This window comes from Gorilla gorilla, chromosome 5 (genome assembly GCF_029281585.2).
Source record: "Gorilla gorilla gorilla isolate KB3781 chromosome 5, NHGRI_mGorGor1-v2.1_pri, whole genome shotgun sequence".
NCBI lineage: Eukaryota > Metazoa > Chordata > Mammalia > Primates > Hominidae > Gorilla > Gorilla gorilla.
In genome coordinates, this window is record NC_073229.2 from 29,373,613 (window position 1) to 29,517,791 (window position 144,179).

Here is a 144,179-nt window from a genome sequence, read left to right on the forward strand (position 1 = left end):
CGCCATGTTGGTCAGGCTGGTCTCAAAAGTCCTGACTTCAGGCGATTCACCCGCCTTGGCCTCCTGAAGTGTTGGGATTACAGGCATGAGCCGCTGCTCCTGGCCTGTATTTGTATTTGTATTTCTAGAAATTTTACTTGGTTATTTTTCATATCTGCTAGGTCACTTTTTTTTTTTTTTTACAATTTCCTGTTTGCTGCAAATGTTTTCTATCTTTATTTCTTTAAACATAGCTATTTTGTAGCTTGCATCTAATTGTTCCTATACCTGAAGTCTTTCAGGGTCTGTTTATGTCATCTGTTATTGCTGCTGTTTCTTTCTCATCATAACTTCCTTTCTTGTGGCTTGGTTACCATGAACTCTGCACTGCTCATTGTCTAGAAGACATGATTTCTGGTAATTCCTGTGACTTGGGTGAAGGTATCCTTCTCCAAATAGTTTTGCCTTTGTTTCTGTGAGACATTTAGGAGGACTACCTCTCTGTAACCAATTTATATTAAAGTTATGGCTTGAAGTTTTCTGGTCCACCCTTGGGTTTCAAATTTAGGCTAACAATTCTCAGAAGCTAATCTCTAGACAGACTACTAATGGACAGGCTATGTGTTGTTTTTGTTTTTCTCCTTTATTTAGCACTAAGACACTGCTATCTTAGGATTTTTTTTAAACAAGAGGAATGGGTAATTTTTACTTCCTGAAGGTTTTACCTTTGGGATTCTAGCTTAATGTAAGTGGGGAGTCTGATATTAACATTCCAATTTGGGTGGGCTCTAGGCTTTTGACTTCTGTCCCCCTTATTTTGTGAGGTCTTCAAAACTGGAGCACAGTTCTCTATATGTTCTTAGGACAAAAGGCTTTGTTTGGCTGTGTCCCCACTGAAGTCTCATATGATATGGTTTGGCTGTGTCCCCACCCAAATCTCATCTTGAATTCCCACGTGTTGTGGGAGGTAATTGAATCATGGGGGCAGGTCTTTCCTGTGCTGTTTGCGTGATAATGAATAAGTCTCATGAGATCTGATGATTATATAAGGGGGAGTTTCCCTGCATAAGCTCTCTTCTCTTGTCTGCCGCCATGTGAGACGTATCTTTCACCTTACACCGTGATTTTGAGGCATCCCCAGCCACGTGGAACTCTGAGTCTATTAAACCTTTTTTTCTTCCCAGTCTCGGGTATGTCTTTATCAACTGTGTGAAAACGGACTAATACAGTTTCTCTTCTGGGTTCCTGGAATATCTTAGATCTTGGTCTGGTAATTCATTATTATCTTGTCAGTTTCTTGATGATTTAAAGGATACTAGAAAATTATTGTATTCATTATTTTTAGTTGATTTTAGCAGGAGAGTTGACCAAAGTGGCCTAGCTCTTTATTATTAGAAATGGAAGAAAATAAAATTTGGAATTTGTATGGTCTATCTTTCATCATTTCTAAGTATAAAAGTAATCCCCCAAGTTGATAAGTTTCACTATGTAAATTTTTTTTTAAATCTGCATGGCAAAAAAGAAAATAAAGAAAAAAAAGAAAGAAAATAAATCACAAAGAGGACTAATAGACATTCAACAAGCAAGAAAAAGCATTTAAAATTCTAATCAAGAAACTCAAGCTCAGGAGAAAGAGACTGATTTTCTTTCTTTTTAAAAAGTTTACCATTTTATTTATTTAATTCATTCATTCTTAGAGATGAAGTCTCACTCTGTTGCCCAGGCTGCACTTGACCTCCTGGGCTCAAGTGATCCTCCTGCCTCAGCCTCCCAAGTAGATAGGACTACAGGCACTCATCATTGCACTTGACTTAGCTTTCTTAATATATCAAAAACTCTATATTATTATCAAACTCTATATTATTATCAAACTATATCATTGTCAACTCTATATTATCAACTTACACTATTTTATCAAGTGTTAAATATTGCCTTAAAACTTAATACCCTAGGGCAACAAATATTTATAATCTCAAAGTTCCTATGGGTCAGGAATCTGGGAGCATATTAACTGAGTGATTCCAGCTCAGGGTCTCTCAGGATGTTGCAGTGGAGACATCAGTCAGGGCTGGGTCTTTCTAAGGCTTGCCCAAGGCTGAAGGACCCTGGCTAAGGTCATTCATGAAACTCTCAAAGAGCCTCTGCTTCTCACCACGTGGTCTTCTTTATCCAGGGTTGCTCAAGACCTGGCTACTGGTGTCCCCCAGAGCAAGTGAGCTTGAGAGAGCCACCAAGACAGAAGTTGATTATCTTTTATGAGCTAATCTTGGGAATGACATACCATCTCTTCTGCCATATTTTATTGGTCACACAGAGCAACTGTGGTACAATGTGGGAGGTGGAGTATGTCAGGGTGTGAATATCAGGAGATGGAGTCATCTGCGGCCATCTTGGAAGCTGCCTGCCACAAACTCCTACAGTTCAATAAGACAAGCAAAAAACAAACCCCAAGCAGAAAAATGAACAAGAGATATAAGGAGACACATATAACTAAATACATGTATAGTAAAGATAAGGACAAAGGTGTATCTTTATGTTAAAATACATCTTAAACATCAAAAGATGGTTGACCTCACTCAAATTAAGAATAATGTAACTTAAAACTGTATTGGGGCACCATTTCTATCCATAAGATTGGTAAAGATAAAACACAAAGTTCTAACTCACGGTATAGTTGAGAATTTGGGGAAACAGAGCCTCATATTTTGTCAGCGAGCGTAGACTTTGGTAAAACCTCTATGAAGAATAATTTGGCAATAACTATCAAAAGTAAAAATATACATATCCTTTGATCCAATAATTTCACTTCTAGGAATTTATTCTAAGTATATTCTGGCATACGTGCAAAAATGATGTCTGCAAGAAGATATTTATTGCAGCATTGACTTGTAACAGTAAAAGATTGGAAACCATCTGAATTTCTATCAATAGAGAATTGATTAAATAAATTATGGTAATATACATACATATAATAGAATTCTATGCATCTCTTGAAAAAGAATGAAGCAGCCCTTTTTACACTGATTTAGGATTTTCTCCAACAGGTACTGAAAGATGTAAAAGCAAGGCACTGAACTGCGTGTCATCATTTGTGAGAAAAATACGTACATGCTTGCATGTGAACTGAATATCTCTACAAGTATATCCAAAGGGTTGATACTTGTAGCTGTTTTGTAGAAGGCAACCAGGAGGGTACAGTGTAGGAGTGTGAGGGAGACTTACCTGTTATGCATTTGTTATCGTATATGTTGAATTCTATACTATGTACATGTATTAACCACTCAAAAATAACTTAAAAATACATTTCTAAAAAGCATACCATAAGCCTGGGCAACCTAGGGAGTACCCTGTCTCTACAAAAAATTTAAAAATTAGCCTCTTATGGTGGCACATGCCTGTAGTCTCAGCTACTGAGGAGGCTGAGGCGAGAGGATTGTTTGAGCCCAGGAGGTCAAGGCTGCAGTGAGCTGTGATTGTGCCACTGCATTCCAGTCTGGGTGATAGAGAGAGACCTTGTCTCAATAAAAAATAAAAAATAAAAATAAAAATAAAATAAAATAAAATAAATAAAAGGATATAGTAATGACCTGAAATTTAGGTGCCCTGATCTAAGTTGGCATCAATAGAAATAAAGAGAAGTAGAGCTGGCAGGACATGATGAATCACTGGATTGGAGAGTGGGAGAAGGAAGAGTTCAACTTGATGATCCACTTCTTGCTACAGGCACCCGAGTAGATGGAAGATAGGGAACCTAGGAGAATACCTCTGATAAGAAAACTTCTGTATTTGATAAAATGATTAAAGTTTATAGAAAAAAATACATTTTTAAAAAGTCAAGGCTGTTCTTTTTTGTACTCTACTATAAGCTTCTTGCAACTAGATGTTATATTATAAATTTTCTTATAGCTCTTACAGTACTTAGAACGGTGTCTTACTTGTTATAGATGCCCCATAAATATTTATTAGATGAGTGTCTGAAAATCAAATTTCTAAAACACTGTTTTATCTTTTCAGAAGGTGGATTAACTATTTGCCTAAATGCAAAGTGTGAGCATCAAAGAGGTTGAAAATGTAATATCTCATTATCTCTTTACTCAAGGGTGAGGAGAAAAGATGAAGAAAAGTGGAGAAAAGTGGAGAAAAGATGAAGTTTATGCAGCAAATTGCTAACTGGAACAAGGCATAGAATTTTCAAAACACAAGATAATTAGTTTTACTATCTCTTAAAAAAAAGAAGAGTCCGTTTAGCCACCAGAGGGCTCTCATCTTCCCATTTAATAACAGGCCTAGACCCAAACATGAGATAATGTAAACATGCAGTTGCAGTTGAAAACCAGAAGAGCATATATATATATATATATATATATATATATATATATATATATATATATATATATAATGTTCAACTGCATTTTTTCATTTTATATTTTGTATATATAAAATACACACATATATAGGTATTTCCTTTCCTCCCCATGAAATGTATACTACTACAATTGTAAAAACATCCTGCCAAGCCTTCTTATCACAACATAAGAAGATAGAAATTCATCAGATGTGCTTGAAATACTCTATCTCCAAATATCAAGGAGGGCCTCCTTGTATTTTGTTAATTGCAAAATGAGGCCGGGCGCTGAGGCTTACGCCTATAATTCCAACAATTTGGGAGGCCGAGGAGGGTGGATCACCTGAGGTCAGCAGTTTGAAACCAGCCTGGCCAACATGGCGAAATCCCGTTTCTATTAAAAATACAAAAATTAGCCAGGTGTGGTGGCGAGTGCCTTTAATCCCAGCTACTCGGGAGGCTGGGGCATGAGAATTGCTTGAACCCAGGAGGTGGAGATTGCAGTGAGCCGAGATCACGCCACTGCACTCCAGCCAGGGTGACAGAGCAATAGTCCATCTCAAATAATAATAATAATAATAATAATAATAATAATAATAATAATAATAAAACAAAAAAGCAAAATGAATTTGTCTCTAGGGCTCTGTAAGGCCACGACTGCTTAGGAGGCATTCCTATACACCAGTGGGAAGAAGGAGGGCGCTGCAAAGGACTGCTTTTCGTTTGTGTAAGCCTCCTGAAATTGGGTTATGTGTTGAAATGTTAATGCTTTGCATAGACTTAGAGGGTTCTAAAATCTAGGATTTCTAGACTCCATGGCATTTACAATATTTCATTGCCTTCCTTTATTTTTATTGTGTTTGGACTTCAAGTTGGGGAATGGGTGCTGGAACATGTGATTTGGGACCCTCTTATTGATGCTGTGAAGCCATGCGGACAGTAAGGGAGCTTCCCTTCCATGAACGCCTTCTGCATCCTAGTCCTGCCATCAGCTCCCCTTCCATGAACGCCTTCTGCATCCTAGTCCTGCCATCAGCTCCCCTTCCATGAACGCCGTCTGCATCCTAGTGCTGCCATCAGCTCCCCTTGCATGAACGCCTTCTGCATCCTAGTCCTGTCATCAACTCCCCTTCCGTGAATGCTGTCTGCATCGTAGTGCTGCCATCAGCTCCTCTATACTATGATTTCACACTACCTCTCCCAGGCATTCAAATTATGACCCATAAGTAGCCTCCACTGGATTAGTGGAGCCTTTTAGTTAAGAGAACAGAGAAAGAAACGGGTATTTATTGGATGCTAACACTGGGTTGAATGTCCTCAGCCTATTATTATTATCAACATCATCATCCTTCTTCTCAGTAGCACTAACACAAAGCAGGTATTGCGTTCCTCCTCTATATATGAGGAAACCTAGCTCTGAAAGGTTGAATGAGTCACCCAAGATGGCAAATGCTGGGGAAATGGGACTAACCGAATTTAGAGTATCTGTAAAGCTTATGTTCTTTACTCTGACGCTTTAGTACCCCCGCGATGTGAACATATACTTTGGGCTTTCTTTGTCCCTGGGATACCACCAGCTGTCTATGGCATTCAGGGGTCTCTGGGGCCATAGCTTGTAGGTGGAGCTTTGAGGCAGCATGTCCGATGGCTGTGCAATGTCCACTGAGAATGTGGCTTAATGGTGGTTGCAGCAACACGACAGGGGCCCCTCTACATGTGTGGTAGGAAGGGAAGGATAGTGCCCCCTCAACCCTTCATCCTTCACAGGAGGAAGACATGGTGGCCCACAGCTGAGAGAACGCATGCTCAGGGATTTTCCCTGACTGCTCCTTGCCTTAAGCAATGTCATATGAACAGGCTGGTGGCATAGGGTTGGTTGTGAAATCTGTAGCCATGCAGGACAGTGGCCTTCAGTAGCTTGTTCAGGAGGCCACGCCCCAGACCACCATCTGGTAGGCACCACTAGCCACATGAGACCATGTGCCAAATGCAGACCTGTGCAGAGCAGACGGAGCCCTGTAGCCTGGCCTCTGAGACGGAGCCTGTGGAACACCAAGTCCCCTCACTGTCATGTGTGGAACAGTCTCCAACATGAATTTTCAAAGAAACACTCACACAGACAGAGTTTTCTTTCTGAAATCTGCTCCATGAATGGCTTCATCCTAGGGAGGAGAGACTGTTGTTTCCTTGATGGGATGATGTGGGATTTGGGGAGACTCTTGAATGAAAAGAAGAGAGTTTGGCAAGCAGAAGCGGAAGGATTATTATAGGCCTATGAGTCACAGACACTGCAGGCAAACGACGCGGAGAGCGGAGGGTGGGAGGATCCAGAGAAAGGAGGTGAGGCCAGGGGAGCCAAGGAAGAGTGTAGCAGTCAGGGATCTCCAGAGAAGCTGGATCAATGGGATGTGTATGTACCTAGAAAGAGATTTATTTTAAGGGCTTGGTTCCCGTGATGATGGAGGCTGGCAAGTCCCAAATTATCAGGGCAGGCCAGCAGGCTGGAGACCCAGGAGAGAGCCAGGCCACAGTTCAAGTCCAAAGGTCATTTGTTGGCACAATTCCCACAAGGTGCCTCCCTGGCTCCAGTAGTCTGGGCTCTTGCTAAGGAAGTGCACTGAGGTCCCAGGGAGACAGGAGACAGCTCCACCAGAAAGCTTTGCAGGGGCATCTGAGCTGTTCCCAGAGCCTGACTCCACACTCCACCCCAAAGTCACCTCTGCTATTGCACCCAAAGGGACCAGGCAGTTGGTCATGCCATAAAATGTGCTGAGCACTTGCATGGCTGGGCAGTGGCTTTGCGAGGAAGCTTGGAACAAAGGCAGTGGCTCTCTCAGATGATGTTCAAAACAACCTGAAGACCTCAGCTGCTGCCATAGGCAAGGAAAATGGACAAGAATTCCCATACGTCAGGAATCCAGGCAGCCTTCAACCTTGGCTGCACATGGGAATGACCTGGAAGTGCTTTTAAGATTCGCAATGCCCAATCTGCAGCCCAGACCAACTCAGAAGCTCTGGAGGAGACATCTGGGCAAAAGTACTTTTAGAAGGTCCCCAGGCGACTCCGAATCTGCAGGCGAGGCTGAATGGCTCTGCCATATACTCTTAGCAGCAATTTGTATTTCCCCTTTCCCTTTGAGGTCCCCTTCTGTCCGTTTACCCACTTGCATGCCTGTTAAGGCTCGGGCTCAGGAAAGAGGGTGTTTCCACCATAACACCCATGCCCCTGAGCCTGCATCCTTCCCACAGTGCCTCAGAAGATTTGAAATGAAAGTATTTAATGTTTTGACCTTGAGGAGACAGAAGGAAGGGCTGATGTTCCAGACATTGTGAAGGGAACAGAAGCAGGATTTGGTAGAAGTTGTGTGGTTTAATGGAAAGGGGGTAGGTGTCAGAGCCAGCCAGAATGAGCTCTGTGCTGTCACTGGGTAATTCTTTGTTGGAAAAATCTGTAAACCTTACTGAGCTTCAGTTTCTTTATCCTTAATATTGAGAGAATGATGCCTGTCTCTCTGAGCATGGTGAGGCCTAGAGATAATGAATTGCAAATGCCTGTCCTGTAGTGGGCACTCAACAGATGGTATAAATTACTGGTGACTCCTTGAACCAGGAAAGACACGTGAGAAGTGTTAAAAGCTGGAATTTAACATCTCAATCCCCTCATTTGTCAAATAGGGATAATGTATTGGGTTGAATATGGTCTCACCCCTTTCACCCCCAATACGCATGTCCACCTAAAACCTCCGAATGTGACCTTATTTGGAAATAGGGTCTTTACAGATGTGATTAGTTTAGCATCCTGAAATAAATGATCCTAGACTTATAGTAGACTCTAAATCTGTGACTAGCATCCTTATAAGAGAAAGGACAGGGAGATTTGAACACAGATTCCAGATTATCTGTAAGGTAAGAGGTGCAGAGACACACAGGGAAGAATGCCATGTGGAAACAGGCAGATATTGGAGTGATGTGGCCACAAAACAAGGATTAGTGGGAGCCACCAGGATGAAAGATTCTTCCTTAGAGCCTTCAGAGGAAGCATAGTAACACTGACACCTTGATTTCAGACTGCTGGCTAGCAGAACTGTGAGAGGATACATTTCTATTTTATGTATGTATGTATGTATGTATGTATTTATTTATTTATTTATTTATTTATTTATTTATTTATTTTTAGACACAGTCTAGTTCTGTCACCCAGGCTGGAGTCTAGTGGCATGATCTCGGCTCACTGCAATCTCTACCACCCAGGTTCAAGTGATTCTCCTGCCTCAGCCTCCCGAGTAGCTGGGATTACAGGTGCCTGCCACCACGCCCAGCTAATTTTTGTAGTTTTAGTAGAGATGGTACAAGGCATTTCACTGTGTCGTCCAGGCTGGTCTCGAACTCCTGACCTCGTGAGCCACCCACCTTGGTCTCCCAAAGTGCTGGGATTACAGGCAGGAGCCACCACGCCCGGCCACATTTCTATCATTTTTAAGCCACCTGGTTTGTGATACTTGGCTATAGTAGCTCCAGGAAACTAAAACAGATAATAATAGTAACTATACTACTTCTAGGTTATTGTAACTAAAATAAATTTATATTGCAAATATAACTAAATTTAGTAATAGTGAAATTTTAGCTAAATGTGAATTGGGATTATTTAGATGCTAGGTAAGCAGTCTAGGGTGATGATTTCTGTGCTAGGAACAAAGGCCACTGGTGCTTGGAGGGCCTTTCAAGTGTGACTGTGTGAGGGATACAGTGAAATGGCAAGAGTTGAGTTTAGGAAGGGACAAGGTGAGACGCAATAAGTCAACACCAAAGAGTGCCCTCTCGGGCACCTCCACCCACCAACCAGGGAAGAGCAGCTGGTTATCCTTTGGTCTCCATCTCACAAGCACCTCATGCACAAAGAGCTTAGCATCTTCTTGGCTGTCATCTTGGGGATCCCCCTTAAAGTTATACTTTCAATCCCATCCCCAATAAGCGACCACAGAACCACGATTCATGCAGCCGCGGCATTTTTGTTAAGCCCTAGAATGAATGGGTAAGTTTCCCTTTGTCATTGTGTATATAGTCATGCAAATAATCCCTGTCTTCCATGCTTGGGGTCTAAAATGGTTCCCAAGTGGACTTAGATATGTTCCTCTGTGAATTGGAAGGGCATTTTGGAATGGTTCTTTCCTTCCCCTTGATTTGAGGATTACATGGAAATCCACATTTGCTGAGTGGGAAAACTCTGAATTGGTGTCCAGCAGTTCTTTTGGCCTCTTCCTCTTAGTTTGGTGATATGTGACGGTAATAAAAGGTCATGATGGCGGGATGAGTCTGGAAAAGGAGAAATACTGGCAGTGATACTGCAATCTATTTTACAAGAAAGAGAATTTTATTTAACCACATGATTTTAAAAATTGGCAAAGTTGCCGGGTGCAGTGCCTCACGCCTGTAACCCCAGCACTTTGGGAGGCCAGGGTGGGTGGATCATCTGAGGTAAGGAGCTCGAAACCAGCCTGACCAACATAGTGAAACCCCATCTATACTAAAAATACAAAATTAGCTGGGCATGGTGGCACACGCCTGTAATCCCAGCGACTCGGGAGGCTGAGGCAGGAGAATCACTTGAACCCAGGAGGCGGAGGTTGCAGTAAGCCGAGATTGTGCCATTGCACTCCAGCCTGGGCAAGAAGAGTGAAACTCCATCTCAAAAAAAAAAAAAAAATTGGCAAAGTTCAGTTAATGTATATATATAAAATGACAACATAAGTGCGTTTTAGAATGTAGCTAGAAAAATCTTCATAAGGAATAAAACATGTCTAGATGGGAGTCTTCAGAATCACATACCAGATTCCTGGCAAGGTATTGTAAAAGTCATACAGTACATGTTTTCCTAACTCTATGTCATCTAACTTCATTATTAGAATCTTAATAAAATTTAGTGTTGAGTGAAAACAAATCCCTAAAGTGTAACCAAATATATTTGCTCAGGCCAGACTTAAGCCTCAGCGGAAGGTTTTGTAAGCTCTTACGGTGGAAGGGATCTTTTTCTTCTTCCTGTTAGCATCTCAGAGGAGCTGAGTCTAGCAGAGCAGCTGCTAACAGAGGAAGCTGGGAAAGCCAGGCTTGGCGTCCCAAAGGAGCGGCAAGATGAAAGCATGCAATCCTCCATACAGGCCTGCAAATGCCAGGTGGATGACCACCATGTCCTTACACTCAGGTCATGGCATGCATATGGCCAGGGACATATATTTAGTAGGCACTGTATAATGAATGAACGAATCCTACAGTGTGGTGGAGTGTTGTCCAACTTACTGAACTAAGTTGAACCCTATCATTAACATTATTGGATTAAGAAATTCATTATTTTTTAATAACACTGTTATTGGATTAAGACATCAATTTCATGGTCACGACATATTTTAATGGAATAGGAAACAATATCATAGAAAATAAAGGGGTATGTCACCCATATTAAAAGCAAGTATGAGTTTATGAAACTTTTCACACAAGCGTGTGTGTTTCTACTGGATTATGATGTAAAATGTATTTCTGAGGGTATCACTTAAGAAAGATTGAGCAGTGTTGGTGGAGTGGAAACTATTTGAGGCATTTGGGTCAGATAGATCTTGATTTGAATTCCAATGCCACTGTCAGACACTGAGCGTGTTACTTAAATCCATCTGAGCATCACATATGCATTTAAAGTCAACCATATAGTATGCACTGTGCTCGATGAGGGAGATACAGTGGTGAGTAGGACATACTCTTGCCCTCAAAGAAACACAAAATATGCCCTTAATAAGTGTCCACCTCTCTTCAGCACTTCAGTATCTCTGTGACTGGTTGGTAAGACAGGTGTCTGGATAAAAACAGATCTTGGAGAATCTCAATACTGCTTGAGGTTCTTCAGGAGCCAAAGGAATCCTAATTTTTTCTTTGCTCTGTCTTCTTTCTTCTTAAGCATGGCAACAACTCATAGGTAGTAAAAGCTGTCATACTCATGCATTTTGAGGGAAATTTGAGAAATATCAATACCCAAAGCTTCTACATGGAGCCATTCATGTTATCCAGTCTTTGTTTCCAGAATCATCGTAGGACCCTGATGACAGTAGCACCAACTCTCAAACATAAACTCGAGAAAATGAAAAAGTGGCATTGAATATCTACACGGAACTTCAGAAATACAACACACACACACACACACACACACACACACACACACACTCATACACACAAACTCATGAGCAATCATAGTAATTTGAACAACAACAAAAACCATGATGTTGAAATTTGGAGGATGTAGAACCTAAGAGTCTAAGAAAGATTAATTTATGCTACCAACAAACACACATTTAAATTGTGGGAAAAAAGCATGGTGGCAATGCAACACTACTCTCTCAAGACACAAAGCAGGCCAGACGTGGTGGCTCATGCATGTAATCTCAGCACTTTGGGAGGCCGAGGCAAGCAGATTGCTTGAGGCCAGCAGTTCAAGACCAGCCTGGCCAACATGGTGAAAACCCATCTCTACTAAAAATACAAAAACTATCTGGGCATGATGGCACATGCCTGTAATTCCATCCTCTTGGGAGGCTGAAGCATGAGAATTGCTTGAACCTGGGAGGCAGAGGTTGCAGTGAGCCGAGATTGCACCACTGCACTCCAGCTCGGGTGATAGAATGAGACTCCGGCTCAAAAAATAAATAAATAAAAGACATAAAGCAAGTTTAAATTCCTGTAGTGCCAGCCAGATAATCAAGGCTGGAAACAGAGTGGCATATCACAGCTATGTCCCCTCTGTCCACCCCTCCAAGGGCACGCAGAATTTAGTTGACCTATCAGCTGCCAAAATCATGGACCAACTTCATTTTGGGGTGCTCTACCCACCAAGTAGCTCTCTCAGGGAGGGGTGCAGAACAATCATAACCTGCATCTATTGGCAACTCACACAGTGAAAAATTATGAACTAGGCAAGTTTTGTCCTTGGAGTCCACAGCTGACCCTTCCACACCTGTTCCTTTACTAACAATATCCTCATTTTCACTCTGCCAAGTGTGCCCTCCCCCACATTAAAACTTGCTTTCAAATCATCAAATATCCTTCACTGAGAATTGAACATGCATGAGTTTCATAGGTCACTTCTTTCAGAAGTATTTATATGTTAAATCTGGCTCTCCATATGAAATGGGCGGCTTTATTGGTGAAAGAATTTTTTTGTACATTAGCAAGATATTTAGGGTGGCAGTGAGAACAGAGGCCCTTTTCATGGCCCCGAAATAACTACACCATGCAAGAGGCTGACGACATCATGGTAACGATGATGTGCTAGTCAGACTAGACTGGGCCTTAATGATAAACACTTGCCATCTGTCAGGAAGGGGTGAGAAGTCACCTAAGGTAAAATGAATTATGATGTAAACAAGGTTTGTCTTCAACATCCCCCCAACTCCTGTTTAAGGATCAGTCTTCCTGACTCAGACCCTAGTAGCCCATAGGCTCTCCTTTGAGTCATTAGGGCCATCTAATCATCCATTCTAGAGCTTCCCTGCATGCAAGCCGTTTATCCTCCAGGCCATTCCTCATCTCCTTCTCCTTTTCATCAAATGTATCTGCTATGCGTCCTATTCTATCAATGTTCATTCACTACCAGTCCACATGAAACTGCAATTTGCTTGTCACTATAAATAGAATTGTGGTATGTAAGATGGAGAGAGTATCTGAAATGAAACAATAACTCTAATGTTGAGACTATCAGCTTCCCGGGAAGCCTAGGGTGGAAGATAACTGGTGATGATGCCTGTAAGGTTAAGAAGCTATAAGGAATCCTCAAGTCCGTCTGTATTTTTGAGTACTTTCTAATGGTGCAGAGTTAGGCTTTGTTGGAGATATAAAGAGGTAGACATGGCCCCTCATCCCGGGAGTTTGCAATCAAGCAGGTGGGATGGTGAATTAGGCCATTCTTGCATTGCTATAAAGAAATACCTGAAGCTGGGTAATTTATAAAGAAAAGAGGTTTGATTGGCTCACAGTTCTGCAGGCTTTACAGGAAGAATGGTGCTGGCATCTCCTGGGCTTCTGGGGAGGCCTCAGGAAGCTTACAATCATGGCAGAAGGTGAAGGGGGAGCAGGCACGTTATATAGTGAGAACAGGAGCAAGAGAGATGGGAGGAGGAGGTGCCACACACTTTTAGACAACCAGATCTCGCCAGAACTCACTATGGCGAGGCCAGCCCCAAGAAGATGGCATTAAATCATTCATGAGAAATCCACTCCCATGATCCAAACACCTCCCACCAGGCCCCACCTCCAACACTGGGTATCATGATTCAACACGAGATTTCAAGGAAACAACACCCAAACTATATCAGACGGAGATCTTGGGAGCCAGGCACTTGCATCCACCACTTTAAATAATCTTATTTAATTGTGGTGGTATCATTATCTAACTTTGCAGACAAGGAACCAAGGCTCAGAGGAGAAAACTATTTTTATCCAAGGTGAGTCTCTCTCCAAGGGGCTGACTAGTGCCTCTCTTAGGACAGTAGCAAGTTGGAATAAAATCTGGCATGCCTAAGGTCTTTAAGGAACAGGGGATGCTCACTTCTTTTGCGTTCCTTTGGCGGCCTACGTAGCATACTTAAGCTCCTTCTGGATAGACTGTGTCCTCTTATTCACATGCTGAAGTTGTTATATATTTTTAAACAAATAAAAAGTGAATAATACATTTTTCTAAAAAGTAACTGATTTTCTCTAGGTTCAACACAGATAGCCAGCCATGGGAGTCAGAATTTGAACTCAGATCTGGTCTGGTTCTGAAGCCTCTCTTCTTTCCAGCTGTGAGACAAAGGAGCAAATATGAGAAGCGCCTTTTGCTCACTTCTGCTTGCCAGCAGAATTTCACAAAAGCCCTGGACTGTGAAGATGTTTGGAAAGATGCTTTGAAGACGAAACCTTTAACAGGGTTAGTGTTTATGCCTCTGTAATCTACAACCAGATGCACTCTTACACCCAAGCCTTGATGGGATTCTGCTGCGATGGAAATTCTGAGCAAATCTGATGTGATTGTGCAGGTACTGAACCTCCACTTCCTGTCTGTAAGCAGTGGGCTGAAATCCTGGGCTGGAGCAGTCTCATAGGATCTCTCTGACAGGCTGTTGCCAGGCTGTAGGCCTTGGTCTGTAGTCCTCAGTAAGACTTCTGAATACAACTAACTTTAATTCTTTAAAAGCTTGACTGTTTTCTTTAGTCGGCATGGCATTCCATACCATTCCAGAAACAGAAGCCAGGAGGATACATGAAGGAGAGAGCAATGGCATAGTGTGCGGAGCTGATTAGCTGTTAACTAGCAGAATTGAGAGAAGGCAGCCGGCCAAATGCCCCGGAGGGGCAAGGAAAAGCTTTTTCAGAGAGTTGGGAAGTGGCACTCCAGTGAGGTCTGAAGCCATGAAGGTTGACTTATTTATTCCACAGTAGCTACAAGAAGAGGGGTCTTCCTAGGGAGCGTGACCAGTTTAAGCAAAGGCTTGGGAGGAGGAATAATAACGTGCTGGAAGTGGGAAAGGGGAGCTGGTTAAGGGGCTGAAAGTTATTCCTTGTGGATCACCTTCTCATCACACGCTCTTTGACCTCATTGTAGTTCAATGGAGGGAAAGAGAGTCAAAAGCAGGAGAGACGTTTGTCTCTAAGCGGACAGGGGCTCAGCAAACCCAGCCTTCCCCGCAGTCTTACCTGGAGCCATTGCCTGGGGAAGAGGGTGTTCAGGCCACATTATCCCAAGGCTGGGGGCACCTTTGCTCAGCAGACCCCTGTGGTGCCGCTCCTCAAGAGCCTCCTGGGAGGAAGGGCCAGGGAGCCAGGCGGTTCTCCCTTCCCCTTCTGGAATCCTGGCCAGTTTCCATGTACATAACCCAGCTTAATCCATAGAAACAGGAGCTGCAAGGCATGTTCTTTCTCTTTTTTTCCTCTCCAAGACACGGAAACCTTTATTTTCTCCCTACACCACAAACCGGTACTGTTAAATAATATTGGATAATTGCACCTGTCGTACTCCCCATATTGTGCTGAGGAAAAATAATTGCTGGTTTTCTGCTTTGCCGTTTAGCTGTGACTCCGTCATTTGACTCGGAGCATGTCATTTTCTCCCATTTTAGACTGTGTACAGTCAAACCCTGTGAAAGGACTCACAGATAGCGGCCCTGCGTGTATGAGTGGGCGCGGGCCTCATTCAGCAACGATTTCTAATTTATACAGCATTGAAAATCCACAGCTATAAATAAACAGTTCTGACTGGCTTTGCTGCCTACTCAAATGCTTTATTAAAAAAAAAAAAAGTCACCAGCAACTGCATGAGAAAGGAAAACAAGAATGTCTGGATGTGGATTCTGGCTTCTGAATCCTGGGCTTGGGAGTGGGGACGCCCCACCTTGGGAGCGGCTCAGTGCTCAGCCCCTCCAGTTTTTGGAAGGCCTGGCCTCCTCGCTCCTCGCTCAGCCCCTCACGCTCCCCACGTGTGGGTGCAATGTGTTTAGGGATTACAGTATATGAAACTGGCTTCCTGTTATGACAAGTATTGCAAGTGAGTAGGTGTGGAGGAGCTGAAAATAGCTTAAGAAATGTAGGACCCTTCTGGGGAGAGAATGGGGTTAAGGCATTGTTTAGGCAACAAGACGAATCTTCTGCCCAAATTCAAAATTGGTTTCAAATGTGAGACAGCAACACTGGAACAGAAGCATGAGTATAGGCCAGTCCCTGGGGTAGTGGTGGCAGTGTCCTTCCTCCTCCTGTAATGGGGACAGTTTCCACCAATTTGGGATCTCCTGACCACCTTCTTTTGTCCAGCTCTGCAAGATGTGGACACATTTTTGTTTTGTTTTTTTAAATAAAGTTTTTGGATGACCCGGTACTGCTTTGCTCTGTAAGAAAGAGGAAGGAAAGTGGGCTCAGGAGTCAACTATCCATGTGACCTGGGACTTGTCATTTCCCTGCTCTGAACGCAGAGGTGTGCTGGAGCCAGTTTGCACAACAGGCTCTCGAGGACTAAGTGGTTGTCCACATCTCTTCCCAACTCTACATTCAGCAACGTGCTGCCAGCTTGAAAAAGGCCATGGGGAGAGTGTTTACACCATGGAAATGAGCACACATTATCAATCAGAGCCTGACATCTTTTCCCCAGAGAGCTGGTTGTTAAACCTTTCCCAGCACACCACCCTCAGAAACTCAGTTTGCTCATTTGTAAAATGAGAACGTAACTCATCTCCTACTTACAAAGTTTCCGTGGGCTAAAATAAGTGGGAGTGGTGATAAATTACTTGACACTATACAAATATTGCTGGTATCATCATGTGGTTGCTATAGTTGTCATTTTCTATTAAGGGCCTAACATAGTGCTATGCAATCTGCAAATACCATATACCTTTTAGCAAATGTTTAATCAGTGTGTTAGTGTTTTGTTGTGTATCTTTTCTTAAGCTACTGCAGCACCGAGAATGCCCTTGTGTGCTTAGGCATGTGCTCAATGGGAAATGGTTCTGAGACATTTCTAGTGTTGGAAGAGATATTGCACAATGGCCAGGCATGCTGCAATCAAGGTTTAATTTGGTCCTAGGGCCAGTAAAGCCACAAATAGAAATTTGCAGGCTCATCCCCACCAAGAGCTTACTGTGACTGAGAGTTACGCAGTCCAAGTCACCTCTGGGGTGTGGAAAATTTGGGTGATCCCCCGAGGGCTTCACGTTTGGGGAATTTCCACTGTGGCAACTGTTTCTGAGCTCCCACTGAGACCAGGTGCTTGGAGCAGTGAAGAGGCAGCCGTAGATGTGGAGAAAGAGGTGGTATTCCCAGCTCCAACTGGAAAAGACTTGAGGCCCATATTAACAGAACAGTAGAAAAAGAAGTGGGAATTAAGTAGGTTTCTTAGTGCCTGTCCTGGTCTTCCCTTGGGCTGCCTTCCTCCCTGAGATATTCTGTCCTCTTCTGTAACCCTTCAAGACCACTCTTGCTGATTTTTACCAGATTTCTCCTATATAATGTTAGGTTGGGAAGTCCAAGTCCAATTTCCTTCAGTGTCCACACCCCAACCCATATGAGCCTAGTGACATACTAGTAGACTCAAATATGTCTACCCACCAATAGCCATTTGCCATTTGTGTTCTTTAAAAAATGTGCCCACAAATAAAGGCCAGGAAAATAACACTAGGAAAATCACAGCAGGGATCATGAATCCTTGTTAAGCATCTGGAAATCAGCTTTGTTAAACCACACACTAATTCAGAAAAGTGCTTTGTAGCAAAGCAATCTCAACAGCCCTTATAATTCTATCACTTCCCATCCAGATTCTTCTGCAAGTAAAATGTCTTACTATACCATTTATTTGATGAATTAATCAATGTTCAAATGGAAGAGGTTTTGACAATGTCACTATGTTTGATGTTTATACCTGCCCTGAATGCTTGCTAAGAAGAGAAACAGATTTCCCAGTATTTTTTATAACTTACTTTCCCATTGTCTTCAATTAATTTGCTATTATCCCAAGTAGACAGACAACTTCAGTAGTAGCCATCTCCCTACATTTTTAGATCACTGAAAAAAATGGATGAGCAACCCATGAAAACAACTAGCTTACTGAAATGCTTGTCTTTTAAAGAAAAGTTGGGATTATTTAAAAAAAAAAATGGCCCAGGACCGGTAGCTAGGAGATCTGGGAGAGAGAAGTCATTGCCTTGGTTCTGACACTAAGTAACCCTTTTGCCTTTTGCAGGTAACTTCTCATCTAGGTCCTCAGCATCCTTCTCTGTAAACTGAAGAGTTTAAATGACTCTAAGTTCCTCTTTCTCTCTCTAGATGTTCTCTAACACCAAGTTTATGTGAGTTTCTTTGGCCAGATTTTAACCAGAGATCATCCTCCACGAAGGTCAAAGATAATTAATTCTGAGATAGCAGGAGTTGTTTTTGGCATGTGCAGTCAACCTTTCAAAAAACCAAGAGTTCTTAAGTTAAGCTACCTTCACGAACCTCTTATTAAATTTAAGTATCACTCTCTGTCCCTCCTACTTTGCTATGTTCCTCCACCACCTCCCTCCACCAGAAAAAAAAAAAAAATAAAAAAGATGAGAAAAATCTCTTGTGTTTTCTTCTTTCTTGGTTCTTGGAAAATGGTGTGCAATTACTTCCTCTTCTTCCGTGGCTGCCTCATGTCACCTGTACAAACAAGAACAGAGACAGACCTCAGGCTTCAGGCTTTCCCTAATGGGTATTTTTGTTGTGGGTAGAGATTCACTCTGACTTGAGGCAGTGGAAAGTTGAACACACTTTTCCCAAGGTGACAAGATGCAGTTTAAGGAGTTATGAAAAAACAGCTGCCACGATGACAGGGGCAGAGAACAACTCTGCCGTCCTCCCTCAGTGCTGGGTTCACAGTTAGCCAGGCACCCATGATGCTGTTTGCCTTCAGGTACTCTGCATAGCTAAGAGGAGGCATATTGCTGTGACTCTGAGTGAGTGTCTGCAGGCTACACACAATCCATCAGCAAACTCTGAGACTTTGCAGATGGAGATGAAGAGACCATAAAATTAGAGAGGAAATAGAAGGGTGGATGTTCACCTAATTGGGGTCATTCTGTGACCTCTTAGCAAATGAATTCATCAGCCTGGTGGAAAAGTACTGGCATATGGATTAGGTTTGAGTAAGCTCATTAGAGGGGCATTATTCTACTGAAATTATAGCATTAGATTTGTAGAATGACTTCTATTCAGCCAACAAGTTGGTACTCCATATTTAATGATCATAAATCTTTGTGTAAGCTCTGCAATTTATGAAATTTCATTAGCTCATTATCCTTTGTGCTTGTTGCCAAATACTGTCAATGCTACTTTAAAAACTTCTCCTCCATTCCAGAACTTACAGCCTTGGTAGTTCTGGCTTGGTATTCCTGCAGCAAATCCATGCTCTTAATTCCATGATTCACCCTTCAAACCCTGCCACCTTCATCAATTCTATCCTTAACAGTAAACACTAGATATCTTATACTCATTCCATTCTGCTGGAACTCCACTTCTTAGAGGCTATCGTGACTGGTGACTTGAAGTCCTGTTTGTGGCCCCTTAATTACACTGATTTCCTAGGATGGCCACCTCTTGATCATGCAGTCCTCATGGCTATCCTTGTATTCATCTCATGCAAAATTTTCAAGATCAAAACTCTCTCTTCTTCGTCTGCTCCTCATCAATCTAGACTACCCTAGTCACTTCAGCCGAGGCTTATTGTTTATCAAGCTTTATGGATTTCACGTTGTTTTCATTGGTGTGTCTACTTCTTTCTCTTCTGTTTTTCCTTTTTTTTTTTTTTTTTTTTTGAGACAAGGTCTTTGCCTAGGCTGGAATACGGTGGCACAGTCTCAGCTCACTGCGGCCTTGAGCTCCTGGGCTGAAGTCCTCCAACCTCAGTCTCCTGACTAGTTGGCACTAGAGGTGCACACCACCATGCCCAGCTTTTTTTTTTTTTTTTTTTTTTTTTTTTTGCTTTTTTGTTAGATACAGGGTCTCACTATGTTGCTCAGGATGATCTTGAACTCCTGGCCTCACCACAAGGGATCCTCCCATCTCAGCCTCCCAAAGTGCTAGGATTATAGGCAAGAGCCACCACCCTTGGCCTTATTTTCCACTTTTGATGTGAATTCTCTCCTCCCTAGTTAGGCCTTCTCTACATTAGGTCTATAAGTACAAGCACAGTACCTCCTTTTTCTGTATACTCTGGGCCTTTAATGAATTCTTTTTCAATTAAATAACCAGCTCACATACAAGAGGGACAATATAAACTTGGTCAATATAAACTTCTCAAATTTCTACCCCTGCAGTCACTCTGAGGATTCCTAAAACTTTCTTTTATCCATGTTGTTTACCAATCCCCAAGCCCTCAAGCCTAACTGTAATCATAACCTCAGTCCTTCCATCCCAGGTGTTGAGGACTGAAGACTCCCTTCTCCATTTAAGAAATGCAACAGAACACGAAGGTTTGGAGAAAAGCCACCCAGGAGCAGACATGGTGGTATGAAGCTCTGCTGGGGGAGGACAGCAGGTGGCTCCTTCCATTGGATTAGAGTCCTCTGTCCAAAACCAAGTAGCTAGGAGGAACACTCAGAAATGCCCACATACCCATCCACATGCTAGAGAAGGCACTGTTCCCAAATGGGTCTCTGTGGTGCTCCCAAAGTCATTTTATTCTGTAGGGACTCACGTGGCGTGAACGTTGCAAAAATCATGTTTCTTTTTGCTTCTAGCAGCTGGGAATGGCAAGTGGGTCTTAGTCTTGAATTCTCACAGAGCTAAGCAGTTTCTAGGCTTCTTTAAGTCTTCAAAATTTATCTCTGACCATGCTTTTTTTCTTTTTTTTTTTTTTTTTTGAGACAGGGTCTTCCTCTGTCACCCAGGCTGGAAGGCAGTGGTGTGATCTTGGCTCACTGCAACCTCTGCCTCCCAGATTCAAGCGTTTCTCCCACCTCTCAGCCTCCCAAGTACCTGGGACTACAGGTGTGTGCCACCACACGTAGCTTTTTTTTTTTTTTTTTGTATTTTTAGTAGAGATGGCATCTCACCATGTAGGCCAGGCTGCTCTTGAACTCCTGAGCTCAAGTGATCCACCCGCCTTGGCCTCCCAAAGTGCTAGGATTACAGGTGTGAGCCACCGCACCAGCCCTCTGACCATGTTTCTATAACACATAGCTGGAAATAAGGAAACTGTTGACTTAATAATAGATCATATATCTTACCCAAACCAAATTCACAAAATGGATTTTAAGTTGTAATTGGAAAATTATGTTTATTATAAATATTTTCTTGATTGAGAAGCATTTTTCCCGGTAGAAAGTATCCTAGTTGGCAGATAGGAAGTTAGATTCACCCCGACTTGTTTTATTCCTTTAACTGCTGTCAGATAGTACCAAGGGCTAGAAATATTTTTATAGCCCTGATATTTCACCTGATATTCTTGACCAGTTGGTGCTTGGCTGGTGACTTCCAATCGGGCCACTGGAAGCAGAGATTCCAACAGATTCTAGCCTCCATCTTTGCAAGATCTGAACAGAAACTGCAGGCATGGCCAAGAAATTATTGTTTCAATCAACATCACCATAGATACCATATATAATTATATGCCTTATTATTCCAATAGTTAGAACTCAGGATAAATAAAAACATAGTGTTCTCAAAGATTTACACCTATGTATCTACAACCACAAAAATGAATGCCAGGCATTGAAAATTTGGAGAACATTTGCCTAGTTTCAGTGGGCTGACTCAGAAAAGGGCAAGAAAATTGATGGTTGGGGGGATAGCAGGTGTTAGAGAAATGAGATCTGAGCACTGATAATCCTACGTTCACACTGCAGAAGTCCAGGGAGGAGAGGGAGCTGAGGGCTGGCTGGAGAAACTCCTGTGGGAAAGAGGCTGAGGAAGAGGCAGGGAGGCTAATCCACAGCGGGCTCTTTTTGAGTTTAGGGAGATGAAGTTATGACAAGAAAGGCAAAATGGAGATAAATTTTTGCCATTGACTAAATGCTGCCCCAGCTGGACCATGCTTTAGAAGTACCTGTGGAGTCATCGCATGATAAAATTCTTTTGTTATGGAATAAACAGAGTTAATAAGACAAACCTCATCTAATTCCTTCATGAATAAAACAAGGAGGTGGACTAGATGGCCTCCAGGCAGCTTTCATCAAGAAAATCTGCCTTTTAAAAAACCTGGTTTATGGCAAATAATATTAAAAGAAAGTTTCCATGTCATTCTGTCCAGGACACACTCCCAGCGCCACTTGGCCAGGCTGGAATTTTCAGCTTACAGTCTGTCCTTAGGATGAGAAGGACCTATGGTCTTAGGGGCCCTGACAAAGGACAGCCTGACTCCTGGCATGTGTCCATCAAGGGGCATAGGGAGAGGGGTCACAGGCCCTGGATAAGCTGACTGTCTCTCCAACCACCCCCACATAGCAGAGGCCCTGCCATTTGGGCCTGGAGGTGTTTAGCCCCTTTCTGTGCCCCATATCTCTTGTGGGATGATTTTCTCTTCCTGAGGAGCTTGTGTGCTGGTGTCAGCATCCTTGTGTGCTATCAATCATCAAAGAAAAAAAAGAAAATTAAGCACATAAGGGGCAGAGAAGGGAGCCTTTGATAGGATGTCCTGATTGCCTCTTGCCCCCAGTCAATGTGGAAGAGAACCTGCCCCGGGCATGCCTGGGTGTTCAGTCACGGTCATGGTGAGCCAAGCTCTCAATGTCTTGCCAGAGACAGCTTCCCCCATCTGCTTCTATCATGGTTTGAAGTTAACATTCCATCTAACTCCTCCCAAAAAGTAGAAATTGAATCTTTCTTGGGGGATGACTGGTCCCAGTAACTGACTCTGTTTTTGCCCAACCCTCTGCCTCATGACACAGAAAGGCTAGCCCAGGGCAGGGAGTGAGATGGTGACAGGTCAGGCCAGGTAGCCCTGAGGAACCTCTTGTGAGCTTTTTGAGCCTCAGTGCATTCTTGAAGGACCTTCCTGTGGGCCATGACAACACTTGCCTCCTTGACGCTCAAAGCCAGTTCCCTGCAACTGAGTGCCCTGGGAGGACCTCATCATACACTTTCCAGTTTAACATGTGATTCCCAGTATGGTTTCTTATTGCTGTCCTTCTTGCTCTCTTGTCCATATTCACCCACTGATGTGGCACAGGAGGAGGGAGAAAGTGAGTAGATGTTCAGCTATTGTGACCATCACCACCAACACCCTTCTCAGTCCAGCAGCCCACTCAGGAGAGCACCACACCGCACAAGGATGCCGTAGACGGAATTATCCACATTGGGAGGAGTCCAGGGTCCTGAGATGTAATAGAGCCTTGTCCTCAGACCAGCAGCATCAGTATGTCTGGAGTATGCGTTAGAAGGGCAGAATCTCAAACTGCACCCCAGATCCACTAAATCAGAATCCACACTTTAACAAGGTCTCCGGGTTCCCCAACATCCTCATTTTGATGAGCATCAGAGGCCTATACAGATTTGAGAAGCGTTGCTCTGTAACAGCGGTTCTGGATCCCGATTGCAGGTTAAAATAACTGGGAAGCTTTAAAAAATACCCATGTCGAGTCACCATCTCTAGAGATACGGATCTAACTGGTCTAAGGCAGGCCTGGGAATTATGATTTTTTAAACTTCCCTAGTGTTTCTGTGATGTAAAAAGCCAAGGTGGAGAACTACTGCTAGAGAGATACTGTCACATTGAATGGGTCTTGACTGATACTTCGCCTGATGTTCTTGACCACTTGGTGCTTGGCTGGTGACTTCGAATTGGGCCACTGGAAGCAGAGATTCCAGTTGTGTCTCAGGATTTCAGAAGCAGAGATTCCAACAGATTCTAGCCTCCAAGAGCCTGACCTCCTATTCACTGTAAGTACCTGAGGACGTGCATCATCTCTGTCCATCTGCTATCGGGTAGCTGTTACCTTTAATCACTTGCAGCTGGGAAACTGGTAATTTATACATCAACTCAAAGGGGAGAATGAGGGAGAATAAGATGACCAGCAGCAGTGACTAACTCTGTATGCCAGGTCCTGCTGTAGGCGCTAGATCCTCAGCAAGTCATCTGAGGTTCTCCGCGAGCCCAGGAGGAGGCCGCTAGCATTATCTCCACTAGGACAAGAGAAAGCTGGGGCACAGAGACCTTCAGTGTCTCACTTAGTGTCACAGGTACAAGTGGCAGGGCCAAGATAGAAACTGAGGCAGTTTGGCACCAGAACTTTTCCTCTAACCACAGCCCCCGACTGCCTCCCTAAAGCATTCATTTGAATTTCTCCTGTCATCAAAGGGGGCTCAGGCTGTGGAAGGAGGGAAAACATAGGCTTAGCTCTGGCTTTGGACAGAATACGTGGCTATCTATAAGTTTCCAGAACCGAAGATCTGGAGAAAGGCTCACTGGTAGGGGAACCAGTCAACTGAGTGCCCAAGCCTAGACGATATTAAACCTTATGAATACTGGCACAGCAGGAATAGACAGGGGTCATCTCAGGCCACCTGGGCTTGGTGGTCACTCTACTTAGAGGCTGTCTGATCACTGAGGAATTGAAGTGCATTGCCATAGAATACATGGTTGGTTTGCGGCCAGGTGAGGGACATACCCTTTTTTTTTTTTTTGAGATAGAGTCTTGCTCAGTCACCCAGGCTGGAGTGCAGTGGCACGATCTTGGCTCACTGCAAGCTCCACCTCCTGGTTTCACGCCATTCTCCTGCCTCAGCCTCCCACGTAGCTGGGACTACAGGCGTCCGCCACCACACCTGGCTGATTTTGTGTATTTTTAGTAGAGACGGGGTTTCACTGTGTTAGCCAGGATGGTCTCGATCTACCGTGGCTTTCTTGATTCCTATTCCAGTGCTCTTTCCCCTGTTTAATACTTTCTGCCCTAACATGCATGTCTTCAACAACTCTCTAACTGGTACGCCTTGTCATCACCCTCCTATACTCCTTAAACTCCCTGCCCAAGACTCTACAGCCATTAGAGTCACTCCTTATCTGCCGTCTCCAGAACACCTTTGCAAAAAGTTGTACTTTACACCTAGGAAAAAAGGCCCTTGGATATTCTATTGTCTGCACTGATTGAGGCAACGAGAAAGCTAATGGAAATAGGGGATTTTACGATGAACAAGACATACCCCTAATCCGTAAGACACCCGAGGTCTAGTGGAAAAACAAATCCCTAAAGCAGTAGTAAAACAGCAGTCATAATAAAATGGTAAGTCTGGTGACTGGGAGATAAAGGGGGAAGCACTGGGAAGGACATGAAGTCCAACCTGGGCTGACCAGGGAAGGCTTCCTGGAAGAGGCGAGTGTTGAAATGAATGAGTATGAACCAGGCAAAGACTGGAGGATAGGAGAGACAGAATCCCGTGGACGTAAGAAACAACATCAACGTGGAGGGAAAACCAGCAGTTTGGTGCCACTGGGGCACAAATATAGAAGAGCAAAAGCCAAAGCAGGGACTGGGTCACAGAGGCCCTTGTGTGTCATTCCAAGGGTGTGGACTTTCTTCAGTCAACTGGGGGAAGCCTTAGAAAGTGTTTTCAGTAGAATAGGACATGGGGAAATGTGTTCACATAGGTTATTTAGCTTTCAGCAATGTAAAAGTGTTCACTGCATTGCAACTTTAACAAATCTAATTTTTCTTTAATTCATATTAAATTATTTATAATTAATAAAGATCTGTTCAAGATTTAATACATTTCTGATCTTATTCGGATGTTAAATAGGACCTTTTACCCTTTCTCTTCTTTAAAAAGTTAAAAATCTAGAAAGACCTCGAGAGGTAAGTACAGTCATTTACAATCGTCTCTTTCTACTTGTAAACTTGAATGTACATGAGGTAGTTGAGGGTCCATATGATGCCAGCTTATCTGTTTATTGAGACCTAATTACAGTTAAAAATTGGATGCAGTACTTAAACAGTGAGGCTTGTTAAGAACGTTGTATTGAGAATAGTAATTTCAATAATAATAAATATGATGATAATTTTGTTTTTTAATTCAATGGATGTTTAAAATTCACCGTAGAGTAACAATTTAAAAATTAACTCAATACATTATTGAACTCAATACAATTGATTTTAAAAGTTATTGTTCTCTAAGCTCTAAGTAATCAAGTTTTTCTCTGTACTTCCTATATCTTAAAGCTTCTTTAAATATATATATATAGAGAGAGATTTGGGGAGGCATCAGAAATCTTTACCCAGAACTTCAAGGAGCCAAAACTAGTTAGAATTATATGTCAACACATCTGAAATGTCAACACATTTTTTTTTTGCGATAATTTTCTGTGATTTGGAATCCTGATTGGGAAGTAATTTTTAGTATTCCATTTTTTTAAGTGTTTGCTTTCAAAGAGAATTTTGCCCTTGAGAGTTTCTTAAACCAGTCAAATTCTCCAAGAGTAGAAAACATGTGATACATCCAAGTTGCGTGCTTATTTCTCCAGGGTCTCAGCTTCCTCTCAGAAACGCACACTCTGGTACTGAACCTTCTGAAACTGTCAGGTTTTTTTTGCATACACGGGCTTATGTTTTCACACCAGTTCATAGATTGGGCGGAAGATGGCACTTCTGCCATCTCTATTTTGATAGAACAGAATGGCATGTGGGCGAGTGATGTGGGGGACTGGGTGTGACTCTTTGCCTTCCTTATATACAGAATCAGGGTAGAGTTCCTGCGCTTCTCCTGGGGTAGGGAAGCAAGTCATGGGTGTTTTACAGCCTGACTTTCTGGTAGTTACTTTTCCGACAATAAAAAAATATTCTGGGATGGGGTGGGGAGAGAGGAAGCAGGAAAGAAAATGAAATCTTCCATTTTAAAATTAACTAAGTTAAGATGATTTTTTTTTCTTAGGAAGAAGCAACAGGATTGTACCCACCTATAACAAGAAAGCTTAACTTACTGACATATTCTCATTGCTGAAGACTCTGTCTGAATGAGGATTTCAATCTCAAGTCTAGGATGTGATTTCATCTGGTAAATGTCTTATGGAAGGCTGAGGAGCAGCCTAATGAGGTACTGCTGAGCTGGGAGGAGGTGGGAGGAGCTGAGAGGACTATCTGGACTCACTTCCCTCAAAATGAAACCTTGATATTTTCAAAGCTTGTGTCCCTGGAGCCCTCACTTGGGTTAGGGGGAGACCCCTGATTTTATTTATTCATGCTAGGGATGGTAATACCTTGTTCTCTAGGTCCTGGGCTTTCTAAAGAAGATTATTTTTAGCTCTAAAGTTAAATGACACATTGTTTGGGGGAGGAGGGTAGATCCTTTTATGGGGTCCTTTAAAAGAGTGCCCCACCCCCAATGCTGTCCTCTTGCCTTGGCAGGACCTCTTGGCAGGACCTGTCTGAGTACTTTGGACAAAGACAGTAAGCATCATTGCTTCTGTTTGTGGCTAGTTTTTCTTTCTGTTTCCAGGTGAAGGGGAGAGGCAGGCACGGAAGAAGCACATCTGTAGCTAAGAAAGAAATACACTGACCCCATTTCCAGTGGTTGAGCTTCTCTCCAAGTAGGTAGATGCTGGCGATGAAGACGTAGCTGAGAGAGAAGAAAGCTGCTAGACCCAAGGGGCTGAGTTCGGCAAACACAGGATACACCCAGGTACCCGTCTCAAAGTAGAGCCATAGGATGCTGCAGGAAATAAGTCATGGTGGTTAGAGCAGGAGGAGAAAAACAAGCCATTTTCTCATCAGGATTAATGAGGTACTGGAACCCAGGCAGGGGAAAAGAACCCATCAGGGAGGTTTGTCAACAGCTGTAGTATTCCCACAAACCTAAAGAAGTGAAGCTTTTCTGGGTAAATCAACTTGATTCAATAAGACATGCTGTTTGATGGGCTGGGCTGGGCTGTTTTACCTAATCCACTTAAATTCAACATTGGTGAAAAAATATAAGAGAACATAGGGCCAGGCACTGTGGCTCATGCCTGTAATCCCAGCACTTTGGGAGGCTGAGGGGGGTGGATCACCTGAGGTCAGGAGTTCGAGAGCAGCCTGGCCAACATGGCGAAACCCCGTCTCCACTAAAAATACAAAAAATTAACTGGGCATGGTGGCTCAGGCCTGTAATCCCAGCTACTCGGGAGGCAGAGGAAGAAGAATCGCTTGAACCTGGGAGGCGGAGGTTGCAGTGATCCAAGATCACGCCACTGCACTCCAGCCTGGGCAACAAGAGTGAAACTTTGTCTCAAAAACAAACAAACAAACAAACATAGAACCATCATTAGCTAAAGAACTAAAGAGAGTATGTGGGAACACGAATGATCCCTTTCCCTGAGAGGTATGGCCTGCTGAGACATTGAACCTGCTATTATGGCATTCATTTTGCTGGCTCTGAGCCAGAGAAGTGGGGTTTGCTTTTTTGGATCTAAGAATCAGGTGCAGCTTTCCCTTAGCTCTCCAAGTCTGCTGGGATGAGGGAGCAGAGATGGAGCGTTATTGCCCTAACACAATATGCCTAGGATTTAACTGTCGGCCCTGATTTTCACTCATGCATATAGCCATAAATAGAGTGTTAGGCAGTAATGCATGGATTTGCAGGGAGGCTCAGATCTTGCTTATGTGAGGATAGGCTGTAAGTCATTTCTGGAAGCCAAGAGAAGGAAAAGAAATGCTAGGAGAAGAGCCATGATGTCTAAGTGAAGCCTAAAAATGCAGTTTGCTGGAAACCAACTGCACTGGAAGGTGCCAAAGTCTGAAATAACTTTAAAAAATTAAATGTGGGGAAGCTGATGCATCAGCTACAGTTCATCATTGGTTAGGAGCACAGAATCTGGAACTGGGCTTCTGTGATTCAAACCCCAGCTCTGCCACCTAGTAGCTATGTTACCTCCAGCAATTTCATCAACCTTTCTGTCCCCATCTCCTCAATGTGTAAAGTGAAGATCCAAACAGCATACACCTTCTAAGGCTGTTGTAAAGATTACAGGAGTTAACACATGTAAAAGACACAGAACAGTGCTTGGCACATTGTAATATTTGACAAGAGTTCAAAAGCTTCCATCTCCACTGAGGGATGGCACAATGGGAGTGCTCTCAGAAAGCCTTCTTTGAAGCTGCTGATCTCTTGTAACAATTAGGATAGGCCAGGTTATGCTTCAAAAACAACATTTAAATTTGAATATCCCACGTTGTCAAAGGAATTCAGACGGAAGAATGAAATTCTGTGCTTAAACTTTCAGAAACCCAAGGGTGATCTCTGTCATTTCAAATACTTGAAGTTTGTTACATGGTTTGTGGAAGAGTTAAGGGCTATATTCAGGACTGGGAGTAGGGTGAAGCAAGAGAGGCCCTACGGTGTAAAACTTAAGGGATCATCTCTGCATCAAAGGACACAATAAACAGTGTGAAAAGGCAATCCATGGAATGGGAAACAATATTTCTAATCATATCTCTAATAAGGGGTTAATATCCAAAATATGTAAAATATTCCTGTAACTCAACAATAACAAAAAACCCAAATAACTCAATTAAAAATGGACAAAGGACTTGAATAGACCTTTTACAGAGAAGATACATAAAAGGCCAACAAATGCATGAAAGGATGTTCGACATCACTAATAACTAGAAGAAATGCAAATCAAAATGACAGTGAGATATTGTCTTACACTCATTAGGATGGATACTTTTTTTTTTTAAAAAAAGACAAGATAACAAGTGTTAGTAAGGACATAGAGAAATTGGAACCCTTGTTCATTGTTGGTAGGAATGGAAGATGGTACATCTGCCTTGGAAAACTATATGGTGCTTCCCCCCAAAATTAAAATAGAATTACCATCTGATCCAGCAATTCCACTTCTGGGTACACACCCAAAAGAACTGAAAACATGGCTAACATGGTGAAACCCCATCTCTACTAAATATACAAAAAATTAGCCAGGCGTGGTGGCAGGTGCCTGTAGTCCCAGCTACTTGGGAGGCTGAGGGCAGGAGAATGGCATGAACCTGGGAGGCAGAGCTTGCAGTGATTGGAGATCATGCCACTGCACTCCAGCCTGGGCAAGAGAATGAGACTCTATCTCAAAAAAAAAAAAAAAAAGGAATTGATAACAGGGATCTGAAGAGATATTTGTACACCCATGTTTATAACAGCATTATTCACAATAGCCTGAAGGTGGAAGCTCCCCAAGTGCCCACTGATAGATGAATGGATAAATAAAATGTGGCTTATACATAGGCATTAAGAAGGAAGAACATTCTGACACATGCTACCACACAGATCAACTTTGAAGACATGCTAAGTGAAATAAACCAGTCGTAAAAGGACAAATACTGTATAATTCCATTTATATGAGAAACCTAGAATGTCAGATTCATAGAGAAAGTAGAATGGTGCTTGCCATGTGGTTGTGGGAGGAGGCAGCGGGGAATGCTATCTACGGTTTCAATATGGTTTGTTTGTTCGTACCAAAACTCATGTTGAAATTTGGTCCTGCGTGTGTTGGTGTTGGGAGGAGGAGCCTAGTGGGAGGTGTTCGGGTCATGGGGTTGGATCTCCTAAGAATGGTTTGATGCTGTTCTTGTGATAGTAAGCTCTAGAAATGGATTTTTTCTATGAGAATGGGTTGTTATAAATCCAGGGTGCCCCTCAGGTTTTGCCCTTTTCACAGGTGTCCATTTCCCCTTTGATCTTCTCCACCACATTGTAAGGCAGTAGTAAGGCCCTTGTCAGGAGCCAGGGCCATGCCCTTGAACTTCTCAGCCTGCAGAATATGAGCTAAATAAACCTCTTTTCAATCTCTGATATTCTTTTATAGCAAAACAAAATGGACTGAGCCAGGGAGTTATTGTTTAACGGGTAGACTTTCAGTTTGGGAAGATGTAAAAGTTCTGGAGATGGATGGTGGTGATGGATGCACAACAAGGTAAATGAACAAAATGCTACAGAGCTTAAAAATGATCAAATTGGTAAATCACTTAAAATGGTTAAAGTTGTAAATATCGTGTACCTTTTACCACAATTTAAACGTATCTAAGGAGGTGTCAATTTTAGGGTCATATAAATGTAGGGTTGGCATTTAGTTCCTCGCCTGGACCCTGCTGGTATCACTCTGCTTTCCCAAACTTGTCTGGATGTTCCTCCCAGATTGAGAATGAGGTGACTAGTACAAACAATAATTATCATCATTATTACTAATATTAGAATTCTTTTTTTTTTTTAGATGGAGTCTCACTCTGTTGCTCAGGCTGGAGTGCAGTGGTGCAATCTCGGCTCACTGCAAGCTCCGCTTCCTGGGTTCAGCGATTCTCCTGCCTCACCCTCCCGAGTAGCTGGGATTACAGGCATGTGCCACCACGCCCAGCTAATTTTTGTATTTTTTGTAGATACAGGGTTTCACCATGTTGGTCAGGATGGTCTCAAACTCCTGACCTTGTGATCCGCCCACCTCAGCCTCCCAAAGTGCTGGGATTACAAGCACGAGTCACCATGGCCAGCCTAGAGTTCTTTAAGATATGCGTTCCATGGATGTATTACAGGATGCCCACAGTGATTCTTACCTGCATGGCTACTTCTCATGGCAGGACAAAGAAGGTATATGGCATAGAAAATAAACAGTTTCAAGTAGATAGGGCTAGGAGTTTGGAGTCAGTGAGGAGCTCTGAATGTACTCCAAAAAGTTGCATCACTTAGTTCACTTTGTTTACTTTATATAGTTGAAATTAGGGCTTCTGAATTCCCATGCACATTTATGTAAGATAGTCTATAAATAAGGACATCCCCCCAGAGGCTTGGAAAATTTCTGTTTACTTCATGTTTGTTTCCTTCAGCATAAGGCTTGTAAAGGAAAGTTCCCGAGGTAAGCTAATGAATTGTGTACTTTCACAGATAAAGTGCAAGGAAAGTTATAGGTGTGGTACCTGACAGTAGGAAAAGTAACAGAGATACAGAGTATGAGGCAAGATGATAGTAATTTACCAAGGGTACTCAGCAGAGAGGCGTGAGTGAGGACAGAGTCACACTGTTAGTTGACATCACTTCTTTATGGCTTGCCTGAATATGAGGGGAAGGTGGGAAGAGAGAGGGGAAAGAAGAAGAAAGAAAGGAAGGAAGGAAGGAAGGGAGGGAGGGAGGGAGGGAGGGAACTTTGCATTCAACATGTCTTCTATTTCAGCCAATGTCAGCCCTCCATTCAATCTTGCCCCCACGTTTGATCCCATGAAATCATATCTATACTAAACTTCCTTCTAAATGTTTCTTCAGTGCACACATTTCACAATCTTCCTTCAGCCTCCTTCATTCCATCTGGGTTTCTGTCATTGTCTACCAACTAGGCTTTCTTGCTCCTTTCAACCCACTTCCCCTATTGCAAGCCATCAGTAATCTGGTAATCTTTCTAAAAGCGATCTCTGTCCACAGCCCTCCCCTGCCTGCAGTGAATCCCAGGATCCCAGCTGCTTACCCCAGCTGACCTGGCCTGGCCGTGCCCTGCCTCCATCCAGAGATCTGCAGTCCATCCATATTGAACCCCTTTGTTTCTTGAGTGAACTGAGCACTGCAGTTTCTTGGCTTTCACACCTGCTGTTGTCTTCACTGGGTACACCTCTGACCTTTTTGTTTCCTGGAACCTACTTCTCTTTGCCCTGTGTCTGGCTGAATCTTACTCACGCTTCAAATCTCAGCTTAAAAGTCTATTTCTCTAGAAAAGATTTCCTGAAGCTCTCTCCCCCAACTCTGATTCGGGTAAATGCTTAAGCCAGGTGCTTCCTCCACCCTGGAACTTACCTTTGTTACTTATTTGATTGTTTTTCTCACCAGCTTGAAAGCTCTGCAGGGGCAGGGACTGTCTCTGCCAGGCACATTTATTTGCCAAGTGCCCAAAATGCAGCAGGTTCTTTGAATTTTGAAATGAATGGTTGTGTTGGGTGGCTCTGTAGGACACTGCTATGGATGGCTCTCAGTTGCCTGACTCACCAAGACCACCACAGGCTCTGGAAATTTGGAAATGTACCCAATGGCCTTTCAAGTTTTGGTTAACCTCACTTTACTAATACTTTGAAGAGGCCAATGACGTTGCCCCTCAGTTCAAAGAGCAATTTCACATCTTTCTTGAGCCATCTGCTATGTGAACCTCTGTGAGTTGGACTGGGTGGGCACCAAATGGCAGCCAAAAATTAATCTTTTAGGGTCTCCTTATCCTAAATCTTAGAGTATTATAATGGCTGTCAAGAAATTCATAACTTCTGTGTCTTATCAGTAGAGAAATACCGACGTCTGTGGGTGGCAGATAAACAGATAACGGAGTTTTGTGGGCTTTGGGCATATAATTCTTTCTTTCCGTGTTAACCCTCATGTCACGTCTTTCCAGCCCAGGAGATTAAATCAAATAGAAAGAGTCAGGAGAAACTGCAAAGCTAGAGTGTTAGTCAAATAGTTTACCTAGATGTAGAAGTGTCGGCAGTGATGAGAGTTATTGGGGTGGCAACCTCATCAAGGCATTTAGAGCTGTTGCCCAACCCGTCCCTGAGACACCCCCTTCCAGTCTGAAGCCTCTCTGCCTTCAGGGCCCATGGTTTTCTAACTTCCTGCCCTTCTACTACCTGGTCATTCCTTGCTACCTTTGCTGCTCCTTCCCCCTCCTGTCCCTGAGAGGAGGGCCTTTCCCTGGTGTTTGCTTCTTACTTATCTTCCCTCTCTCCTCTCTCTCTTTCCAGCAATCTTGTCACTCCACAAGGGTTCAACTAGCTGCATCTCCTCAGCCCCACCTTTCTTGAGACTGCAGGGTCTGAATTTCTGAATGGAAATTCCTCCAGGCAGGTGATTCTCAATCTTGTCTCAAAATTAGAATTGACTTGAGGGCCTTAAAAATTCCAATGCTGAGGGCATATCCTGAACCAATTAAACCAGAGTATTTTTGAAATGAGACCTAGATATGGGATATTAAACTGACTGTTTTACTTATACCCAAAACTATTTCTTTCACAATTCATTTTCATCTATCAATGGAATCACCATTTTTCTTGTCTACTAACTTAAAATTTTTAGAATTATCCTAATTTTTCCTTTTCATTTGTGTGATACATGTCAATCAATCCATAAAACCTATTCTGTTGTTTCAACAATGTGTCTCAGGCATGTCTCTCATTTCTGATTCTACAGTTTTACTCTCTTCATGCCGTTATTATTTCTGATTTCTGTTACAGGCATTTTGGTTGAATAAGAACTAAGGTTTGAACAGGAAAGATGAGAAGAGCAGGAGATGAGATACCCTCTCCTCTCCTAGTCCTCCACTTCCATCCCTCTTCAGTTTGGATCCTGGCTGGGCTGGACCCCGCATGTTGACAACAAGGATGTGTTGTGTGGCATCTTTTTAATTAATTTTCATATATGAATTTACAGGTAGGGTAAGGATTTCTTCTGTGGAAAATGGTGCTGAGATTCCAATCCCTGCTGAGTTGAGGTTATAAAGCTATGGGTGACCTGGATGATCCCAGTTGAAGGTCATATTTTGGAAACGGTAACAGTGGCTCTGGTAGGGAGTTCACAACATGGTTGGTTCTGAGCAGGACCAACCATGTGTTAGGGAAAATATTTATTCAATAGAAAAATGAATAAAAACCAGAAAGAGAAGAAGAGAATTGCTGATTCTGGAAATGGCAAGGTGGCTGGTCCTGGAACTCAGCTTAGTCCACCCCTTGGCAGTTTTTAATGTATTCTCAGGGTAAGATGTGTACATGTATTTGTAGATGAGGCATGAATTTAAAGAACTGTTACTTCTGGGAACCCAGGAAGCTTTGCTGAGGGATCTTACCCTGGCGAGCATAGTATAAAAGAAAGTAATTCTCTCCCTTGCCTCATAGGAACTACTTTGGGGAAGGGACTTTACAGACATCTGCCCCAAGGCTGGGTGATAGCTGCATATCTGTGCAGTGTTTGTACTGGGCATGCAATACTTTACACACTAGCAGGGACACCTGCAGCATCAGTAGGTTTCTGGTCTACCAAGAGCAGTGTGATGATGCACTCCAGGCCAGCTGGGGTGGTTGCTGTGGCGAGTAACATTGTTAATTCTACCAACACAGGGGGCTGATGGGTAAATGACACTGTTGGCATCAGCAGTGGGCATGGTGTGCTAACCCTTAACACTGTGCCAGGTGGGGATGTTGGGCCCAGCGGGGATTACAGTTTTGCTATCTGTGTGTAAGAACAATGCTCAGAACAGTGTGCAGCATGGGTTGTGCAGTGCACGACAGGGGCATGTGTGAGCACTCAGCAGATTATTGGAACTCCTTGGAAAACTGGACCAAGACCTCCAAGGCAGAAGGGTGCTTGGGGATATCACTGGAACTGTGAAATAACCATACATAAAAAGTAAGACATTGTGATCAAAGTACATAATGTGCTGGCTAGTTTTTATTTTTATATTGGTTTATATTTTATTTTGTTTCCCATCTCTTGTCACTCCAACTTATTTGAAGCACTATTGTCAAGAATGACATTTTAAAGCATAATTTGCTGGCCAAGTTACAAATACTGCTCACCCTTGCTTCCACTCCAAACAAACAAACAAACAACAGCAACAACAAATGCTCCCATTTTCTATACTATGTCCAACATCCTCTAGTCTGCCATCTGCAAGCCTTCATGAGTGGGTAGTTCCAGGGATATTTCTCATTAGTCTCTTTCACAAACAGGTCCAGCAAAGAGAATTACTGACCCTTGCTCTCACACTTTCTGCACTCTCCTGGCCTTGGGACTGTGCTCCTTTTGTTTACTTTCTCTCATTTTTTCTAGCTCCAATCCTGCCGGTCCTTCAGGGCTCAGATCCAATGCATGTCTTCCACAGTGCCTTTCCCACACTGCTCAGCTGGATGCAAACTCTTCCTTTTCTGTGGCTCCTTGTGTTTTTTTTATGAGGTTTTACCACTTTCCATCTTCTGCACTTATAATTTGTATGCATGGGTCATCTCCACTTATTAAGGATAAACCACCTGCAGGCTGAAGCTTGGCCTGATATAACATTGCTTTTCTGGGCAGGACCAACCATGTGTTAGGGAAAATATTTATTCAATAAAAGAAAGAATAAAAACCAGCAGAAGGAACATTTCTATTTTTTTGCTCCTCACCACTGCCTCAGGGAGAACTAGGTGAGGTGTTTTGGGGTAAGAGAGAAGGGAGAAATAAGTGAGCTACCATATTTAAAGGTGACTAATGCTTTCCAAAGGAAATGAAAGCTTTGCAGTCATTACTATTTTGCAAAGCTTTATTTTCCCACTTAGGGGAGAGCTCTTCAATTTTGCAATCTGAAAAATAACTAAAAGCAACCACCACATGTAAGGCGGTCCCCACGGTCTCAGGGACTATTTTTAGGTCATTTGAACATGGTTTCGGCAGTGAAATGCTTCTCCAGCTCAGCTTCGGTGCCGTTTTCCTGACTCATGTTCGTTTCTCACGCTCCCTCTGGCCTGAGCCCATGCTCTTTACCTCATTCGTGTTATGCCATTTCCCCATTTGACTGTCCAAACTGGCACATCTTACAGTGGGCCCATAGCCACTTCCCTAAAACGTCTCCACGGGTGTCTGCAGTTTGTAGAACTTCATGGCCATCTGTGGTTGTGAGGAGCCAGGGGCCCTGGAAACTGCATAAGGGTGGGGATGGCAGGCACCAAAGAGTCTGAGCTCCTCTAACCAGGGGGTGAACAGAAATAGAGATGCTTCCATCAACAGGATCACATCAAACACCCTCCTTTAAGTGTCTATATTTGATTTGTTCTAGCAAAAATAGGGCTTAGTGGACCAAATACCAACTTAGCATTTTTCATGAAGGATGAAATCCCAAACCACCTCAGCTCCCCACTGGGCACTGGGGCTCACCCAGTCACGTTCCTGCTGGTGACAGGTCTCCATCCCTTCCCTCCACTCCCTTCATTACCAGTACTTTAATGTCTAATCCAAGCACATAGAGCTGGGAACAACACGTGAAAGATTTCAAAGTGCAGAGCTAGGTCAAGCTTTGTGCATGCCCATCCATCCAGCATTTAGCTGAATGGTTTTGCACACACTGGGAATTGAACAAATACCTGGCCATGTAAACACAGTGGAAAGACAACTGGATTTGGAGAGAGAAGACCTCAGTTTTAGTTGGCTCAAGTACCAGCTTTGCATCTCCACCCCATCTCTGCCATATGACCATGGGCATGTCATCTACCCTACCGGAGATTTAGTTTTCCAATGCTAAGTCATCTCTAAGTCACCTCCCATTGTTCACACTCTCTGATTTTATTTGTGGATTGACTGATGTTATCATCAGTTGGCTAACATCAACTCCCCTGAGTTACCAGCAATGCCACCAACTGGTCTACCTGTCTTGTTCCTCTTCAGTCTAATGTCCACACTTCAGCCAGAATCATCTTTCTAATCAGCTTTCTTACATAAACCACATCATTTCATTCCTCTGATTATAACACTTTTCTACAGAAAAGCACTTGGTTTAAAAGTCCAAATGCACTAATGTGGATTTACGACCTGGCTTTACCCTGTCCTCCAATTCAGCCATACCCTCAGCTCCTCCAGCCCTTTGCAGATGCTGTTTTTTCTGCCTGAAGGTCTTTTCCATGTCTCTTTTGACCTATTCTTATTCATTCCTTGGGCCTCAGCTTAGACAGTGCTTCCCTTTAACAAGCCAGTTCTGCACATCTCTCTGTGTGCCCATAGCATCCTGGGCTTATGCCTATTACAGTCCTATCACCCTGTCTCCCACAGTCTGTTCTGCTCCTCTTTCCCCGACAGCCTCTAAAGGTAGCAGGTTTCCTGAACTTCACTGTATCCTCCATATTTTAGCACAGTGCCTGGCGCTGGTGAACCACTGAATGGATAAAGATGCACTTGTACCTGGCTCGCATCCTGTGGCATTTCTTTCTCCAAATCCTAATTACCTGCATCATGGGGACACCCGCCCAGGTACTAACAAACCAACCTCCTGGCCTCTACTTCTCATTTCTATAGCCACTACAATTTTCCCCAATAACAGCAGTGGCCTTAGGTGCTTTTTATCTTCTTCATCCCCAAAAAGGAAAAGAACAACAAGGGTCAGATATGTGAACTGAAAATCAACTTACAAGTCCTTAGGTAGAAGACATTAGTAAGTAAAAGGTAATAACATGTATATGAACTACAAGATTTACACTTGGCAATAAAAGAGTAAGTTAAAGACCACCAAAAAAAATACAGCATACAAATTCATGTGTATAATCAGCTGGCTTCCTCTTTGCTTCTCTTCAACACATGCAAGAACAACAACAACAAAATCTTTATGTGTCTATACTCTTACCCCAATCCAGGTCCCAGATTACTCTGTCTTTAGGGATATATTCCTTTGTATTAAGCCAGATATGGCAAACACATAGCATATATCTTACCACTGTCCATTGTCATGCTATTGAAAGTCATTGCCTAATAATCACACAACTTTTTCTTGGTAATGCCTCAGAATCCTTTTCAACAGAGTGCTCCAGACATCAACTATCAGTAGGACCCAAGCTTAAGCCTCGTTCTCTGAAATTCCCTTTGTTAAAATGTAAAGGCTTCAGAGGCTGAAGAACAATATAGAGCACTGGAGTCTGGGGGTAGATTTATTGAGCAAGTGCTTTCTTTAAGATGGGAGAAGAAAGATTTGGGTACTAAGGGAAGAGGGGCACAGAAAGATGGGAGGGGTAGACACCACAAAAGGGAAGGAAGGGCTAGGGAGAAAACAGCAGATGAGGTCTGGGCACCAAGTTTATTTGCTCTAAGACAGAGGCTGGTCGAGTCCATAAAACAGGCACTGCTAGAGCCCATGTTCTTTGGAATGCACTCTCTCTCTCTCTCTCTCTCCGCTTCCATCCCTGACAGAGCACTGAACTGAACTAAACTTCCCCACATATAGGGATCGGAGGGTTGTCCAGATTGTCACACATGAATAGCTTGTGTGAGTCTAGAGAAGGAACACTGATTAGCTTCCAATCTGCAGGTCTTCTGTTCAGCAAGCCTCTTTCTTTCAGAAGGAACAAAAGCATGGTGCTAGATGAGAAGGTTATAGAATGGAAGAAAAGTTTCCCAGTCACTGGGTGAAAGGCCAAGCACGTTCCCTTGATTATAGACTATTGGGCAGCGTTTCTGAAAATGAGTATTGCCAGGTGGTTGAATGACGAAATCTAGGCCAGCTACAGAAATCATCTCCCATGCAATTGCCCAAATGCCTTCTAGGAGCTCTGATGCCAGCTGCTGATGCAAATAAGCCCATAATGAAACAGGCAACAGGAGTGGACAAACCTAGCATGCTCTGCCCACTAAATGACTTTTCAGGTAGAATGTAGTTAGATGCCTCAGATCCCTCAGCCATTCAAGCACGTTCATTGAAGATAGAACCGAGGAGCAACATTTTCTTGGGAAAGCAAGATGAGTGGCTTTGCAATGATTAATTCTTCACGAGAGAGAGAGGGGAAGTTGTGACTTGCTGTGTATGTGTGTGCACACCTGCATGTTTCTGTGCTTGGGAGGTTTCCATGAGCATTAAAATCAAACAATAAGAATGCTTCTTACCTGGAAATGTAAACATGATTAAATCCTTATTAAACCAAGATAAAGGGATTATGACAGAACAGTACACATTTCTGGAACTTCCCTCAGGGTCTTGAACGACAAGCTTAAGTTGACTTTCTCCATGTAATTCTTACCGGCTGATGTAAGCGATGCTGGTAGCAGCCAGCAAGGTGAGTCCTGTCTTCTTTGATGGATAGGAGTGAGGCCTGAGGACGACTTCAGCCAATGTGATGGGGAATATGAAAGTGTGCTGCAGGAGAGAAAATGGCAAATCAGAATGGCAGGGTGTCCAGGGTGCCTACAGTGCCCATAATTCTCTGTTCCCCTTCCAGTCTACCTCTTACACACTGCTAGATGAAGCTTTCCAGGTCATGCTCCCTAGATGCCCAAGGACCTACCGTGGCTCCCTCTTACCTACCACATTAGTCCAAACTCCTCTGTCTGGCTACCAAGGACTTTGCAATGTGTCTCACCCTCTCTCTGGTCCTGCTTATTGCCCACTGCTCCCCTCTCCCTACATTTTTTTGGTGGGGGTAGGGGGTGGAGATGCAGTCTTGCTCTGTCACTCACCTAGGCTGGAGTGCAGTGGCAAGATCTTGGCTCACTGCAGCCTCTGCCTCCCGGGTTCAAGCAATTCTCCTGCCTCAGCCTCCTGAGTAGCTGGGATTACAGGCATGTGCCACCAAGCCCGGCTAATTCCTGATCTCAAGTGATCTGCCCGCCTTGGCCTCCCAAAGTACTGGCTTGGCGGCTTGGCGTAAGTCACCATGCCTGGCCCTCTCCTAAAACACACACACACACACACACACACACGCACACACACTCATGCATACTCTCATAAACATTCACACATTCATGCATAAACATGCACACTCGCACTCAAGCATATATAGTCATGCACATCCATGCACACACACACACGTTCATGCATACTCTCACAGATATTCACACATTTGTGCACAAACGCACACTAACACATATACGCTTCGGCATATTGTCACACACATTTGTGCACACACATGCACATGCACACATCCATACTCTTGCATACTTTCATACACATTCATACATTTGTGCACACATACACACACCCACCCCCCCTCTGTTAGACCGAGGCTGTCTCCTTCACCCTCCGTTGTGCTCAGCATGCTCACTAGCACTTCCAGCCTCCTGTCCCTGCTTCCTCTCCCTGTGTGGACTGTGCCTTCTCTCCCTGGGATTCAAATCCTCTATGTTCTTTGCAGCCAGTGCAATCTTCCATGATGCTGTCTCTGAATTTTCCTCTTGCTAATTTCTCTCACTCAACTCTACTGCATTTATATCCTGTGCCATGTAGTCTAGCACTTATGGTGTATATTCATACGCTCTGGGGGGCCGGAGAACACGTTCCACCCAGTTCTGCGTTTCTTGTTGCATTTAGCATGGTGTAACTGAGCTCAGTCCTGCTGAGGGTGGTAAGTGTGTGGGGTATGCGTGAGCCTCCCTCTGAAACCCCTATGTCCTCCCCCTCCTTCCCTGCATCACCCCCTCCTTATAACCATCTGTTTTCTTACATCCTCCAAACCCTTAACAGTAGAGTTTTTAAAATGACATAATCAAGGAAATAACTTTAGGAATGACGGCGTTTTCAGATGCAAAGACTGCTGCAGCCTGCTCCCATCTTGGTTATAGAAGCTGACCTGGGAAAGGTCACTGGAGTATGTGTGCCATGTGTTTTCATTTATTGATAACATTTATGAAGTCCTTCTGCCACCCTCTGAGCTTACTGGAAACATCTAGTAGTGCTAGTATTTTGCGTTTTTTGTAGTTTCAGCTATCATTCCTCCTTCACTCCTGCTTGCCAATTTCCTCAGCTCGTGGCTGCCTCTTTCACCCACAGTCTCCACCCGCAAGCTCCCGCCCCATCTTGTTCCTGAGCCCCAAGGCAGCGGTGTTGGCCCCTCAGTTAGGGCAGTCTCTGGAGCTTGGGAATGTCATTGCGTTCCCATGCCCAGCAGTGGCAGCTGGAACTCTGGGTGCTGGCTCTGGGCAGTCTTTGCTGTCATTCACAAAAGACTTGTGCTCAGGAGGCATCCCCAGGAAGCAGTAGCTTCCTCCCATCCGAGCTGATCTGGCTATGGCAGTCGGATATCATAATGACCCACAGATGACCAGAAATGGGTCAAGTTTTGGTGAGGCAGGAGCAGGGTGAGAAGGACCAAGCTGTAAGTACAGGGCAGCACTGGGTGAAGAGGACCTCTCAGGGTGCCCCAGTTAAGGCCACAGTGGGGTGGCCCAGAGCACCTGGGCATCTCAAGGGCCCTGGGCACCCTGAATTTTACTAACGATGCCTAGAGGAACAGCATTGCAGACAAGCTACAGCTTTTACATAATTTGCTCAAGTTTGGTCCTGAACATACTGACTGGTTGGAGAAACAAATGGAAAGACTCCCAGGCCCCCGTCGCACCTTGCATATTTCTTCAGTCTGATTTTAGGCTGCAGCTTCTGTGTCTCTCCCTCTAATAAAAGAGCATAGCGTCTAAACGCACACAGTTTCTAATCTAACCCTGGGCTAGTGACCAAATCTCTCTGAACTTCAGCTTCCCCAGTTATAAAATGGGGACAATAAATAGTACATACCTCTAGTGATGCTGCTATGGGGATTGACATGAGTGCGTGTAATATGCTTAGTCTTTGGCCCTGGAGAGCTTCAGTGAGCATTTGCTGGGGTTGTCACTATTATCAGTGTGACTGTTGTCTTTCATCTCTTCGGTGGGCCCAGGGTGGGAAGCAAGCAAGGGCCTGGGATATCCATGGCTTCAGGTGCTTAGATGAACTCTGGCCTGTGGTCTGCAAGAGGCTGTGGCATGCCAGCTGCTGGACTATGGTTGTCCCTGGGGCTCCCTCCCCAGCCCACAGCTGGTGCCTGCATTCCCAGTCAAGGCCACCTTGGAGCCCTGCTGATGCTCAGTGACCAACAGGGATGCTCTCTTCATCCAGAGGCCACCTCAGCAGGCAGGAGATGGAGCTGTCTCCTGGCACAGCCACCTGCCCCTCTCTCCCAGCCTTCACTCTGCTGCAGCCAGGAAGATCCAACCTCTATTAAAAACCATTAACAAGCCCATTATACTGGCCATTGATCTGATGAATTTTATTAACCCTGCCCACAATCAGCAGCTCCCGTCCTCTACATTAACGATCGTTTGGAACAGAATTCCTGTGGAATAATGTAGTGTGTTCGCGTTAGGAGTAAATGAGTTCGCAGTGATTAATGCTTTTATAACAAACAATCAGGAATGCATGACTGGTCACCTCTTTCAGGAGCCTGCCCTTTGCAAGTGACATTCAATTGGATTTCCAAATGAATTCTCCCTGATGGCTTCTGGGAAATTTACTTCAGTGATGTCATTAGTGATGGGCCATATACCTCGACTTCATCCTAGCTAAAAGGTCTTTGCAAGAATCACATTTTCTGGTCGGGGCTGGGGGTAGGAAGTAGGAAAAGAGCCTTCTAAATATTGAGCGGCAGTGAAGAGCTAAACATGAGGCAATAAGCCTTCTGGTGTTTCAAGCGTATGGGTATTTCACCTCACTTTGACATAAATCATATGACCTTTGTCAGACATCACATATTTCAAAAAAAAAGGAAGAACAAATTCAGTAAGAGAAAAATCAAATATGTTTTTGCTTCCAAAAAATCTAATAATTAGGCTGGGATTGACACAAATTAGAATGCTGCCAAAAATTACTGGAAACACTGACTCACTCTGTATTTCAATTAACAGTTTCTCAGTTTCCCTTATAAACAGTGAAGCTGACAAAAATTAATTATCTCAGAGGGGGTAAAATATTTCCTTCCAAAGTAAACAAAACATCATGGGCTGAAACAATAGCATGCGTAAACAGAGGGGATCTAGTGGAGCTATCTTTCCTTGTCATTAAAGTCACCATTTTGGTAGATTTTCCTTTAAATGTCTCTTTCCAAATGCAATGGTTATAAAGAGATGTTCTTCTCCCATCCTTTTCTACTCAATTATACCTTCCCCCCCCATCCTCCATAAAATGCCAACTTTCACCTAAATATCTTGGAGTGAGAACTACAAGCACGAAGTATTGATTTAAGTATTAGTGTAATAATCACAGTAGATTCTCTGCTTACAAAACAGCCTTGCAGATAAGTACTAAGATTTACCAGCCCATGGAAAATTTGTACAAGGTTGCATGAGTGACAACATGGAAAATAGTGATAATGATTTGAGCACTTGTTTGTACTCACCCCATACAGGTAGATAAGTGGCTCCATTAAACAATTTCCCTGCATATGAGGCTAAGCTTACAGTAGGATGAAGTTTGCCTGACCCTTGAGAAAGAAGCAAGCCTTAATCACTGAGATAACACATGGATCCGACAGGTCTTTATCACTGTCATGGAAGCTCCAGAAACTGAATCTTTAAGGCTAGGCTGATCACACTCTTATCCTAAGGTTCCTGCGGGGCCAAGAGCACTTAATTTTCTCCAGTGAAAAAAATTCAGAGAGCCTACATATTGCAAAATCAGATGATAACATAAAAAATATATAATCTCTGTTTCTTTCCTCTATTTCATTTCCCTTCTGGACTATCTCTTGTGTTGAGTTTGAGTTGACCAAGATAAATACACTGACTTTGACCCTCTCAGATGGGTCATCAAGAGGCTTTCTCCTTCAGTTGTTGTTTCTATATCACCTGCTGCATATTTGCCTTAATACTCTCTTCCTCTCCTCTATTCAGGCCACATTCCGATCTGCGAATTAGTTCCTGTTATTGGCTCTTCCCAAACTGAGGTCCTTTCCTCCAAGTCTCTGCAATAATACCTTTGGTTTGCTTATGGTACTAACGGATAAATATTTTTAAGTGAAGTTTTAGTGCACTAACAAGATCTCATTTCTGAGTACATTAAGGAGGATTTCTTTTGTTTACAATATATCAAATATATCATTTTTTAATTTTAGAAAATGGAAGCCTTCACAAAATCTCTTTGGGGAAAACACATGACCAAAATATCAATTAAAACATGAACGTAAATACAATAGACACAGAAATGGAGGCAAAACAAACCTTAATCGAATGCCATCATATCCAGGCTTATTATTACGCTGCTGGGTCACATTTCTTAAGCTTGAAAATTGCATGCAATAAAGGCATGCAGTAATAGTTGTTTTGTAAATTCCAGTAAGGCAATCTCTGGTTTTGATAATACCATCCATTTGCCAGCTAAAAACTTTTACCTCCTTCCTCACTAACTTCCTGTGCTACAATTTCTGCCTCTAACTCGCTACAGGTAGAGACAATGGTGATGGTCCGTGACGTTTTTAGGAATATTTTGTATCTGAAAGCAGAGACCATCTGTATTCTGTATGTTTCTTACATCATTAAAGATACAGTTTTGCTTTAAGTAAATCTGATATCTGGAAATCTGGAAATGTGCACGTAGGCTATAGAGCTTATGTCTCTATGGGACTTAAAAAAAACACAACTTCCAACTACGCTACCTGTAGGAGTCTTTTCAGTCTGAAAGACTGAAGTTTTTAAAGAGAATTGGATTTGTAAAAATTCCCTTTTCTACTTTCTAGGAACTCAAGTGCACAGGCTAGACACTACTGTCATTAAAGAGTCAACATTAAAATTCGTGGGGAGGAAGGGATTGGGGAGCGAAACCACCACAGAAAGAGCCACTGACTTCTCTTTGATCTCCACTGTCAACCTAGGTGGGCTATCACAGGTTCCCCAGCCTGCAAACGCAAGTTATATGGCAAAGAGTAGTCATGTTTGCAATTTACTCTGAAATGCACCAAAAACAAGATGAATAAATGGATGCACAGGTGGAGATATTTATGAGAAAGCAAAAACAGTAAACTATTAACAGTGGAATCTACGTGGTGGGTGACCCAGCTATTCACTGTAAAATTCTTTCAACCTTGCTTTATGTTTGAAATTGGTCATAATAAGATATTGGGGGAAACATGAATAGTCTTTACTGACCCGGAAAGAGAAATGAATGCCCCACTGGGCCAAGGAAGAAAAGCATAGTGTTGTTTATGAACTCTTATGTGACTTGAACAGGTGGTTAAATGACAACTTTATGAATCTTCTGAAGAGAATTTTTCAGGGATCTTTTACTTACTACACTGCTGTCCTTTGGGTTAATATATCATTTGACCAATATCTCAAAGCATCATTCTATTACAAAACTAGTTGGCTTTGAAGGAATCCAGCCTGGTGAAGAAGTGACAATTTGGATTCTATCCAGTTAAGGATAAGATTTTTTTTTTTTAAAAAAAAGATATGGGATCTTAGGACCCTACAATCAGGAATCAGGAATATATCTGCCTCTTCCTGCCCCCTTCCCCTCTCTCTCCACCCCTCTAAAGTATCCAAATCCCTTCTTCCTATTGAGCTCTCTCTGGCAATAATAACACCCTACACACCTGCTGTCAGTGCTGACTCACTCCTTTACTCCTCACACTGAAACTTCATTCACTTTTCTACCAAAATGCTTCCCATAGCTGGTTATTCTTTTATCTTCCCAGGCATCACTTCCTTAGCTTTTCCCTATTTTGGTACCTACAATCACTTAGCTTTTCCCTATTTTGGTACATATAATCAGGTGCATAGTCTGGTACGTTGCAATCAGGCAAACCTAAAAAACAAGTTTTAATGTTGCTACTCCCCAGCTCAAAAACCTTCTGTGGCTCTCTATTGCCTCTGTCCACTATCTATACACCTTCCCTCATCTCAGAGCATCTCAGCAGGCTCCCTCCCTTCTACTCAGTCTCCTTATTATCCTTTTGTTTCAACCCATTTTTCTTCTCTAGTATTCTTCCCTTTTTTCATTTTTTTAACTCTTTAATTTTTTCTCTCCCAATTAGCCCCATACATCTTTGAGATACCTTACTAAAAAAGCCCATTTATTAACATGAGAAGATAGAAATGAAAATTAGAACTCAGAAGAACACTGAAACACAAATACACCAACCAGAAGGCTTACTGGGCTTCTATTATTGAGATTCAAGTTTAGCAATATGTTCCCAGACAGATAAAGTAAAAAGAGAGAGATGAAATGTACACACTTCCTAGTTTTTGTTTTTCAGAGAAATTAAAGTTTTCCCCCTACGCATTAGGCCTGAAAGAAATTACTACCATTGCATTTTCATTTTAGTGGGACTAAGCCCACCCTCTAATTACTCTGCTCTCCCACCTGAAGACCTGGTTTCCTCTCTCACTGTGGATACAGCACTCACCTGTCCCTCCCTCGCTCAGCCCCCTTGGCCTTCACATCACCTTACAGGGCTCAGTGGCCCTTAGCTGAATCCTGAAATTCCAGCAGGTGCCCTTTCTTGGCAGAACTGAAGGCTCCTGTGCTCATTCCCATCATGACATAACACTCATACGTTCGTCTAATACTGACCAAAGTCTTCCAGAGATGGAAACAACTCAAGGCTTAGGGTCACCATTTTCTCTCTAGTGCCTACCACATTGTTTAATCTATTCTGGCCACTTAACATCAGTGACATTAATGAACGAATCAATGAAACAAAGTGGGGCAGAAGAGGAAGAGAGGTCTTCTGCACAGCCTGGGAAGCCAACCCAGACTTGCTTCACTGGATACCAGCACCCACATAGCAGGCTGCGTCCAGGATGGCAGGGTTGCAGAATCAACCCCAGTTCCAGCTGGTGACCTTAAGGATTTCTCACAGCTGTAAATGGCACGCCAAAGCTTGGAAATGGGTGTTGGGAGTCAATACACTTGGATATTTGTCCCCTCCAAATCTCATGTTGAAATTTGATCCCCATTGTTAAAGATGGGGCCCAGTGGGAGGTGCTTGGGCCATGGGGGTGGATCCCCTATGAACAGCTTGGTGTGTTTGAGTAATGAGTGAGTTCTCACCCTTAGTTCCCATGAGATCTGGTTCTTAAAAAGAGCCTGGCACCTCCTCCCCTCTCTCTTGCCTCTCTTCTTCTCTTTCCATGTGACATGACATCTCCCTTGCTTTCTGCCATGAGGAAAAGCTTCCTGAGGTCCTCACCAGAAGCCAGGCAGATGCTAGCAGCATGCTTCCTGTACAGCCTGCAGAACCGTCAGCCAAATAAACCTCTTTTCTTTGTAAATTATCCAGTCTCAAGTATTTCTTTACAGCAATGCAAAATGGACTAACATGGGGGCTACAGGAAAGCCTGTGAACAAGTATGACTCTTGGAAACAATCAATGGGTGCCCACTCTATAGTCACGAAATGGTGGACTCAATGAAAAGGCACCACTGAGCAGGAGCTGGCAGCCCTGCAGGAAGTCAGAAGATACAGAGCCAGCAGAGACTGTCCTTCGTTCATCTTGAGACTCATTGGTCTGTGGCTCTACATTCTGAGATGGGGCCAGGTGGAAAGGCGCCCAGGTTTTGCTTGGTATCTCCTCCATGCCCCTCCTCTTCATCAATCTGTAATTCACCCTCCTCCATGCTTCTTTGCCTGGCTTCACATGGTGCACATGGAGACTTGTTTTAAAGACAGAAACAGATGGGCAGCTCTCTGGAAAGCTGCTCCAAGTTGCAGGAAGGAGATTGTTCTTTTAAAGAAAGAGGAAGTTTAGGAAGCATGGAATCTACTCTCACTTTTGGGAAACTGTGTCTCAGGGCACTATCCCTTCGTTTCCGATATCTCATCACGATGTCAAGTGAGGGCTCAGAGTATGTAAGCAGCTGGTTTCCCTGGGAGATAATAGTGGTTCTGGAAAGCACCCTGTAAGCACAAACTCAGGGGCGCAGTTCCAAACCTTCCGCATGACTGATCCCATGACAGATGTTTCCACACTTTCTCCTTCCTGTCTCTGGCCTTCTCTCCCTTGCTGACCTACAAGGGTTTTCTAAAGGGATGTGCAGGCTGTTTTGTGAGAATGGCATCTACCCATTGGTGATTTTTCTAAATGCACATAATCAGTTGATTTAGGGTTAGTCAATCTCTCTCTCTCTCTCTCTCTCTCTCTCTCTCTCTGTGGGTGTGTGTGTATGTGTGTGTGTACCTCTTGCCAGTGGAGAAGGGAATGGCTAAGAGTAGGGCCTAAAGGTAAAAGACAAGAAGTTGTTTTCCTAGGAAATGCCTTCATTCAATACCCATCAAATATCTCTTGAGAAGCAGTTCTGCTTCAGCATTCTAGGTAACTGAAAGGTATAAAAGATATGGTCTTTGAACTCAAAAAATATTAATAAATTTCAACTTAAATCTATTGTAACCCTACAGTGTCAATCTAGGACTAGGTGAGTCCTAAAGCATTATGTAGAGGAGGCTCTGAAAGTGTTAGACAACAGTAGGCAGCACCACATCAAGCCTTTGGAGTTCACACTGAAAGACCACAAGTCCTTGTTCAAATCAAAGAATGAGTTATGGCAAAATCTTCCTATCCTAAAAGACTCAAGGATTTCCCTTCAACAGCTTTTGTGACATTCCCAAGCTGTATCTAACGATCTCAGAATGTGCCACTAAAGTGTGTTTTGTTATTTCAAAATAAAAGTTAATTTTAATTCCCTATTATTAAAAACATATAACTACATGTGAGAGGTTACTTTTTCAATTATGAACTTTTTTTTCTTTTTTGTTTTTTTTGAGACAGAGTCTCACTCTGTCACCCAGGCTGGAGCACAGTGACATGATCTCGGCTCACTGCAACCTCTGCTGCCTGGGTTCAAGCGATCCTCCTGCCTCAGCCTCCCAAGTAGCTGGGATTACAGGCGTGTGCCATTGCACCTGGCTAATTCTTGTATTTTTAGTGGAGATGGGGTTTCACCATGTTGGCCAGGCTGGTCTCGAACTCCTGACCTCAAGTGATCTGCCTGCCTTGGCCTCCGAAAGTGCTGGGATTTAGGCATGAGCCACCCCGCCCGTCCATGAACTTTTTTTTTCTTGCTGAGAATCCAAGAGCAAAACAAAACAAAAGCAGAAGGCCATCTATAGGCTATCAAGCTAAAGATGTCCAGTAGCATAGTAAATTTATGAGTTTGACACTCAGAGGAGAAATCCAGCTGGAGACAGAGGTTTGGGAGCCATCAGAGTATGGACATCACTGGGTTAAGTGGTAATAGATGAGATAACCCAAAGAGTATATGAGTTGGAGGAAGAATAAAGCATATAGGAGAAAGCACTGTGGAGACACACCAGTTGAGTCAGGGTTCCTAAACCTCTGTACTGTTGACGTTTTAGAATCCATAAGTCTTTGTGGTGGGAGGTAGGCTGGCCTGCGCATTGTAGGATGTTAAGCAGCATCCTTGGCTTCTACCTAGTAGCAAGCCTTCCCCACTCCCCAAAGTTGTGACAATTAAAGCTGTCTCTAGACATTGCCAAATGTCCCCTGCAGGGCACAATCCATCCTGGTTGAGAATCCTTGATTTAAGAAATAGGCAAAACAAAAGCATTTTGCAAGGCTGATTGACAGGAGTGGTCAGAAAGTCCAGAGGTAAGGAAAAGAGGGAAAGAACTATTTCAGGAGAGATGTGTCCAATATTGTGGAGTGGTATTCAGGCATGAGCACCAAATCTACTGGGTTTCCAGACAAGAAGGCTGTTGGTAAGCATGCAGGCCAGGCGCTTGCCGCTTGTGTTTCCAATGAGCCTGTCCTTCCTTCCAGGCTAAGTCCCCCATTTCTTGTTGAGTGTCTGGGACCTTTAGGGCTCAACCTCCTGCTCAGCGGATTCTTGGATGTGGAGCCAGGAGCCTGAACACTGAGGGAAGCCCCAGAGGCCACTGCCGTCAGTTCCGCAACCCCGAGGTTGTCTGGGAATCTTAACAAGTTTGTAAGTGTAAAATTTGGGCACCTGCAACGCAGGACCAGTTGGCAAGAAGCCCACTTGCTTAGAACCCACCACACTCGTGAGAACGCAAGCCTGGGGCATTGAGACAAATTCCCATGGCCAAGAAATGTGGCTCACTTCCTTATCATGGTCTTCTCAGGAAAAACTGAAACAAAATTTCTCCAAAGGTCACAAAATTCCTTCTCACCACAGAATAATACAATGTGGCTTTTAGGAGTTCCTAGTTGTGTTCAGAGGGAGATGCTGAAGACACACACACGCTTTTATTCATAATCAATTTGTACCAGGCGAGCTCTCCAGAATACCCCTCTGAAATGATTGTGCACTTTTTGGTTTCCAAATTCAGAAGACACAAAAAGCACAAGGGTTTGTTTTGTTTGTTTGTGTAGGGCACTTTAGCTTTCAAGCTGAATTTTCATGGGTAAATTAGTTTCTAATAAAAGGAAGAGAAATGCTGAAATCTCCTCTGCTTTTATGAGGCTTCTCTTTTTATTCTGCCCTCAACATAAGAAGAAACTTGATTGCTATTGGACTGTTAAAACTCCAAATTCCATAGCAGCCATGAAAACACTTGTTCTGTTTCTATTTGTGGAATTCCACAGGCATGGATTTACTTTTCATATGCACAACAAATGAACCTCATTCCTAGCTTCTTTGCCCATCAACAGGAACCCCTGGTTGGATAGCATCAGGTATGTCTCCCAGGGCCAGCAGCAGCCCAGCAATAGTGATGAGGAGGGAAACTGACCTATCACAGGCTTTCACAGAGATAGAAAGGGGCTGTTTCTTTTTTCAACTGTTTCTCCTCTTCCCCTGATGGCCTCTCTTTCATCTGGTTACCGACATGATCATGTCCTTATTCCTCTGCTTAATTGCAGACTCTGCCTCCTTTGTTCTTTGATTCACTAATTCTTTGGAGACATGAATACACAGTTACCTAATTAACATCTGACCACGGTGGATGTACAGAGGAAAGTATCAGCCTAGAAAACTTTCTGCCAGAGATTATATGCTTTTAGCTACCGCACCAATCAGAACAGACATTGATTCGCCTCAAGCAAAATATATGTAATTATGACTCTATGCATCTCTTTGAACATAAGTCAGTCATGATTAGACCACGTGTCTCAGATATAACAACCAAAAGCTCTATAGATATTTCAAAGCACTGGTAAGCTTCCTAGCAGTGTCCTCATTTATAACTTTCTGTATAAAAGGACACTCCAAAGTGTCCAAATACACAGTGTCAGCTACAGACGCTGACACTTGGGTTGCTAAAGGCTTTCCCTCTGCCTCTAATGCTTCTTGGCCCCAGCACACCTCACTCCACCCCAAAGGAAGAAAAACTCTGGGGTCAGTCAAGGTCATAGAGAAACTACTGAAGTAAGAGATGAAGTCTTCATTCATTCTCTCATGCCATAATCATTAAGTGCCTACCACATACCAGGCATCGTGTGGGGTGCTAAGGATCAGAAGGTGGACAGATGTGATCCCTGGCCTTGCAGACCTTACAGTCAATGGGCAAGATTTCCTATGAGCAAGTAGGGAAACAGATACCAATCACAATATGTGCTATGAAGGAAAACAAACAGGAATCTAGGTACCAGAACACAAGTGCAGGCACGTACTTCATGGAAGGCAGTCAGGGAAAGCCATTCTGAGAAGACCATGTCCAAGATGTGTTCTAAAACTACGGGTGAGCCCTGGGAGAGCAGATGGGGAGCATCTTGGGCAAGGGTGCAGTACGCGCGAAGGTCCTGGTAGGAGAATGAACTTCAAGAGCTGCAGGGCACAGTAAAGCCTGGAATGGCTGGAACATGGAGTGCCAGGGGGAGAGAAGCTCAGTCTGTGTCTGCAGCATTAAGCAGGGCCCAGGTTTACCAGGTTTTCTTGGCCATAGGAAGGAGTTCAGGTTTATTCTAAGTGAAGCGGGAAGCCACTGCTGAGTACTAAAAAGAGAAATAACATTTTGCAGTCGATTTTGCCATGGTCTGTAGAGGCCTGAAAATGAAAGCTGGAGGACCAGTTTGGAGATGTTGTATTTAGGTGAGAAATAAATGTGGCCACGAGGGTGTTGGCAGTGGAACTAGAAAGTGAACAGATTTGCTACCTATTTTGGAGGTAGAATGGATGAGAGTAGCTAATGGAATGGATAAAGTGGAGGGAGGTGGCAGGGTCAATGCTGGCTTCTGTCTTGGGCAATTGGGAGGATGATGGTTCCATTTCCTGAGATGGAGATGCTCAGAACAGATGAGAATATAATGTATTCAGTGAGATATTATAATATAATACAATATATTCAGTGAGAATATAATATATTCGGCTCTGTACATGTTGATTCAGAGATACCTACTGATGTATACAGTAGCAAGGTCAGGTAGCAGCTAGCTATGCAAATCTGGAACTCAAGGGAGATCTGAGCTAGACACTCAGCACATGGAGAGAACAAAAGCCATGGGAATGAATGGATGCCAGTTACTGGGGAAAGGGCATTAGCAAAGCAGAGGTCCCATGGGAAGCCTGGAAGAACATCACCCTTTAGAGGGCAAGTGGGGGATCCAAGCGGAAACCGAGGTAGGAGAAGAACAAGGGAGTGTGGCATCAAAGAGTTAAGGAAGCAGAGTTTCAAGGAGAGAGAGGTGCCCAGTGCTGCTGAGAGGTGAGGAAGATGGGGGCAAAAACAGGTGCCCGGAATTTGATAACATGGAGATAATTGGTGACTAGAATATGATGAATGATCAGAATAAGAATAGATCCTAAGTACAGGTCTGAGGGTAACACTCGGGTTATGTTCCATTCCAAGAAGCACACTTGTGTGCTTGAGTGACAACATCTGCCCCAAAGGAACTCCCAATTAGCCAACCCTTCTCCCACCTCTGTAAATCTTTGTAAGAAACAGTGCAGGGCTCAGGAAAATGAAGCTATGACTTGAGGTTTGCCTCTGCTTCGGGTGGTAGGAAGAAGGGTTGTCTTTCCACATCTTTACTTTCGTCTTGCAGAGCAGTCAGTTCCAAAGACTGGAGGCCAGAGAACAGGACTCAGAAAATTGCTCAAGCAGCAGGTGCCATTCTGCTTCCAGTAAGGCCAAAAGGACAAAAGGCCCCAATATGATTCACAAGAATAAAAGAGGTTGGGAAATTGCGGAAAAATTAAAAAACAGCCACTATGTTGGAAGAATTTATACCCTGGGACATTAGGCAGCCAGTGCAGGCCTGGGACAGATCTGAGAGTTTGGTTTCTGGTTAAATCCCTGAATGGCGGAAAATCCCAATTAACAAATAGGACTTGGATTTCACCTCTCCCCTCCTGAGGAGGCCCAGGTAGTTCTGTAGGTTTGTGTGCATAACTTCCATGCTGACACTAACAGCCAAGTAAATCAGGCAATCCTGGGTGCATTAAAACCCAATCCTGAGACTTTAATAATATGCAAACTAAATAAACAGCATGCACCAGGAAACAAATACAAATTCATCCTTAATTGTTACATTGCGTAGCCTGAAAGGCAAGCAATTTGAACACCTCAAGCAATCACGTTATGATCAAGAGCCTTTTCTTAATTGCCAGAAACCCTACGGGCCTCTCCTCCAGGAGAGGATCAGAAAGGACAACGCTCCAGCAAATTCATCTATAATCACAATTTAGCATTATTACATAGCAGCCTGTCCCTAATGAAAGGATGAACAAAATGAATTCTTTAATCACTAGTTCTCTTTCTTTGCTGATGCCTGTCCCTTTAAAATGAGTATTTTAGAAAACTTTGCATTTTCCTCTGAAATGTACTCTGACCTCCTGCACATGATCCTCCCCAATCTATGTTATTTTATCTATTTATTTATTTACTTTGAGATAAGAACCTTGCTTAATCGCCCAGGCTGGATTGCAACGGCACAATCTTGGCTCTTTACAACCTCCGCCTCCCAGGCTCAAACGATTCTCCTGCCTCAAGCTCTCAAGTAGCTGAGACTACAGGTATGCATCACCACACCTGGCTAATTTTTGTATTTTTTGTAGAGATGGGCTTCGCCATGTTGCCCAGGCTGGTCTCGAACTTCTGGGCTCAAGCAATCCACCCGGCTCAGCCTCCCAAAGTGTTGGGATTACAGGCGTGAACCACTGCTCCTGGCTCTGACTATATTATTAACTGGAATTAGTGATTAGTTGCATAGTGTAGAAATCTGTGCCTTTAAGAACAGTAGAGATGCTTCCAGCAGGGAAGGAACATAAGCTTGCACAAAAGGCCTTTTCACTACGTTGTCTCCCACATGAATCTAATCTACCCCATACCACTTCCAATGTATTCCTATATGTCAGGAGAGTTTCTTACCATGGATTCAAATTCCCATTAATATTTTTTCTAGTCAATATTTCCTCTTCTACTGACATGGAGGTCATACTCCCCATGTGTATTATGAGAGTGGTTATTTTAGAAATTATAATGTGCTTATTTAACCTGGTCATGGCTGACATAGGTCACTGTCTGTAGCCCCTCACCCCCCAACAGTCCAACAGGACCTTAGAATACCTCTATTCCAATCACCCCCTCTCGGTTTACACTCTATTTTTGCTCAGCATTTTAGCTCATTTTGGGGGATTTTTTGTATTTTTAATCACTACATGTTGGACAAATTCTTTTCCATTGCTTTTAGTATCCAAACCTCCGTTCTGAGATCCTATTTCTTCTTTCTAGAGTATTCCCTTTAGCATCTCCTTCAGAGAAGACTTGTGGGTGGGGAAATCTGCTCTAGTGTGTCCGAAAATGTCTTTATTTTGCCTCTATTGTAAAAGACACTTTCAGTGAGTAAATAGGTTGACAGTTTATTCCTTCAACACTTTGGAGCTATTATTCCATCCCTGGCTTTGCTATTGCTATGAAGAAATCAGCTATCAATCTAGCCATAGTTTCTTTTTAGGAAATCCATCCTATTAATCTGGTTAATTTTTGGATCTTCTTTTTTGTCTAAGGTTTCTGTAGTGTCACACAGTAGGTAGATGAGAGTGGTTTCAGTCCAGCCTTAGTCCTGTATGGAATTTATTTTGCACTTCTTGAATCTGAGGATTACTTTTGCATACATTCTGGGAAATAATCAATGTTTATCCCTTCAAATATTGCCTTTACCTCACTCTTCTTGGTACCTTTTATTCTGCTTTATTTTAGTTTTGGGAATTTCCATTACTTTCTTGTTGGTAAGCCAAGCATTTTAAAAAGATTTTTAAGAAATATTTTTATTCAATGTTTTGGGTGTCTTATGAAATATTTTTTTTTCATGTTACTGTTTCTCTATATGGCCAGAAATGAAATCACTCAGGACTTTTTTCCTTTGAATGAATAACTTTCTCCTCACATTAAAGATCATGGGCATGATTCAGAAGGAAGCTGTTGATCCATGAATTTTAAGGTCATGGATCAACAGGGTTCACTTGGGAAAACAGAAGCCCATCCAGGGATTCCAAGGAGGAAGGGTTTCAAGGCTTAGGAAGCTGTTGAAAAGGCAAGGGCAGTGAAAAATAAAGGAAATTTCAACCAGATGGGGGTGATTCATGGGAGCTCACCAGGAAGCTGCTACAAATGTCAAAAGTCTTCATGAACTGCTACCATTGATCTCAGCTACTTGCAGGCTGAAGTGTGTGATTCCTAGGTGCTTTTCCAGAAGCCACTGCTAACCTCATGTCTGCAATCTTCCCACACATCTATTTGAAACTACCCACTAGGGAATAATGGCTTCTCTTCCTCCACACCTCATGAGAATGCCTCTCATTGGCTGACTGTTGCCTGGAACCATATGGAGAAAGGGATTCTAGCAACAGTGGGTGGCTCCGGGTTTATCCCCTGCAACGCAGAGGAGAATGGAGAAGAGGCGATGGTGATTCCAAGTCAATAATGATTTGCATGGGTCGTTAATGTATCACTGATAGCACTTTATATTGCACATGTAATATATTTGTTTCTGATAACAATGTGGAGAATTAAGGATGGTAAACATACTTTGCCTGTTTAAAGGAACCCAATATCAAGAGAGGTTTATTAATTTTTCTGAAACCACACAGCAAGGCAATGGCAGAAATGGAATCAGAGTTGAGGTTTTCTGGTACTTAATTCTTTTCATGAAATAAAAAACAAACTTGTCAATTATTTTTACAACTTGGACATAGAGCTAAGAAATTTTGCTCCTCCTCACACCAATCTGACTTTTAGGGATCAAGCTCTAACACCTTTATTTCTAGTAGCTTATCCCTTTCAACTTTTTAGCCCAAGTAGACATTTTAAAAATGTGAAGGGGCATTTGTGAATAGATTTGAGTTACCAGATGGTCCATTTCCTGATGACCTGTACCTGAAGATGATTAGATTATATGCATTGTGCTCTAAACGTCACCATCTGAAAAAAAAGAAGCCACTAAATCTAAGGGTCATTCTCATTGGACACGCAACTCCATCTTTCAGTTGTCAAATATTCAAAAAATATTTCTGAAGTGCCTTTTTTTTTGCCACACTTACAACTTCTGTGATCCTGATGATATTTTAAGCTTCTGACTCTGACATTAGGTTAGTGAAGTATTATTTTAAAATATGTCAGTAAGAGTATGCATATTAATTAAAATGTTCCCATATATAAGCCTTAAACTAAACTCCCTGTGCCAATTGGAGACAAAAGACCTTTATTAAATACTATTAGATAGGTTAAGTATTTTACTATTTCTGCCAATCACTGCTACAAAATAATATTCATTGTCAAGCATGAAATGGGTAAAAAAGGAAATCTCATCTTATTATCGTCTCTTAGAGTCACATGTCCTAAGATGATAGCAAAACCAGCATTTGCAAGCAATGGCCACATCCTACTGCTCCTGATCAGTAGGCCTGTTATCATCAGGGCTGAATTCTGTTTCAATGCCAACATAATTACATTGCTGGTTCTCTGAGCAGATAGAGGGAGAATGCACCAACACACCTAGAGATTTTTGTGTTAATCGAGGTGCTCTCAAATGGCATCTGGGGCCATTTTAATTGTCAGCCCCCGTTAAAAGTTTGCAAGTACACTCTGCACTCAACGTAGAATCCCTAAGACCAGTGATCTGAGTGAGAATCAACAGAATCCCAAATTTGAGCAGACCTTTTACTCACACTTCAGTAGATACTGGCGGGTCCTCCTGTCTCTCACATGGCTTAACATGCATGAGCTTCCTAGAGACAGAGCTCTTTCTTGTCCTCATTTCTGCACCCCTCTTTAGTTTTACCCCATTGTAAAGTTTTAGAGGAAATGATAAATCCAGCAAATGCATGAGAGTGACAGAAAGGGGATGAAGCTAGGGTAAGTAGGCCGATGATAGGTTGAAAGAGTTGAAGAGATTGAGGAGGGAGATGGCAAAACAAGGACCTTCTATATAAATGGACTTGGATCTTGGATTGGGAGAGGAAGATAAAGGGCAGAGCTGAAAATTCAGAAACTCAAGATGAGAAATATCTAAGAGCTAAGGATCCATGTGACAGACGTGTAATACATGGGCAAGTGTAATTACACTATCAAGAGGACTACCAGGAAATGCTCTGCAGAATTATTCCACTGGCTGGTAATCCAAGGACCTGGAGGTGGGAGGAAGACAGAGGAATTGGACAAATTCAAATTTCCAATTAGGCATAAGTGGCTTCTTAGTAGGCAGAGAAGATGATGAGACCAGGAACAAGGTGTGGGGGCTGGTTGAGAACCTGTCAGCAGCTCCCTATTCAAGGCAAGGACGGAACTCCACAGCCTACAGCGTGTCTGCCTCTGGGGTTATTAAGCAACCAGAAGCATGACAGGGCCTTTTCTGTGCTGGCTATTTAATCAGGAAGAGGAGTGTCAGTTCTAACCTGGCAGAGAAGGCGCTCTCATCCGCCCAGCAGGCTGCTCTCGGGGATTTTTCATGTCTGTCTTGAGATCATGGGAGTTTGGCTCTTTCCTTCCACTTAGGTTTTTAGTTTTTGCTCTTAGTATTTCAGAGAGATTTAGGATCTTCTGTTATGAGTTTCTCCAGCCTGGTTATTCTCCAGCATCAAGTCATTCTTCCCGTTGGGGTGTTACACATGGTTGCCATGGATGTGAGCACTGGTTGATTCACACAGGAGAGGGACTCACTAGCAAGCCCTCAAGGTCACTGAATAATTTTAATTACTAAAATTCCTAGTAACTTCTCAGAAGACATCTATACTTTTTTGATCACTAAAAACCTTTGACCTTGATTGAGAAATTAGAATTTTTTTTTTTTACTGGTTTTCTTCTGTTTAAAAAGCAGCCTGTTGATAATGGGAAATCACTGAATAATGGAATTTTAACAATATGCTACTCTTGAGCATACATTGGAAGTTCTTTGAATTGGGATTAAAAGGAGGAAAAAAGAAAAGGCATGCTTTCATCATCCTGGTCCCTGCTCTCCAGAGATGAAGAAAGCAAACACAGTGAGTGCCTGGTTCTAGCTATGGAAAACCACCAGTGGACTGGTTGTCCTCTGGATGTGTTCACTATTAGATTTTCCTCTGTTTAGCTTAAGATTTCTTGAGAGGCAAAATGGCTTTATTGTGGTTATTCAGGTAACTCTGCTTCCTCATCCCAGTTTAGCTTCTGATTTCACTGTGGCATTTAAGGCATTCAATGTCTTAGTGTTTCCCAGGTAAATGACGGAAAAGATTCTGACCTACTCTAGGTTAGGAAGTTAGTGGAATGAATTTTTTAAAAAAGGGTGGCCAGAAAGTTGTTTCAAAACAAGGAACCACCCATCACTAACACTGTAATGCTAAAACCTGAAATGATATCCAAGTAAATATCTGGGTGTGGTGAATGATTCCACTTTATTTCTGCTCGGGAGCTTTGGTACATGTTTAGCAATGCTCTGAACAAGGGCCTTCCCCTCGGGATGCCATGGAGACATTCATACATTGGCTTAGTTTATGTATCTCTATTCTCCCTAGACTTACATGAGAAGTTATTTCCCAATACTATTTGCTGGTCATTGTTGCCAGTCATGTTTTCTCTTTCTCATGTAGACCTGGTCTAGAATATGGCAAGAGCAGATTTTAGAATGTAATGGTACAAGGGGGTTGGACCTAGTGGCTCACATCTGTAATCCCAACACTTTGTTAGGCTGAGGCAGGTGGGTCGCTTGAGCTCAGGAATTCAACACAAGTTGAATTCCTGGTGAAACCCCATCTCTAGCAAACACAAAAAATTAGCCAGGCGTTGCATGTGCCCATGTGCCTGTAAGTCCGGCTACTTGGGAGGCTGAGGCTGCAGTGAGCGGAGATCATGCCACTGCACTCCAGCCTAGGTGACAAAGCGAGACTGTGTCTCAAATAATAATAATAATAATAATTTAATGGTACAAGGGATGGGGAATCACAGTTGGGTGACTTGATGTGAAACAGTTGCTTTTGAGATTGTGATTTTAAAGACATTTCATACGCCCTACCTTGGAAAAGTGTCATTTAAAAAATGCATTGAGATGTTACCATTGGGGGAAACTGGGCAAAGAGTACACAAAGACCTCTATGATTTCTTACACTTACATGTAAATCTACAATTATCTCAAAAAAAAGTTTAATTAACAGTGAGTTAAGGAATAGAGTAAAGGAAAACTATGCAGACAGTAGATGCTGGCTATGTGTTTATACAAAGATTATGGAGGTAGAAATTTATTTTTTTTCTGACTGTGGGACTGGGCTTGCCTTGAGTAAGGGATGTCTTAAGCACATGAGTATTAGAGAAAACACAGGTTTATGACTTTGGATCATATTCGAGACCCAGCTCTATCACTAATCAGTTCTGTGGTCTTGGGAAAGTTGAATAAACTACTCAAACCTCAGTTTCCTCTTCTGCAAGGTGAGCGGTTTGTAGAGATTGAGGCATTTCAGCTCTATGATTCTAGGTTGATATTTATGTCTCCAGGAAGCAACACAAGGGAAGATGAATTAGGGCTCACTATTTGATAGCAACTAACACTGACTCACATCACAACCAACAGAGATTACAAGCAATTTACAAAGACAATGAATGTTGTATTAACAGAACCAAAATGGGCATTTTAAGTGTGTATCAGAAATATATTTTTACTCTCTTCTTCTTTTGCCTGGAAAACAGAATAAAGGAAAAATAATATACAGTATATTTCCAGTGTTTCCCTACAAAAGAAATGTAGAGTCTGAAATTCAGGGAGAGCTTTTGATTTTTTTTAGTAAGTCATGGAAGTGATTCCAACGCTAACCCACCCTATATGATGGCAACATCTCTTAAATCCCCCCAATCTTTTACTCTCTAATCTAATTATGAGCACTTGAAGGTAGAGACTATTCCAAGTTCAAAACCTTCTATCAATCTCCTTTGCCTACAGAATAGAAACAAAATCCTTAGCATTCATGCCCTTCAATATCTGACCCCACATCTGTTTCTCCTCTTCGATATCTTTTCCCCTCTTTGATACCTTTGCTCTTGCCAAACTAACTGTACTAGGTTAAATAGTGTCCTCAAAATTCATGTCATTCCTGGAATCTCAGAATGTTACCTCATTTGGAAACAAATGCAAATGTAATTAATTAAGATGAGGTCATACTGGAGTAGGGGACCTTAAACCAATCTGGTTGGTATCCTTATAAAAAAGGAGAAGAGGCACAGAGGCACATATCTGCAAGGAGGAAGAGGTAAAGACAGACACACAAACAGGGGAAATGTCATGTGATGACAGGGCAGAGACAGCAGTGATGTGTCTACAAGCCAAGGACTGCTGGCAACACCAGAAGCTGAAGAAGGCATGGAGTAGATTATCATCTGGAGCCTTCTGAGAGAGTATGGCTCTGCCAGCATCTTGGTTTCGGACACTTAGCCTCCAGAACTGTGTGAGAATACATTTCTGTTAATAAAGCACCAGTTGTGGTGCTTTATTATGGCAGCCTAGGAAACAAATACGCTGATCTACTTACTCATGGTGCCCTGAGCCTGCCTTGGGCTCAGACATTTCTCTCCTTCGGCTCAATATTCCTCATATTTGGACATCACTTGCTGTCTTTTCTATCCAACCTTTGAACCCCAGCTCAAATCTCCAACTCATTCATCATCTGTTCTAATCTGTGCAGTGGGAAGTGACTTTCCCTTTAGGAGTATGCTCATGGCATTCATTGGACCTTATTCTGCACTCTTTGACAGCATCTTGTGGCTTGTTCTTTGACTTTTTACATTTTCATGATGGGAATATTGTCTTTTATCCCCTGCTAGCCCAAATGGTGCCCACTCTGTGCCCAGCACATGATGAGATTTTAATGAATATTGGTTGTTGGGTTAATGCTTTGGCAGTGGAAGCAGAGTCATGCAGCATCACTCTTTAAAACGAGAATCCCCGTATGTGTAGCTATGTGAAACACAGCCTCCAGGTTTTCTCCATGGTCTCTAAAGAAAGTGGCTGTTTTTTCATTCTCAGCAAACTATCGCAAGGACAAAAAACCAAACACTGAATGTTCTCACTCATAGGTGGGAATTGAACAATGAGAACACATGGACACAGGAAGGGGAACATCACACACCGGGGACTGTTGTGGGGTGGGGGGAGGGTGGACGGATAGCATTAGGAGATATACCTAATGCTAAATGACGAGTTAATGGGTGCAGCACACCAACATGGCACATGTATACATATGTAACTAACCTGCACGTTGTGAACATGTACCCTAAAACTTAAAGTATAATAATAATAAAATAAATAAATAAATAATAATAAAGAAAGAAAGTGGCTTTTTAATACCCTACATGAAGCACTTCAGGGTGGTGTTGGTACGTTGAGAAGGTGGGGCAAGGTGGGGCATTGATTCTGGCTGCAAAAAGGAACATCTGGTCACAATCCATTAGTCTGCTCTGTGATAGTTCAGAAAGCATGCTGTCCCACGTCTTGGAGTAAATAAAGCCTTTACTCTCTTGCTTCTCTTCTTCTGATCAACTTGCCCTGCTCATGTTCCAGGCCCGTGTTGCAGAGAATATAATTGAGGCCAATATTCCTTTAGGCAGTATGGAGGAAGGGCAATCCTGCTCACCTGGCAGGGAGTGAGATGGGGCTGGCGTAGTGACTCATATCAAGTGACATTTGCAAAGGGAGGCCTACTGTTCACTAGCGAGATGCCAAGCAGTGTCTTTTGTTGGGCCCCTTGGAAGACTGACGTTTAGCCAGCAATTCTCTTTGAGGGAACAGGGGCAGAGAGGGGAAGTGGAAGGGAAGAGGAGGAGTAGAAGAACCTTTTAGAAAAACCTGAATTTGACACTGTCAATATTTGGGAATGTGCTGTCACCTTTATCAATATCCTACTGATCACTACTTATCAATATCCTTTGAGATCTGATATCTCCTTCTCTGACCAGCCATTCTGAGCTTTACCTTTTCTACTTTTACCACACTTTGCATCTGTATCATACAATCTCTATCAAATTATATATGTAGTGCCTTACTTTTTCTATTGATAGGTAACTGCAAAACTTTTTTTTTAAAAAAAGAAAATACTTAGAATAGAGGTCATTATTACATGAGTTTTGCTATACGTAGTGTAAGACAGCCTTTTCAAAACTGGGGTGAAAAGGGTTACAATGCAGAGACCTAGGTTTGCATTCAATGGTGTTATCTTATAGCATAGGAGGCTGAATAATGGTCCCCAAAGATGTCTATGTCCTAATCCCTGGAACCTGTGAATATGTTGATATGTTACCTTGCATGACAAAGGAGACATTGAAGATGTAATTAAATTAAGGATTTTAAGATTAAGAGGCTATCTTGAGTTATCTGGATGGGTCCATTGTAATCCCAGGGGTCCTTATAAGAGGAAGGTGGGAATGGCAGAGGCAGAAAAAAAGGTGATGCGAAGACGGAAGCAGAGGCTGGAGTGGTGTGCTTTGAAGGAGGAGCAAAGGGCTATGAGCCAAGGAAGGTAAGTGGTCTGCCTGGAAGAAGTAAGGAAACAGAGTCTCCTCCACAGACTCCAGAACGAATGCCACTCTGCTGGTACCTGGATTTCCTCCCATACAATCCATTTTGAACTTCTGAACTCCAAACGTTAAGATAACACATTTGTACTGTGTTCAGTTACGAAATTTGCATTAATTTGTAATAGCAACAAGCACACTACTCTGTTCTCTCACCTTGTTTATTTATTGTGTGTTTACTGCTTATCTTCCCCACTGGGATGTGTGTATAGTCCACAAGGACAGAGCATAACTAAGGCTCTATCCTCCCCCCACACACTGTCAAAACTGCCCTTGAACAGGTCACCAGCGAGTACGAAATTGCCAAGTCCAGTGGAAAGGTCTGACTCGAGTCCTCTTACAAGGTCATCATATTCACCTCTCAGCAGCTTTGGACATGAAATACTTCCTCCTTCTTGAAACATTTTTACACCGAGCTCGAAGAGACGACACTGCATTGGGTTTCCTCCTAGCTCACTGGCACCTCCTTCACGATCTCCTTTGTTGAATCTCCCTCCGCTTCCTCCCAACCACTGAAGGCTGGAGTATTCCAAGACATAGTCTTCTGGAATATCTTATCTAACCATAACTACCCACTAGGTGATTTTATTAAATTTAACTTTAAAAACAATCTGCATAATGAAGATAATCAGATGTATGTCACCATCCCAGAAAGCTACCCTACATGTGTCCAAGCTACAGCAAGCAGTATGTCCAGCTGCCTGTTCCACGTCTTGACATCATTATCTAATAGGCATCTAAAACTCACGTGCCTAAATGGAACAATTGATTTCCTTATTCACAATCCTTGCACCTCCCAAGCCTCTGTATCCATACTCCTTCCCTGTGGCTTAGGCTAAAAATATTTTCTCTTTCTTTTTGCCATATGGATTATTAAGTATATACATGTATGTTAGGGAGGGACAAAGAAGGTGTCCCTGAAAAGGTGACTTTCTATCATACTCAGAATAAAATGCAAACTCCTTGCAAGTCACATGAGGCATAATCTGAACCCTGGCTACACCCTCTTATCTCCTCCCTCCTCATTCTGAACCAGCCATGCTGGTCTTCTTGTTTTTCAGAGATGCCATTATTTCCTTGGAGGCTTTTTAAAGTCACTGTTCTGCTGCCTGAGCCTTTCTTCTGCCAGAATGTCCTGTGGCTGTTTCCTTCACCGTATCCAAATTTTTATTAAAATATCAGCTCATCATAGAGGCATCCCTTGGCCACCATAATTTCCCTGTACGCTATTAAACCTGCTTTTTTTACACAAACACCCACACCCACACACCACTCTGTTCTCTCGCCCTATTTATTGTGTGTTTACTGCTTATCTTCCCCACTGGGATGTGTGTACAGTCCACAAGGACAGATCTTTTCGATGGTCTTGTTCATTGCTGCATCTTCAGCTCTTAGAATAGGGCCTTGTACATAGCAGGCATCTGATAAATACTTTTTAGCACTTCCTTATGTTAAAATCAAATGTCTTGCTTATTATTATACATCTTAGCTATATTGCATATTAGATTTGGTATGTAATATCTCTTTTAAATTTCTTAAGATTAGGGACCATATTTGATGTTTTTCTTGTCACCCACATAAGGACACAACAGCCCAAAGCACATATGAGTGATTTTCTAATGAGTGATTCTTCATTTTGTCTTTTTGATTTGAACTCAGCAATGGAAATCATCTGGGGGCCTTCTTTTCAAGTGTATGTTCAGTTATGTCAGGTGTTCTAGGTAAGAGGCCCGTAAATGGAATTTGGAGGGCTCATGAGCCTCCTAAAATTGTACACAAAATTTTATGGGTATTTGTGTTTTCCTGGAAAAACAGTCTATAGATATTTTCAGGTTCACAGAGGAGCCTCTTCCCTAAAGGTTGAAAACCACTGAGTTGTACCAAGGTATGCAGACTGTGGGTGACCTATGCCCAGGGCTGGGGCTGAATTGAGGGTGAGGAATCAGGAAGGGTGGGAGGAGTTTGCAATGCTTGGGATGAAGGGTGGCTGACCTTACTCACCCCCACTTAGCAGCCCAACAATTTCACACCAAGCTTATGGGTGGCAGAGAAAAATCTGTGATTGGGTCAGAATGCTAATGATATCATCTTGCACGCTATGACTGAGGGAGAAACTAGAAGATTTTAAGTTTTACTCCCTGGGCATTTTGACTTCCCAGCACATCCCTGGGAGAGGACTCAAAGGCCATCCAGGCCAACTAGCCATGCCTTGCTCATGAGTTACAGTCAGGCCAGGACACGTAGGGCACAGAACCCCTCCTGTCCATGTTCTTCCTTCAGCAATAAGCATGTCCCTCCGCCTAACACCACTATGCCACTGCCTTGTGTAAGCATTCACTCACTATTTCAACTTCGTGTGTGTACATTAGACTCAACCAGATTTAAGATTGCTAGATGTCAAAACCATCATTAAATATCCATCATAGTGTCACACACATAGTGGTACTTAACCGCTCTTTTTCAAGTGAATAAATGACAACATATTAAATAACTAGGTGGCCGTATTTGGGACTTTCTCCAATTTAAAGAGCCAGGGAAAGTCCTGTCTCTCAATAGCAGATTGTTTCGAAACCCCCCTTAACATCAATGGAACTTTTTTTAGTTCTAAGACTCTGTGATCATGGATTGAGAACAAGCTAGTGGATCTTGGCTGGGAATTCTTAAGTTTTACATGAGAATACCTTACATTCATGCAGTCCTTGACAGCTGTTGAAGTTTGCACACACATTCTCAATAATCATGTACTATTTTCAAAGACAGAAGGGGCTCTGAGGAGTTCTCTGATCTATTTCACCTCTCCTTTGGGGCGACCTGAACAATTTAGGTTGATTTCCAGAGAAATAAGTCCCCCAGCTCCCCTCGGGTTAGGATCTGATAATTTTCTCAGTTACTGAGAGTCCTCTTACTGCTATTTAAATCTGTCTGCTCTGATTCTATCTTTAGTAGGCATTTAGATATGACCTGAGGAGTTAATGTTTTCCTGGCAAAACCTGAAGGGCTACTTTGCTGTTCTTTCCCTTGTTTTATGAAGACTGGAGAACTGCTTAGCACTGAAACAGTCAGATTGATCTACTTTAATTAAGGTGCCCTGTCCACGGTGGATGCAAATATCTCACTGATGTTTCTATTTAGTCTGAATACATAACAAAGGCAGGAAAATGTCTGTTAGAGACACAATCTGCTTAGAACAGTCCTGCTGCAATGACAAGTTTCCAATGAGCTGCAAGGGTTGAGCTGGGAGCAGTCCAAAGACTTGATTAATCATGAAGGTCCTACAACCACACTGTGTCCAAGGGAAGAGTGGTATTTCTTACTTTGACAGATACTACTCATAACAACTGGGGCAGCATCATAAATGGCAATGGGGAAAATATTCCAAAGCTAAGGCTAAAATAGCAAACACAGGGAGTGTTGAGAAATGAAAGAAGCTTTCAGGACAGCATGGCGCTGGCGATGGAAGGCAATTGTTCTTCTACTGTGGAAAGGAAAAAGGAGCTGTACAGGGAACAGGGCCAGCCCCACGCAGAGGCACCTAGTACCAAATGCCCAGCCGGACTGCCCATCATTACTCTGGCTGCCATAGTGGTGATTTCCCAGAATTGTATTCCTTCCTTTGGACTGTCATGGACAGGCACTGGCAAAATGTGGGAAATGTTAACAAACTGACACAGTAGCAGCCATTTCTACCATGAGTTCACACTAGTATTTAAGAACTTGGCAGAGAACATTCCTTGAGGCAATAGGCCAAGAGGATTTAATAGTGAGGACAGAAAATGTTCAGAACAAGGAACACAGTCTAGAAGACAGAGATGAGATATAGTTATTAGGACACTTAATTTGGAGCAGACACCAAAAGAAGGCAGGAAGTTTGGGGATGACTGTGTTGGGGACACCTAAGGCCAATTTTGCTGATACCAACATTTTTCCTAGAGATGGATCTGTTGAGAGTTTCTTCAGTCAAACTAAGAGAAACACAGAAACATCTGTATATGACCTAGGGTAGCTTCCTCCTCCTCTTCTCTCCTTGTCACCATTGTTCCACTTCCTTTGACCCTTGCTCCTTTTCTCTGAGGGATTCAGGTTACTTGAATGACCAAAAGGCAAGGGGCAAGGTCCACAGCACCCCTCAGCTTGTGAGGCACAAAAATATTTAAGCATCTCCGTTGCACAGTATCTGCCTTGCTAATTAGCTCACGGATGTGATGTATGTTATCCAGCTCTCTGCTTCCAAAATTATCACAAATCCATATGGCTGTTTATTTAGCAAGGTCACAAATATTGGACACCATCATCATAACTATTTGAAAGAAATCCAACTTTACATCAACCCTAAAGTGGGGGGGAGATGGTAGTCATTGTGAAAAAAGCTACAAGATGAGCACACAAACCTTGAGAAGATGTTTGCTAGGTGCATTTGGCCCCACATAAAAGATACTTATAAGACTCTGCTTTGTTATTATTTTAGTAACAGCTAGCTCAGCCAGTAGTTTCAAATCTCTTCATTTTCTTAGAATTTTGGCTTAGTAGCATACAGATGAGGATTCGTTTTTTTTTTTTTAAGTAAGAATTCACACTTTGCTATATTGATCAAGCAAAGCGAGGTCCTTTTGATTGCCTGGTGAATTATGAAACAAAACCAGATCGAATCACAAGTTCTGGACTTACTGCAGCAAAAGGCAACGAAGGGTGCATTAGCCTCGGATTTCCATCCTAGCTGTGCCTCCTATGAGTTCAGTGGCCTCAGGCACATCACTTATCCTCTCTGAGCTTTTATTTTATCTTATTTTTTCATTTGTAAAAATCAGGATTATAGTAGTTCTCTAAAGAAGGCTGTGTGAATTAAATGAGCCCATACCTGAAAAACATGCTTTGTACAATATAAAGTACCATTTCTTTAAAAAAAAAAAAAAGCAGGAATATTCACTACATCAGTGTCTCAGATTAACATTCATGGGAAACTGGGAAGGTGAAGAGTTTGACAAGAAAAAGTTGAGAGGAGGAGGGTTCCTGAGAGGTCAGACTTATGTAAGGTAGTTCTGGTCCTGAACTCCAAAAGAGTTCAGAGCTGTGGTCTATTAGTCAGTCAATCATCAATAACTCACTGAGCACAAAATTTAAGCTGAAATTAGTTTTTTTCTGGAGACTGGGGCTTGTGGCAGGGGCAGTGTTAGTGGACTGAGTTGTTTTTCTGAGTTGGTCATCTTGTGAGTTTTAAGACCATGGAAAGATGGGCAAGAGTGAGGGTAGAAGAAAGTCTGTGAGTGAACTTTTGAGGAGTCTTGACATGCCACTTCCTTGTGCCTTTCCCCTGGTTTCTTTTTTTTTTTTTTTTTGAGGCTGAGTTTCACTCTTGTTGCCCAGGCTGAAGTGCAATGGTGCGATCTTGGCTCACTGCAACCTCCGCCTGCCAGGTTCAAGCGATTCTCCTGCCTCAGCCTCCTGTGTAGCTGGGATTACAGGAGCGTGCCACCACACCCGGCTATCCCCTGGGTATTTAAATGTCATTACCTTCACAGAATCTGAGACCTTTTTATAATCTCCTGGTTGATGTGGAAATACATTTGTAAGTATCGAGAAGCTGAGTTAGGTCTTTGAACAATTACTTTGTTCACATTGTGCCGATGATTCAGTTATCCTTCTCCAACCGAGACCTGGCAACCTCATGCCAGCCCTGCTTGTTTGGGTCCCTGTTACTGATATTCAGGTTCCAGTGACCTAAAAATCTCAGAACAGCCTCTGTTTACTATTTGGCCTCTCCAAAACACAAGCCTGAATAAAAAACCAAATGGAAATGTATTCCTAGAAATATGTAAATGTTAATCCCATTTGTGATGCAGAATCGTGACAAAGTGTGTTACTTAAGTAGCTGCTGCTCAGCTATGAGATATTCTTTGGATGTTGGGGTGGGCTTTTTTTTTAAAGCTTACTTCATTCCATCCACACATCAGAAGTTTATGACATATTTGCAGAAGTCACTTCTCTTTCAGGCCTGTCCTCTCAGAACTGTGTGTCTTTTCAATGACTTCCTAAGCAACATGGCAGACTCTCACCTGGACATCTCCTGTGTTCTCAGTAGACTCACTGTAATTATAGCACTGGCTTGTGTTCATTTCATACCTTCAATATGCCCTTTAAATAAACAGTGATGAGGTAGGTTGGATGCTGGGAATTGAGACATTTGGAAACATAGATAAGGCACTGTGGAGTTTTCAGTACAGAGGCTATTGGTGTTCTGAGTTCACTGAATTTTCCCCTCACTCACCATTGCATGATTCAGCCACACTGGGATGACAGTATCTAGGACCTTGGGGTAAATGAGATCTCGATTGTAGAGAAAGAGGATCCAGAATGCCAAAAATACAAACTGGAAAATAAAACACAAAAAATAGCATCATTAGGCTTGTTTTTAATCAGAGCTTTCTAAGACAATCAAGGAAACACAGCTAAATAAAAACAGACAACCATTTTAAAGATATCTTACATATACATTATAGGAATGTAGTACATATACATTACAGTAATTCTACAATAAGCATTCTTCCCTTTATTTCATTGCTATATCTGCTCTTTCTGGGGATTCCTCAATGTGCCAGAGAGTTAGAGATCAATTATTTGTCATCGTGGCAGGCAGAGAAGATATGAATAAACAGGATTCCCAGACCATTAGTCATTTATTTTAACCAATAACTTCTTTTTCTAAACTTTCACCAGGAATGCTGAGAGTAGGCACATGGAGTGGCTTGAGTCATACACGTTCCTTGTCCACCCTCTAAATAGGCATGGCTAGGGGAAGCAGGAAGGCTGAGAACCATAAGTGCCAAGCTCCCAGGAAAATGCACAAGCTAGCTGACCGAGGGCTGGATCTCCCTGGTGCTCACAACTTTGAATTGATCTCCTCTTGTACTCCTTGCCTCTCTTGTCAAAGCATCTATCCTCTATGCTACGAAGTCAATGCATAGATAAGGAAGTTAAAAACTATGAAACTTCTGATCTTCCTGTCTTCTGACATTTCACACACTCCATTTCTAAGCCTTAAAAAATAAACAGACTTCATTGCTGATTTTAAAAACTTGGCCATAGCCAGACTTGGTGGCTCATGCCTGTAATCCTAGCACTTTGGGAGGCCAAGGCAGGCAGATCACTTGAGCTCAGGAGCTCGAGATCAGCCTGGGCGACATGGCAAAACCATGTCTCTACCAAAAATACAAAAAAGTAGCCAGGTGTGATAGCACACACCTGTAGTACCAGCTACTTGGGAAGGTGAGACAGGAGGATCACTTGAGCCTGGGAGGTTGAGGCTGCAGTGAATCGAGATCACACCACTGCACCCCAGTCTGGGCAACAGAGTGAGACTTTATCTCAAACCCCTCCCCTACCCCCCAAAACCAAAAAGCTTGGTCATTAGAAGATTTTACATGGGCAGAGGTAGAGGTATCCTGCAAAGTAATAGGTATCCTTGCTTTGTTATCAGAGAACTCACTAGGGCTTGGAGAGTTGCATTTTGCATTGAAATTAAGTTCCGTACTATAGGAAGCAGGACAATGACAGGTAGAAGAAGGTAGTCATTTCTAATTATAGGCCCTGCTGGGCAGCCAGCATGCCTGATCTCTGTTTATTTCCATTCTAGCTAACGAATGGAAAACATGAACAATGTCATAGAAATGTGGATGGCATCAGCATACCAGCTTACTGTCCCTGCCATATGTCTCACTTCTTCCTGACATCCATCCACTCAGCAACATGAATGAGGCACCCACTGTGTACCCCACACCAGGCTGTCTTTCTCTCCTCGGTTGTCTTTTCCATGTGCCACCTTTGAAGGTCTCATATCTTTTTTCAAAAAAAAATTATTTGATGGTTTTCCACTTGCAGAAGTAACATATACTTATCGTAGCAAGTGAAACAAGATGTATAAAAGGGGAAAATTCGTCATCTCCCTCCCCAGGGCTCTCCATTCCCATCACCCTGATGGAACCAAGGTTGTCTCAGTTGTATTTTGATTAAGAAAGGTCTTTCAAACTTCCCCATTAGACAGCAATAAGGACCTTGTACCAAGCCTTTGCAGAGGTACAAAAGCTAGTGATAAAGCTGATCACTAATGTGCCATATTTCCTAAAGACACTGGGCAATGTGGCGCAGTCCTCAGACAGGACATTGTTGTAAATGCAGTGGGTGTGGTTTCCAATTATGGGCTCCCAAACAGCTTGGCTGCCCAGGAGAAGCGTCTGTCCATATGCACATTTCTGTTAGATTATGCACACATCTTTGTAACTTACCGTGGATACAGGAAAAGCCAGAGTGGTGAAAAGCAGGTCTCTGAAGGCAGTTAGGAACTTAACGTCTTTTCCCCCTTTGGTTCTTTTCAGCACATCATCCAGGCAGGTGACCCCGTAGAAAATGGTCTGCAAGAGCTAAATCCATTACAACAAATGAGGGCACTTTCATTTACTTTAATTAATACCTTCTTCACTGATGGAAAACTCCATCCCTCTGAGAGTAATGTGGCTTTGAGAGGAAGAGGGCTGTTGGGTTGTTTTGGTTGAGAGCCAATTCAAGGGCTGGGCTTCCAGCTCATTGGGTCCTGACCCTGCTCGCTAAGACTGATTGAGTAAATTTGTTTAGGGGACAATAATGTGTACAGTATTTAGTGTAATGGACTTGAGCTAACATGGAAACAAAATAAAGAGTCAGCCTAAAAGGGGAATGTAAGGAGATGGATACCTTGACGGCACAGAGGTTGGAAGAACCAAATAAACAGCTCAAAGGCAAAGAGGCAGATACAGGGTGGACAGAGTCAGGAGTCTTCCTGGGAAGGAAAATTAGGAAAAATGCCTAGTGCTGAAATCTCACTAGAGAAACTGGAATCAGGTCAAGAGCACCACCACGAATCTCTGTGCTCTCCCAAGAAAGGCACACAAAAGGGTGCCTTGCTCAGCCGAAGAAGAGCCGGTGCACTTTCTTCCTTAAATAGGGCACCTGCAGGCCTCACCGAGACAATCTGGCCGTGGCAGCAATTTAAATCCAAGGGGATAGAGCAAGCCATGAGCACTGTTGGGTTACTAAGTGCTGTGTGGTCCCCAAAGCCAGGAGAAAGAGAAGGAGGGTATTTTTCAAGAAAGTAATACGATATGGAAGGCAAGCTTTGTACATTCTTGTTGCTTTGTACAGTTCTGTGGTTTCTCATTTAACGACTGGTAGGTCATGAAGATATGGAGTTTGGGGGGGTGGGGTTAAGTTAGGCTTGCGACAGAATCCATCCAAATCCTTGAAAGCCCTGGACTGGTACAAGAGGGGTGGTCTGGACTCTGCTTTTAGGGTATAAGTCAGGAAGGTTCTAGAGCCTGGGGAGCTGGGCTGGGGATTGATCAAGGTGGCTGTTGGGGAACAATCTTTGAGCTCTGGACTCTAGGAAAGACGCAGCAAAGTCAGCCACATGCTGCTCCTGGGCTGAGGGCGTAGGCAGGAAATGATACAGAGGTGGGTCAGACCAGCTACACCCATCACCCAGGAGCTTGTTAGAAATGCAGGACCTCCATCCTATCCCAGACTACGGAATCAAAATCTCTGGAAATGGGATCCAAGAGTTTGTTTTTTAATAAGCTTCTCCAGAGCTTGTTAAAGATTGTTTATCTGGGTGGGATGAGGGGAGAAATTGAAAAACTACCTATTGGGTACTAAGCTTATTACCCGGGTCACAAAATAATCTATACTTATATAACAAACCTGCAAATGTACCCTTGAATGTAAAAAAAAGTTAAAAAAAAAAAAGAGGCCGGGCGCGGTGGCTCACGCCTGTAATCCCAGCACTTTGGGAGGCCGAGGCGGGCGGATCACGAGGTCAGGAGATCGAGACCATCCTGGCTAACACGGTGAAACCCCGTCTCTACTGAAAATACAAAAACTTAGCCGGGCGTGGTGGCGGGCGCCTGTAGTCCCAGCTACTCGGGAGGCTGAGGCAGGAGAATCGCGTGAACCCGGGAGGCGGAGCTTGCAGTGAGCTGAGATCGCGCCACTGCACTCCAGCCTGGGCGACAGAGCCAGACTCCGTCTCAAAAAAAAAAAAAAAAAAAAAGAAATTTTTGGCCAACCTTATTAAGATACACTTTACAGAATATAAAATACAGATTTTAAATGTAGAAAAAGATTATTTAATCTTTATGTAGGCTAAAGCTAGAACCACTGAATGAGACACAAGTTTAGCACTCAAAAATCTTACTACTCAAAGCTATAAAGCGGACTTTTATTCATTACTTGGTATGTGCCAGGCACTGAACTATGTGTTTCATTCTCATAACAACCTTATGAGCCAAGTGCTATCATTAGACCCCCCGCCCACCACCATTTTACAAACGAGGAAACAAACCTGCCTAAAGCTTCCTGGCTGGTAGATGTCAAACCCAGCAGTCCTGTTCTTGAGCTAGACTTCTAAAAAATAAAAAAATTATCAGGTTTCTGAGCGTAGTTCAGATAAAGCATTGTGGGAGGTCAGAAGAGAGACAATTATCTCCAGGTGGGAGAATGAACGACAACTTCACAAAACACCGGTGCCTGATTCCCACCCCCAGAGATTCTAATGTAATCAGTCTGGGGCTAGGGCCTAGGGGTTGGGATTTTTAAAATCCTCCCAGGTGATTCTAATCACGGGCAGCTGAGGCTGAGAACCACCTGCCTGGAAGAACTTCCGTTTGGAAATTCAGACCCTGCAGTCTCAAGAGAGGCGGGGCTAGGGAGATGCAGGCTGTTGAGCCCTCCTGTGGAACAAGATTGCAGGAAAGGGAGAGAGGAGAGAGGGGAGAACAGAAAAGTAGGCAGCAAACAGCAGGGAAAGGTCCTTGTCTAAGGGACAGGAGGGGAAGGGGACACAAAGGTACTAAAGAACGACCAGGGGGTAGAAGAGCCAGAAGATAGGAAATCATGGGCCCTGGGGTGGAGGAGCTTTCGAACCAGAAAGGGGTGTCTCAGGGAGGGGTGGAGCAACAGCTTTAAATGGCAGGAAGGGGTTGCCACCCTAATACTTCTCATTATTGCTGGTGATTTTGACATTCACACCCTCAGGGCTGCAGAGTTTGGATGTGTAGTCATTTGCACAGGGAGTTGGGAGAAGTTCCCTCCTCTCTCCCTCCCCCACCAGTAGCCTCGCCTCACCCTGGTTTCACTTCCAGCCGCTCAGGCCGCAGCAGGCCAGGCTGCTGCTGTAGTTAGGAAGAGCAGGCATAGGCTTGGGCCCAGGGGAAGAGGCCTGCGCTCTTCTATCAGCAGTGCAATTAATCCCATCCTGAGCCTGGGCCAGACCTTCCCTCTCTGGGGAGAGGCCGCCTCCGCCCGGCGTGTGAAGTCCATGTGACCTGCTTTCCTCAGGCTGGAGCTTCCTAGAGTCATCGTGAGTCAAGCTCCTCCTGACTTTCTCCTGCCTCTCCCAGTCACAGGATGTGGAAATGGGATTGGGGGAAAGAACGCATTACTCAGATCCTCCGGGCCTTCTCCATCAATAAAAACTTGCTTTACACCTCCAACTTGTCAATCCCCTCTCCCTCTCCACCCCAGCTCACGGTTACTTCTCAGGCTTATGGCACACGGGCCTCTCTAGGTGCCCACGGTGTGTGCCAGGCAGCCCTGTCGCCATCGAGCTTACTCAACATTGAGGCGTCTTTGTCTGAATTCACCAGAAGCAGGTGGAACCCCCGCGTGGGGGCTCAGGAGGGAGGCACTAGGGAGCTGCCAAGGAAAAGAAACCTGCAAGAGCTGGGGCGTGAAGGGGCTGCCAGGAGCAGCTGGGGCACACGGAGAGCGAGAGAGCCTCTCCCAGGCTCCATGGGGAGGCTTCCAGGAGGGCAGCAGGGACAGGTGTGGATCAGCCCATCCCACCGGAACGGTCTGCTTATTCTCCAAAGACGATGCAATGTTTATAAAACTCAGGATGAGCTTGACTCACAATAACAGACGGAGCGATCAGGGGAGGCAATGTTAGCTGTTATGGGCTAATTTATATCCCCCACCAACCACCACCAAATTCATATGTCGAAATCCTAACCTCCAGGACCTCAGAATATGACTGTATTAAAGTGGTGAGGAAGTTAAAATGAGGTCATGATGGTGCACCCTAATTCACTATGACTGGTGTCCTTATCAGAAAAGGAGATGAGGACTACAGACACACACGGAGGGAAGACCACGTGAGGACACAGGGAGAAGGCGGCCATCTGCAAGCCAAGGACAGAGGCCTCAGGAGAAACCGACCTTGCCCACATCTTCAACTTCCAGCCTCCAGAACTATGAGAAAATCAATTTCTGTTGTGTAAGCCCAGTCCATGGTAGTTTGTTACGGCAGCCCTAGGAAACTATACAGTAGCATTAAAATATGATCGCCACAACTGGTCTTCTTTTAAGACTCTTACAACAAAATTACTATCATTTACATTTCACAGCTATTTTGGCCGCCCAGAAAAGCCCAGACGTAACGGCATCTACTTATTCTAAGTTTATTTCAGACCTGCTGCTCCCTGATTTATCCTTTCTCCTGGTTCTTCCCTAATTCTGTTCCCACTGCGTGTTCCGTGCCTTTTCCTGAAATGCTGCTTCTCTGAGTTCGTTAGCTGTCTTTTGTTTCTGTTGCTAGCTGACAAACTAACACCTGCGACAAAGCTGAATTGACACTTTTAAATAACTAATGCAATTCAAAAAACTGCAGTTAAAGGATATTTAGTTTTTACATTCATGTGTTTTCACAAACCCACAAAAATCTTCAAATCGTGGAAGCTTAGCCTTTCCAAGTCATCAAGCTTATCTCTTGCCTTTAAGCCAGAGCCCTCTCTCTTTAAACTACCTTAGGAAATGAGAATTTCTTCTATTTAAAAAGTAATTCCAGGGAGGGAGATTCCACAAATTTCCTGAGCAAGACATTACAAGTCTTATTGGATGAGTCAAGTAATCCAACACCTAACTCAGGACTGTGCCTGACTCAGCCAGGCGGGACTTTCTTATTTCTCTCCTTCAAAATGATGCAAGAATTTGCGGTGGAAGACTACACCAGAAGAAAACAGCAATTGGGGGCTGTGATGAGTCCTTTATATAACAGTGGTGGTTGTGTTTGGGGCGGGTACTTTGCCAAGTATATCTGTATTCGTATGGAATATAGGATTTCTGTCATCATTCATACACATTTAACTTAAGAAACTGAGATTAAAGGATGCAATAAAGAAAACAGGAGGAGATAGAATGTGCAGAACCACAGTTTGGAATAATGAAGAGAAAAATGAGACAAAGAGCATCAAGGGACAGGTTGGAAAGAAGTACCAGAATGCTTGGCCAATGTCGCATAGCTGAGGACAACGGGCTTCAGTACAGCAGTAGGGTGGCTGTGGGATAAAACACCTTCATGATGGGATGGCCTCATGCCTGTTAGAACCATGTTCTGGTCATTCACTCATTCAACCAACATTCACGGAATGTCAGTTAGGTACAGAAATTGTCGGTTAGGTACCAGAACATAATACAGGCCAGGGAAAGCTCTGTGTTAGTGTCTTTATCTGGAATTAGGAAAAGAAGAAGTGGAAGAAGATGATGAGGAGAAGGGGGAGGAGGAAGAGGAGGGAGAGAAAGCTTTTCTGTATGTTTGGTATTTTACACGATGCAGGTCAGGTTCCGTGGGAAACAATCTGAGATTCTGAGATGTGCCTGCAGGATGTTCACTGAAGAACGCTCTCAGACATCTACGAGAGGCAAAAAGGGAGAAGGATTGAAGTGGGGAAGCTAAGTGCTGGGCAGTTGCATGGAATCAGCTGATCCCTTGAGGAGCTCTGAGCTGAGCTGCTCCTTCAGAGCTGTCTGGGAGTGCAGCCTTTGCACCCCATATTGGATGCCAGTTATGGCAGGCAGCAATGCCAGGGAGGGGCCTAAACCTTGGTCGAGGCAGCTCCCTTCTGCTGAGGGCAATTCTGGGAGGGGATCTCAGATGTGCACCATCAGCAGCCAACACTCCTGAGAGCTGGGGACTGAGTACCTCAGCGCTGGGGAGGTATGAGGATCTGGGTGCCTTATCAGAGTATCCACTGCACATGAGAAAACTGAAGCACAGAGAAGTTAGGCAACTCACTCAAAATCACACAGCAAGTGAGCACAGCCAGTGTTCTGGCTTCAGAAGCCAGGTCTTCAATCACTCATCTCTATACTGCGTCCAAAGAACCTACCAAAATGCTGTCATAGTTACTTGCTCAATAATTTATAGCTGCTTTATTTTGGGTGCTGGTGGTGACTATCACATAGTTCTCTCAGTCCTTACCCTTTCAGCTATTGAAGTGCATCTTTGTGAGGCAGAAATAGTTAAGTGTATTTCTGACTCCATGTTGCTGAAGAGTGCCATAGGGGTTGGGTGCAGTGGCTCACGCCTGTAATCCCAGCACTTTGGGAGGCCAAGGCAGGTGGATCACAAGGTCAGGAGTTTGAGACCAACCTGGCCAACATGGTGCAACCCCATCTCTACTAAAAATACAAAAAAAATTAGCCAGGCATGGTGGCGCATGCTGTAGTCCCAGCTACTGAGGAGGCTGAGGCAGGAGAATTACCTGAACCCAGGAGGCAGAGGTTGCAGTGAGCCAAGATTGTGCCACTGCACTCCAGCCTGGGGGAACAGAGAGAGATTCCATCTCAAAAATAAACAAATAAATAAACAAATAGTGCCATAGATATTACTTAAGGTTGGTCCCCCAAGTGTTGAAGTGGGTGCCATACTATAAATTCAACCGCATCTTCTGACTGTTCACAGGCTGCCTTGAAGTTCAGACCCATAGAGGCCTCCCAGCTCCTCTGTTCCCCCAGCCCCAGGCCAGCAACCCCAAGGACTTATGTGGTATTGCCACTGTTGTCATCATGAGAAGTTGAGGGTGATGACGATGGAGCTGCCTGGGGCTTGGGCAACTTATGAAAAGGGAGGGAAAGGTCATGCTTCTGTTGTTGAAGGGGGTGTCAGGGGCGTGGGGAGGGAGGGGCCCACTCAGAATCTCCCCTGGAGATCCCAGTTATGTGGCCCCACCTCTAACAATGTTTCAGAAGGAAGTTTATCTTTAAAAAGAGGAAACCCTAATAAACTGAATGAATTCTGTGAGGCAAGCTGTGGCTGCTGAGCCTTGCCCTAAACCCCCCAGCTCATATTCCCTGGGATTAGGGACAGTCCCTGGATGGAAATGGGGTGGACAGAGAGCAAGGGACATAGCATTTGTGGAGGACTCAGGCACTGGATGATCTGAGCCAACCTAAGCAGCTTGAGGACACCCATGGCACTGCCTTGGTCTCACGCCTAGCCTCTGGGGTTCCCCATTCTGCATGGCTGTCTGCTGGAGCCTGCAGACTCTACCACCAGGACTGCCTGGTGCCTGCGGGCAGCTACAGCAGGGAGAGCAGTGGCTCGACAGTGGTCCTTCTCCAGCTGGGAAGATGGGGCATGCAGCTCAGGGAGGGAGAAATAGGAGCCATGAAGGGGAAGGGGGTGGATGACTCCTGCTGGCCTCCACCCCCCACCAACCTAGGTGCTCAGTGAGGAGACTGATGTTCTACTAAGTCACCCTCCTGCATCACCTTCTCTACCCAGAGAAGTTCACCATCACCTCCCCATCTTCTCTCCCCACTGTCCACTGCCTAACACCCTGCTGACGCCATTCTGAGCGCTTCCCACCTGCCAGATCATTTCTCCCCCATGGCTACCCTATGGTTAGGTACTATTTTTATTTCTATTTGACAGATGTGGAAATGAAAGACACAAAGAAGTGCCTAGCCCAGGGTCTCGGGGGCAGTAAGCAGTGGGACTGAGGTACCATCCCAGAGATCGCAATTGTAACCATTGTGAAATACCACCTCTCCCTCCCAGCAGGGAATCAGTGGCCCCTTCACTGAGGTCAGTTTACTCTCTTATTAGGCAGAGACTCCTATCTGTCCTCTCCTACCTTCACTCTCCTTAGTCAGAAATGGGTCACCCTAACCAATTCTCAATGGCACCTTAGCCACTACCACCAACCCCAGGGCAGTAGCTCAGTGCAACTCCTGTCTGGCTCCTGTCTCCTGTCTCCTGTCTGTCTCCCCTTCCAGTCCCCTGGGATAGCTTCAAGGGGAACTGGGGCAATGCTCACAATGCCAACTGGCACAAAAGGGGGCTTTGCTCTTACAAAGGGGACACAAATGATACTCAGCCAATTAGAAATTCAAGCTCTTTACGAGGAGGGGTGTAAATTTTCTGGTAATCAGGACTGGATACTAACTTCCCCAAGCTGAGGTAAAATAAATATAAGAATGTGAGCATAAGTTGTGAGACCTTTATGACTTAATAAACACAACCACCAATTAATTAGTCATGAATGAACACTAATTAATCATTAGGAGACACAACCGTTAATCAGCCCATGAGATCTCAAGAGCTAGACATTTGCAGGTCCAATATTTCATCTTAAGCAACATATTCGAAATCTACATTAAATCGATCCTCTGAAATACACTTGAAAGGAGCCGGGCACATTCCTCAGCCCCGGGCTCAAAACAAACAAGCCCAGTACAAACACATCCCATCTTCCCATCTCACCACATATCGCCATATATCTCTCAAACTTCCTGAGCCCAGTACAAACACATCCCATCTTCCCATCTCACCACATATCGCCATATATCTCTCAAACTTCCTGAGCCCAGTACAAACACCACCAGGAAAGTCTCCGATAAGGGGACAGCCGTTCAAAGTTTTACTGAAAAAGTGGGAACCAAAAGAATTCCTTTGTTCCCCTGTAACTCTCAGGCTATAAAAAGCAAACACTGGCATTGTTCAGGGCCCTCTTGTATGCTGTGGAATGGAGGGACCAGGTTCGAACTTGTAGTAAAGATCCTTGCCGCTTGGCTTTGACTCTGGACTCTGGTGGTCTTCTTTGGGGAACTAATGGTCTGGGCATAATATCTGGGGGCTCGTCCGGGATTCCCCAAGCCCACCAGACCCCTGGTCAACAGATCTGCTAGGATCGATCTACTGATAGGTGAGCTGGCTCGTCTCCGTTTGTCTGTCTGTGTCTGTTCTGAATCCGAATCTGTGACTCACGAGGTCTGAAACTGGAGCTGGCACAGTCCTGGCGGACGCACTATAGGACGGCCAGCGGAGACCGGTGGGAGACGTCCCCTGGCTCTCATCTGATCTATATTGCGGTCTGAGCTGCCCCAGCTTGGCGGGCAGCAGCTGTCTCTGATCTGAGCTGCCCCGGCTTGGCGGGCAGCAGCTGTCTCTGATCTGAGCTGCCCCGGTTTGGCGGGCAGCAGCTGTCTCTGATCTGACCTGCCCCGGTTTTGGCGGGCAGCAGCTGCCTCTGATCTGGGCTGCCTCAGCGTGACCACGACCCAGGCAGCTAACTCTGACCCGGGCTTCCGGTGCGCGCTTGCGATCTGAACTGCCCCGGTTAGGCAGGCAGCAGCTGCCTCTAATCTGGGCTGCCTCAGTGCGACCGCGACCCAGGCAGCTAACTCTGACCCGGGCTTCCGGTGCGCGCTTGCGATCTGAACTGCCCCGGTTTGGCGGGCAGCAGCTGCCTCTGACTTGGGCTGCCTCAGCACGACCGCGACCCAGGCAGCTAACTCTGACCCGGGCTTCCGGTGCGTGCTTGCAATCTGAACTGCCCCAGTTTGGCGGGCAGCAGCTGCCTCTGATCTGGGCTGCCTCAGCGCGACCGCGACCCAGGCAGCTAACTCTGACCCGGGCTTCCGGTGCGCGCTTGCGATCTGAACTGCCCCGGTTTGGCAGGCAGCGGCTGCCTCTGATCTGGGCTGCCTCAGCACGACTATGATCTAGGCAGCTAACTCTGACCAAGGCTGCCAAAGTGCGCCTGCGATTAGATATCATTAAGAAGTCAAATCAGATTTCCTTTACAGGGATTCAAACCCACATTCCTTTATAGGAAGAGACTACAAATTATTACAGGATGGGTAATACCCAGAGCACTCCCCTATCTCTCCTTACGAGTAATTTCAAAGAAGTTAGAGCAAGGGGCCATGATCTTGGTATAGAAATCAGGAAAGGAAAGCTAATTACTCTGTGTCGCTCCGAATGGCCTGCCTTTGATGTGGGGTGGCCACCCGAAGGGACCTTCCGACTTGCTGTCATCACTAGAGTAAAGTCCAAGATTTTCCTACCTGGGCGTGTGGGCCACTTAGATCAAATCCCATATATCCTCACATGGCATGACCTTGTTGAGAACCCGCCTCCTTGGCTGTCCCCTTTCCAATTAGCCTCTGAACCCTGTAAGGCACTGGTTGCTCGACCACTAAAATCCAAGCAACCAACTGCCCCCCCCATCCTGTTCTACCTGACAGCGGGGACCCACTGTTCACAGAACCCCCTCCGTACCCCTCCGGGCCCCAGGCCCCAGCCCCCCTGGCTGAGCTGCGGGAGGGAGCAGGCGGACGGGTGGCGGCCGGCACACACAGGCCCGCTGAAAGGGAAAGTAACTTTGAAGGGCCGGCGGGGCGGACGCGAGGGCGCACTTCGCGGACTAGCCCCCCTCAGCCACCTGACTCCACGGTGGCTTTACCCCTTCGGGAAATAGGACCCCCAGATGACACAGGAATCCCCAGGCTCCAGTACTGGCCATTCTCCACCAGTGATCTGTATAACTGGAAGACTCAGAGTGCTCGGTTTTCAGACAACCCCAAAGATTTACTGGCTTTACTGGATAGTGTCATGTTCACCCACCAGCCCACTTGGGATGATTGTCAGCAGCTCCTCCGAATCTTGTTCACCACGGAGGAGCAAGAGAGAATACAGATAGAAGCTAGAAAGCTGGTCCCGGGGGACGACGGTCAACCGACTGCCAACCCCGACCTCATAAATGCAACCTTTCCTCTGACCAGGCCGGCGCGGGACTACAATACGGCAGAAGGTAGGGGATGGCTACACCTTTATCGCCAGACTCTAATGGCAGGTCTCCGGGCAGCTGCTCGCAAGCCCACTAATTTGGCTAAAGTATATTCTATTCTGCAGGGGAAGACAGAGAGCCCAGCTACCTACTTAGAAAGATTAATGGAAGCTTTTAGACAGTACACCCCCATAGATCCAGAGGCTCCAGGAAGTCAGGCAGCTGTTGTAATGTCTTTCGTAAATCAGGCAGCCCCAGATATTAAGAGAAAACTCCAGAAATTAGAAGACTTGGAGGGGAAGCGGATTCAGGACCTCCTTCAGATAGCCCAGCGGGTTTACAATAACAGAGATACTCCAGAGGAAAAGCAATTTAAGGCCACTGAAAAAATGACCAAGGTCCTGGCAGCAGTGGTACAGAAAGAGCATCTACAGCCAGAGTACACCCAACGTAGGCGGCCCCCCCGGCATGATAATCTGAGCAAAGACCAGTGTGCCTATTGTAAGGAGGCTGGCCACTGGGTAAAAGACTGCCCCAAAAAGAAACCACGAGGACAGGGACCCGGACCCCCTAGGTCTACACCCGTACTAGTCACTCAAGACGAAGACTAGGGAAGACGGGGTTCGGACCCCCTCCCCGAACCTAGGGTAACTTTGCAAGTGGAGGGGTCCCCAGTCCAGTTCTTGGTCGATATGGGAGCACAGCACTCGGTCTTAGTTAAAACTAATGGGAAATTATCCTCCAAATCCTCATGGGTACAAGGGGCCACAGGAGTTAAGAAATACCCATGGACAACACAAAGAACAGTAAACCTCGGAGCCAAGAATGTAACCCATTCTTTCCTGGTCATCCCTGAGAGCCCCTGTCCCCTATAGGGGAGAGACCTGCTAACTAAAATGGGAGCACAGATCCATTTCCTCCCTGAGGGGCCCGTAGTGACCAACTCCCACAATCGACCCGTGCCCGTCCTGACTATAAACCTAGAAGATGAGTACCGGCTCCACCAGGAGAAAGCGGCCCCTGACCAGGACATAGCAACCTGGCTCCAGCAATATCCAGAAGCGTGGGCAGAGACGGGGGGCTTAGGTCTAGCAAAACACCGTCCTGCCTTATTTATTGAACTAAAGCCTGGGACAGACTGCGTGCGGGTACGCCAATACCCGATGCCCCTAGAGGCCAAGAAAGGGATTGCCCCGCATATCCGCCGGCTCCTTGACCAAGGGGTCCTTCGCCCATGTCACTCACCCTGGAATACTCCATTGTTGCCGGTACGAAAACCTAATAGTGGAGAATACAGACCTGTACAAGACTTAAGAGAAATCAACAAGAGGGTTGTGGACATACATCCAACTGTACCTAACCCGTATACCCTCCTAAGTACCTTAAACCCTAAACATCAATGGTACACTGTTTTAGACTTGAAAGATGCTTTCTTCAGTTTGCCTTTAGCCCCTCAGAGCCAAAAGCTCTTCGCCTTCGAGTGGAATGACCCTGATAGGGGCATAAGTGGCCAACTGACATAGACCAGGCTGCCGCAGGGATTCAAAAACTCTCCTACCCTGTTCGATGAGGCCCTCCATGAAGACCTGGGTGAGTACCGACGTAAACACCCTGAAATAATTTTACTACAGTATGTTGATGACCTCCTAATTGCTGCTGAGACCCAAGAAGCTTGCATCCAAGGGACCAAGGGTCTCTTACAAGCTCTGGGGAATCTAGGCTACCGAGCCTCGGCAAAGAAAGCTCAAATCTGTAAGCCAGAGGTAACATATCTAGGGTACCTGCTTAAGGGAGGGCAGCGCTGGCTAACAGATGCCCGGAAACAAACTGTTCTGCAGATCCCCAGGCCACAATCCACCCGACAAGTGAGTGAATTCCTGGGGTCGGCAGGATTTTGCAGACTATGGATACCTGGGTTCGCAGAACTGGCTAAACCCTTGTATCAGGCAACACGGGGGCAACAGCCATTTAATTGGACAGACGAAGCCGAGTTGGCCTTCCAACAGATTAAAACCGCCCTACTCTCCGCGCCTGCACTAGGACTACCTGATGTTACCAAGCCCTTCCACTTATACGTGGATGAGAATAAGGGTGTCGCCAAGGCAGTAATAACTCAGAACTTAGGCCCCTGGCGGAGGCCAGTTGCCTACCTGTCAAAGAAGTTAGACCCAGTAGCTGCCGGGTGGCCCCCTTGTCTCCGAATGATTGCGGCCACGGCTCTGATGGTGCAAGATGCTGATAAACTTGTCATGGGGCAAGAATTGCGGGTCGTTACTCCACATGCCATCGAAGGTGTACTCAAACAGCCACCTAATCGATGGATGAGTAACGCCCGGCTCACCCACTACCAAGGACTACTACTAAATCCTCTCAGGATAATTTTCCTGCCCCCAACGACCTTAAACCCTGCCTCGCTGCTGCCCAACCCGGACCTGGAAGCCCCACTCCATGACTGCACCAAGATACTAGCTCAGGTGCACGGAGTTCGAGAAGACCTGCAGGACCGCCCACTTCCTGACGCTGACCTCGTCTGGTTCACTGATGGGAGCAGCTTCATGCATCAAGGCCAGAGGTACGCTGGAGCGGCAGTAACTTCAGAGACTGAGGTAATCTGGGCGGAACCCCTGCCCCGGGGGACATCGGCCCAGAAGGCCGAACTGATAGCGCTCACCCAAGCTCTTACCTTAGGGGCGGGGAAAAAGCTGACAGTATATACAGACAGCCGATATGCTTTTGCAACGGCGCATATACATGGGGCCATTTACAGGGAGCGAAGGTTACTGACAGCTGAAGGAAAAGAGATAAAAAACAAGCAAGAGATCCTAGCCCTGCTAACAGCCCTATGGAGGCCAGAAAAGTTAGCCATTGTACATTGCCCAGGGCATCAGAAACTAACTACTCCAACTGCTCAAGGCAACTTTCTGGCAGACCAAACTGCAAGGAATGTGGCGAAGGCTCCCAGCCAACTCCTTGCACTCCAGCTCCCTGACCTGGGCCCCCGGGACTTGCCATATTTCCCTGAATATTCAGAACAAGATCTCCAGTGGATTGACAAACTTCCCCTGAAACAAATCCAGAATGGGTGGTGGAATGATACTAATGACCAAACCATCCTACCAGAAAAACTAGGACAACAGGTGTTAGAACACATCCACCGAACCACCCACCTGGGGGCCCGGCGGATGATAGACCTGATCAGACGCTCCAAGCTCAAAATCAGACATATAGCTGAGACGGCCAGCAGTATCGTGACAAGTTGCAAAGTCTGCCAGCTTAACAACGCATACCCCCAATCTCAAGCCGCAACAGGAACAAGGCTCAGGGGAACCAGGCCCGGTATCTACTGGGAAGTAGATTTTACCAAAATAAAGCCAGGAAAGTACGGGTACCGGTACTTACTTGTCTTTGTAGATACTTTTTCAGGGTGGACTGAAGCATTCCCAACCAAAAGAGAAACTGCTCAGGTCGTAGCAAAGAAAATTCTGGAAGATATCCTTCCCAGGTATGGCTTCCCCATCCAGATAGGGTCAGATAATGGGCCCGCTTTCGTCGCTAAGGTAAGTCAGGACTTGGCTTCCATCCTTGGGGCAAATTGGAAACTACATTGCGCTTACAGGCCCCAGAGTTCAGGACAGGTAGAAAGGATGAATCGGACCTTAAAAGAGACCTTAACTAAATTGACTATAGAGACTGGCGCTAATTGGGTAGTCCTTCTCCCCTATGCTCTATTCCGGGCCCGTAATACCCCTTACAAACTGGGCCTTACCCCTTACGAAATCATGTATGGCAGACCTCCACCCCTGGTTCCTAGCTTAAAAGATGACCTGCTTAAGTCTGAAACAGAAAATGTCTCTGAATTCTTATTTTCCTTAGAAGCCTTACAGAAAATTCACCAAGAAATCTGGCCCAAGCTGAAAGAGCTATATGAGACCAGTCCCCCACCGACATCCCATCCGTACCAGCCGGGAGACTGGGTCCTGGTTAAGCGACACCGACAAGAGACCCTAGAGCCCAGGTGGAAAGGACCACTCCAAGTACTCCTGACCACACCCACTGCCCTGAAGGTAGAAGACATTGCGTCGTGGATCCACTACACCCACGTCAAGCCAGTGGACCCAACCTCCGACCTTCTGGGGCCAATCACGGCGGCGGCTGAAGCACCGGACACGTGGACTGTGGACAGAGCTAAGAACAACCCCTTAAAACTCACCCTGCGCCGGCAGCATAGCTCACTGCAAACATGCAGTTAGGTAGTCTAACTCTAACATTAGTCGCCCTAGTGGCCGCTGGGGAAAACATAAAGCCAGCTCCTAATCCCTTTGTCTGGAGATTCTGGCTTTATGAAAACCAAACCCACCCTGGGCAACCTCATAAGCCCGGGAAATTAGTGGCCAGTGCAGATTGCCCCTCCTCAGGGTGCAATAGCCCAATTTTACTAAATTTTACCGATTTCCCAGTAGCCAAACCAGTGGCACTAATAATATGCTTTGAGTATGATCAGACTGAATACAATTGTAAACACTATTGGTGGCACCAAAGTGCCGGCTGCCCTTATAACTATTGTAACATCCATAAATACCAATGGTGGGGTGGAAAAGAACAGATAGATCCCAGATGGCCCTTCCATCGCAGACGAGATAGAGACCTTTCATATACATGGATAGTTAGAGACCCCTGGAACTCCCGCTGGACCACGCCTCAACATGGGGCTGTATACTACTCCTCCGCCTCCACATGGCCTAGCAGTCACCTCTATCTGTGGCGGGGTCTAGTGCAGGTACGGCCCCTGGTCCATGGAAATATCCAGCAACAAGAAAACCGCCTGACACAAGACTTACGTCCTTTTTCCTGGTTAAAATTATTGCAAAAAGGATTAGAACTTGCCAACCTTACAGGACTTCACAGCCTGTCTGGTTGCTTTCTGTGTGCCACTCTAGGGCATCCACCGCTAACCGCTGTCCCCCTGCCATGGGGATCCTCCACCTCAGCCCAAGCTAACAACCACAGAAACCTCTCATATGCCCCTATCCCTAACGTGCCACTATACCTAAACCCCAGTCAAGAAAAGTTTCCCTACTGTTTCTCAGGAACTAATTCCAGCCTCTGCAACATCACTGCAACGCCCCCTAACATCACCTTAAGGGCTCCGTCAGGCATATTCTTCTGGTGTAATGGAACATTATCTAAAAACCTATCAAGCCCCTCTGTTACCAACCTACTGTGTCTTCCTGTCACATTAGTTCCCCGGTTAACTCTGCTTACTGCCGGCGAGTTCCTAGGGTATACCGGTAACTGGACTAGTGCTGTTATTCACCCAGACCCTAGACCGAGACCTGCACGAGCCATATTTCTCCCCCTCATTGCAGGAATCTCCCTCACCGCATCCTTCATGGCGGCCGGACTGGCTGGGGGAGCCCTAGGTCACACCCTTATAGAAAGTAACAAGCTGTACCAACAATTTGCCGTTGCTATGGAGGAGTCAGCTGAGTCCCTTGCCTCCCTCCAGCGGCAGCTCACGTCCCTAGCACAGGTAACCTTGCAGAACCGGAGGGCCTTAGACCTACTCACTGCTGAAAAAGGGGTACGTGTATGTTTCTAAAGGAAGACTGTTGTTTCTACATAAATGAATCAGGGCTTGTGGAAGACCGGGTCCAACAGTTACGCAAGTTAAGCACAGAAGTAAGAACACAGCAGTTTGCTTCAGCTGCAGACCAATGGTGGAACTCATCTATGTTTTCTCTGTTAGCCCCCTTCCTTGGACCCCTACTGAGTCTACTATTTCTGCTTACCGTAGGACCTTGTGTTGTTAACAGAATTTTGCGGTTCGTTAGAGAAAGGTTTGACACTGTACAACTCATGGTCCTCAGAGCCCAATACCAACCTGTAAACGCTGAAGCAGAATCAGACTTACAAGACCCAAGATTGGCTCTAAACATACCTGAAAAGAAAAGGGGGGAATGAAAGGAGCCGGGCACAGTCCCGGGCTCAAAACAAACAAGCCCAGTACAAACACATCCCATCTTCCCATCTCACCACATATCGCCATATATCTCTCAAACTTCCTGAGCCCAGTACAAACACATCCCATCTTCCCATCTCACCACATATCACCATATATCTCTCAAACTTCCTGAGCCCAGTACAAACACCACCAGGAAAGTCTCCGATAAGGGGACAGCCGTTCAAAGTTTTACTGAAAAAGCGGGAACCAAAAGAATTCCTTTGTTCCCCTGTAACTCTCAGGCTATAAAAAGCAAACACTGGCATTGTTCAGGGCCCTCTTGTATGCTGTGGAATGGAGGGACCGGGTTCGAACTTGTAGTAAAGATCCTTGCCGCTTGGCTTTGACTCTGGACTCTGGTGGTCTTCTTTGGGGAACTAATGGTCTGGGCATAACACACTCAACCCATCTTCACCAGCTGGGAAGCATTTCATTAGGTCACACTTTCACGATGACTCCTAATGGAGCTCAGAAAGAAAATCACCACAGGCAAGCCCCTCTCAGCTTATTTACGAGGGCCAGAAGATACCAGAAGAGAGGGACTGCTTGAGGATGCAGAAAGGCTGAGGTCACGTCAACGTACCAAGTTGCAGCTTTTTAATATCTGGGTATCCTGTGCCAGCCACTGTGCTGAATTCAAGGTAGAAATATAGACGGTTAGGGTTGGCAAGGACCTAAGATAAAAAAAAAAACTTCTGTTTTGGAGCCAAAGTTTGATTGGAATGTTAAGACTCACATGGCAGGGAGAGAGGGAATTAGAAAACAATACTACATATAAATCAGCAGAGACTGAGAGATGCTGTGAAAATCAGAGAAAGGAAAAGGAAATTTGGACTGGAGTTGGTCAGCAAGGATTCGGGAGGAGTATATGTGATTCCCAATGTTCTATGAAAGAAGCAGTGTGGTGGAGAGAGGTAAGTAGGCCTTTCTTCTAAGGATAGAGAGAACATTGGGCAGAGAAGTGACAGCAGGAAGCCCAGGGACCAATACTAGTGAGACGCAGTCCTTACTGCAGAAGAGACCAGCCTCCCAGGGAGAGGGAACCTGAAAGGCTGGTTGGGCAGGTGAGCTCTTGAATCGGGAGTTTGACATTGGGTCCGTGAGGCAGGAGGGAGCCACTGTGGTTTCCTGAGCAGCAGATCACACTTTTAGATCCAGGTCTTGGTATTAAAAAACAAACCAAAACCAGTGCTTTGAGAAGATTAATTTGGAATCTGAGTGGCTGGATTGGACCATGAATGGACAGTAAAGGGATGATATGGTCATCCAGGTAGGCTTAATATAAGCCTGGAATGAGAGAGACAGTAAGGTTGAAGAAGAAAGGATGAACTTAGTAAAAGGAAAAACTAATAGGATTTGGTAGCTGATCAGTCAGGGAAGCAAAATTGGGATTAACACTAGGAAATGATAGTATCATTGATAAGAAAAGAGACTTTTCTCACTCTTGGAAAATAAGGGCTCTTGGAAATATAGGTGAGCTAGAATTAAAAAGTCAGGATCAGTTGTGTGTGTGTGTGTGTGTGTGTGTGTGTATACAAAGAAGTAAGGGAGCTAGTTAATGAGTGTGGTGATAAATCTATTCTTAGCCACACACACACATAGTGTGAGGTAGGACATTCATACTGGAATTGGATTTTATTAGAAAGTCAGTCCTAACTACAGACACACTTCCCTTTTAGTTGACTGTTTTTCATAGAAAGCCAATAGAGACACAAACCTTAGGGGTGTGTGTGTATGCGCGCGTGTGTGTGGTTTTTTGTTGTTGTTGTTGTTTACCGTGGCACTCCAAGCTGTACAAAAAACATTTTTTGTTTTGTTTCTGTTTGTTTTTCTCATAAAATTCCATGATTGAAACAAGTAGTCACCTTGAAGTTTTCAAAGACACTAGAGCTGTGTTCAGGGTTCCAATTTTTCAGGCCCAAATCAAGAGGCCACTAACCAACCAGTGAGGAGGAAGCAACCACTTTGGGCCTCTTTGATTTTAACTCTCCCCATTTCCACGTCCTTAGCATTTCAGAGTGTCACAGTTTCTGACCACATACATTCTCCGCTTGTCAAATGAGGATTACAATTCTGAAAACAGACGTTTATGTGGCACCCAAGATTTTAGTCAAAAACCTCAAATATTAATTCACATCCCCAAATGATTCCCCATTATTAGCTTTTAACTTTAAAAGTATTCTTTTTAACCTATTCCTCAAAGTATTTTTCGTAGTCTGCTTTTCTCCCATTCATTCACACTTCATCAGAATGCAGTCAGCCAGGTTAGGAAGACAAGAAAGGAGTAAATCATAAGATTGGTTTTTAAATAGTTGAAAATGTGTATTTGCCATTCGGTTGGGTGATTTGTCCTTTAAGATGGAGACTGAACCTATAAAAAATTGAGGTGGGAGCTGAACATGGCAAAATGTGTTTGCTTTTCTTAGATAAATCTGTTAGTCTGTGTGTGCTGTAAAATGGCATTATTCCTTCATTGGAAATTACACTTCCTACACACCATACGCCACTCTGCCTTCTCTTCACAGACTTCCCCAAGCAAAGTTCAAAATGTCTCCTGCATTTGTAGTTAATCCCATGGCGAAACCATTAGCATGGTCCCCTCTTTGAGCTCATCTGAAAAGAGCTCCAAGATGAGATTTTTTTTTTCAAGAGAGCATTTAACAATGAGCCAGCATAGAAATGTTAACTATAGATAATTTCCAAATTGGGTTTATCAGAGCAAATTGTTAAGTAAACAAAAAAGCCAAAACTCACAAAACGGTGAAGATGGAAGACAAATAACAAAATTGTGTATTTAATAAAATCCAAAGATGATATGTGTGGCAGCACTGATATTCTAGAGAAACGGATCGGTTCCTGGTACGGACATATGGACTTACCAGATTAAGCAGCGTCATATATTTCCACCTTGCACCATTTGCCAAGATTTTGGGTTTCACCTCGTCTTTTCCTTCCTGTGAGATGTAATAATTGAGGAAAATATACCAGCTCAGAACAAGGAAGTGGTATATGCATGTAGAAGTCTTCGTCATGGCGAGTGCTGACCGGGGCACCGAGAATGTCTTGAGTACTTTCTGGCGTCCTTCTGTGGGTCACAGCCAAAGTCCAACAGCAGGCCGGAGAGCTATAAACCACACCCCTCTGGGACTGAGAGTTCCAACACAGGCTGAATTTGGTTCTCTTTTAAGCTCCTTTCCTGATAAACTTCAGAGGCAGGATTACTGCTGGTTTTCAGATGCCTGCATTTAGATAATGATAGATAATCTGTAGATTTGCATAAAATACAACATGTGGGCTTTGAGAAGGGCAGGTAGCAATGCAAGAGCTGTACATTGTACTGTTTCACTAGGGCAATGGGGCAGGGGCATGGTTAAATGTAGTAAGCATGAAATACTAGGAAAATCTCACGAAATTCTTCCATGGCTGTAGTCTCTTTTCTTTTCACTTGCATATAACAAGGAAGTTGCAACCTTATCTCTTGAGAAAAGGAGGAGCAGGTTGATAAACCAGATCATGGGTGTGCTTAGGGCATGAACAGTAGAAAGGAAAAGTGTGTTGTAATTTTGCTCCTGAGGTCTCTGAGATTATAGAAAGTCTGCAACAACCTTTGATCCTCCAGGGAGCAGCTCCAACGGTTTCTTTTCTTTTTTTTTTTTTTTTTTTTTTTCAGTTTTGTAACTATACCCTAGAGAACCAAGAGTAACCCAGGGCTGTCCTAGACACTCCATTTGCATAGGCATTTCTGTGCCCTGGGAGGGAAGAAGCAGCACAGGAGACCATCCTTACCATGGCCATGACCCCAATATACCTGACTTTAGACATTGCTGGGAGAGGGTGAGAGTCCCTGCTCTGCCATGAATCGGATGAGACGTGGCTGGGCTAGGCAGCGTGCAGGACTAGGCTCTGACTCAGGCTGCACAGAAGGGAACTGAGGAAGAACTAGAAGTGGATGCCTTGTGACATCGCCAGCTTGTTTCCCTGGGCAACTGACTCCGAGGGGTGAGCAAATCCCTCAGAAAAATGCTCCTGACACAGTTATGTAAGTCTGTAATTGGTGCTTTTCAATGACTTAACCAGGGCTTAAAAGTACTAGCAGAAAGAACTGTAGGCTGGACAAGGAGGACAAAACATAAACAAACCCACCTCCTAAGAGTCAACAGACTCCCAACATCAGGATTGGGAGATGGGAGGAGAGCAAACTTGAGCCCGCCATGGAGTTCTGCATTGTAACCATGTTTTTTTTTTTTTCTTTCATCTGTTGGGGCTGCTATAACAACATACTGTAAACTGGGAAGCTTGGAAACAACAGAAATTTATTTCTCAGTTCTGGAGGCTGGAAGTCCAACATCAAGATGCTGACAGAGTGCCTGATGTTTAATGTGGGTCGGTTTCCTGGTTCATAAACAGTGCCTTCTGGCTGAGTCCTCATGTGGTAGAAGGGGCAAACAAGCTCCCTGAGGCCTGTTTTATAAGGCCACTAATCCCATTCATGGAGACGCTGCCCTCATGACCTAATCACCTCCGAAAGCTCCCCTCTCCTAATGCCATCATCCTGGGAGTTAAGATTTCAATACAGGAATTTGCAGGGAACACAAACATAGACCATAGCAAACCATTCTCAAAGGAAGGGGTGATCTGGGAAACGGGTACATAAAACTCTGTACAAAACTCCACAGCCTGGGCTAAATAGCAAATAATAACAGAAGCTAATACTTTTATAGTACTTACTGTTTGCTAAGCATTGTTCCAGTTGCTTTACACATATTAGCTGATTAGCACTCTAAATAACACCATGAGGTAAGTACTATTACGTATTAAGTACGTTTTCAGATGAGGAAATTGAAGCCCGATCTGCTAAAAGGATGTGTTCAACACTTTGTAAGAGGCAGAGCTGCCGTCTGAACTCAGTGTGATGGTTAATATTGAGTGTCAACTTGATTGGTTCGAAGGATGCAAAGTATTGCTCCTGGGTGTGTCTATGAGGGTGTTGCCAAAGGAGATTAACATTTGAGTCAGTGGATTGGGAGAAGCAAACTCACCCTCAGTCTGGGTAGGCACCATCTAATCAGCTGCCAGCGTGGCTAGGATAAAGCAGGCAGAGGAACGTGGAAGGACTAGACTTGCTGAGTCTTTCGGACTTCATCTTTCTCCCATGCTCTCAGGATGCTTCCTGCCCTCGAACATCGGACTGCAAGTTCTTCAGCTTTTGGAGTCCTAGATGTATACCAATGGTTTGCCGGGGACTTTCGGGCCTTTGGCCACAGACTGAAGGCTGCACTGTTGGCTTCCCTAATTTTGAGGTTTTGAGACTCGGACTGATCCACCACTGGCTTTCTTGCTCCTCAACTTGTAGACGGCCTGTTGTTGTGATTGTGTGTCAGTTCTCCTTAATAAATTCCCCTTCTTATATACATACATCCTATTAGTTCTGTCCCTCTAGAGAACCCTAATACAACCAGTGTACCTGCCTACAAAGGAACAATGTTGCTCTGCACACTCTCAGACTCCCACTTTGATATTTCTCCTCTCCCTACTGAGTGCCGCCTTTTTTTTTTTTTTTTTGAGATGGAGTCTCACTCTGTCGCCCAGGCTGGAGTGCAGTGGCGCGATCTCCGCTCACTGCAAGCTCCGCCTCCCGGGTTCACGCCATTCTCCTGCCTCAGCCTCCCGAGTAGCTGGGACTACAGGCGCCCGCCACCACGCCCGGCTAATTTTTTTTGTATTTTTAGTAGAGACGGGGTTTCACCGTGTTAGCCAGGATGGTCTCAATCTCCTGACTTCGTGATCCGCCCATCTCGGCCTCCCAAAGTGCTGGGATTACAGGCGTGAGCCACCGTGCCCGGCCGAGTCCCTTTTATTCTTCTCTCCTCTCATCAGAAAATTATCTCAGAAAAGGATCAATATGTTTTGAAACTTGGTGCACATAGGAATGAATGAATGTCTCCAAGGGTGTTTTCATTTTAGACACCATTGTTGATTTAGAGGTTTTATTCCTTTATACAAAAAAAAATCTCAAGTCTAAGTCTGCAGATGGGTAAGGATTGAGGCAAAGGTAGGAAAGGAGGGGAAGACAAAGACCCAAATCTCTGAGATGTGTGTGTCCAAACCTGGACACTGGCCTTTCACCACCTAGATGGTTTTTTTCTCTACCTTAGCCTCATTGCCCACAGATGGGGCCTCTCATAAATATTGATAAAATTATTTAAATTTGTTTGTAAGAGTTTTAGTGTTTTACATTGGGATCCAATGAATTGTTAGCATTTTAATAAATAATGACAAGTAATATATGAGGATTTAATAACATGTAATATCATTTTAATACATATTAATAATTAATAAAATGATATTTTAACAAATAACATGTATATGTATATAAGGATTTAATAATTACATGTAATATATGTATATAAGGATTACATTATGAGTTAAGGATTATGAATTAAGAAATAGTTTTATTTCTTAAGAAATATTTTAATATTTTAATATTTTAAGAAATAAAACTATTTCTTAATTCAACATCTGCATTTTCTTATAAACTTTTCACAAAATTGTTGCCAATGAAAAATCTACATTGCAACCATATTCACATCATAATTTGTGTTCCTGGTTGAATAACCAGATCCATTTTCATGAAGTAGCCTGAACATCTGTTCCCCACCATGAGACCAGGTGGAGCTTTGGAGAGCAATGAATGTCACCTCTTAGTTGCACGTTATAAACTAATACATACTAAGCGTGCTGTTTGTCTGCCTTTTCCTCTCTCCAAGTATCTGAGGGCTTCACATCATATCCAGGAGAAGTGGGAAGGAATTGTTCAAAAATTTTATTATTTTACACAGGAAATTCTAAACATTTAAAAATAAGCATAATTCATACTTTGATTTGGATACTACACAGGCCACTTGGTTACTAACAGTGACTTTCTTTGAAACTCTCTACCCCCCTGGGAGTCCGCAACATGATTCTTTAATTTCACAAATACTTATTAAGCAACAACTCTTTGCTAGGTCCTGGGGATTCCCCGAGGAAGAAGAGCGATGCAAACCCTGCCCTCATGGAGCTTATATTTTAGCAGGAAAGATGGACATTAAGCAACAACAAAAACAAGTGTGAATTTATAACTATGGCAACTTCTGTGAAGGACAAACACAGCAGACTTATTAGAGGGGATGGCAGTATCAGACCTGGTGTGGGTATGGCGTCAGGGAAGCTAGCCCTAAGGAAGCCACGTGTGAGCAAGGCTTATTCTCCCAACATGCTCTTACTGTCCTTCTCAGTCTGTTTAATGAGCTCCTTTTCCTCCACCAGCTGCTTCTGTGTTGGCATTCCCCAGAGAGCTGGTCCAGCTTACCGTCCGTCTCCCAACACATACTCACCCTAGTGATTTTATCCATGATCATAATTTCTACCACTGCCTTCCAGTTTGTGACCACAAATTATATACCTCTGGTCCAGGCCCTCTCCCTATCCCCACCAAGCTTCAAACACATCTTTGACTACCTGTTGGAATCTCCTGAAGGAGACAGACACGCCTCAAACTCCATACATCTAAAACGAGCTCACTGACTTCCGCCAAACCAGGCTTTTCTTCTCTAGTCTGTGTCTTGTGATCATGGCCTCACCATCGACCTGGGAGCTTCCTGTGTCCTCCCGCTTTTTTACTCCTCAAATCCAGTTAGCCACCAAATCCTGCCAAGTTCATTTCTTACATCAGGGTCAAATCAGTCCCTTTCTTTCCATCCCTTCTACAACTGCCCTCGTTCAAGTGGCCTCCATCTCTTGCCACCACCATAGCAACCAGCAACCTAGCTGGTTTTCCTGAATCTAGTTTGATGCCCCAATGCTGTTTTTCACAAGGTCAGTGAGTGATTCTCTCTGAAATGCCACATCCCCCACCAGCTCATGTCGTTTTACTACATCAGCATCACCCACAGCATTACATCCAAGTTTCATAGCTTTTAGTAACCTGCTCACTCCCCACTGGCTCTCTCCATCCTCGTGTTGCATCCCACATTGGATGTCACTCCAACAACACTGCATTGACAGAGCTTTTCACCCACACCTGGCTATGTCACATATCGGCACCTTTACTCCTACTGTCTCCTCTCCCTGATGCCTCCTCTCAACATATCTTTGACTGGTTATGTCATAACCCTCATTTAAAATGCAGCTCAGCAGCTTCCTTCTCCAGGAACCCTTCCTTGACAGCCACCACAACCTGGCCATCTTAAACAGCTCCCTCCTGTCTTCTTTAACCTGCTATGCATCCCTGCATGTTGCATAATGATTAGGAATTAGTCTTTTTTGTACGTCATTATCTCCTAGGGTTCACATATGATGTGTTTGAATTCCCAGAGCTTAGCATAGTGCTGGACACACAGTAAGTACTTAATAAACATCTGCCAAATAAGAAAACAAATAACCCAATTTAAAAAGTGGGAAAAAGACCCGAATAGACATCAAAAGAAGACATACAAATGGCCAACAGATATATAAAAAATGTTCAACATCACTAAACCTCAGGGAAATGCAAATTAAAACCACAATGAGATATCGCCTTACACCTGTCAGAATGGCTGTTATCCAAAAAAAAAAAAAAAAAAAAAAAGAAAGAAAGAAAAAAGAAAACACGTGTTGGCAAAGATGTGGAGAAAAGAAAACTCTGATATACTGATGGTGGGAAATAAATTAGCACAGATATTATGGAAAACGGTATGAAATTTCCTCAGTAAATTAAAAATAGAACTATAATATCATCCAGCAATCCCACGACTGGGTATATATCCAAAGGAAAATGAATCAGTATGTCAAAGAGACACCTGCACTCCCACAGTCATTGCAACATTCTTATTTACAATAGCCATGACAGGGACTCACCCTAAGTGTTCATCGATGGATAAATGAATGAAGAAAGTATGGTACGGATACACAGTGGAATAACGCTTAGTCTTCAGACAGAAGAAACTGCTATTTGTGACGACATAGGTGAACCTGGAGGGTATTACGTTAAGTGAAATAGGCCAGGCACAGAAAGACAAATACTCCTTGACCTCATTATATGTGCAGTCTAAAGAAGCAGAGAGTAGAATGGAGGTCACCAGGGGCCTGGGGCGGAGGTGGGAGTGGGGCTTGGGGAAAGTTGGTCAAAAGATATAGAATTTCAGTTAGACAGGAAGAATAAGTGTAAGAGGTTTATTGTACAACATGGTGACTATAATTAGTAATAATGTATTGTATGCTTGAAAATTGCTAAGAGAGTAGATTTTAAGTATTCTTGGTGAGGCATGGTGGTTCACACCAATAATCTCAGCACTTTGAGAGGCTGAGGTGGGCAGATCACTTGAACCCAGGAGCTTGAGACCAGCCTGGGCAGCATAGCAAGACCCCGTCTCTACTAAAAACACAAAAATTATGATTTTGTGATGTGCACCTGTAGTCCCAGCAACTTGGGAGGCTGAGGTGGGAGGATTGCTTGAGTGTGGGAGGTGGAGGTTGCAGTGAGCCAGCATCACACCACTGCGCTCCAGCCTGGACAATAGAGTCAGACCTTGTCAAAAAAAAAAAAAGTATTCTCACCACAAAAAGAGGATAAGTAGGTGAGGTAATGCATATACTAATTAGCTTCAGTTAGCCATTCCACAGTGCATACAGATTTCAAAACATCATGTTGTGCACCACAAATGTATATAATTTTTATTTGGCAATTTAAAAAATAGTAGCAGTTATGAAAATATTTGCTGAATAAATGAATATGTGGAATACCAGGTGTACCAGTCTACCGAGCCTTACCCTAAAGCCGGCTCATTCATTAAAAACCTACTGTGTTCAACATGTTCAGCTGCTCGGTTGTGGGGAGGAGGTGGAATACAGAAATGAGTAAGACAGCCTGAGCCCCAGAGGAACTCACTGCCAAGTGGCAGAGACAGGTATGTAAACAAAAAATTACAGCACGATGTGATAAGTACTATAATAGAGGTATGCACAAAGTACTAATGGAGCCTAAATTATCCTGCACATTATTCTGTCATTCTAAATATATGGAAGATTGAGCTAACGATGAATGCATTGAGTAAGTCATGGGAAACTCCAGACACCACGTAGGAGAAGATAAGGATGAAAGGAGTCCCACAGTAAAGTAGTCATGGCCACCGGCACAAATAACAGTTTTTCCTGGTAAAGATATAACCCATTTCTTGGCCAGTCACCAAGGGATAAGGCACAAAACGCAGGGAGTCAGGGCAAGGGGCTTGAGTCCAAGCCTGTATATGCTTCAGGACCTGGAGCTGATCAGCCATCAGCTTCTCTGGGGTGTTAATTTCCTTCGGTATGAAATGGGGTTCAGGGAACCTGCAACAGTGACTATTTCATGTCCCAAAGCTGGGATGCCAACTGAACTAAGGGAGCAACTGACCAGGGCTGGCCTCTGAAGAAATGCCCCAACCCCACACAGATTCTCACACCCCTGCACATACCATGGCGCCAGCTGCAGCGGGAAGGGTTGGACGACACTCCTAGGTGACGTCTGCAGGTTGAGCAGCGATGAGCAGGAAATAGCGACACAGGGCACAGAGTCCTTGAGATTATGGTGAACAAGTCTGCTGAAGTGTGGTTTCATTTTGACACAAGAGAGGGGTTCTCCAGCTGCTGTTACTAAACAAACAGCTAACCAATATAGCTCTCAGATGTTAAACCTGAAGACAAGGCAAGTTGGTGGGACTTGTACTTGTTCCACCTACCCTCGTAATCTGCACAGAGCCCATCTCAGATGGCTCATTCCCTTTACAGCTGATCTGTACTTCCACAGTTCTTACAGAACTGTCTTACCTTTGCCCATCGTTGTGCTAATAGTCCCATCATTAAACTCTCAGCTGAGGGAAATGCCTTTTCCTATTGGAACCTTCACTGATGCAGCCAATCACTATGAGCTGCTCCAGGGGTGTCTGATACAGCTCTGTGCCCTCAGCACTATTCATGGTAGCAGGTAAATTATAAATGCTAATAGAGATTTGTTGTTTGCCCAACTATCTACCCCAACAGTAACATACTTAGGAGTCCAACTCTCCCCCGGGGCCCGAGCCATGACCCCAGCACAAGCAACCTTTATAAACAGCTTGCCCCCGTCTTCCTCAAAAAATGAACTTCTCTCTTTCTAGGACTGGCAGGTTTCTTTAGGACATGGATTCCCAACTTTGCCCTCCTGGCTCAGCCCCTCTATGAAGCAGCCAAAGGCCCTCTCAATGAACCCCTAAGCCCCACACACAACATACTTCCCAGTTTCCGTGGACTCCAAACCGCTCTCGTCACTGCACCTGCCCTGTCCTTACCCGACATCTCCCAACCCTGCGTTCTCTATACCACCGAAAACCAAGGAATAGCTCTCAGGGTCTTAGGGCAACAAAAGGGAAATCCTCCTTCCTTTACCCCTGTGGCATACCTCTCAAAACAAACAACACTGTCAGAGGGTGGCCAACCTGTCTTAGAGCATTAGCAGCAGTGGCCATTTTAGCTCTGGAAAGTAAAAAACTAACATTCAGCCAAAGCACCACTGTCCACAGCTCTCACAACTTACAGGATCTCCTCTCCTCCTGGGCGTTAAGCTCCCTCTCTCCTTCCTGAATTCAGTCACTCTATGCCCTCTTTATTGAAAATCCTGAATTCAGCCTCACCAAAAGCGCACCCCTCAACCCAGCATCCCTACTCCCCATATCCTCTTCCCCTTCTACTCATTCTTGCACTGACATTCTGGACCACCTGCAGCCACACTTCCCTAACATCTCCTCCGAGCCTCTCACTAACCCAGATGACCAACTATTCATAATTGGCTCCTCTTCCGGAGCCCCCGTCTCTCCCAAAATTGCTGGGTATGCAGTAGTTACCTTAAACCATGTAATTGAGGCTAAAACCCAACCCCCAGGAACCTCCTCCCAGAAGGCACAACTCATAGCGCTCACCAGAGCCCTAACCCTCTCCAAAAACAAATGGGTCAACATATACACAGACTCTAAGTATGCCTATCACATTCTTCATTCCCATGCAGCCATCTGGCAAGAGAAAGGGTTCCTTACTGCCAAAAGAACCCCCATTACTAACGGCCCCCCTTGTTTACCAACTCCTTCAGGCCGCACACCTCCCAACTGAAGCAAGAGTCATACACTGTCGAGAACATCAAGCAGGATCAGATGAAATCTCAAAAGGAAATAGAAAGACCGACGAGGCAGCAAAACAGGCCTCCCTTTCTCCTCTTCCTGCCCCCATCCTCCTTGTCACCCCAGCAGTCCTACCCAGATACCTTCCCACTGAAAAGTCTTCACTACTACAGCAAGGAGCCTCCCTTCAAGGGGACTGGATAATCAAAAATCAAAAGCCTGTTCTTCCCCAAGAGCAAAGCAAGGAAATTCTAACACCTCTTCACCAACCCTTCCATATCAGTGCATGCCCCCATACCTACTCCTTCGCCCTTGTTTCTCCTCCCCCCATCTATTCATCTTACTAAAGGACATAACCTCAAACTGCCGTATATGCTCTGTTACTTCCTCCCAAGGGGCCCTCCGCCCTCTCCTCATCCTTACACACCAGCTCAGAGGAACACTCCCAGGGGAGCACTGGCAAGTAAACTTCACCCACATGCCTCCCGTCAAAAAAGCTAAATATCTTCTTACCCTCGTAGACACTTTTTCAGGTTGAGTAGAAGCATTTCCTACCCCTTCAGAAAAAGCTGCAGAAGTCTCTCAGATTCTCATATCAGAAATTATCCCTAGATTTGGTCTCCCGAGCCCCATACAATCAGACAATGGGCCTAGCTTCATCTCCCAAATTACCCAACAGGTCTCCCCATCCCTTGGCGTTCAGTGGCGCCTCCATATCCCATACCAGCCCCAGTCATCCGCAGAAATCGAGCGGGCAAACGGAATTCTCACAACTCAGTTAACCAAACTCACACTTGAGATCAAAAAACCTTGGACCTCCTTTTTACCCATAGCACTGGCTCACATCAGAGTCAGTCCAAAAGCCCCCTCCTTCCTCAGTCCATTTGAGTTAATGTATGGACGCCCTTTCCTCTTACAAAACAGACTCCCTCCTAACTCTCAATTAGGAGAGTACCTCCCAACACTCTCCCTCATCCGTCATCCCCTCCACGAACAAGCTGACCAGGCCCTCCCAAAATCCTACCAAGGCCCCACCGACCAGGCACTCCTTCCTGGAGAATATGTGTTCCTAAAAACCCTTACTCCAACGAGTCTCAAACTGAAGTGCGAAGGCCCTTTCCAAGTCCTTCTCACTACCCCCACCACAGCCAAACTTTCAGGACACAACTCTTGGTACCATCTTTCCAGGTTAAAAAGAGCCCCTGCCGCTGACCCGCCACCAACTAACCAACCAGCTGTTTCCTGCAAATACTCCAGCACTCTTCTTGGAAAAACTCAACTCCACCTAATGCCCATCCCAGAAGACCCCACTCTTCCCCCATGAACCATAACAGACAAGTTATCACCCCTTACCATTAAGTATCCAAACGCTTATTAATGGAAATCATCTATTACGCTGCCCTTGCAGGAATCAGCCTACTTACTCTACTCTTTGCCATAGGACTATATACCGTCTCACCTCCTGGGTGGAGTTTCAAACAAAAAATTTCCATATCCGTAACATTTTGCCTTACAATCCTCCTTATAGCAGGTATAATAACCACCACCAACAGTTGCCCCTCCTAAATGTCCTGTCTTTGCCCGTCCTGCCGTTTCACCCTCTTCCTTCACTGCATCACAGAATTTCATGGTCCTACCCAGAACATCCCACCCTCACGGCATTCCTTGACTGGATCACCGATCTTATATTTCAAGGGGATTTACAGGAATTCACTCCAGATGTAGCCGAATTCTTTACCTTCACACTTGCTCTCTGTCTATTTACTCCTCCTCCTTCTCACTACCGCTCCCACCTTCAGCGCACCATTCAACAGGCACATGGGATACTCAATCAAACTAACCCCTCCCTGGCCAAGGCCTGCTGGTTCTGTGTACAGCCCTCAGAAACCATATCAAAGGATGCCTTCCCAGTTCCCCTCAAAGACTAGGTCCTCATCAATATAACCCTCCACCCCCGCTACCAAAGTTTCGGAGGAGTAAATGCACTCAAAAGTTACAAACTCAATCTTACCACACATACTTCAGAACACAAGGTTATCTTAGGAGCACTTACTTCAGACTCAAAACTCAGCCAACAAGCATTCCTATGCATAAAATGTGAACTTTCCTCAGGAGTCCCCCCTAGGCACCCTCTCCTCTAGCTTATGCAACTACACCCTAACACTCACTTCCCCCAACAGGCATCCAAACAGTAACAGTAACAAACCCCACACAAACTCTCAGAATCTCCAACCCCACTCAGGCCCAAGTCACAGGAGAAACATCAGGATTCTGCAATAACCGACATAGGCTCTGCATAGAAATCGCAGGGTGGAGCACTTGTCTAGACCCTGTCCCCACTTCCGAATGCGTGGAAATCCCACTGCCTAACACACCCTCAAACGGACTACTTATTGACACAAAATGCTTCTTTCTACACTTAGAAAACTCATCAGTAGGAGCTAGCCAGCTCAACTCAACACACACCCTTCAACCCCTAACCGGAGTGGCTCTAGCCTCCTCCCTCCACACCCGATGCTCAGAAAACAACATTTTACATCCCCCTTTTGCCATACATTTCCAATTCTGCCTCCCTAGCCAAGGTGTACTCTTTCTATGCAGCACCTCCACCTACCTCTGTCTCCCCACCAACTGGACAGGCACCTGTACACTGGTCTTCCTCAGCCCTAAAATAGGCATAGCTCCAGGAGAAAACCTGCCTCTCCAAACCCTAAATACTCAAATCCCACACCACAGGCACCGGGCCATACAGCTTATCCCACTACTCATAGGCCTGGGCATCACAGCAGCCACAGGCACTGGAGTAGCAGGAATCGCAACCTCCTCTTATTACCATAAAACCTTATCAAAGGACCTTTCAAATGGTATAGATGACCTTGCAACGTCTATATCCACCTTACAAACTCAGCTAGACTCCCTAGCGGCAGTCGCCTTACAAAATCACAGAGGTCTCGACCTTCGCTGACAAAGGAGGACTCTGCATTTTTCCTAGATGAAGAATGCTGCTTTTATTTTAACCAGTCAGGCTTAGTTTAGAATGCAGTAAAAAAAGTTCAAAGATGCACCCAAAAAATCAGGGAAAGCAGCTCCTCTACCTGGCCCTCTTGGCCCTCTTGGTCGCTCAGCACCTGGGCCCCCTGCCTACTCCCTCTCCTTGGACCTGTTATAATTCTTTTTCTCTTCCTCCTAATCTTCAGGACTTGCTTAATACACCTCTTCACCCAGTTTTTGTAGAATCGTATCTGAGCCTTTGCCCACGGAACCATACAGGACATAATGTTACTCCAGGAGTATCAACAATTTCAAAACTAAAGCCACCCCCACATTCCAGCCTTTCCCCTAGTCACTGCCCTCTCAGCCCGAAGCAGCCAGACAAAAAAATGGCACCCCCTTTCCTATCATCTATTAAAAGCCTGGAATGTTAGGGTCACTCCGACCAGACTGTTTCCCCTCCCTTCCCATGGGTCTTACAATGCAGTTCTTTGTGACCTCCGCACAGCTCCCCCAGGGCTAAAGACAAACCCCTCTTCACTGACCCCTCCAGTAACTGTCCAGGCAGTTACAGGATGCAGTTAACATGTCTGTTCACCTTGCGTAACAAAGCTGGCAAAAAACATCTCCAGGATGCGGTCAAGACACCTGCACCCCCGACTCATCTCCCTCACCCCGACTCAGCCCTCCTGCACACCCAACTCAGCTCCCCAACCCTGACTCAGCCCACCTACACACCCAACTCAGCTCCCCAACGCTGACCCAGTTCCTCACCCTATAAAGCCCTGTGGTAGTCTGTAATCCTGGCTGTCTCCTCGGCTTTGGTCAGGAGGTAGCCTGGTAGGACTGACAATAAATCAGCTTGCCTGAACTTGGGTCTATTGGCCTCATTCCTTTCTCAGCTGTCCTTCCCATTATCCCTGACAGTAGGTTGATTCTTTTATTATTATGTAACATCGCTCTTTGTTTCTAGAAGTTTATTTGCTTGGATAAATTCTACTTTATCTGAAATAAATATGGCTATTCCTTCTTTTATAAAAAATAATTAATGCTTACACAGTATTTTTTTAGTCCTTTGACCGTCAACCTACCTATTTCATTGAAATGAAAATGAGTTACTTGTATATAGCATATAGTTGAGTCATGGTTTGTTTGCGTTTGTTTTGTTTTTTTATCCACTGTGCCAATATTTGCCTTACAATTGGTGTATTTAAACCATTTACATTTAAAGTAGTTGTTATTAGGGCTCAAGTCTTCTGTGTAATTATTCATTTTCTCTTTGTTTCCTCTCCTTATGCCTCTGGTCCTTTCTTCTTCCTGTGTGTTACACGAACACTTTTAAGGATTCCATCTTGATTTACTTATAGCGTTTTTGAACGTACCTTTTTACATAATTTTATTAGCAGTTGCTCTGGGTGTGACAATATACAAATGTAACTTATTACAGTCTACTGGCATTGATATTTTACCACTTCAAATTAAGCATGGAATCCTTACTTCTGTTTTAATCCCTTTATCTTTTCCCACTTTTAAACATCATAGTCTTGACTCTCAGATGCTATTGTAATTTTTTGTTCTAATCATTAAATATGATTTTTTGGCCAGGTGCGGTGGCTCACACCTGTAATCCCAGCACTCTGGGAGGCCGAGGCGGGCGGATCACGAGGTCAGGAGATGGAGAACATCCTGGCTAACACGGTGAAACCCCGTCTCTACTAAAAATACAAAAAAATTAGCCGGGCGTGGTGGCGGGCGCCTGTAGTCCCAGCTACTCAGGAGGCTGAGGCAGGAGAACGGTGTGAACCTGGGAGGCGGAGCTTGCAGTGAGCCGAGATTGCGCCACTGCACTCCAGCCTGGGCAACACAGCGAGACTCCGTCTCAAAAAAAAAAATAAAATAAAATAAAATGATTTTTTAAATTCCTGAGAAGAGCTAGTCTATTGTCTATATTCCTGACTTGTACATTGTTCTTTCATCTTTCCCAATGCTTCAAGTTTCCTTCTTTGATCATTGTCATTCAGTTTGAGTCACTTCTTTTCTACTTCCTTTAGGCTTGCAACAAATCCTTTAAATTTACCTTCATCAGAGAATGTCTTTATTTCCCTTGTATTCCTGAAGAATAGTTTTGTAAGAGATAGAATTCACTGTTGACAGTCCTTCTTTCAGCACTTAAGAAATGTTGTGCCACTTATTGTGGCCTCTGCGGTTTCAGATGAGAAATATGCTATTATTTGAGTTTGTATTCCCCTGTGGTAAATGTGTCGTTATGCTTTGGCTACTTTCAAGATTTGATCCTTAGCTTTCAGAAGTTTAATTACAGTGTGTCAAGACATGGATTTCCTTGGGCTTTCCTATTTTAAGATTGTTCAACTTCTTAAAGCAGTAGGTCTATGTATTTTAGCAAATTTGGGGAGGTTTCAGCTTTTTTTTTTTTTTCAAATACCCTTTCAATACCACTCATCTTCTGCTCTCCTTTTGGGAATCCAAGGATACGAATTTTTGATCTTTTGTTATTGTCCTACAGCTCCTTGAAGATCTGTTCATTTTTTTTTCCAGGATATTTTCTGTCTGTTTTTCAGATTAGGTAAATTCTATTCATCTATTTTGAAGTTTTTTGATTCTATCCTCTGTCATCTCCATTCTATTATTGAGCTCATCCAGTGAGTTTTTATTTCTGTTATTATATTTTTCAGTTCTATAATTCCCATTGGTTCTTTTTAAATAACTTCAGTTTCTTTGGTGATATTTTCTATTTTTGTTTCAAGAATTCATAATTGTTCATTAAAGCATTTTTATAATAACTGCCTTAAAGTCTTTATCAGATAATTCCAGTATCTGATTCACCTCTGTGTCAGTGATTATCTTGTTTTCATTAAAGTTGTGATTTTCCTGATTCTTGGTATAACTATTACTTTTCAGTTGTATCCAGAATAATTCCTTTTAACCAAATGAGTGTGAGCAACTCTGCAATGAGTAATCTGCCAAGGTTATTATTTATTCTGTTTTTAACCTGGACATTTTGTATTTTGACTATTTGGAGACTCTAAGTTTTATTTAAATATTTTATTTTAGTAGTCAGCCACCCTGCTTAGGTTTGGTACATGGGTCCTGGCCTGACTTTTGTACACGATGATTCTGATGACAGTTTAATTTTCTGGGTCTTTGTGATGCTAGATTCATCTGTTTGGTTTATCTAGTACCATGGGGGCTCCCAGTGTGATAACCAAAAATGTCTCTAGACATTACTAAAAGTTTCCTGGGGGAGAAAATCACCTCCAGTTGAGGACCATTGCTCTCAAAACCAGAAAAATTCAGTGTCCCCAGTGTGAGACACGGCATGATCCTATGAGGCGAGGCAGATGGAAACTCTTCTAAAGCCTTATAGAAGCACATTATGGCCTTATCCAGTGTTTTTCTGAAGCAACTCCTTTCCCTGGGAAGAGGAAAAGGCTTTATTTGCTTCTTTCTATATCTGCCCACACTTGCCCTCATGGAAGATCTCAATGATGACGCCTATGATAGACCAGGATTTGATTTCCTGTATAACACAGCTCAGAGATTAATTTAGCCCTTCACGGACAAGTCGTCTTTATTAAGGCATTCAATTTCAAAGTGAAATCCTTTCAGAATTACACATGTTTGTGTACATACTTACATTCTGCTTTAAAACATGCTGTCAGGCCGGGCACGGTGGCTGACGCCTGTAATCCCAGCACTTTGGGAGGCTGAGGCAGGCAGATCACGACGTCAGGAGTTCGAGACCAGGCTGGCCAACACGGTGAAACCCCGTCTCTACTAAAAATAGAAAAATTAGCTGGGCATGGTGGCAGGTGCCTGTAGTCCCAGCTACTCAGGAGGCTGAGGCATAAGAATCGCTCGAACTTGGGAAGCAGAGGTGGCAGTGAGCCAAGATTGCACCACTGCACTCCAGCCTGGGCGACCGAGTGAGACTCTGTCTAAAAAACAAACAAACAAACAAAAACACAAAACATGCTGTCAAAGATCATTATCTTTTTTGGTTGTTAGTTGATTTTTTTTTTTCTACATTGCTGAAATGACATCACATGACCTTTCAAAAGTTTTTGCTTTTCTGCCTGGAAGCACAGGGCAGTGTTTCATAAAAGCAAGAAAAATGTTGCTGTGCTTTTTAAAATCTCCTTATCTTGAAAAAAAAAAAAAGCTGCCAGATTGCTCAGAGTTCCTCACACTCATTTGGTTAAAAGGAGCTATTTTGGTTAATCGTTTACTGCCCTGTGGATAGAAAGCCATCCTCAAACTGTGTGAAAATAAAACGAAACCTCATAGAACACTTGTTTACAAAACGGCTGAAGTTGAAGGTCACACCCATCGGCCTCCATGGTATTTTCTCCTTGCTAAACAAGTCTGCATTATTGCAGATTAATAAATCATCTGGGATCGCACATTATCTAGTTGGTTAAGGTTCATGGACACTAAGCATTTTCCACCAATCTCCTCTAGAATGCTCATGGTGTTATAGGCCACTCAGCATGAGTCCAGTTTGTTTTGTGGGTGCCCAAAATAAACCACACACCAGTGTAAAATAAAATTAGCTTCTCTCTCTTATTTTCAAAGAAAGATTTCTTTGAACCCTGGCCTGCTGAGGATAATAATGTTTTGTAGACGTGAGCTCCGTGGACAGAAGTACAGCTGATTATCAGCTGGTTAGAGCAACTGTCTCCTGACCCTAGACTCCAGTACCTGTTCCCTTGTATACTTTGGTTGAACGATATCAAAATTTCTTTCCACCATGTTTTGCCCTTTCCCCTCCTGTGTTTACCTTCTAACATTCAGAGGGAGTGATGTCAAAATGATTTGGGAAAGGCCTACATAGGTCGTAGATGGAGTGTAGCCATTTATCTTCAAGGCTATCCTCAAACCATGAGGCTGCTTTCTCAATGAACTTGCTTGAAGTGCTGGGGAGGTAGCTTTTTTTTTTTTTTCTGTTCTGGAAAGCAATAATTACTGCACCGCATCCAGTAACCTCATTTCAGGGATTCATTGCATGACAATACCCTCCCCACCACTGTGGTAACATAAAACAGTTTTTATGTAGTCCTTGGCCCTTGAATAGGGCAAATGTGACAATCCCTGTTTTCATCCATCTGGCTGTAACTTTCAAAATGAGCACTGGATCAGGAGCAAAAAGAGAACACAGAGTCCAGAAGCCATCAGGCTACGTGGCCAAGTAGGAGAGTCTAACCTGCAGCCTGGGCTCTTGCTGTTCAAGGGTCTGTTGTCTACCACTAGCGTCATCCTTAGGATGCCATGAATGAGAGGATGCCTGAGGAAATGTCTGACAGCTACCAGTTGACTTGAGGGGCTCTCGAATCATTTTCTGTTATATTTTCATGAGGCTGCTGGCCTGCAGTGAAATGCTGGCTTCTGAAGAAGTGTGAATTCCAAAGCTAATCAAGGCAAAAGATTTTCAAATGGTGGCCGAGAGTGTGAGTCCTAAGTCTTAAGTTACCTACCTCAAATCCTGGCTTCAGCCGGGCATGGTGGCTCATGCCTATAATCCTAGCACTTTTGGAGGCCGAGGTGGGTGGATTACCTGAGCTCAGGAGTTTGAGACCAGCCTGGGCAACATGGTGAAACCCCGTTTCTATTAAAATACAAAAGAAATTAGCTGGGAGTGGCGGCTGGCACCTATAGTCCCAGGTACTCAGGAGGCTGGGGCAGGAGAATTGCTTGAACCCGGGAGGTGGAGGTTGCGGTGAGCCGAGATCACGCCACTGCATTCCAGCCTGGGTGACAGAGCGACTCCATCTCTACAAAACAAACAAACAAACAAACAAACAAACAAACAAACCCTGGCTTCACTTGTTCCCAACCGTGTGGCCATGGGCATGTTCATGAAACTCTCTGTGTCTCAGTTTCCTCAACTATGAAATGGGGATGATGATAATAATACACAACTTACAGCATTGCTGTGTGGATTGGAGGAGACAGTGCTCGTGGAGTACTAAAGACAGAGCCTCTGAGGTCATAAGCGCTCAGTAAGCGTTAGGTTTTAGGATCGGAAGCACCTGGAGAATGTCTGTCCTCACAGCCACAACCTGGCCAGAATGCCCGTGTGGCCCACAACAAGTACCCCATTGCTAGAAAATGTGTTTGCCGGAACAACTTCTGCAGTGTTTCTTCAGCATGGCCGAGGTGCTAAATCTATCACTAGGCTTTCAATTGCTAGCAGCCGGAATTCTTTCCAGAAAACATTTGGTGAGAACAATTTCCAAATATATTTCACAGTTGTCTTAAGGCCAACATTAGCTTTTAAACTGAAGAAAAGTCTTCACTCTTGACCTGGGGCTTTCCATTAAGACTGTAACAACTTAGAATTTCCCACTGGCCCCTGCAATTTCTTAGGAATTGAAAAGAGCGACTGCAGTTGACCTAAAGTCGCAAGTTGGTGAATTATCATTACCTGTCTCTTTGAGGCAGGGTGGTGGAGAGAGAAGGAATGTGTGTGTGTGTAATTAGTAAACATCAGCCCATTTAAAATTATTGTAACATATTATTTTATTTTTTAATAACAAATATACCATCTATATAAATAAAAATAAGTACTAATGTTTATTAGGCCTGTCAATATGGCTTAAGTATGTGCATGCACTTTACACACATTCTCTCACTTTTTGTTTCCTACAACCCTCTAAAGCAAGGGTTATTGTGCTATATTATAATCAAGGAAGCTACATCTGAGGATATGAGTGTTTAAATAACTGGTCCAAGGACGCACAGTGGATAAACAGCAGAACTGGGACTTAAGGCCATGGCTGTCTGACTCAAAAATCCATTATCATATGGGGACTCTCTGTACTATCTTTGCAACTGTTCTATAAATCTAAAATTATTCCAAAATAAAAAGGTCATTTAAAAAAATAAAATTTATTGCCGAAATGGCTCTACTATGCTGTTTCTCTAAATGACTTATAAAAGGATTTTGCTTTGTTTATATACTGCATTTCTGAGAAATCTTGAAAAATAGAATGCTGTATTTTCACTTGAGGATCCCTCTAGCAACTCTATTCCCAGAGTATTGTCTTGTACTTCTTCATGTAAAGCACTTAGAATAGAGCTTGACACCTGGAAAGCGCCCAATAAATGTTACTTATTATCATCATCACCACCATCACTATCACCATCATCATTATCATTGCTATCTTCATAAATCATCATTTGTTACATTAAATCTTATATTTTTTAAAATTAGTAAATACGTTAGAGTCCCCACTAGACTGTGAATGACTGAAGAGCAAGGACAGAATTCTGTAGGTCTTCAATAACATGTTATGAAACAGATAAACCCCTATGCTCACAATTACATTCTTCAGCACTGAATCTTTAAACAGACAAGCAGTTTGTCTCTGTCTCTGTTTCTAATTTGCCTTTGCCCTGGGGGAGGAGAGATGTTGCCAAACATCTCCCTATGACTGTGACCACTTTGTAGTTCCCATCCAACTTTATAGCCCATTATTTGGGTGAGGGATGAAATGGACTTAAAAGCTGTTCATTCCAAAGGTGGTTTTCCTTGTGCCTGAGCTCCTTTAGCTCTAACTCAATTTGACTCAATTTGATCCTCTCTGCTATGCTGCATGTCAAGGAAAAAAATCTATAAATGGGAACAAAATTAGTGTGACCCTCATGCCTCATGCCCAATTTAAAAGAGCCAAATTATCTTTTCTTGCTGTCATGTTAAATGTTTCTCCTGCCATGTCCCCAATTTCCACTAAATGCCAAAAACTGTTTATAAATTCCTGGGCTCTAAGAAGATGAGGACATAGTCCCAGAAGCCTGATGCATCAGGATATGCAAACTCTAAAAGACAAAAGTTTTCACTGCGGCTTTGCTGACCCAGTACGCTCTGTGCATTCACTGAGGTGCCAGCCACATCACATGAGATTGCTTAGCACTTGACTAGGGCACAGTTTTAAAGGATGTTAGTTCTAGGCGATTACCAGAAATACCCTCTAGCTCAGCACTATCCAACAGAACCGTCTGCAATGATGGAAATTTCTGTCTCTCCGTTGTCCCATGAGGTGCCCACGTGTAGTCATAGAGCCCTTGAAATGTGGCTAATGCAACAGAGAAACTAAAGTTTTAATTTTATTCTATTTTAAAATTTGGAGACTTAAACAGCCCCATGGGGCTAGTGGCTACCTCAACCATCCCCGTTTACCCGGGAGAGGGGTTCCTTGGAATGTGAGAGTTTTAGCACTAAAACCGGAACTGTTCTGGGCAAACTAAGACATTTGATCACCCTAAACTGGATCCCTTTTCAAAATACGTTTGGCATTTTTGGAAGCATGAAATAGACATGTAGCAGCTACAGTGTAGATTCAAAAGGAAATGAAGAGATAGGTAAATAACTGAGCTTTCCTTCCCAAGCAAAGTACAAATAAATGTTTTTAAAAATTATTGAATTGGTGAGACCACAGGGTTGACCCTTACAAGTGAAGTAGTCTATGTAAAATCTCAGTAAAAAGCCGAGCCGGGCCGGGCACGGTGGCTCACGCCTGTAATCCCAACACTTTGGGAGGCCGAAGCGGGTGGATCACCTGAGGCCAGGAGTTCAAGACAAGCCTGGCTGACATGGCAAAACCCCATCTCTACTAAAAAAATACAAAAAATTAGCTGGGAGTGGTGGTGTGCACCTGTAATCCCAGCTACTCGGGAGTCTGTGGCAGGAGAATTGCCTGAACCCGGGAGGCGGATGCTGCAGTGAGCCAAGATCGCACCACTGCACTCCAGCCTGGGCAACAAGAGCAAAACTCTGTCTCATAAGATGTAAAACAGTTCCCTCAGCCACAGTTCCCTGGGCCCAGTTATAGCCAAACTTTCCCCAGGCCCTGTCCCTGGCAACTACTGATCTGTTTTCTATCCCCACAGTTTTTATTTTTTATTATTAATTTTTTTATTTTAGAGATGTGGTCTCACTCTCTTATCCAGGCTGGAATTCAGTTGTACGATCACAGCTCACTGCAGCCTCAAACTCCTGGGCTCAAGCAATTCTCCTGCTTTGGCCAACTGAGTAGCTGGGACTACAGGCTTGTGCCACCATGCCCAGCTAATTTAAAAAACCAAAAAACAAAACAAAAAAAAAAGCTTTTTTGTAGATTTGGGGTCTCACCGTTACCATCTTGCCCAGGATGATCTCCAACTCCTGGCCTCAAGTGAGCTTCCCACCTTGGCCTCCCAAAGTGTGGGGATTACAGGCATGAGCCACCTCCCCGTCCCTGTCCCTATAGTTTTAACTTTCCCAAAATATATAAATGGAAACATAAGGTATGAAGGTTTTGAGTTTAGCTTCTTTCATTTAGCATAAGACAATTGATACATGTCCACGATGCTCTATACATCAATAGTCATTCCTTTTTATTGCTAAATAACACTTCACTGATGGATGTACCACATATTAGTTATGCTCTGATTTAGGTACATCTGGGTTTTTTTCCAATTTTTCTCATTTATGAATAAAGCTGCTATAAACATAGATTTTCTCTTTTAAAAAACTGTTTTGGGGACAGGGACTGGTCTCACTATGTTGCTCAGGCTGATCCAGAACTCCTGGACTCAAGCAATTCTCCCACCTCAGCCTCCTGAGTAGTTGCGACTACAGGTACACACCAGCATCCCCAGCTATAAATTTTCATTTCTCTTGGGTAAATACCTAGGAGTGGGATTTCTGGGTTTTATGATAAATGTTTAAATTTATATGAAACTGCCAAATTGTTTCCCAAAGAGACTATATTGTTCTGTATGGCTACTACATTATATGAGCATTCCAGTCACTTTGCATTCTTGCCAGAACTTGGGTTTGTTGTTGTTTTTTTTTTAAGCTATTCTAATAGATGTGTAGTGGTATTACACTTTGGTTTTAATTTGCATTTCCCTAATGACTAATCATGTTTAACATTTTAGCAGCCGGGTGCAGTGGCTTATGCTTGTAATCCTATCACTTTAGGAGGTTAAGCCAGGTGGATCACTTGAGCCCAAGAATTTAAGACCAGCTTGGGCAACATAGTGAGACCCCATCTCTCAAAAAAAAATTAAAAATTAACTGGGCATGGTGGTATGCACCTGTAGTCCCAGCTACTCAGAAGGCTGAGGTGAGAGGATGGCTGAAGCTGGGGAGGTCAAGGCTGCAGTGAGCTGAGATTGCACTGCTACACTCCAGCCTGGAAAACAGAGTGAGACCCTGTCTCAAGAAAAGAAAAAAATATTTTTTGCATGTATTTATTTGCCACCCATATATCATCTTTGTGGAAGTGTCCATTCAAATACATTTTTTTTTTCAAATACATTTTTTTTTTCAGACAGGTTTTCACTCTGTTGCCCAGGCTGAGTGCAGTGGGGGCGATTACCAGGTTGTTACTGGAAAGGGGTCCCAATCCAGGCCCTAAGACAGCATTCTTGGATCTCGCACAATACACACACACACACACACACACACACATATATACACACACATATATATACATATATACATATATATGCTATATATACATATATACTATATATACATATATACATATATATGCTATATATACATATATACTATATATACATATACACACATACATATATACTTATATATACATATATATAAGTATATATGTATGTGTGTATATATATATGAATGCCAAAAACCACACATATCAGTGTGGAAAAATAACCCGACTTTGTTGGATTTAATGTTCATGCACTAGAGAACAACATTATTTCCATTTACTCAGAAAATTCTTCTGTGGGGGGTTAAGAAAGTGAATGTCGCACACATGTTCTGCTGTGTTGCACTTTATCCTGTGTGTATATGTATTTTTAGATTAATACAAGTCATGTGCTCTATTCCTTATGTAATTTATAAAGTTACACAAAATATAAAGAGGAATAAACTTCTCTGAAACTTTTTGGGGAAGGAAGGTAACCTAAGTGTAATAGTGTCCTTTAAGTATACATGAAAATGTGCGTTCTATAATGAAATGGATTCATTCTACTACAGTAATGCATTCTATAATAAACTTGTCCTCACACTACCTGCAGAACCCACCAGTAACTGACTTGACTGCATTTTGAATCCCACTGGAGAAGGAAAGGTGACTGGGTGACCACTGAAAAATCATAACTGTCTTGAATTCCTGATCCCAGCCAAGGGTGTGGTTAAGAACCACTAGAACTTTCTTACTGGATATAATTATCCTGGTAAAACTTCTCTGCCTCATAGCTCATCTACCTGCCAATCAGAGAGCCCAAAATTCACCACCAAAGATGGATTCCTTCAGACTAAGCCTCATTTTCTATTAAAACACAGATATCTTCTAAGATTGGTCATGTATGACCATATATTAGCACCATATTGTAATTAATTTTTTTACCTTTCAAATCGATCTCCACTATCAAAGTCCTGAACACTTTTGACTATGCACCCTTATCAGTAAAAAATTTTGAGCTGTGTCCCCTATATATATATATTTATTGGTAATTACTGCCAATCCATACATTAATAAGGCATATTTGTTTGAAGAAGAATCCCACTGTTACTTTTTATTTTGCTTCATTTTGCTGTTCTCATGGTTCATTTGACTTAGGTCAGCATCCACATTAAAGTATATATGTATGTCAATACTACTGGTTACCCAAACCACAATTGCTCTGCAAGTAATGATGGCTTGGATGTCTTTGAGTCACTGAGGAGAGTTAAAAACCATTCCACTTTCAGCAGTCTAGCATTTGTTACTTGGATTTTTCTCTCACCTATTCTGTTGCTTCCCATTTAATCACATTTTTGAGCATTTCTTTTTCTTGTCATTGGGCTGTTGGAGGATGGTGGTAGAGACTACAGCCCAGTTGCTGAGATAAATATGAGCCTGAAGTCAAGGCCTTGGGTCCAGTTCCTTTACAAATCAATTTATTTGCAATCTTCTGGAAGTGGTTACCAAACATTATTGTGCAGAAGAATTACTTAGAGAACTTGTTAAGAAAAACAGGATTCTTAGCCAGGTGCGGTGGCTCACACCTATAATCCCAGCACTTTGGAGACCGAGGCAGGAGGATCACTTGAGCATGGGAGTTTAAGATCAGCCTGAGCAATATAGCGAGATCCCATCTTTGCAAAAAAAAAAAAAAAATTAATTTTTAAAATTAGCCGAGCATGGTGGTACATACCTGGAGTCCCAGCTACTCAGAAGGCTGAGGTAAGATCACTTGAGCCCAGGAGCTTGAAACTGCAGTGAGCTGTGATAACACCACAGCACTCCAGCCTGGGTGAAAGAGCAAGACTCTGTCTCAACCATAACAACAACAACAACAACAGAAAAAACACAAAATGAGATTTCTGATCCCTCCCCAAGAGATTCTGATTTAATAGGTCTGAGGAGGGGACAATAATCACCATTTGTAATAAGAACCCCTCCCCCACAGCACCACCCACACAGGCAGTCTGGGGTCAGGCTGTGCTTAAACCCCAGGAAATATTGGAGGCGTGAGAATGGTGGTTGCCAAAGCAACCTTGGCATTGGGTGAAATAGTCCAGACTTTATTACATGGTGACCATGCTCAAAAGCTTGACCTTTGTCACAGAATTGGTAGGGATAGGGCAATGGAAGGAGGGTGTGTGGGTTTGGGAGTGGGTGTGTGCAAACATGAGGCCAGGTTTCTACCAAAGGTGCTAAACAGAATTGGTTTTCCTTTTGTCTCTCTCAAAGTGGAAGTTTGTTTTGAATGCACATATTTTAATAAACTAAATGACACTTTATAAATTACACCTTTTCAATCTTACACCTCCAAACAATTATTTCTAAATTCGTGTCTTGTTAACAAACGTGCCATTTGTGCCCCCTCAAAAAAGAATGTTTTAAAATGGACATCTTGGTTCCTGGTTCACAATGAGATTTAGGTCAAGTGTGAAATATGATCACAAGGTAAACATATTACTGTGGCACAGAAAGAATGTAGGAATCACAAGACAGACTTCCAGGTGTACATTTTGCTACTTGCTACAGATGAGTTACTTAATTTGGGTTGTGGGGAGGAGTTGGATAATTTATTTACTAAAAAGCTCTTAAGACCCCAAATCTGTAAGCCTATTTCTCAGATCCTAAACATACCCAGATCTGTCTGTATCCCAGTGTGAACACACAATACACCTTCTCCTAAAAGTGAGACCCTAGATCTACTCATCGATAAACTGAATGACAGTTATTGCTGAAGTAGAAATAAAATCATATTTCAAATACAGTTTCTTCATAAAGTCCTATGGCAATTTTTACCCTTTCTGCATTTTTCTTTGAGGCCTAACCTTGAGAAATCAATAAGCATAATTGGTTAGAAAATTGAATTTCTTTCTCTTTGCTTACAGGAATTAATTTGGCAAGCCATAGTTAATTTAGTGAGCATGTTTGCACTAACCATATTTTATATGTCTAACACATGGTATACAATTGTGCTCTGTGATCATTGTGAAATGGTGCCTGAGGCCTGTGTTACGAAAGTTCAGAGCTGCGGGAAAGCTTTAGGGAGACTCACACGATGTGAGTGGGGGGCAGTTCTAGCTTCCTGATTCCGTGTAGGGCATACCCTCAAGTGTAAATCTGTTATTTGCTGCCGGTTGAAATCTTGTTAGTCCTCAGGGAACAGTTTTCTGGAGATCATTCTAAATCAAATCCATGGGATTTCTAGCCCAGGATCCCTGAGATTTGTCAGTTTGGTTCAATAGGAAGACCTAACAGCTAGGACATTCCAAAAAATCATGATATAGATGGTTTACTTTCAATGCCTTGACCTACTGTCATGGACCGCTCTGTCACTTCGCCCTGCTGTCTCCTTCCTTCTGGGGCTTCCATGTACCCCCAGGAAAACTCATTTTCCCCTTTCTTGTGTCTTGGGATGGTTTTCAGTGTTTGTCAGTGTGAAAGGAAAATAAATCTCAGGAGCCCACAATGAGTAAGCCAAAGGGAAGTCAAGCTGGGAACTTCCTCCCACTTCGTCCTAAATAAGATAGCTACAATGAGATAACTGCTTTATGATTCGCTAACAAGAAAATTCCTTGTGGACAAAGGACAGACGGACCTCAAAGTCATCCCTCTGCCCACGTGAGACAAATGCATATCTGATGGCTTCCTTTGCCCTGTTGTTTCCAAACTAAGGCATAGTGATTATTCCTCTCTTCTCCTCTCGCAGGTAAATTGTGTATTCAGTGAAAGGCTAATCAGAGACTCAAAAGAATGCAACCATTTGTCTTTTAGCTACCTATGCCCTGGAAGCCCCCTCCCCTGCTTCAACTTGTCCCGCCCTTCCGGACCAAACCAATGTACACCTTACACATATTGACTGATGTCTCATGTCTCCCCAAAATGTATAAAACCAGGTGTGGGTGCCCTGACTACCTTGGGAACATGTCAGGACCTCCTGAGGCTGTATCAAGGGTGCATCCTTAAACTTGGCAAAATAAACTTTCTGAACTGATTGAGATCTGTCTCAGATACGTTTGGGTTCACACTAGGTGCCTATGGGCTGATTTCATCCCTAGCAAGTGAAGAGGAGCTGTGGCGAGGGTAGCAGAGGGAAGTCAGGCTTTGCTGAGTGGCAGGGGGAGCAGCCAATAGTGTGGGGATATGGGGGCGGGGGAGGTGTCCTCTCCTCTCCTCCATGACTCCCTGCTGGATCACGCCACCAAAAGACTAGGCACCACCACATGTGTAAACACCTGAGATGCTGGGAAACCATGCAGGCTGGGCTGTGCTAAAACCCTTCGTTTTATTCCGTATCAGGGTAAAGATTGTAAAGAAAAAACTCCCTGATTGTAAAGAAAAAACTCAATTACAATTGGACCCCTAGGCTTCTAAAGGAAAATAGGTGAGAGAGAGAAAGGGGCGTTTTCTAAACTTCATGGCATTCAATGTTCCACAGCTGTGGAAGATTGCAAGTGACCTCTGCCTGGGGCTGCCGCTGCTCATCTGGATAGGTGAGTCGGGCGTAGCCAGGCGTGGGTGTGTGCACCAAGGCAGCACAGGGCAGGACAAAGCCCGGCTTGCTCTCATCTGCGTCTCATTGGATTTGCATTATCTAGGTCTTCAGAGGGAGATCCCTCAGCCTCTGAGTCTGCAATGCTGTCTGTATCTTACCAGTGGCCTGCAGTAGCAGGAGCCCCATATTGGGTGGTGAATCTACCAGTGACTTCAGTGGTTGGAAACTTGGGAAAGTTTAGGCTACATTAGAGAAGGAGTGGTTCACAGGCAAGCCACTGGCGGGGGTTAAGAGATGAGAAGCACCTGCCAATGATTTGGAAAACACAACTTGCTGGCACCTGCCTGTTCGGCAGTTTCTTTCTGCAGGTTGTGAGCCCCTTTTGTCATTGTCAGTTCCTAAGGGTCCAGGAAGCACTGTCTACCCTAGGAGTTTGTTAATAAATCGCCACGGTGAGTTGGGTAATGTTTGAGAGCAAAATGAAATAAAATGTCCTATATGTGTTTAAGCTGTAGAAAACTAGGAATGGAAGACAAAAAGTCTTTCTGCTCTTGGATCCCAATTTACCTAGTGGGCAGGAAGCCTCCCCAGCACCCCTTCCTCATTTCTGACCAAAGCAGTTAATGGCATTAAATATCTTCATGTGATCTCACGCTAGAACTGTATTGGAGCAGACATCTGGCAACAATTTATTGGCGCACAGGATAAATTTTCAGAAAACCAAGTTGCAGTTCTGAGAAACTTCACAAATCCACCTTCCTGCCCACCCACTTCAAAGCCCCTCACCCTCTCGGCAACTGTTCACCCTCCCACGCTGGCACCTCAGACGCCTGCAATAACCTCCGACGAACTTGTCGGACAGCCCTAATCTCCTAACAAGGGAAATGCAAAGAGCTCAAGACAGAGATCAACACTCTGGACGGGGATTTCCAGGCCCAGATCAGCACCCTGCTGAGACATGCTGTCTGGAAAATCAGAAATGTGATGTGGGAGTGCACAGCCCCGCGGCCCCCTCACCTGGCCATGCAACCGCCTCTCCATCCAAGCCAGTGGTCAGGCAGGGAGGAAGGACACTCACCTGTAAGCTATTTAGACGTGGCCTCACCTTGTGGGGTTTCCACAGAATGGATCTCTTCCAGAGTATCATCACCATCATGACTGGCGATGATGAGGAGCTAAGGATCTCCCTCTCGGGTGGGTGGGAACTCACTTCGCAAGAAAGGTGGCTCTGGTTTGGAGACTCTCTGGGCTGGTTGGCTGCTGGGAAGGCTGTCAAAGGTAAGCAGGCAGCATCATACCTGACCAATGAATGGCAACAGCCAGGACTGCTGGGAAGTGTGGGTGCAATTGCTGGCAAGAGCCACCTTTTTTTTTTGGTGAATGGGCGTTCAGAGGCAACTTCCCCTGGAGCTGGCATCCTCTGTCTGGAGTAGGGAATTGGAATGCACAGGAATTGGGGAGTGGAGGGAGGTTGTGTGTGTGTGTATTTGTGCACATGTGTGACTGCAAGTGTGTACAAATACAATACCACGTTTCTATCTATAAGGCTTAGAAAAAGCCATCCTTTAATGAAACCTCTATTTTACAAGAGGCTGCAAGAGCTTTGGGATTTTCTTCCATGAAGTAACATGATTTCGCAGTGGATTTCAAACACGTTTTAAAGCACCAGACACCTCTCTTTTTTTTCCTGCCCAAACACAATCATATTCAAAAATCACAGATTAGAAATGAGATCGAAGCAGGCTTGCCCTAATTAAACTGTGTGCTGGCCCCAGAGACCCAAACCCTCTGTTGGTCCTCCTCTGTATGGCCAGAAAGGCCCCAAATGAACTCATGGAGGCCCTAAGGACCCCAGAGCAAAATGTACCAAACTGGTGAGTGAGTAGGATAAGTTCTGGCTTTCAAGTCAGACAGACCTGAGTTTGGGTCCTGACTCTGCCACTTGTGAGCAGTGAGGTCTTTGTCCACTCATTAACATATCTGCTTCTCAGTTTCCTCATCTATACAACAGAAATAATAACCCTTATATTGCAAGGTATCTACAAGAACAGGAGAAAAATACACGTAAGGCATGTGTTACTAAATCCCCATACCTATGAGCCGTGGCTGGCATATAGAGTCTTTACACAATGTATTGTTGCTATATGACATAGTTTGGATGTGTGTCCCTGCCTAAATCTCATGTTGAAATGTGATCCGCAATATTGGCTGTGGGGCCTGGTGGGAGGTGACTGGATCATGGGGGTGGATTTCTCATGAATGGTTTAGCACCATCCCCTTGGTACTGCCTTGCAATCATAACTGAGTTCTTGTGAGATCTGGTCATTTAAACGTGTGTGGCAGTTTCCTTCTCTTGCCCCTGCTTTGGCCTGCTCCCACTTCTCCTTCCACCATGATTGTAAGCTTCCAGAGGCCTCCCCGAAGCCAGGTGACGTCAGCGTCATTCTTGTATAGCCTGCAGAACCATAAGCCAATTAAACATCGTTTCTTTATAAATTACCCAGCCTCAGGTATTTCTTTATAGGAGTGCAAGAACGACCTAATACACTATGGTTAGTTCAAGGAAGCTTTGGATATGAGCTGTCTATTGATAGCCAGGAGAGAAAACAAATGACAGTGAGGAGACTTCCCTTAGCTCAAAACTTTTATGCCTGTTACTATCCTGTTTGGTATTCTTTTCCCAATGGCACCTAAGTGCTTTGTTTAGTATGTTCTCTTTAAAAACAGGACAATCAAGACAGTAAATACATAACCTACAGAATGAGAGAGGATATTTATAAATCTCATGTCTGGTAAGGTTCCAGTATCCAGAATGTACAAAAAGAACTCGGCCGGGTGAGGTGGCCCACACCTGTAATCCCAGCACTTTGGGAGGCCGAGGTGGGCGCATCATGAGATCAAGACATCAAGACCATCCTGGCCAAAATGGTGAAACCCCATCTCTACTAAAAATACAAAAATTAGCTGGGCGTGGTGGTGCGCGCCTGTAGTCCCATCTCCTTGGGAGGCTGAGGCAGAAGAATCGCTTGAACCCAGGAGGCGGAGGTTGCAGTGAGCTGAGATGGCGCCACTGCACTCCAGCCTGGCAATAGAGCGAGACTCCGTCAAAAAAAAAAAAAAAAAAAGCCACACACACACACACAAAACAAAACAAACAAACAAAAAAACCTCTGACAACAACAACAACAACAACAACAAATCCAATTTAAGAATGGGCAAAGGACTTGAAAAGTCATTTCTCCAAAGAAGATATACAAATGGCCAACAAGCACGTGAAAAGATGCTCAGCATCCTGAGTCATTAGGGAAATGCAAATCAAACCCAGAATGGACACCACTTCATACTCACTAGGATGGCAATGATAATTAAGAATGCAGAAAACACCGTGTTGGCAAGGATTTGGGGAAATTGGAATCCTCATCTACCACTGGTGAGTGTGTACAACGGTACAGCCTCTACGGAAAACAGTTTGGGAGTTCATTAATAAGTTAAACACAGAATTATCATATAACCCAGCAATTCCACTCCTAGGTATATACTCAAAATAACTGAAAAAAGACAATCAAACAAATATCTTTACATGAATGTTTACAACAACACTATTCACAACTTCCAAAAGGCATAAACAACTCAAATGTCCATTTACTGATGAATGGATACACAAAATGAGTTATCTACATAAAAAGAAATATTATTCAACCATTAAAGGAATGAAATACTGATACATGCTGCATTTTCTGTGAATCTTAGAAACATTATGCTAAGTGAAAGAAGTCAGACACAAAGGGCTACATACTGTATGATTCCACTTAAATGAAATATCCAAAACAGGCAAATCCATAGAGACAGAAAGTAGATTCATGGTTGCCAGGGGCTGGGGGGACGTGGGAATGGAGAGTGACTGCTAATGGATAACAAGTTCTCTTTTACGTTAATGAAAGTGTCCTGGAACTAGTTGACGGTGATGCTTATGAATATTATGGGTTAACTTGATGCCACTGAACTGCATACCCTAAAATGATTAAAATATGTTTTATGTTGTGTGTATTTTATTGCAACAAATAAAAAGCAGGACAAGTATCCATTTAGCCAAAATATAGCCTGTGCATTTTTAAAGCAATTTTAAAGGTTTCTTTTTCCTCTTTGACCATCTTGCATGGATGCAATAAAACACAGTTCTGAAATGCTAGGACATCTGTCTGCACTAAAGAAGTCTCATTCCAATTTCAAGGGCTTACTTGCCTCTGGAACTGGCCTTGAGAATGGGAGTGCCTACTCCTCCCTCAACAGCTGATGTAAAAGGGAGAACTTCCTGGAGGCCAGCCAAGAGCCTACTGGGGCATAATCAGGCTGCCCAGCTTGTTGGCTTGGACATGGCTCCTCTCCACTTAGGAGGCTCTGCCCACTCACCTTCCAGGCCTCAGCTTGCCATGTTTTCCTGTTAAGCCCAGAACCCTTCCCCTGGGTCCTTTCCTCAGAGGGGACATGTCGGGAGCCACAGTCTCAGAGATACTTGGGATTTTAAACATGATGCAACTCTAGGGCTGACTTTGGAATTCTGTGGGCTGTGCTTGGCCCAGATCCCACCTTTGGGCCACTTTTGCTGCTGCTAGTATTTTTAGTTGGTGGGGCAATCATTGTGTGCCTTTGTACAGTTTTCATTTGGGAAGCCTTAGAGCTCTTTAACTCCACTCCATTCTATCACATCTTTGTTTAGCAATGATCATCCTTTTGCATTACAAACTAGAAAAGCAACTCCGTAAGACTAACAAACTGTCTTCAACCAAGTAAAGGAGACTCCTTGTGGAGGGGAGCCCCTGCCCGCTCACCTGGATGACCATGCCTCACCTCTGCCGATCACATGCAAATATTTGTCCTGTTCTGAGACATCCTCCTGGGTCCCAGCTTCTTCTCTTGAAGAGAGAGTTTGATTTGATTTTGTATTTCTGTCTTGGGCTACTTCCTGCTTTATCATTCAACAGCCTAAATTTAGTTCAACACTCCATCTTTACAGTACAGATTTCCAGTGCACCATCAGAAGCCGAAGTAACTGTGAGTGGGAGGCATTGGAGCCGGCTGGGAGGTAAGCATTTGGGCCAGCAGGGAGGAGGAGTCGCCCATGTAGCAGTGCTGGATGACAACATTTCCACACTGCCCTCGGACACATCACAGACCCTGGTACCACAGGATCCCTCTGATTCAACTGAAGAGAGATGCAGAGCTGCATGCCACCAAGTAACTAATCCATTCTTTTCTTCTTATATCCATTGAGCAGTGTGCAGTGTTGGCAAAATGCACAGTACTTGTTAACCACTCCAGGAAAAGAAAGAGCCACTCATTCTGATTAGCTGTCAGAACTAATTTTAAGCTATGTTATTATATGGTAAAGATGAAAAAGGAAATACAAGGAAACTGTACTTAAAGCCAGTGCCTAATCAGGTTTTTTCCCCTTCGTCTGTTTCATACAAAAGCTCCCTGGAATCACTGGTGTGAACCATTTCATTCCCCTCTTCCGGTGTTAATTACATGTGATATTCTAAAATATACACTCCTCTCTCCAAGTAGACCAAACCGAGCCCTTTGTAAATTGCTCACTGCCCATTCGTTTTCCCCAGCAGCTCCACCTCATTTCCTTGTACCTCCTGTTTCCCCGTGGGGCCACAACTCCAGCAGCAATAAGTATAGAGTAATTATTTCTGCCAGAAACATTCCCCCTAAAAAGGGCTGGGCTGACTTTGGTGGATGTATGTGTGTACTTGAAAGAAAGGCATATAATAATATCAGGCCTCTTTGTTTTCCCTCTTTTAATACCCACCGGTTCTCCAAGATGTCATTGGCAAACACAACAGCATTTGCTTTTGTTCCCTTTACAAATATTTTCCTCTCAAGGCCTATTTCTTTCTTAAAACTGCTGCGTGTCTCACTATGGAAAGCAATAGTTCTCAATTAGTAGACTGAATGAACTCTGCCTGTGTGGTTTTGATTTAGGAAATATTTACTAAGCTTTTGGTCTAAAACTCCCCAAAATCTGGAGCAGCTGATAGTCTCTTGGGTAAGTGAAAGCAACTCAAATGGTAGGTATTTGTGTTTCAGGTGGGAGTGGGGGCAGAAGAGGGGCCCTGGGAAATCCAGTTAATCTATCTATCACTTCTTTTCCAATCATGTCATTATCCATTCAACAAATAATTGCTGAATGCCTAATATGTGCTTGCTGCTCTTGGGTGAGTTGGGACCACCAAGCGTGACCATTCAACCCAAGGAGAACTCTTATTACTCTTGCAGAAACAGAGCTGGGCATTCTGTAACAGTCTAGAGATTTTACTGGAGTAAGGGACAACCATATGATTTGTCTTTTGGCATAATACAAATTATATTCATTTTTTAAAATAAAAAAATTACTTAACATTTGTATCTTATGGTAAGCATTTCTTCCAATATAGGGAAATGCTAAATGTCTCCAGATTTCTGTATAGGGCTTACATGTTGCATAGATTTGTGACAATCTTGAGATTTGGTTCCTTGAATGGAGTCTCTAATACAAGCTTTCTACTTGGATTGAATGATCAGCCTTGATGGTCCCAACTTGCCCAGGAGTAGCAAGCACATAGTAGACATTTGGAGAGAATCCATCTTTCTATCAGCATAGATTTGGACTAGAAGGTGTCAATGGAAGACCCAGAGATTTAGAATGGAGAATCCAAGTGGTAGAATGAGTTATGAATAGTGGAATGGATTCATTAGATTTAGATTCTTAAAGAGGCCAAGTTGGACTAGATTCTAGAAAGACTGTGGTTAGAGGTACTATTTTTGTTCAAGAACAGAAAAAGGTGAAGTAATACATACTTATGTACAACCAATCAAATTAAACATCTACTATATAAGAAAGACGATGTGAAAAATAATCACATACTTCTATTAACAGAGTTATCCAAGTGGCCTGAATCATGCTTGTGAGTCCCACGTGTGGTACCCAGAACAGAAGAGAAGAATCACACCTGTGCACTGGGCCACATTTCACTTAGGTCCAGGGCACTCCCAATAGGAGGAAGAAACAGCTCCCCCTCAGAGTTATTTTGTCATGAAGAGTCTGGATTTCAGAGTTCCAATGCCCAAGTTAAACAGCTTAAGCTTGGGGGGCCAAAATTTTCTCACAAAAGTGTCACCTATGTGCAATAGGACCTGTGGCTCTTAATCAACCGCCTGAGTTTTCGAGAGTATCAGTGAGTATTCCTTGAGCAGAAACATGACCTTAATGGACTTCTTGGCATGGAGTGGCAGGGTGTGGGTGCATTCTGGATAACTGGACTTTCCCAGTGTTTGAAATTGTGCCATTTGGTTTCCTGACAACTGCTATGGAAAGTTGGGAAAGACAGAAGGTGAAAAGAATCCAGACATATTTTTATCTAAATAATGATATCTTAAAGACAGGCACTGAATGGCCTATGCAGCCCTCACTGGTAGAGGATGTGCAAAGAACAGCAGAATGAAGTCGGGGGCAGCTTTCTTTCCTGTTCCCCTTGGGGACTTTACAGCTGTCTCCTCTCCAGCCCTTCCATATCCCCTACAACTACCAATTATCTTGAGAATCAAAAGCAGCTTTTGTTCAAGCAAAAAATCAATATGTCTTATCTTTGAATATCTCCAAGAGTATTCAAGCTAACTGGGCTTTCTCAAAAGACACATCAGCCAGGACTCCAGAATTAACAGAAGTGATGAGCCTGTGTTTATTAGGGAGCTTCAAAAAGATTAACACGAAAACAATGCCCCGTTCCCCCTCAGGAGATATTGGACAGATACCCAGATATCCGTCCGCCATAGAGATTGAGATTTTGTTTCACTCAACTTGGAAGAGTTGGGGAGATTTAAATCTTGAAACTAACTGCAGATGAATAATACAAAATTAGAGCTTGCCTTGATGTTCCCACTAGGGACACATCCATCTCATTATTAGGTCACTCTGTGTTTGGGGCCTCAACTGAACTTCTCTCTGGCTGGAGATAGTTACACTGTACAACAGTATTTCTCACACTTTAGTGTGCACACAAATCACTTGGGATCTGATTAAAATGCAGATTCAGTAGGTCTGAGGAGCGCCCAAGGATCACAGGTAATGCTGATGATCCATTGAGCACACTTTGAATAGCAAGGATGTTGTAAATGTACTCCATTTGTAAATGAGCCAAAAGATATGAGTTCAATCCAAGTAACTTGACTTTGTGCAAGTTACTTAATCTCACTAAAATTCTGATTTTTTTTCTCTACAAAATGACAAAGACATTTGCCTCACAGTATTAAGAGTTCAACGAGATAATCAGTAAAGCACTTTATAACTCTACATTGGTTGGTGATCTTGAAGCTTTCTAAGGGGAAATAAGTGCTTGCTTGGATTGTCCACCAAGCATGTATTGGGCAGCTGGTATCCTATGGGCTTTTCCCAGCAGAACTGAGAAGAGGAAGGTGGGGGAGCCCAGCTTCTCGGTGACTGACAGTCTCCATGGCTGCTGTCTTGGGGAGTGGAAGGGTGAGCAAAGGTTAAACTGATTATGGTGCTGCCATCAGAGGCTGGTTGAGAGGCCCCTGGAGAGTGCAAGAGCTAGCTGCGTTCCCTCTTCAGTTCTGAAGGAAAGCCAAGGATACCTATTTCTCTTTCGATTCTGTTTCTTATTAAAGACAAAGGATGGAATATAGAAAAAGTTGCTTTAACTGAGATGTTGGAATGAATGAATTTTAGAGACAGATGGAGTGATTCTTTCCTAAGATTAAAAGTGATAACTCATGGGAAAGGCCTTTGAGACCGAAGGCCCTATTACTGCGGAAGCTCACTGTTGAAAAAGACCAACTGGGCCACACGCTGATCATGTTGAATTGGCAAAAAGCTTATAATTCATCCAAATGAAAGTGGCTTCCCTGGGTCTTGGCTGGTTATGCAGGGTTAGAATTAGTGTGAGAGCTATGAGAGATGGCTAGGGTAAAGGTCAAACAAAAAACACATTCCCTTGAATAATCATGAAACTTCTGAAGCAAATGCATATGAAGCCCCTATGATGTTCTGTAATGTTTCTCTAAATCCCTTTTTGCTTTGGTTTTCTGCCAGAAATGGATGCAGATGCATCAGCTACCTCACAAGGAAAACCTGTTCTCACAAGTTTTATCGCACCACTTGGCAGAGAAAAAGGCTTGGGTAGAGGCTGAGAACTTTCACATATAACCAGAAAGCTCGGGAATTCAGCCATCTTGACTTACCGCCCACCGCTGAAAAGAAACTTTCGCAAACTCTCAGAGCCAGGATCTAAGAGTCCCCTCCTAATCAGAAAAGGAGGAAACTCTACAAGGTCCAACTTTCTCTTTAAAGGAAATTCTGTAGATGGCTACAAAGCCAGGTCATTTCAGAATTTCTCACGGTAACGAGGAGCTCAAAGACTGGTTGGCATGGTTCTCTCACCTCTATCCTTCTCGTCTCTTTCCTCCCAGCCTCCATTGGCCCAAGGCAAGTTCCCTCAGAAGACTGCACTCCCAGGAAAATGCCAAGCTGGGGCTGGGAGGGATGAGGGCTGGTATAAAAAAAGGAGCAGGAAGAGCACTTCTTTCCATTTGGGCTATTCTATGTATTTGGAAGTCCATGAGAAATATAAGAAGGGCTCACTCTAAAGAGTAAACAATGTAGATGGCAGGATATGTGACTGGGAATCTGCTGAGAATGTCTTCACATTACTCACAAGTTAATAATTTCCCTAAGAGTGGGAGTTTCTTGAGGATGTTTAGGATTTATTTTTAAGCCTTTTAGAGCTTTGGAATAACACTCACAGTTTCTTTTTTAATATTTTCATGGTGTTCAGAGATTTCAAGCCCACATTTTAGAACCCACCCACCTTCAACAGATGTAGACAAATTAGAAACACGCAGGGACCTCTCAAACTCATTACAGAGCTTATTTGGAACATGTGAATTATATATGCGTTTTCTACCTCATTATCTTCATGGGACACTGTATGTTGATTTCATTGTAAATCTGCAATGGTAGCATCTCACTGTATATAACCTGCAACTGTGTCCCCAAGCTATTATCATTTATGCTAATGACAATGCTACCTCCTTTTCACAATTAGTGCTGTGGAGTATATAAGTCAAGAGGCATTTGCTACGAACCTACTAGGTAGATACCAATGCACTAGGGCCTGGGAGGGAAATATGCCCTCAGAAGATTTGCCCCTCCCTGCCTGGTAAAAGAGGCTTCTGAAAAATTATAAAGGGAGGAAAAAACCAGTGAGGAATCTGCATTTCAATCAGATCTGCCCGTGTTTCCAGGTTACCTGATGGGAAAACAAACCATCGAGCTTGCTTACCATTTGTTGATTTCACAGATAATTTTATTCCAAGTGTGAGTAGACCTAAAAGACATGCAAAGATCAATGCAATGTGATTAAATGAGACTGAATCAATAAATTCCAAAAAGTATGGCACACAGTAAGAGTATAATAAATATTGGCTCTTATTATTATCATCATCATACTTATCATTATTTCTGTCATCAAAGACCTCTAAATCTAGTAGAATACATGTATTGGTAATACAATGAAGAAAATATACAGATTATATTGTTGGCACAGATAAAATTCTGTAAGAATTCAGAAAAAAAAGAGACAATAATTTCAGACTGAGGATAAGAATTGAAGACATATAATAATAAAGAAGTCCAATACCCTTATTCCCTCAGTATGATGTATCTGAGAAGTATGGTAATACGCCCTTCATACAAGCACTCCAAGTATTCCTGATTTCCTTAATAATATACTATGGCTCTATGCACCATTAATTGATTCCAATCCTTTCAAGATCTGTTTATATATTTAGTCATTTGACCATTAAATAAGGGGGTCTCCAAGCCTATTGTTTGCCAATTTTTTTTTTTTTTTTTTTTGAGACGGAGTTTCACTCTTGTTGCCCAGGCTGGACTGCAATGGCATGACCTCTGCTCACCACAACCTCTGCCTCCCGGGTTCAAGCGATTCTCCTGCCTCAGCCTCCTGAGTAGCTGGGATTGCAGGCATGTGCCACCATGCACAGCTAATTTTTTTGTATTTTTAGTAAAGACGGGGTTTCTCCATGTTGGTCAGTCTCAAACTCCCGACCTCAGGTGACCCACCCGCCTCGGCCTCCCAAAAGTGCTGGGAATACAGGCGTGAGCCACTGCGCCCGGCCACTGAGTGTCTTTAGGTGGTAGAATTATAGTACTTCTTTGGTAATTCTGTGGTCACTCTATTTTTATCTTCATGATTTTATAATTTTTTAATCTCTTACCAGCCTTGCAGTAGTCTAAGTAAGGAATTTTAATATGTCAATTAATGGCCCCAAAATAATTCATCCAATCACCTGGCTCTTTGAAATGCTTCCTGCAGGTCTCTAAACTGTCAGTTATCATTTTAAGGTATGATAACAGAACAGTACACAGAAGTTCTTGTGTAGATGTACTTTCGTTAGGTTTAAGAAGGTGATGATGTTTCCACCCTATTGTTAAAAACCCCAAGCAAAGGGACCAGCTTCAGGTTGGCAGGAAACTGTTCATGTCACGGGCCTTGGAGCATTGCTTGTTATCTAGGTTACAAATAATAATAATTATTATTATAATGCTCAATTGTAAATTGGTAATGGCTTTTTACGAAGTTGCCTAAAAGGAAATTGACATAATATGATTAATGTCTCACACATTCTTTTTACTCCTTGTGCTTGTGACTGTATCAATCAGATTACTTATTGAGCACCATTTACATACTCTGCTTTGCGCTGGGCCCCATAGAGATGACTAAAAAAGTATGTGATAGGTCCCCTGTGCTCGAGAAGTTTTAAATCTACCAGAAACGACATGAAATATAAGAAGACAGCACATGATCTCATATGATATCTATAATGAATGTTCTGCAGTAAGTTTCAGGCAAAAAGAGCTTTGAGGAGTTCAGAGAGGAGAGAGATCCATGTTGACCAGAGTAGTTAGGGTAGGGGCAGTATTTGGGGGGCTGAGGAGAGCTTTTTTGGTCTACATTGTGGAGCAGAAATGGCCTCTTGTCACAGCCCTTAGTACTCAAGAGCCTTTAGAAGTAAAAATCCCAAGTGGGCTCCTCATCTAATGAAGACTATTCTGTGAGTTCTCGCATGTTTTCAAAGGAGGCAGCTACAAAGAACGGAGTTCTGTGAGTGCTTTCATTCACTCCACATTATTCTCCAGCCGAACCCAATGATCAATCGCCTTTCCCTGAGGAAAATGTCTGAGTTATCTTGTCAGGGAAGATGAAAGTTGGTTGTCATCCTCCTACTTGCCACAGAGGAGAGGGGATTGTTTCTCAGCTGAAAGGGAGCAAGTCTGGTCATATCCTCAACATTATCAGATGTCAAAAAACATCACATCCGCCCCCTTTTGAGAACGTGCCTCGATGTGATGGTGTGGAGCGATTCACAGTGCAAACACCTGTTTCCCATGATGGGCAAGTGTATGTTTACTCTTTTCACAGATTAGCCTACACTCCAGGGAAAATTAGTCAGAATAACAGAGCCAGAGTGAATTTGGGTCAGGCCGATCCAAGGGCCGGCATCTTGGATTTAAATTTGATCTGCCAGGTTCTTCCTTGGTCACAGTCACACCCTCCCAGCTTACTGCTACCTGTGGAAGAGGCTTAATGACTGAAAAGGCATGACCTGTGCAATGAGCATTCCTAGAAAGTCTTTCCTTTGTTTGCAGTGGTGGACCGTGGGCCATGGGACTGCCTGTAACCAGCATGAACATACAGATAAAGAAGCCTGGATCAAAGCCTCTCAAAGCCAAGCAGAAGCCTCTCTGCCACTCACTCCATAGGCTCATACATCTAACCACCATTAGCTGAACACCTATAACTCTCTGGGCATCTCTCTAGGAACCACCCATACAAAGATGAGCTCTAAGTCTGGGGAGAGATAGGCTGTTTCTCCCAGTAAGAAGAGTTAATGACAGAAGAGGGCATAGCTCTCCAAAGTCTAAAGGCCTGCATAGTGCTTCTCCTTTTGAGGCTTCTGGAGACTCCAGAGGCCATCTCAGACACTCCATCCACCATCTGATCTGGTAGACCTAAGCTCTCAAGTTGTAGAGCAGCTTAAGTACTAGCTTGGATCTGCTCTGCAGATTTCTTTCTTGTTTTTTTTTTTTTTTTTTTTATGGAGTCTTGCTCTGTCATCTAGGCTGGAGTGCAGTGGCATGATCTCGTTTCAGGGCAACATCCGCCCCCTGGGTTAAAGCAATTCTCCCTCAGCTTCCCGAGTAGCTGGGATTGCAGGTGAGTGACAACATGCCCGGCTAATTTTTGTATTTTTAGTAGAGACGGGGTACCACCATGTGGGCCAGGCTGGTCTCAAACTCCTGACCCCAAGTGATCTGCCTTCCTCAGCCTCCCAATGTGCATGAGCCACCACGCCCAGGCTGCAGATCTTTCTCTTGTTCTCAACTCTTTGCAAAATTGTGTGGGTCAAAGATAACTTGGAACATAGACGAGAACAGCACACCTAACTATGACATCCACTGCCTCCAGAGCTCAAAAACTCACCAGCTGTTATGCCTCTTTCTTGGTGGTAGAAGGTGCAAGATATCACAAATTTGGCTTCATCTCACAGGGAATACTTCCGATCACTGCACCCCTAGAAACTTCGCCATAGGTTTGGTTTCTACAGTCTGCCACAAGAGAAGTATATGGCAGATAGGGGCTGTTCCTTCAGCCTGGGTCCAGGAGTGAAAAGACACTTGGAACAGGGTCAGGCAGAGCTGCAGACAAGAAGTAGATCTGAGAGCAAGATATAAATGGATGTGGTTACAAGCCTCTGAGATGTGGGAGTTATTTGTTATCAGAGCAAGAGCTAACTGATACATCTTCCTATACATTTTATTTCAGCCTAATGTGATTTGTATCCTGATAGATGCCTCATTTTTTATTATCATTTCTTGATTGGCAAATTAAAGTACCCTTTTTCGTCTTTTTGTGCCTAAATCCAGGCTTCAATTCACAAGTCAGTTATTTCTTAATCCTTAGTCGGAAATAATTTCTCCAGGTTTAACACCCAAAGCACTTTAGTTGTGTCTTTTTTTACAGTTTATCACTTTCTATCTTGCACTTTATGATTTCTTTGCATGCCTATTGTAGCTACTGTGGTTGATTTCCTAACATCTACTCCATCTAAATCTGTTAGTCTAAACCAAACATTGTAATCCCATCTTTTTATTTGTGATTGTTTTTGCAGTGGTATTAGAACAAAATCCTGGTCAATGATAAAATACAAGAAAACTCTGGAGGACTTCCGGGAAAAGTTTCCCTGCTTCCCACCTGCCCCCATCCCCCAAAAAAAAGAGCAAAGAAAGAGAAAGAGGCAGCCCTTCTGCCATTACTTCTTTGTCTACTTTGCTAACAGTGTGATGATTAAGCAAACCTAAGGGAAGAGAGCCAGAGCCAAGCTGAAACAAGCACAGAGGAATGCCCTGCGCAGCTCCATGTATATGTCCACTGCATGCATTCTCCACGGCACCAGTGTGGGCCTTGACCAACACAGACTCAACGAATTTATTTCATAAATAAGTAAAAGGAAAGCCTTTCAGATATTTACGTTTTGTATATAAGATCTTTGAACAAAGTGTAAGACAATGACAATTATTGCAGCCTGGAAAGTTGGTAGAGAAACTACTTAATCAAAATCCTCATGTATACATAGTTTTTAAAGCAAATGAACAAAAAGATAAAATTATTGAGGAAGAACTCCTGCAAAGAAAAAAATAGGGAAAGAACTTTCTGAAACAGATATTCAGTAATCTCACTTTCTGAAGTCTCTGTAAACTAGGATAAAGATTATATGGATTTTCATCTGTACAGGATTCTGCCATAGAATTCCAGTGAGTGCAGCCAAACTAAACAAGGATGGGAACTGGAATTTTTGATCAAAGACCACACATAAAAATAGAGTAGTTTATTATATGAAATAAAATCAACAGATATTTTTGTATTCATATATATATATGTATATATACATGTGTAGTATTTTCATAGAGCGGCCATTCTCCTGTTGCCTCTAAGGACTGCACTGTTTCTCTATTGAACAGAAGAGCAGGTGACTTTTCTTTGGGACCTTTCCACAACTATGATCTTGAAGCTCCAAAATGGGAAGTCGTCTTTTTGAAGCCTGAAAAAGTTGTGTTAACCCCTTGAATTGCTCAACTTCCTAGCATGGAATATATTAATGTAAAGCTCCCAGTAAATGAATACTTTAAGTAAGGTGAATGAGGTTCTATAGAGTTTTTGTTTTGTCTTACAAACAGTAGAAGATGTTGGTAAACCGGTCGACTGCCCCATGGACAGGGCGGTTGAGGTGTCAGTCCTTATGAGAAAAAGGACAATTACAAAATCCATTACATAATTATTAATTTCTGGTTTCCTTCAGCCTGGAAAAGAAAAACTCAGTTTTCCCTTGATCTGTGATTCTCCTTTCTCCCCCACTTTAAATCCTAAATGCATGGATATTACTGGGGAGAGTAACAAAAGCAAGAGAGACATGGTTACTGGTAAATTTAAAACTGAAACTCCCATTTATGCAACCGATATATTAGGAGGCATGAAATTCTGTCCTATAGCTATTATTTTTCCCCTTGCAATACTGAAAAAAAAATTGCTTCATTTAACTGAAATGGTGTGTCTAACATGACAGAATGCTGAAGAATCAATATTCAGTTGCAAAAGTACAGTTATTTATTCTCTCAGACACACAATGAATGATTCTCAGGCATTGATGTGCTCAGCTTGTAAAGGCAGTGCAATCTCAAGGTAGTTGTTCCAGTATGGTGCAGGATTTGAAAATTTTATGTGACATTTCTGTCTTTGGTATCGATTCTCAAGGAAGTGTAAAAATAAAATCATTCTTTATTCTGCGACTCAGTTTACTGCTTTTACAAATGAGCACATTATATGGCAACATTCTTAGCACACAGCCTTGAGAAAAGCAGGCCAGTTGTTCTCCTTTGCTTATTTCCTTTAGAAAATCATCAATCATCGGCTCATCGAATCCCCATCCTGCAGAAAGCAAGTTCTCAGCACATGGTTGTTGCATCAAATACATGGAGAGCAAGCGGCTTTGTGTTTGACCTTTTGAGATAAATGCTAAGTGGGAATCCAAGGAGCAACTTTGACAGGAGCTAGTATGGGAAGAAGGCTAGAGCATGAAAGAAGATATGGCAAGCTGGGGTCTGGGCTGATCCAAGGCTAGCAACTAAAGAGATCATAGGGAAGCAGAAGAGTGTTTTCTTTGCCTTTTTTTTTGTCTTGTCTTGTCTATTAGAAGATATAAAATTGACATTTTATGAGACTCTGATAATATTTTAAACATTTATGTCAAAGATTCATCTCGTACCAATTCTAAGTTGCCTGATAGTGTGTTGCTGTTAGTTGACTTATTTAACTGAGTAGTATTATAAATATTTACGTAGTTAACTAGAAACTGAAAAGGACCATTTTTTTTAAGATTTCCTTAGTACTTTTATTTCCATTCACTCATTTATATAAAATAATTTTATTGAGTAGGAAGCCAAAAATGAACACTGGATATGAGCTGGCTGTGATAATGGGACTTGCAGATCTTGGCTGTAGGTGGCATAATTGACCCAGAGCTCCACGATTGCATTTTGAAATACACGACCACATTCTGCCAAGGATGTGCGACAGTAGGCAGCCCACATCCCAAAGCCCAAGGCTACGCTTCCCCTGGGCTGCCCCTGGCCAATGGCTAAGTGTGGCAGGGACATAAGGCAGGCTTTCCTGAAAGACAAGGACTTCCTGTGATGGGAATCATGGTCCAAGGACTGCTCTTTGAGAATCCAAGGATACTCAAATCTCTTCTCTACAATGGCATAGTATTTGCATATAACCTCATCCTGTACATCATCCTGTATACCTTAAATAATCTCTAGATTACTTAAAATACCTAATACAATGTAAATGCTATGTAAATAGTTGTTTCACTGTATTGTTTTATATTTGTATTTTTTTCCAAATATTCAATCCGTGGTTGGTTGAATCTGTGCATGCATAATCCGTGGATATGGAGGGCCAATTGTACTTTCTTAGAACCACACTGCAGTCTAAGACACTTGCTCCCAACCACCCTTTCCTCCTTCCATCTTGTCTCACCTCTGAGTTCTAATGGCCCTCAGCCTCCTCTGCCTTTCTCCCTGTCTTTCTCCCAAATCTCTTTCCCCTCTAAATCTGCGTGTCTCCCTCTTAGTCCAAATTAGCACAGAGTAGGGGAAGAAAACTAGTCATTTATCATCTTGCTGAGTTCTTACAGGGGCCTACAGGATCTACAATCTGGCCCCTAGCTCCTAGGGGGGAATTAGTGTTAGAATAATCCTAATCACTAGATTAAAGCTTTCTGTACCTTTTCCCAGGAGACGGTTTGACTCTCCAAGGTCAATGGTGTTGCTGACCCGGTACCCTTTGTCCTGGATGGCAATATGAAAGTCTTCTTAGCTTTACCCTTTGTAATCTCTTTTAACTTTCACTTAGGGCATTTTCCTTTTGACACATCTTTACTTTAGATGTATCATCACTTTGGAGCCATATAAACCTGGAATAAGTTACTTAAACTACAGGAATCTTAATTTCCCCGTATATAACTTGGGAACAATAATAATACCTATGTTGTACGGTCATTCATTATTTGTTTGGTAAATATGTATTGAATACCTACTAGGCTCCAGGCATTATGCTGTAAAGAGAATTAGTTAAAATACATAAAGCATGAAGCTCACAAGTTGGCTTATAGTAGTTGTTCAATAAATGATACTATTACTGATTTGTTGTTATTTTTATTACTGGCATGATGATTGAATTGTAATTCTGCTCTTTAATCTGAGAAATATTTTACCTTTTTATGGTAATTTTTGCATAGATGATCTTATTCATTATTTGCTATTTTTCATGTTTAATCCTTAGAATCTTAAAACCCCACTTCTCCCGGTTTATCACTCTCTCTTTACATTCAAATTTCTGGAAAATTGTCTATACAGCCTGAGTCCATTTATTTACTTACCTTCAGTTAGTCCTCAGCATGCTCCAATCCATTTTTCTACCTTCATCCTTCCCCAAAACAACTTTATCATAGGTCGTCTATGGGCTCCTTGTTGTTTATATGCATTAGCTTGGGCTGCCATAACAAAGCACCAGAGATTGGGGTGGGGGGCGGTTGAACAACAGAAATGTACTGTCTGCAGTTCTGCAGGCTGGAAGTCCCAGATCAAGGTGTCAGCAGGGTTGGTTTCTTCTGAGACCTCTGTTCTTGGTTTGTGTCTTTACATGGTGTTCCCTCTGTCTGTGTATGTCCTGATTTCCAGCACCTTGGGAGGCCGAGGCAGGTGGGTCATGAGGTCAGGAGTTCGAGACCAGCCTGGCCAACATGGTGAAACCCCGTCTCTACTAAAAATATAAACATTAGCCAGGCTTGGTGGCGCAAGCCTGTAGTCCCAGCTACTCGGGAGGCTGAGGCAGGGGAATTGCTTGAACCCGGGAAGTGGAAGTTGCAGTGGGCGGAGATCATGCCACTACACTCCAGCCTGGCAACAGAGCGAGACTCCGTCTCAAAAAAAAAAAAAACAAAAAAAAAAAGCCCCATCTCCAAATACAGTCACATCGGGAGTTAGGGCTTCAACGTATGAATTTTATGGCAAACAATTCGGTTCACAACATGCTACTTACTTTTTTCCTTTGCTTGTTTTACTTGACCTTACAGGGTAATTCAAGAGTACTATCCACACTTACTTTCTTGAAACCTCTTTGCTCTGGATTTCTGCAACCCTGACATGCTCCCAATTTGTCTCTTATTCCTCTGGAAAAGGAGACCCTTTCTCAAAATTATCTTTCACTTTCTGACAATTAAATATTGAAGTTTTTCAAGATTTTGACCTTAACTTCTTCCATTCCACTCTCTTTCTAGGTGTTCACATCCATCCAGATGGCTTCAGCCTACGTAGAAAACTCTTGTTTTTTATGTGGAGACTAGAAATGTTGTCTTGACCTTTCTGTGCATTTTCCCCTGTCTGGAATATAACAGACATTGAGAAAAACAGAGGGTTTTTTTTTTCCTATTCAGAATGATTGTTGTATTGAAACATATTTACCCCATAAAATCACCTGTTATTCCATCGTACCAATACATTCATAGGAGGGAATTTCCAGACTAATCTCAGATGAATTTGTGTGGCCCTTTACAGAGCTGACCCACATGTGTAGCTGTTCTTGACATGAAGGTGGTGGGGCAAGAGGGGAAATTCCAAGCTGCAGAGTGCATGAAAACAGTTTTTTAAAGTTGACTGATAACCATCTCCATTGCAACTATTTTGTGCCTCTGTCATTGTATGACTAAGGACTCTGATGCTGCTGCCACACACTGCCAATGGGGAATTTTTGTAGTCTGAGCTGAGTTATTTCATTTGCTGGGCTATGGTGAACAGTTTCAAGATATTATAACTCTCTTGATGTTAGATGTAATTATACAGATCCTGAGATGGTGCATTACCATTACCAATTAGAAATGAAAATCCGGGAAGGGTGTGAGGATGGAGGGGGAGTGAGGGATGAGAAATTGCTTAATGGATATAGTATACCTTACTCAAGTGATGGTGACACTAAAAACTCAGACTTCACTACAATATACCCATGGAACAAAGCTACACTTGTACCTCTTAAATTTATACAAATTTTTCAAAAAAAAATGAAAGGGGTAAAATTCAATCATTCACAAAGAATGGGTGTGTTGAGTGGCTATACCAGGCATCAAGTATAGTGCTAGTGAGTGGAGAGGCAAGGAAAATGGAGGATGGGAGGGTCCCAAATACAAGCTTCTTAACCTCATCAATGTCATGATTGTACCTGGACCAGCCCTGTTCATTACAATCAGAATCCCTCCTGTGCATCTTGGACATAAGCCTTAGCTAGCTGGCCAACCTCAGAACAGACCCTGCCCATGTTTGTCCCAAGGCAGCCTAACTCCATTTTTGATTTAGATATGCAATTCTGGCCATTCAAGCTTCTTTCACCAGGAACTATTTAATTATATGCATTCCATGTTCGTCCTGAGGTAAATTAGCCTAAGTGATTATTGTATCAAACCCTCCAACTAAATTGTGCTCAAGGACATCTAACCTATTAAATGTTACATAAATGAACATAACTGGACTTACATAATTTTTAAATAATGCATGATATTTGTACCTATTTGGGGGGTACATGTGACTTTTTTATATATGCATACAATGTGTAACGATCAAATCACGGTGTTTAAGATTTCCATCACCTCAAACATTATCATTTATTTGTGTTGGTAACAATTTCAAATCTTCTCTTCTAGCTATTTTGAAATATACAATAAATTATTGTTAACTACAGCCACCCTATTATGCTATGAAACACTGAAACTTATTCTTTTATCTAAATATATATATATATACATTTTTAATCTATTAACCAACCTCTCTTCATCCCCCTAAAACACACCCTTGCCAGCCTCTGGTAACTATCATTCTAATTTCTACCTCCATGAGATCAACTTCTAGAGCTCCCACATGTGAGTGAGAATATTGGATATTTGTCTTTCTGTGCCGGGTTTATTTCACTTAACATAATGACCTCTGGTTCTACCCATGTTGCTGCAAATGACAGGATTTCATTCTTTTTTTGTGGCTGAATGGTACTCCACTGTGTATATTTACCACATTTTCTTCATCCACTCATCTGTCCGTGGACACTTAGGTTGATTCTGTATCTTGGCTATTGTGAATAGCGCTTTAGTAAATATCCAAATTCTGCCAGGCTCATACCTGTAATCCCAGCACTTTGGGAGGCTGAGGCAGGAGGATTGCTTGAGGCCAGGACCAGAGCAACATAGATAATGATAATGCTTGAGATCAGCCAGGGCAACGTAGAGAGATTCCATCTCTACAAAAAACAAAAAAAATAGCCAGTTGTAGTGACATGCCTCTGTGGCCCCAGCTACTCAGAAGGCTGACAAGGGAGGACCACTTGAGCCCAGGAGTTCAAGGCTGCAGTGAGCTGTGATCGCACCACTGAATGCCAGCCTGGGCGACACAGTGAGACCCTGTCTAACAAGGTGTAGGTATCCCTTTGATGTACAGATTTCCTTTCCTTTGGATAAATACCCAGTGGTGGGATTGCAGGATCCTGTGGTAGTTCTGTAGCACCCCCGGGTGGATATGGGGTATGTCAGTGGTACTCCAGGCATGTGGGGTGCGGGGGCGGTTAGGCCCCAAGGCAGGGTGTAATCTGGCGGGGGATGGGCTCCCCAAATGCCACTGCACTGCCACTGCTTGGGTCCCAGGGGTGTGTAGGACCCAGTGTGAACCCATCTTTGGAACAATGCCTACTGCAGATGGCTGTCTGTACTAGTCTCAGAGCCCCCAAAGGCCAAGGGGCTCTTCTGCGCCTACGACTGTAGGAGTCCGCTGTGCTTGTGTGGGCCACTGGGGCCTCTCACTTACCTTCTCCCCCAGCCAATCCTGGCTGCCTGGCTGCTTTGCTGCCCTCTCCTTCCCTGCCCCCAGGGTCCCTTGTCACTTTCCTGCTGAATTCTAGTGTGGTCTCAGACACGCTCTATTCAACGTGCGTTTTTCTACTCGCGGTTTTGGTTCTTCTTTGTGGAGGAGGCGAGTGCTGGGCGCCTCTTGTCAGGCATCTTGAAGCCTCGTCCGCGCTGATGTATTTATATTCTTTCCATGGCTCTAACTCAAAATAGTTCCAGGAGATATTGGTTGATTTCTTGGATTTTTTGTTTCTTTCTTTTTGTCTAACAAGTTTAATTTTACTTAAGAACAAAACGGGCCAGGATCCGTGGCTCATGCCTGTCATCCCAGCTTTTTGGGAGGCCAAGGCAGGAAGATCACTTGAGTCTAGGAATTCAAGACCAGTCCGAGCAACACAGCAAGACCCCATCTCTACAAAAAAATAAAAAGTAAAAGAAGGTAAAACAAAAACCAAAAAAATAACTCCACAAAACTTAGAAATCTCCCTCTCCTTAGGTGACAGAGTTCCCTTGTGTTAGCTTCACCCAGTACGTGTGAGGAAACCTCGCCCCACCTTATCTAAAGCCTTAGGATAGGGACAAATGGGATTTCCAGACATGTGCCCAAATCAGTGCAAAGGGAAAACCTCTAACCAGTAAGAATGATGGGGATACAGATACCTTATGTGACTTTTCTTTGAAGAAAAAAGTAAAAGGAACAGGTTCACCTATTTCAAGTGCAGTTAAATGTGATCCAGGAAAATGAAGGTGATTCCTGTGCTAGAATGATTTGTCCCTCCCATCTCTGTCCCTTTTCCCACAAATACCTATGTATGTTTTCTGTATATGGGGCTACCACTGAATTTAAAAGGCACTTAGAGAAGTGAAGACTTCCACAAAAGAGGAAATGAAAGAGGGATAAAAATGAATTTCTAATTTCAGCTGAACTCACCCAGCTGGCAAAGAGAAAAAAAAAATGTGACAATTTTGACCTCAGAAAGCAGTATAATAGCAAGAAAAGTCAACTTGAGCTCGACTCCAATTTCCTATTTGATAGCTGAATAAATGTTAAATGACTTTGTAAATATTTTTAAATGAGTGGTTTTGGAGTGGGAGTGGTGAAGAAAAAAGGGAAAAGAGGTTAACTACCACACATAAAACAACCAGTTCATGCAGCCTATGGCCAATTTTTACAGCTGGATTCTTATAAACTGCTTGAAGAGCTGGGCGAGGGACGGGTGTATGATGTTACCATGGCAGTCCTGCAGTTTTTTGACAAAATATTGTGACACTAAAGCAGATGTACTGTGGGAGGTAGACATAGTGGCTGGGACAAGTATGAAGGAACTTAAGACCCTCACTAAATATTTCAGCGAAGAATGTCTCACCGAACTGCCACTGGATTTAATTAGCTGTGGAGTAAGAGGTGAAGGGTTAATCCAAGGTCAATGTGGAGGACAAGGAAGCCCCTGACACATGCAGCTATTTGATATTTGCTGAATGCCACATTGCAGTCAATTGGAATAGTAAATTAGCCTAGCAGGAGAAAGAATAGGCACTTAGTTTCTTTAAATCAGTTGGATATGATGGTGTTCAATTATTTAATTTCCATATGCATTTCTCTGAGCTCCTTTCTGTCAATCCAGTAATTTCTTCCGAAGTGTTAGAAGTGCCTGCCAAGCAAGGAAGACGTATACTCCAACTTTCAAAGTGAGAAACAATTTGATTGAGCTCAGTTAAGAACAATTGAATTGTATTTAATAGTGTTTGGTGTCTATATTTGCCTCTTTATACTACTTCAAATGTTTTGTTTTGTTTTGTTTTTCTCATTCACGGAGGAGGGGGGAGAAAAAGCTGTCGGGCTGACATTTTTTCCTACCCACAGAATTCAGAGCAAGCTTGTTTGCTTGAATAGAACAAACTCCGAAACCCTGTCTAGAATAAAGGAAAATTTCTCAGGCATATTGAGCACCTCAATCATTCGTTAATTGAGTCAACAAATATTCCTTGAGCATCTGTTATGGACCAGGCATTGTGCAACCAATCAAACATAGAAACGCAATAAGTTGGGATATAAAACAATGGCATCTCTTCAAAGGAAAGCCCTCAGGTGGGCAGAAGGTATTCTCAGTCTACTAACTCAGAGTGATTAAACTGTTGATCACCTCTGTAACAAACCCAAGTTGCAGAGAGGTTAACTGATTTGTCAAAGATAATCAGCTACTTTAGTATGTGCAAATGAAGTAAATAATTTTCTGATTTCTATTCTTTGGTTTAACTACTAGATAGATTTTCCATGGTATTTCTCTAATAAATTCTTTGTCTACATACTTACAGTAAGGGCACATTTTTTTTCATTTTTTAAGAATTTTGACTGATAGTAAACTCACATACACACTCAAAAGTGAATATTTAGTCTGACTTGAGTGTTGTGAATGAGCAAATATCTTCTATTCCAAATTAATGTGGTCAGGAAGAGAGAAGAAAAATCAACGAACTTTAGCAAACTTACAGAATAGTAAACTCCCAAGAGTCCTCAGTCTTGTTAAGGTGAAAAGAAAATGTGAGCCACCATTTAACCATGTTATCACATTAGGGATCAAACATGCATCCAAGCCAAGTTACACCAAATACAGTGTTAGCCAAGAAACGCTAGCCTTAGCAGAAAGTGCTGGGCAATTCTAACACCACTGATGTCTGCAGAAGTGCTTTCAGGAGCTCCATTCAGCAACAGGCTTAGAGGGAATAGTTAAAGATTAGGCCTAAGGCTGGGTGAATGCTGCTGCCTTTACCAGCTGCCCTTCAGGGCTGACTTTGGAGCTGAAGCACCTGACAGCTGTGAACCAACGTCAGCAGTTGTGGAAACAAGATACCGCAGTTTCTTTACCCCTACCCCAACAGCTCATGCAATTTGCTCAGTTGAAATCTATTTCCTGAATGCCTACTCTGCAGCAGGCATTGGACTGCCTGCTAGGAATACCGTTCTGGACAAGACAGACAACACACTGTCCTTGTATCATCCAGTAGAATCCATGGTATAGGAGTGTGAGTTAGTGATCCAGATATTTCATTCAATTGACTTTTTAATTATATGGAATTGAGCACCCTTTTGCTCTGGTCCCACTAGAGATCTCTTGTCCTGGAAGATGCAAGGAACAAGGACCTCTTCTTCGTGGAGGTCCTTGACAGGAGATGTGCCTGCCTACCCAGCGCCTACATGTGGCAGAATGTCACAGAGGGATGTGGTCAGAGTCCCCAGAGCCTTCTTTGGATTTGCAGTGCCTACATGACTCTCACAGCGCTACTAGGAGCTGTTAAATGCATGCAGCCGATCTGGCAGTGGTAGTTACATTCTACCCACCTTTGATGCTCAGTTCCTCCTTGGGAGCTCTCCTCTTCTGCAAGTGACTCCTGCAGAAACCCATCAACATATGTGTCTGTGTCTGGAAGAAACATTAGGAAGAACAAGACCAGGAACATGGTGCTCAGTTCCATGATATATATTTTCATGAGATTCTTAGTTGGCTGCGTCATAAATGTTCAAACTAAACTAACATAAATTACTCTTATTGCTTCATGAATCTTGATCTTTATAAAGGAAGAGGCTTATTTATAAAGAAAAGAGGCTTATTTGGCTCACAGTTCCACAGGCTGTACAAGGAGCATGGCACCAGCATCTGCTTCTGGTGAGGGCTGCCGGGAGCTTCCACTCGCAGAAGGCGAAGGAGAGTAGGCATCACACAGCAAGAGGAAGAGAGCAAGAGAGAGGAGTACCAGGTTCTTTAGATAACCAAGGAATAGATCTACTTAAACTAGTTGAAGCAAAGCAGCATCAAAACTTCTGCCCAAAGAATGACTATCATTGTTAAATACTGAAACAGGAAAGATTCCCTCGTCCGACTAGCAGGGTGTACGACAGGGGAGTGGCTGGCGTCTTCAGCGCCCCGCTGCTCAAATCTCTAGGGGACCACACAGACGGGCAGGCTGTGGGGCTCCGACCCCACGGCCTGTGTCTAGGGGTGAATGTTTACAGCTCCTGAAGCCCCAGTGGGAGTATGTTGCAGCGTGCTCTTTTAGTTTGCAGTCCACAGGCAGCTTGTGTTAGCTCAATTAGACCCTCTACCTTGTCGCAAGGACAGAGGAATTTCTGCATCCTGAGGTTTCTAGCCTTAGTGGACCGGAAGAATTGGATCACACGTGGGCTTGAAGAATGGAGTGAGTGCACAGGTTTTATCGGGGAGTTCTCAGCAGACGGGGGAGCCAGAAAGGAGATGGTTTTCCCCTGGAGTCCGCCACCGGCCCTGGCTCTCCTCAGACTGCCCCGGCAAACTCCACGTCGTTCTGCTGGTCAGTGGCCTACCGGCACGCCAGGGCTGGGGCCAGTGCGTTCCTCCGCCGCGATGTGCTCTTTTGGACCTCCAGCTGCTTCTGTCTCTGTCTTGCTAGGGTCTTGGGTGTTTATAGG

General features: G+C 43.6%; 1 protein-coding gene and 1 non-coding gene across 6 annotated transcripts; one reads left to right on the top strand and one right to left on the bottom strand.

Moving 5' to 3' along the window:
• Positions 1–13,796: 13,796 nt before the first annotated feature.
• Positions 13,797–13,938, top strand: LOC115935149 (small nucleolar RNA SNORA67). The gene has a single exon (XR_004070849.1). It is a non-coding gene; the product is annotated as a small nucleolar RNA SNORA67 (small nucleolar RNA).
• Positions 13,939–16,882: 2,944 nt separating this feature from the next.
• Positions 16,883–119,320, bottom strand: ADTRP (androgen dependent TFPI regulating protein). Of its 5 annotated transcripts, none has more exons than XM_055391812.2 (11): positions 119,232–119,320; positions 115,355–115,449; positions 108,664–108,960; positions 106,827–107,127; positions 90,914–91,273; positions 71,438–71,572; positions 69,424–69,525; positions 39,499–39,614; positions 27,327–27,478; positions 21,279–21,386; positions 16,883–18,502 (listed from the first exon to the last, which is right to left on the bottom strand). In XM_055391812.2, exons 5-11 carry the CDS (start codon positions 91,064–91,066, stop codon positions 18,468–18,470), a joined length of 801 nt encoding a protein of 266 aa, XP_055247787.1. In that variant the 5' UTR covers positions 91,067–91,273; positions 106,827–107,127; positions 108,664–108,960; positions 115,355–115,449; positions 119,232–119,320; the 3' UTR covers positions 16,883–18,467. The 5 variants fall into 5 exon arrangements, with proteins under 5 accessions (XP_055247787.1, XP_055247792.1, XP_063563405.1 ...); XM_055391817.2 differs by lacking the exon at positions 21,279–21,386 and adding an exon at positions 73,525–73,578; XM_063707335.1 differs by lacking the exon at positions 21,279–21,386.
• Positions 119,321–144,179: the final 24,859 nt, after the last annotated feature.

Bases quoted from the DNA above. Each gene is read 5' to 3' on its own strand.
- ADTRP (XM_055391812.2), bottom strand. From the start codon at position 91,066: ATGACGAAGACTTCTACATGCATATACCACTTCCTTGTTCTGAGCTGG. The intron at 71,573-90,913 runs GTAAGTCCATAT...TAATGGATTTAG, and splicing joins ATATGACGCTGCTTAATCTG to CTCTTGCAGACCATTTTCTA. The intron at 27,479-39,498 runs GTAAGAATTACA...TATTTCCTGCAG, and splicing joins AGCATCGCTTACATCAGCCG to CATCCTATGGCTCTACTTTG.